General features: G+C 37.2%; 2 protein-coding genes, 1 non-coding gene and 1 pseudogene across 5 annotated transcripts; 3 read left to right on the top strand and 1 right to left on the bottom strand.

Annotated features, from left to right (window-relative positions):
- The first annotated feature begins 12,458 nt into the window (after positions 1-12,458).
- On the top strand, positions 12,459-65,722 carry LOC122495092. The gene is made up of 3 exons (XM_043600800.1): positions 12,459-13,016; positions 47,962-48,058; positions 60,818-65,722. The coding sequence occupies exons 1-3, from the start codon at positions 12,525-12,527 to the stop codon at positions 61,198-61,200; spliced, it is 972 nt and encodes a 323-aa protein (XP_043456735.1). The 5' UTR covers positions 12,459-12,524; the 3' UTR covers positions 61,201-65,722.
- LOC122495094 lies at positions 56,718-58,157 on the top strand (annotated as a pseudogene).
- Positions 65,723-69,309: 3,587 nt separating the features above from the next.
- Positions 69,310-103,047, top strand: LOC122495093 (UPF0547 protein C16orf87). 3 transcript variants are annotated; one of them, XM_043600801.1, is made up of 4 exons: positions 69,310-69,415; positions 77,944-78,040; positions 94,921-95,103; positions 102,017-103,047. In XM_043600801.1, exons 1-4 carry the CDS (start codon positions 69,350-69,352, stop codon positions 102,133-102,135), a joined length of 465 nt encoding a protein of 154 aa, XP_043456736.1. In that variant the 5' UTR covers positions 69,310-69,349; the 3' UTR covers positions 102,136-103,047. The 3 variants fall into 3 exon arrangements, with proteins under 3 accessions (XP_043456736.1, XP_043456737.1, XP_043456738.1); XM_043600802.1 differs by having other exon boundaries at positions 100,730-103,047; XM_043600803.1 differs by lacking the exon at positions 94,921-95,103.
- A 16,562-nt stretch (positions 103,048-119,609) lies between these two features.
- LOC122495351 lies at positions 119,610-119,757 on the bottom strand. Its single transcript, XR_006300417.1, has one exon. It is a non-coding gene; the product is annotated as a small nucleolar RNA SNORA57 (small nucleolar RNA).
- Positions 119,758-131,356: the final 11,599 nt, after the last annotated feature.

Below are 131,356 nucleotides of genomic sequence, written 5' to 3'. Positions count from 1 at the left end.
TTGTCAAATTGGTTTCCATACAACACCCAGTGCTCATCCCAAAAGATGCCCTCCTCAATACCCACCACCCACCCTCCCCTACCTCCCACCCCCATCAACCCTCAGTTTGTTCTCAATTTTTAAGAGTCTCTTATGCTTTGGCTCTCTCCCACTCTAACCTCTTTTTTTTTTTTTCCTTCCCCTCTCCCATGGGTTTCTGTTAAGTTTCTCAGGATCCACATTAAGAGTGAAAACATATAGTATCTGTGTTTCTCTGTATGGCTTATTTCACTTAGCATCGCACTCTCCAGTTCCATCCACGTTGCTACAAAGGGCCATATTTCGTTCTTTCTCATTGCCATGTAGTACTCCATTGTGTATATAAACCACAATTTCTTTATCCATTCATCAGTTGATGGACATTTAGACTCTTTCCATAATCTGGCTATTGTTGAGAGTGCTGCTATAAACATTGGGGTACAAGTGCCCCTATGCATCAGTACTCCTGTATCCCTTGGGTAAATTCCTAGCAGTGCTATTGCTGGGTCATAGGGTAGGTCTATTTTTAATTTTTTTGAGGAACCTCCACACTGTTTTCCAGAGGGGCTGCACCAGTTTGCATTCCTACCAACAGTGCAAGAGGGTTCCGTTTCTCCACATCCTCTCCAGCATCTATAGTCTCCTGATTTGTTCATTTTGGCGACTCTGACTGGCGTGAGGTGATATCTGAGTGTGGTTTTGATTTGTATTTCCCTGCTGAGGAGCGACGTTGAGCATCTTTTCATGTGCCTATTGGCCATCCGGATGTCTTCTTTAGAGAAGTGTCTATTCATGTTTTCTGCCAATTTCTTCACTGGATTATTTGTTTTTTGGGTGTGGAGTTTGGTGAGCTCTTTATAGATTTTGGATACTAGCCCTTTGTCCGATATGTCATTTGCAAATATCTTTTCCCATTCCATTGGTTGCCTTTTAGTTTTGTTGGTTGTTTCCTTTGCTGTGCAGAAGCGTTTTATCTTCATAAGGTCCCAGTAATTCATTTTTGCTTTTAATTCCCTTGCCTTTGGGGATGTGTCGAGTAAGAGTTTGCTACGGCTGAGGTCAGAGAGGTCTTTTCCTGCTTTCTCCTCTAGGGTTTTGATGGTTTCCAGTCTCACATTCAGGTCCTTTATCCATTTTGAGTTTATTTTTGTGAATGGTGTGAGAAAGTGGTCTAGTTTCAACCTTCTGCATGTTGCTGTCCAGTTCTCCCAGCACCATTTGTTAAAGAGACTGTCTTTTTTCCATTGGATGTTCTTTCCTGCTTTGTCAAAGATGAGTTGGCCATACGTTTGTGGGTCTAGTTCTGGGGTTTCTATTCTATTCCATTGGTCTGTGTGTCTGTTTTTGTGCCAACACCATGCTGTCTTGATGATGACAGCTTTGTAGTAGAGGCTAAAGTCTGGGATTGTGATGCCTCCTGCTTTGGTCTTCTTCTTCAAAATTCCTTTGGCTCTTCGGGGCCTTTTGTGGTTCCATATGAATTTTAGGATTGCTTGTTCTAGTTTCGAGAAGAATGCTGGTGCAATTTTGATTGGGATTGCATTGAATGTGTAGATAGCTTTGGGTAGTATTGACATTTTGACAATATTTATTCTTCCAACCCATGAGCACGGAATGTTTTTCCATTTCTTTATATCTTCTTCAATTTCCTTCATAAGCTTTCTATAGTTTTCAGCATACAGATCTTTTACATCTTTGGTTAGATTTATTCCTAGGTATTTTATGCTTCTTGGTGCAATTGTGAATGGCATCAGTTTCTTTATTTGTCTTTCTGTTGCTTCATTATTACTGTACAAGAATGCAACTGATTTCTGTACATTGATATTGTATCCTGCAACTTTGCTGAATTCATGTATCAGTTCTAGCAGACTTTTGGTGGAGTCTATCGGGTTTTCCATGTATAATATCATGTCATCTGCAAAAAGCGAAAACTTAACTTCATCTTTGCCAATTTTGATGCCTTTGATTTCCTTCTGTTGTCTGATTGCTGATGCTAGAACTTTCAACGCTGTGTTAAACAACAGCAGTGAGAGTGGGCATCCCTGTCGTGTTCCTGATCTCAGGGAAAAAGCTCTCAGTTTTTCCCCATTGAGGATGATGTTAGCTGTGGGCTTTTCATAAATGGCTTTTATGATGTTTAAGTATGTTCCTTCTATCCCAACTTTCTCAAGGGTTTTTATTAAGAAAGGGATTTTGTCAAAGGCCTTTTCTGCATCGATTGACAGGATCATATGGTTCTAATCTTTTCTTTTATTAGTGTGATGTATCACGTTGATTGATTTGCAAATGTTGAACCAGCCCTGCATCCCAGGAATGAATCCCACTTGATCATGGTGAATAATTCTTTTTATATGCTGTTGAATTCGATTTGCTAGTATCTTATTGAGAATTTTTGCATCCATATTCATCAGGGATATTGGCCTGTAGTTCTCTTTTTTTACTGGGTCTCTGTCTGGTTTATGAATCAAAGTAATACTGGCTTCATAGAATGAGTCTGGAAGTTTTCCTTCCCTTTCTATTTCTTGGAATAGCTTGAGAAGGATAGGTATTATCTCTGCTTTAAACGTCTGGTAGAACCCCCCTGGGAAGCCATCTGGTCCTGGACTCTTATTTGTTGGGAGATTTTTGATAACCGATTCAATTTCTTCGCTGGTTATGGGTCTGTTCAAGCTTTCTATTTCCTCCTGATTGAGTTTTGGAAGAGTGTGGGTGTTTAGGAATTTGTCCATTTCTTCCAGGTTGTCCAATTTGTTGGCATATAATTTTTCATAGTATTCCCTGATAATTGTTTGTATCTCTGAGGGATTGGTTGTAATAATTCCATTTTCATTTATGATTTTATCTATTTGGGTCATCTCCCTTTTCTTTTTGAGAAGCCTGGCTAGAGGTTTGTCAATTTTGTTTATTTTTTCAAAAAACCAACTCTTGGTTTCGTTGATCTGCTCTACAGTTTTTTTAGATTCTATATTGTTTATTTCTGCTCTGATCTTTATTTTTTTCTCTTCTGCTGGGTTGAGGCTGCCTTTGCTGTTCTGCTTCTATTTCCTTTAGGTGTGCTGTTAGATTTTGTATTTGGGATTTTTCTTGTTTCTTGAGATAGGCCTGGATTGCAATGTATTTTCCTCTCAGGACTGCCTTCACTGCGCCCCAAAGCGTTTGGATTGTTGTATTTTCATTTTCGTTTGTTTCCATATATTTTTAAATTTCTTCTCTAATTGCCTGGTTCACCCATTTGTTCTTTAGTAGGGTATTCTTTAACCTCCATGCTTTTGGAGGTTTTCCAGACTTTTTCCTGTGGTTGATTTCAAGCTTCATAGCATTGTGGTCTGAAAGTAAGCATGGTATAATTTCAATTCTTGTAAACTTATGAAGGGCTGTTTTGTGACCCAGTATATGATCTATCTTGGAGAATGTTCCATGTGCACTCGAGAAGAAAGTATATTCTGTTGCTTTGGGATGCAGAGTTCTAAATATATCTGTCAAGTCCATCTGATCCAATGTCTCATTCAGGGCCCTTGTTTCTTTATTGACCGTGTGTCTATATGATCTATCCATTTCTGTAAGTGGAGTGTTAAAGTCCCCTGCAATAACCACATTCTTATCAGTAAGGTTGCTTATGTTTGTTAGTAATGGTTTTATATATTTGGGGGCTCCCATATTCGGCGCATAGACATTTATAATTGTTACCTCTTCCTGATGGATAGACCCTGTAATTATTATATAATGCTCTTCTTCCTCCCTTGTTACAGCTTTTAATTTAAAGTCTAGTTTGTCTGATATAAGTATGGCTACTCCAGCTTTCTTTTGGCTTCCAGTGGCATGATAAATAGTTCTCCATCCCCTCACTCTCAATCTGAAGGTGTCCTCAGATCTAAAATGAGTCTCTTGTAGACAGCAAATAGATGGGTCTTGTTTTTTTATCCATTCTGATACCCTATGTCGTTTGGTTGGCACATTTAACCCATTTACATTCAGTGTTATTATAGAAAGATATGGGTTTAGAGTCATTGTGATGTCTGTATGTTTTATGCTTGTAGCAATGTCTCTGGTACTTTGTCTCACAGGGTCCCCCTTAGGATCTCTTGTAGGGCTGGTTTAGTGGTGACAAATTCCTTCAGTTTTTGTTTGTTTGGGAAGACCTTTATCTCTCCTTCTATTCTAAATGACAGACTTGCTGGATAAAGGATTCTTGGCTGCATATTTTTTCTGTTCAATACATTGAAGATCTCCTGCCAATCCTTTCTGGCCTGCCAAGTTTCAAAAGAGAGATCAGTCACGAGTCTTATCGGTCTCCCTTTATATGTGAGGGCACATTTACCCCTTACTGCTTTCAGAATTTTCTCTTTATCCTTGTATTTTGCCAGTTTCACTATGATATGTGGTGTAGAAGATCGATTCAAGTTGCGTCTGAAGGGAGTTCTCTGTGCCTCTTGGATTTCATTGCCTTTTTCCTTCCCCAGTTCAGGGAAGTTCTCAGCTATTATTTCTTCAAGTACACCTTCAGCACCTTTCCCTCTCTCTTCCTCCTCTGGGATACCAATTATGCATATATTATTTCTTTTTAGTGTATCACTTAGTTCTCTAATTTTCCCCTCATACTCCTGGATTTTTTTATCTCTCTTTTTCTCAGCTTCCTCTTTTTCCGTAACTTTATCTTCTAGTTCACCTATTCTCTCCTCTGCCTCTTCAATCTGAGCCGTCATCGTTTCCATTTTGTTTTGCATTTCATTTAAAGCGTTTTTCAGCTCCTCCTGACTGTTCCTTAGTCCCTTGATCTCTGTAGCAAGAGATTCTCTGCTGTCCTCTATACTGTTTTCAAGCCCAGCGATTAATTTTATGACTATTATTCTAAATTCACTTTCTGTTATATTATTTAAATCCTTTTTGATCAGTTCATTGGCTGTTGTTATTTCCTGGAGATTCTTCTGAGGGGAATTCTTCCGTTTGGTCATTTTGGATAGTCCCTAGAGTGCTGTGGGACTGCGGGGCACTTCCCCTGTGCTGTCTTTTTTTTTTTTTTTTTTTTTACAAGAAACTCTATTTATTTATTTATTTGTTTATTTATTTATTTATTTATTTATTTATTTATTTATATTTTTTACCTTTTTTTTTACACTTATTTATTTATTTTTATTTATTTATTTATTTATTTATTTATTTATTTATTTATTTCTGAAATTTATTGACAAATTGGTTTCCATACAACACCCAGTGCTCATCCCAAAAGGTGCCCTCCTCAGTACCCATCACCCACCCTCTCCTCCCTCCCACCCCCCATCAACCCTCAGTTTGTTCTCAGTTTTTAACAGTCTCTTGTGCTTTGGCTCTCTCCCATTCTAACCTCTTTTTTTTTTTTTTTTCCTTCCCCTCCCCCATGGGTTCCTGTTAAGTTTCTCAGGATCCACATAAGAGTGAAACCATATGGTATCTGTCTTTCTCTGTATGGCTTATTTCACTTAGCATCACACTCTCCAGTTCCATCCACGTTGCTACAAAGGCCATATTTCATTTTTTCTCATTGCCACGTAATATTCCATTGTGTATATAAACCACAATTTCTTTATCCATTCATCAGTTGATGGACATTTAGGCTCTTTCCATAATTTGGCTATTGTTGAGAGTGCTGCTATGAACATTGGGGTACAAGTGGCCCTATGCATCAGTGCTTCTGTATCCCTTGGATAAATTCCTAGCAGTGCTATTGCTGGGTCATAGGGTAGGTCTATTTTTAATTTTCTGAGGAACCTCCACACTGCTTTCCAGAGCGGCTGCACCAATTTGCATTCCCACCAACAGTGCAAGAGGGTTCCCGTTTCTCCACATCCTCTCCAGCATCTATAGTCTCCTGATTTGTTCATTTTGGCCACTCTGACTGGCGTGAGGTGATACCTGAGTGTGGTTTTGATTTGTATTTCCCTGATAAGGAGCGACGCTGAACATCTTTTCATGTGCCTGTTGGCCATCCGGATGTCTTCTTTAGAGAAGTATCTATTCATGTTTTCTGCCCATTTCTTCACTGGGTTATTTGTTTTTCGGGTGTGGAGTTTGGTGAGCTCTTTCCCTGTGCTGTCTTGAATAACTTGCATTGGTGGGCGGGGCTGCAGTCAGACCTGATGTCTGCCCCCAGCCAACCACTGGGGTCACAGTCAGACTGGTGTGTGCCTTCTCTTCCCCTCTCCTAGGGGCGGGATTCACTGTGGGGTGGTGTGGCCCCTCTGGGCTACTTGCACACTGCCAGCCTTGTGGTGCTGGGGATCTGGCGTATTAGCTGGGGTGGGTAGGCAAGGTGCACGGGGGCAGGAGGGGCAGGCTTAGCTTGCTTCTCCTTAGGTGATCCACCTCAGGAGGGGCCTCTCGTCTGCGCTTGGCTCCAGAGACTCCATTCTGCTAGTCTTCTGGTGGTTTTCTGGGTTAGTTAGGCAGGTGTAGGTGGAATCTAATTGATCAGCAGGATGCGCGGTGAGCCCAGTGTCCTCCTAAGCCGCCATCTTCCAACTTTTTCCTGTTGACTATAATTATCAACACTGTATTTATTGTATATTTGAAAGTTCCCAAGAAAGTAGATTTTAAAAGTTCTCATCACAAGAAAAAATTGTAAACATGTGGGGTAATAGATATTAAACTTACTGTGATAATTATTTTGCAATGTATACATATATCAAATCACTATGTTGTATACCTTAAACTTATATGACGTTACATGTCAATTACATTTCGATAAAACTAGAAAAAATCTACCAAAATATTCCTCTCCACCCTCCCCCTAGTAGCTACCATTTTGCCTTCTGTATTTTTGAATTTGAGTAATCTAGGTATCTTATATAAATGGAGTTGTTACACAGTATTTGTGCTTTTGTGTTTGGCTTACTTTTTTAGTTTATTTATTTATTTTAAGAGAGAAAGAGAGAAAGAGAGACAGAGAGAGAGAGAGAGAGAGAGAGAGAGAGAGAATCAGTGGGGGAGGGGCAGAGAATCAAAGCAGGCTTTGTGCTGACAGCAGTGAGCCTGATATGGGGCTCGAACTCACAAACTGTGACATCATGACCTGAGCCAAAGTCAGATGCTTAACCGACTGAGCCACCCAGGTGCTCCTGTGTCTGGTTTATTTAAGCATGATCTTTTATTTATTCAGGATCTATCCATGCTATAGCACATATCAAAATGTCGTTCCGTTTTATGACTGAAGAAATATTCTATTGTATGTATATACCACATTTTCTTTGTCCATTCTTTCATTGAATGCACATTTGGATTATTTCCACCTTTTGGTTATTGTGATGAATGGTGCTATGAAAATTAGTATAAAAATATGTTTGAGTCCGTTCTTCAAATTCTTTTGTGTATATACCTAAATATGAAATTGCTGCATCAAATGGTAATGCTATGTTGAAGTTTTTAAGGGAAGCTCAATACTGTTTTCCATGGCAGCTGCACCATTTTATGTTCCCAGCAGCAATGCATAAGGGTTCCAATTTCTCCCATTCACACCAGCACTTGCTGTTTTTTGTTGAGTGTTTTTATCATGAAAAGGTGTTGATTTTGTTAACATGCTTTTTCTGCCTCAAATTGTCATGTGTTTTTCTCCTCCTTCTTTCTATTAATCTGGTACATTCCAATTTTCCAGATTTATTGAGATAGAATTGACAATTAAAATTGTATATGTATACCATGTATAATGTGGTGATTTGATATATGTATACTTTGTGAAATGATTACCACAATCAGAGTAATTAAAATATCCATCATATTACATAGTTTATGTTACCTTTTGTTTTAGAAGAGAGAATGCTTACAAACTACTCTCTTAGCAGCGCCTGGGTGGCTCAGTTGGTTAAGCTTCTGACTCATGATTTTGGGTCAGGTCATCATCTTTCCATCTGAGATTGAATCCCATGTCAGGCTCCATGCTGACTGTGTGGCTGTGGAGCTCTCTCACATGCACTCTCTCTCTCTCTGTCTCTCTCTCTCTAAAAAAAAAAAAAAAAAAAAAAAGATTTACTCTGTTAGGGATGTGCCCGACTAGCTCAGTTGGTAGAGCATGTGACTCTTGATCTTGGGGTTGTGGGTATGAGCCCTCATGTTGGGTATGAAGATTGCTTAACAATAAAAATCTCAAAAAAAAAGAAAGAAAAAATCTTGTTTAAAAAAATTTACTCTCTTAGCAAGTTTCAAGCACACAATACAGTATTATTAACTATAGTCATCATGATTCATGATGTATGTGCATTAGATCCATAAAACTTATCTTACAACTGAAAGCTTGTACATTTTGACGAGCATCTTTCCACTTTCCCTATTCCCCAGATCCTGCCATTCTACTATCTGTTTCTGTGATTTAGAACTTTTTATGTTTTTTGTTTGTTTGTTTTTGTTTTAGATTCCACATGTTTAGAGATCATATGGTATTTGTATTTTCCTGTTTGGCTTATTCCACTGAGCATTGTATCTTCGAGGTTCATACATATAGTTGCAAATAGCAGGATTTCCTTTTTTCTTATGGTTGAATAACATTCACGTGAGGCTTACATAAAGCATCTTATAGTTATTACAGTGTATTCTAAGGTGATAACAACTTAACTCTGATTGCATACAAAAACTACCCTTTCACTCCATTTTGCCTCTGATGTTACAGTGTCCGTCTTTTTTTTTTTTTTTTTTTGAGAGTTCATGGGAGGGGCAGAAAGAGAGGAACAGAGAGAGAGAGAGAGAGAGAGAGAGAGAGAGAGAGAGATTGAATCCCAAGCAGGCTCTGCACTGTAAGTGCAGAGCCCAACATGGGGCCCAAACCCATGAACTGCATGACCTGAGCCAAAAGCAAGAGTCAGACGCCTGGGGGACTGAGTCACCCAGGAACTCCACAATATCTGTTTTTTTATATTGTGTATCTATCAATAAACTATTGTAGCAATAGTTATTTAATGCTTTGTCCTTTAATCTTTGCATTAGAGTTAAGTGATTTATACAACACCACACTATAGTGTGAGAGTACTTACTATATTCTTACCTTTACCAGTATGTTTTATTCTTTCATATGTTTTCATGTTAATAGCATCCTTTCATTTCAGATTAAGGAATTCTTTCAGCATTTGCTATGGCAGGTCTAGTGATGATTAACTCCCTCAGACTTTGTCAGGGAAAATCTTTATCTCTCCTTCACTTCTGAATGACAGCTTTGCCAGGTAATGTATTCTTGGTTGGCAGTTTTTTTTTCCTCTCAGCATTTTGATTTTTCATCTCACTCTATCCTGTGCTATGGTGTTTGTGTTGAGGATGACACTGATAGCCTTATGGAGTTTACCTTGTATGTGGGATTTTTTTTTTTTTGCTTTTAATATTTCCTCTTTGTTTTGAGACTGTTTTATTATAATGTATTTTAGAAGATATCTTTGGGTTGAATATATTTGGGGACCTATGAACTTCATGAATTTGGATGCGCATCTCTTTCCAGAAATGGGAAGTTCTCAGGCATTCTTTCTTTTTTTAAAAAACATTTTTTAAAATGTTTATTTTTGAAACAGAGATACAGCATGTAAGAGTAGGGGGGAGCAGAGAAAGAGGGGGGCAGAGGATCCAAAGCGGGCTCTGCACTGACAGCAGTGTGGGCCTTGAACTCCCGAACCTTGAGATCATGACCTGAGCTTAAGTCAGATGCCTAATCAACTAAGCCACCCAGGTGCCCTCTCTAGCATTATTTCTTTAAATAAGCTTTCTGTCCCTTTCTCCCTCTCTTTTCCTGCTAGTACTCCTAAAATACAGAAATTGTTTCAATTGATGCAATTTCATAATCCATGTAGTAGTCTTTCTTCAGTCTTTTTCATTCTTTTTGTTGTTGGTGATCTCCTCTAAATAAATAATTTCATGTGATTTGTCTTCGAGTTGAGATTCTTTCCCTTTATCAAGACAGTTGGTGTTCTCTACTGCAATTTTCATTTCATTTGGTGCGGTCTTCAGGTCCAGAATTTCTGTTTAGTTCTGTTTTGTGATTTCTATCTCTCTGTTAAACTTCTTATTTTGTTCATGTGTTGTTTTCCTGATTTTATTGAATTGTTTTTCTTTGTTTCTTTGTAGGCTACTGAGCTTCCTTAAAGCAACTATTTTGAATTTTTTATCATTCAAATCATAGATTTCCATTTCTTTTGGGGTTGGTTAGTAAAAAATCAATTTGTTCCTTTGCTGGTTTCATTTTCCCTTGATTTTTCATGTTCCTTCAAGTGTTGGATTACTGCCTTTGCATTTGAAGTAGTAACTTCTTCCAGTCTTTATTGTCTGTCTTGAAAGAGAAATAATTTCTGTCAGCCTGTTTAGGGATTCTCAGATTTTCTCAGACCATTCCTTGCAGAGTTGGACCAATTTTCTGTGCGTGTTCATAAGCTCTCTACCAATCTTGCACTTGCCATTCGCAGGGGCACACGTGGGGAACTGGCCACAAGATATGTGTGCGGGGGATTATGTGGGTGAGGCATAGAGAGCATTAGGGATGCCTGTGGGCCATTTGGGGGAGTCTGCAGGCAAGATCCCTCTAGTGATTTGTGGTGGCCCTTGTAATGAAGTCCACAAAGCAGTTAGTATGTTCTATGTCTCTTAGAGCGGTGCACTCTAAGTCCTGCCTGCTCTGCTCCCAGCCTCTCCTCACCTTCAGTTGTGCAGCTTACCTCAGTATTCCAGATGGGGTGAGAAAGAGATGGGCATCTTTGGCCGTGTTGCCCACACTGGGGAATCTGGGTACTCACTCACATGCTCTCACTTTCTGCTATGGAAGAAATTGCAGGCCAAGGGGTTCTTCTTAGTACTGAGCTGTGCTATCTTGGGGTATGGGGACACAGATAAAGTAAACCTATTTCTCTTACTTTCTTCAATGGATCCAATCTTTGTTTTTGTTTTTTTTCTCCCAGGATGTGCTAGAACTTCTCCACTGGACTCCTGGACTCCCATAAAGGGGAAGTATCACAAAGGATACTCTCATTTGCTGGCGTTGTCAAAATCAGGGTTCTTTGAGGGGAAGACGTTAGAAAACTATCACTCCTGTGGTTTATTACATTAAATGGTTTTTGTACGTAGAACCATCCAGGCACTCTGGGAATTAATCTCACTTGGTCATGACATAACTCTTTTTTGTTTTTTGAAACATGTTATCATATTAGAAAAGGGTTTTGTTTTGTTTTGTTTTTTTATCTATAAATCTTTTAACATGTGCTGAGTTTAGTTTGCTAGTATTTTGTGGACAAGATTTGGATCTTAATATTTTAATGGAAGGAAAGAATGCAACCTAAGGCAGTTAGGATGGAAAAACAAAAATTTAAGTTAGAAAGTTGGGGGAACAGAGATTTTACATATTATTTTTATATATTAAAAACATCAATAAAAGAAACAATGAATTTGACATTGCACACCTATGAAAATTGTAATTAAATATTTTACAAATATGATAGAACAGTTTCAACCATACTTTCCTTCAAAAGAAGATTGCCAGATAGGAAAATCATGGATCTGGAATCCATTTCTTTTTATGGAAAGATATTTAAAATTTTAATTACAATATGGGATAAACTGTTGGAACTGGCCACTTAAGAGGACTGAATATGAATTTTGAAAAAAAAAACATCATCAGTTAATTTTAGATAAAGGGTAAGAATGAACCACGAATTTACTGAAGTTGCTTTAAAATCAGTTCTTCCATTCCCATTAACATACCATCATGAGACAGTTTTCCTACCATGAGAAATTAGAAATAGTTTAGATATAAAATTTCCTCTGCCTTTATCAATCCAATCTACTTTAGATAAATTACCACACAAGAAAAAATATATGTCACATTGAAAGCTTTAAGTATTGGTACACAATGGATTCATTCATTCAGAGTATGCTTACAGGCATTTATAAAGAGAAGAGAAACTTCACTCACACCTTTGCTTTAGTTAAAACTGTAGAACAAAAACAGTGTAATAGCCATTTACTATAATAAATGCTGATTGGCAAATTTTCTCAAAGCAAAGTGTACAGTTTTTAAAATTATTTTCTGTTTGTCCTGATTGTTTGCTGAAATGTAATTTTGTCTGTTGAATTTCACATTTAAAAAATGAATTCGTATTTTGTATAATTTTTTCCATTTCAGTTTACGTGTAATTTATTATCTTAATTTAGTTAAGTATCAGTGATTGACGGATTAAGAAAGAAAAAACGGGTTCTTCATCTTGGACTAAGTAGCACTGGTGTAAATACCTAAAGTGTGCTCCTAGACAGCATACTGCATTTTACTCAAATTCGCCTGATAGTGGGCCTTAGGCAATTATTTATTAAATAAATGAATGAATTTTCAATCTTGAACGCTAGGTCCACACTGTTAATCAGATGTCTATTACAGTCTCTCAATGATTACAGTTGCTGACATTTTTGAAGTTATTAAATGCCTTCACATATGCTAGGCGCTTTTCCTTCCACCACTTTCACGCTCGTTCTCCTTTCTCCCCGGGGAGAGGGCGTGCCCAGCACCACGACCCGCCTTATCTATGCATTCGTTGGTGGATCCCGAGGCCTGTTACTGCCGAGTCCCGCCCAAACCACGCCCCCACTCATTCCGCAGGACCAGGAGAAGTCGTGGTCATTGTGGTGCTGGACCTTCGAGACCGTCTCCTCTCGTAAGAATCGGGACGCGCTCGAAGGCCGGCGCTGTGAGGGTGGGAGTGCATTCCGCGGTCCCGCGCGGCGCGAGAGGCCCGCGACCGCTGCTGGCGCACGCCGCGCCCCGCTGCCCCGGCACGCGGCCTCCGCGCGAGTTCGCGCACGCACACGCGCGCGCACCTGCCCAAGCCTCGGCCTGGGCGGCGGGGACCCGCCTGGCGGAGGCTGGGCCGCTGACGTACGAGGGGAGGAGCCCGAGCTGTGGCGCTGTTGTCGCTGCTGTCGCCGCCACTGCCGCCGCCCCCGAGAGGAGCATGTCTGCAACTCGAGCCAAGAAAGTGAAGATGGCCACCAAATCGTGCCCCGGGTGCGACCAACAGGTGGGCGCTGAGGGCCGGCCGGGCGGGTGCGCGGGCGGGCGGCCTTTGCTGGCGACCGTTGGCTGTGGAGAGGCCGCCTCGCCGGGTCCGGGAGGCCGAGCGGGCGGGCCGGCCCTTGGGCTCGGGGGCTACAGTGGGAGCCCGGAACGGGCCGGGCTGAGCCGAGGGGGTGCCAGGGAGGCGCTCAGGCTCGCAGTCCGGCTGGCGACAGCCGGGCGACTGTGTGCGCGGGAGAGAGGCGTGGGTTTCTCTAGAGCCGACGAGGCGCCCTGTCCGGACCCTCCCGGAGTCGCCTGGCCGGCTCCGGGTGACAGAGGCGGGAACGCGGGGACAGCGGCCCAAGTGGACGAGCACGGCCCTTTCAGTCCCCTTCTGCCCCGACGAGAATGCCCGATGTGCCCGGCTCCAGGCTCCTGGGTTCTGGCTCCGAAAGCCGCTCCTGCCACGCAGAGTTGCTTTGTTCCTGTCAGATGTATATGGTGACAAAAAGAGCCGCAGCCATAATGACATTTTCCGTTTAGATTTCAGTAATTTGGTGATCTTAATGTTCTTCTTAATACTTTTCATAACCCAAATAATCATTTGTTAATTTGTTTTAAATTTTTAATAGAACACCATTAACTACCAAGTTATGTTAAAGCCCTGTTTCTTAAAATAGTATGTGTCTAAATTTTTTAAAAATGAATTTGCCATTCTTACCTGTATGTGGTTTCTTGAATTTTTAATACCTGCTTTATAAACCAAGTTCACAAGGTCATGCAATGGCTTTATGACCACCAGTGCTCTAGTGCAGGTAGCCACTCAGGCTTATCCCAGGCCCCTGGGCCCAGATATAAAAACTCCGTGTAATCAGAATAGCATCAGAATTGTGGTCAGTGAGGATCCTCATAGCATACTAAGGACTATCTCTGCCTTTCCATACAGCTCAGATATGGAAGCAAACAAACAAACAAAAACAAAAAAAACACAACCCCCCCCCAAACCCTTCTAGTGGTTGCAAGACTTACCATGGCTTAGAAATTTCATGTTTCTTAGCCCATGAGTAAGAACTTTGCTTCCAAGATTTTGCAGGGAATGGTGTGATTATATTGTACTTAGGGAGGCCTAAAACTGTAGCTTCTCATCAGGTACCTTCCAGTCCAGATGCCTTATTAAGGGGCCATTTTTACCATAGCAATATTGCCTAATGACACTACTTGATTAGGCTGACAGGATCAAGAGTGCTAGACTTACCCCCAAATTTTTTTTTCCCCCCTCAGGAAGGACTTCTGTGAGCACTTTACTAACATGTCATAATCCTATGAAGTTTTTTTTTCTCTTGTTCTATAAAATTTGGCTATTCTTAACTAGAAAAAGTAGAAATTCATTTAAAACTGCAATTAAAACTATTGGTAAGACATCTTTTATGCCAAAATGAAGTGTCTATCTTTTCAAAATAGTTACCTCTCTTTTTACCTCCCTCTATTGCCTCCCTTGGCAATAGAAATTTACCGCCTCCTCTAAAAATTTCTCTCAGCAGTTTGTTGTAGTTTTCATTGTACAGGTTTTGCACATATTTTGTGAATTTATCCTCATGAATTCAACTTTTTGGGTGCTATTTTGAGTGGAATTGTTTGAAAATTTTTGTTTTATGTTTATTATTCACATATAGAAATACAATTGATTTTTTTCATTGTGGTAAAAAAGATTAAATTCACCCTTTAAACCATGTTAAAGGGTCTACTTTAGTAGTATTAATATATTTACAGTGTTGTGCAATCATCACCATTATCTAATTCCAGAACATTTTTATCACTCTGAAGTGAGACCTTGTTTCCATTAAGCAGTCACTCCCTATTCCACCCTGCTTCCAGCCCCTAGCAACCACTAATTTGCTCTCTGTATCTATGGATTTGCTTCTTCTTGATATTTCTTATATAGATGAAATTGTATAATATATGCCCTTTGATATCTGATTCCGTTAATTAGGCATTTAGTTTGTCTGTATTCTAGCATATGTCTGTACTTCGTTTCTTTTTATGGCCAAATAATATTCCATTGTATGGATATATCACATATTGTTATTTATTATTGATGGGCATTTCACTTGTTTCTACCTTATAGCTATTGTGAATAGGCTTCTGTGAACATTCACATACAAGTTTTTGTTTTAATATCTGTTTTTATTTCTTTTATTATATTCACAGGAGTGAAATTGCATGGTTATGTGGTGATTCTGTGTTTAACTTATTTAACTGCTTACCTGTTTTCCATAGCCATTGCTCTATTTTACATTCCTACTAACACTGTACATGGGTTCTAATTTTTCCACACCCTCAGCAACAGTGGTATTTTTGTTTTTAAAAAATTATTACAAAGAATGACACTGTATAATTTTAAAGGGAACAATTCAACAAGAAAACACAACAGTTGTAAATTTTTATACACCCAACATAGAAACACTCAAATACTTAAAAGCAGTTAATAACAAACATAAAAGAACTAATTGATAGTAATACACTAATAGTAAGGGACTTCAGTCCCCACTTACATCAGTGGATAGATCATCCAAACAGAAAATCAGAAGGAAACAGTGGCTTTGAATGACACATTGGACCAGATGGATTTAACATTCAGAACATTCCATCCTACAACAACAGGACACATATTCTTTTCTTTCTCTCTTTCTTTCTTTCTTTCTTTCTTTCTTTCTTTCTTTCTTTCAAATTTTTAATGTTTGTTTATTTTTGAGAGACAGAGTGCAAAAGGGGGAGGGGCAGAGAGAGACACAGAATCTGAAGCAGGCTCCAGGTTCCAAGCTGTCAACACAGAGCCTGATGTGGGGCTCAAACTCATGAACTGTGAGATCATGACCTGAGCTAAAGTCAGATGCTTGCCCAACTGAGCCAGGTGCCCTGGATACATGTTCTTTTAAAGTGCACGTGGAATATTCTTCAGAACAGAACACCTATTAGGCCAAAAAACTGATCTCAAATTCAAAAATATCACATGTATCTATCTATCTTTCTTTCTTTCTTTCTTTCTTTCTTTCTTTCTTTCTTTCTTTCTTTCTTTCACTTAATTTATTTGGAGAGAGAGCACAAGTGAGAGAGGGAGGGAGAGGCAGAGAGAGGGAGAGAGAAAGAATTCCAAGCAGGCTGTGTTGACACAGTGCAGAGCCCAGCATGGGGTTCAAACCCATAAACTGTGAGCTCGTGACCTGAGCCAAAATCAAGAGTTGGTTGCTTAACTCAGCCACCCAAGGGCCCCACTATGCACCTTTTCTGACCACAACACTGTACAACTAGAAGTCATTCACAAGAAAAAAACCTGGAAAGAACACAAATTCATGGAGGTTAAATAACGTGCTACTAAACAATGAATGGGTCAAATGAGGAATCAAAGAGGAAATTAAAAAATATACGGAGACACTTGAACATGAGAACACGATGGTCCAAAATCTTTAGGATGCAGCAAAAGCTTTTCTGAGAGGGCAGTTTGTAGCAATACAGGCCTGTCTCAAAAAGCGAGAAAAAACTCAACCTAACCTTACATCTAAAGAAGGAGTTAGAAATAGAAGAACAAACAAAACCCAAAACCAGTAGAAGGAAATAGTAAAGAGTAGAGCAGAAAAAAAGAAAATAGAGCCAAATAAAAACCAGTAGAACATCATTAAACCAGTATCTTTGAAAACATCAACAAAATTGATAAACTTTTTTCTTTTTTTTCGGGAAAAAAAGAGGACTTAAATAAACAAGATCAGAAATAAAAGAGAGAAATAACACCACAGAAATACAAAGGATTATAAGAGAACATTATGAAAAATTATATGCCAACAAATTAAACAATCTAGAAGAAATGGATAAACTCCTAGAAACATAAACTGCCAAAAATAGAAATGGGAAGAAATAGAAAATTTGAACAGACCCGCAACCAGCAAAGAAATGGAATCGGTAATCAAAAGTCTCCCAACAAACAAAGTCCAGGACCAGATAGCTTCCCAGGGGAATTTCTACCAAACATTTAAAGAATAGTTAATACCTATTCTCAAACTGTTGTAAAAAATAGAGGAGGAAGGAAACCTTCCATATTGAGTCTATGAGGCCACCGTTACCCCAACACCAAAACCAGACAAAGATGCTACAGAAAAAGAGAAGTATAGGTCAGTATCTCAACAAAATAGTAGTGAACCGAATCCATCAATACATTAAAGAAATCATTCACCATAATCAAGTGGGATTTATTCCTAGGATGCAGGTGTGGTTCAATCAATGTATAAGTCAATCAATGTGATATATCACATCCATAAGAGAAAGGATAAAAACCATATGGTTATTCTAATAGATGCAGAAAAAGCATTCAACAAAGTACAACATGCATTCATGATAGAAAGCCTCCACAAAGTAGGTCTAGAAGGAACATACCTCAACATATAAAGGCCATATATGAAAACCCCACGGCCAACATCATATTCAGTGGGGGAAAACTGAAAGCTTTTCCCCTAAGGTCAGGAGCAAGACAGGAATGTCCACTCTCCCCACTTGTATTCAACATAGTTCTGGAAAAGATACCCAAATTGATAAGAGAAAAGTAAAACTTTTCCTATTTGTAGTTGACATGATACTATGTATAGAAAATGCTAAAGACTCTACCAAAAAAACTGCTAGAATACAAAATCAATATACGCTACAAATGAAGCATTCCTATATGCTACAAATGAAGCAACGTACAGTGAAATTAAGAAAACAGTCCTGAGTGTTGAGTCTGATAAGTTCTTTATAGATTTTGGATACTAACCCTTTATTCATTATGTCATTTGTAAATATCTTCTCCCATTCTGTCGGTTGCCTTTTAGTTTTGTTGATTGTTTCCTTTGCTGTGCAGAAGCTTTTTTATCTCAATGAGGTCCCAAGGTTCATTTTTGCTTTTATTGTCCTTGCCTTCGTAGATGTGTCGAGTAAGAAGTTGCTGTGGCTGAGGTCAAAGAGGTTGTTGCTTGTTTTCTCCTCTAGGTTTTTAATGGTTTGCTGTCTTACATTTAGGTCTTTCATCCATTTTGAGTTTACTTTTATGTATGGTGTAAGAAAGTGGTCCAGTTCTCCCAGCACCATTTGCTAAAGAGATTGTCTTTTTTTCCATTGGATACTTTTTCCTGCTTTGTCAAAGATTAGCTGGCCACACATTTTGGGGGTCCATTTCTGGGTTCTCCATTCTATTCCATTGGTCTATGTGTCTGTTTTTGTGCCAATAATTACAGCTTTGTAGTAGAGGCTAAAGTCTGGGATTGTGATGCCTCCAGCTTTGGTTTTCTTTTTCAACATTACTTTGGCTATTTGGGGTCTTTTGTGGTTCCATATAAATTGTAGGGCTGTTTGTTCTAGCTTTGAGAAGAATGTCGGTGCAATTTTGATTGGGATTGCATTGAATGTGTAGATTGCTTTGGGAAGTATTGACATTTTAATAATATTTGTTCTTCCAATCCATGAGCATGAAATGTTTTTCCGTTTCTTTGTGTCTTCTTCAATTTCTTTGATAAGTTTTCTATATAGTTTCAGCATACAGATCTTTTACCTCTTTAGTTAGGTTTATTCCTAGGTATTTTATGGTTTTTGGTACAGTTGTAAATGGGATTGGTTTCTTGATTTCCCTTTCTGTTGCTTCTTTATTGGTGTATAGAAATGGAACCGATTTCTGTACATTGATTTTGTATCCTGTGACTTTGATGAATTCATGTATCAGTTCTAGCAGCTTTTTGGTGAAGTCTTTCAGGTTTTGTAGAGTATCATGTCTTCTGCAAAAATTGAAAGTTTGACTTCTTTGCCAATTTGGATGCCTTTTATTTCATTTTGTTGTCTGATTACTGAGGCTAGTACTTCCAATACTGTGTTAAACAACAGTGGTAAGAGTGGACATCCCTGTCGTGTTCCTGATCTCAGGGGGAAAGTTCTCAGTTTTTCTCCATTGAGGATATTAGCTGTGGGCTTTTCATATATGGCTTTTATGATGTTAAGGTATGTTCCTTCTATCTCAACTTTCTTGAGGGTTTTTAAGAAAGTATGCTGTATTTTGTCAAATGGTTTTTCTGCGTCTATTGACAGGATCATATCGTTCTTACCCTTCTATTAATGTGGGGTATCACATTGATTGATTTATGAATATTGAACCAGCCCTGCAGCCCAGGAATAAATCCCACTTGATCATGGTGAATAATTCTTTTAAAATACTGTTGAATTCGATTTGCTAGTATCTTGTTGAGAATTTTTGCTTTATGTTCATCATGGATATTGGCCTCTAATTCTCATTTTTAGTGGGGTCTCAGTCTGGTTTGGGAATCAAGGTAATGCTGACTTCATAGGATGAGTCCGGAAGCTGTCCTTCCATTTCTATTTTTTGGAACAGCTTGAGAAGGATAGGTATTAACTCTGCTTTAAATGTCTGGTAGAATTGCTCCGGGAAGCCATCTGGCCCAGGACTGTTATATGTTGGGAGATTTTTGATAACCAATTCCATTTCTTCACTGGTTATGGGTCTGTTCTAATTTTCTGTTTCTTCCTGTTTCAGTTTTGGTAGTGTGTGGGTATTTAGGAATTTTTCCATTTCTTCCCGGTTGTCCAGTTTGTTGGCATATAATTTTTCATAGTAGTCTCTAAGAATTGTTTGTATTTCTGTGGTGTTGGTTGTGATCTCTCCTCTTTCATTCGTGATTTTATCTATTTGGGTTCTCTTTTCTTTTTGAGAAGTCTGGCTGGGGGGTTATCAATTTTGTTTATTCTTTCTAAAAACCAGCTTTTAGATTCATTGATCTGTTCTATTGTGGTTTTTTTATTTGTATTTATTTCTGCTCTAATCTTTATTATTTCTCTTCTGCTGCTGGCTTTGGGGTTTCTTTGCTGTTCTGCTGCTTTTTCCTTTAGGTGTGCAGTTAGGTTTCCTATTTGGGATTTTTCTTGTTTCTTGAGATAGGCCTGGATTGGAATGTATTTTCCCCTTAGGACTGCCTTTGCTGCATCCCAGACGGTTTGGACTGTCGTGTTTTGATTTTAATTTGCTTCCATATATTTTTAAATTTCTTCTTTAATTGACAGGTTGACTTACTCATTCTTCAGTAGAATGTTCTTTAACCCCCATGCATTTGGAGGCTTTCCAAATATTTTCTTGTGGTTGATTTCAAGTTTCATAGTATTGTGATCTGGAAATATACATGGTATGATCTCAATTCTTTTGTATTTATTGAGGGCTGTTTTGTGACAGTATGTGATCTATATTGGAGAATGTTCCATGTGCACTCAAGAAGAACGTGTATTCTCCTGCTTTTGGATGAAAAGTTCTAAATATCTGTCAAGTCTATCTGGTCTGGTGTATCATTCAAGTCCATTGTTTATTGATTTTCTGCCTAGATGATCTGTCCATTGCTATAAGTGAAGTATTAAAGTCCTCTGCAATTACCATATTTTTACCAATAAGATTGTTTGTGATTAATTGAGTCACATATTTGGGTGCTTAAAAGTTGGGGTCATAAACATTTATATTTGTTAGCTCTTCTTGATGGCTAGACCCTGTAATTACGATATAATGTCCTTCTTCATCTCTTGTTACAGCCTTTAGTTAAAATCTAGTTTGTCTAATATAGGTATGGCTACTCCAGCTTTGTTTTAACTCCCTGTAGCATGATAGATGGTTCTCCATCCTCTCACTTTCAATCTGAAGGTGTTCTCTGGTCTAAAATGAGTCTCTTGTATGGGGGCCTGGGTGGCTCAGTTGGCTAAGCATCCGACTCTTGGTTTCGTCTCAGGTCATGATCTCATGGTTTTGTGGGTTCTAGCTCCATGTCTGGCTCCTCCTCGCTGACAGTGCAGAGCCTTCTTGGGATTCTTTGTCTCCTCTCTCTGCCCTTTCCCCCACTCACAATGTTTCTGTCCTTCTCAAAATAAATAAACTTAAAAAAATTTTTTTTGATGAGTCTCTTGTAGACAGCATACAGATAGATCTTGCTTTTTATCCATTCTGATACTCTGTGTCTTCTGTTTGGGGCATTTAGTCCATTTACATTCAGAGCTATTATTGAAAGATATGGATTTAGTGTCTGTAGGTTTCATGCTTGTGGTGATGTCTCTGGTCCTTTGTAGTGTTTGCAGCATTCCACTCACAGAGTCCCCCTTAGGATCTCTTGCAGGGATGGGTTAGTGGTCATGAACTCCATCAGTTTTTGTTTGTCTGGGAAAGCCTTTTTCTCTCCTTCAATTCTGAATGACAGTTTTGCTGGATGAAGGATTCCTGGCTGCATATTCTTCCTATTCAGCACATTGAATATTTCCTGCCACTCCCTTCTGGCCTGCCAAGTTTCAGTGGATAGGTCTGCTACTACCCTTATGTGTCAACCCTTGTAGGTTAAGGCCTGTTTGTCCATAGCTGCTTTCAGAATTTTCTCTTTATCTTTGTATTTTACCTGTTTCACTATGATATGCCATGGAGAAGACCTATTCTTATTAAATTTGAAGGAAGTTCTCTCTGCCTCCTGGATTTGGATGTCTGCCTTCTTCCCCAGATTAGTGAAGTTCTCTGCTATAAATTGTTCATGTAAACCTTCTGCCTGTCTCTCTTTTCTTCTGGAACTCCTATAATATTTGATATTACTACGTTTCATTGAATCACTTAGTTTTCTTATTCTTCCCTCATGGTCTAGTATTTTCTTATCTCTCTCTTTCTCAGCTTCATCATTTTCCATAATTTTATCTTGTTTCACTTATTCTCCCCTCTGCTTCCTCCATCCTTGATGTCACTGCATCTAGTTCATTTTGTACGTCATTTGCAGCATTTCTTTTTTTTTTTTTTAATTTTTTTTAACGTTTTATTTTTGAGACAGAGAGAGACAGAGCATGAACGGGGGAGGGGCAGAGAGAGAGGGAGACATAGAATCGGAAGCAGGCTCCAGGCTCTGAGCCATCAGCCCAGAGCCCGACACGGGGCTCGAACTCACGGACCGCAAGATCGTGACCTGAGCCGAAGTCGGACGTTTAACCGACTGAGCCACCCAGGCGCCCCATTTGCAGCATTTTTTTTTTTTTGAATTTTAATTTATTTTATTTATTTTTTTTTTTCTGAAATTTATTGACAAATTGGTTTCCATACAACACCCAGTGCTCATCCCAAAAGGTGCCCTCCTCAATACCCATCACCCACCCTCTCCTCCCTCCCACCTCCCATCAACCCTCAGTTTGTTCTCAGTTTTTAACAGTCTCTTATGCTTTGGCTCTCTCCCATTCTAACCTCTTTTTTTTTTTTTTCCTTCCCCTCCCCCATGGGTTCCTGTTAAGTTTCTCAGGATCCACATAAGAGTGAAACCATATGGTATCTGTCTTTCTCTGTATGGCTTATTTCACTTAGCATCACACTCTCCAGTTCCATCCACATTGCTACAAAAGGCCATATTTCATTTTTTCTCATTGCCACGTAATATTCCATTGTGTATATAAACCACAATTTCTTTATCCATTCATCAGCTGATGGACATTTAGGCTCTTTCCATAATTTGGCTATTGTTGAGAGTGCTGCTATGAACATTGGGTTACAAGTGGCCCTATGCATCAGTGCTCCTGTATCCCTTGGATAAATTCCTAGCAGTGCTATTGCTGGGTCATAGGGTAGGTCTATTTTTAATTTTCTGAGGAACCTCCACACTGCTTTCCAGAGCGGCTGCACCAATTTGCATTCCCACCAACAGTGCAAGAGGGTTCCCGTTTCTCCACATCCTCTCCAGCATCTATAGTCTCCTGATTTGTTCATTTTGGCCACTCTGACTGGCGTGAGGTGATACCTGAGTGTGGTTTTGATTTGTATTTCCCTGATAAGGAGCGACGCTGAACATCTTGTCATGTGCCTGTTGGCCATCCGGATGTCTTCTTTAGAGAAGTGTCTATTCATGTTTTCTGCCCATTTCTTCACTGGGTTATTTGTTTTTCGGGTGTGGAGTTTGGTGAGCTCTTTATAGATTTTGGATACTAGCCCTTTGTCCGATATGTCATTTGCGAATATCTTTTCCCATTCCGTTGGTTGCCTTTTAGTTTTGTTGGTTGTTTCCTTTGCTGTGCAGAAGCTTTTTATCTTCATAAGGTCCCAGTAATTCACTTTTGCAGCATTTCTTAATTCGTCATGACTATTTCTTATCCTTGATCTCTGCAGCAGTAGATTCTCTGCTGTCTTCTATGCTTTTTTCAATCCCAGCTATTAATTTTATGACTATTATTCTAAATTCTTGGTCAGATATATTGTTTATATTTGTTTTGAGCAATTCTGTTGCAAGGGAAATAAAAGTAAAAATGAACTTTTGGGACCTAATCAAGATAAAAAGCTCCTGCACTGCAAAGGAAACAACAAAACTAAAAGGCAGCCGACAGAATGGGAGAAGATATTTACAAATGACATAATGAATAAAGGGTTAGTATCCAAAATCTATTAAGAACTTACCAAACTCAACAGCTGAAAAACAATTCAGTGAAGAAATGGGCAGAAGACAGGAACAGACACTTTTCCAAAGAAGACATCCAGATAGCCAACAGACACATGAAGCGATGCTCAACATCACTCATCATCAGGGAAATACAGATCAAAGCCACACGGAGATACCACCTCATACCAGTCAGAGTGGCTAAAATTAACAACTCAGGAAACAACATGTTGGCAAGGTTGTGGAGAATCGGGAACCCTCCTGCACTGTTGGTGGGAATGCAAACTGGTGCAGCTGCTCTAGAAAACAGTGTGAAGGTTCCTCAAATAATTAAAAGTAGAACTATCCTATGACTCAGCAATAGCACTGCTAGGAATTTATCCAAAGGATACAGGAATGCTGATTCATAGGGGCACTTGTACACCAATGTTTATAAATTGCTTTCAACAATAGCCAAATCATGGGAAGAGCCCAAATGTCCATCAACACATGAATGGATAAAGAAGATGTGGTTTATATATACAATGGAATTCTTCTTGGCAATGAGAAAGAATGAAATCCTTCCATTTGCAACAATGTGGATAGAACTGGAGGGTATTATGCTAAGTGAAATAAGTCAGTTACAGAAAGACATATACTATATATTTTCACTCATGTGGAACTTGAGAAGCTTAACAAGACCATGGGGGAAGGGGAAAAAATAGTTTCAAACAGAGGGAGGCAAACCATAATAGACTCTGAAATACAGAGAAGAAACTGAGGGTTGATGGGAGGGTGGGAGAGAGGGGAAAAGGGGGGGTGGGCATTGAGGAGGGCACGTTTTGGGATGAGCCCTGGGTATTGTATGTAAGCAATGAATCATAGAAATCTACCCCTGAAACCAAAAGCACACTCTACACAGTATGTTAGCTAACTTGACAATAAAGTATTTAAGAAAATTATACTTCAGTAACAAATGTTTGAAATCAGAAGTGGTTATTTTTTTTCCAAGATGCATTACTACTAAAGCAATGCGCGTTTTCATCCTGTGTGAAACAGCTGGACCATTATGAGATCACATTAGCACTAATTGATATTTTTTATGCAGTTTTTGCTAACCCAGCTTCATTGGACTCAAAAGGAGTTTTGAAATCCATAATAAAGGCTGTTTTGTAATCTTATCATGATTCTCTTGAATCAGGTTACTGCTGATTTCTCTGTAACAATATTTTCTTGAAACTCTCAGTAAAGTCAATATTAAGTTTTTTAAAAATAGTCCTGGAACAATAGTATTTTATGTTTTATTTGCTATAATATTATCATGTTTATGTTAATATGTATATATATATATATATGATATATATCATACTGTTAATAATTTCTTCTGAGGAGCTTCAATTTTTTATAATGTCTGTATTTGAGTCTATTATAATAATCTCATGTGTTTCAAAAAAATAAACAGTCCCATTTACAATGGCCCAAGACAACAAAATACCTAGAATAAATTTAAGGAGGTAAAAGACCTGTACTCTGAGAACTGTAAAATAATTTATGAAAGAAATTGTAGATGACACAAATAAATGGAAAGATATTCCATGCTCATGAACTGGAGGAACCAATATTATAAAAATGTTTACCCAACCCAAAACAATCTACAGATTTAATGCAATCCCTATCAAAATACCACCATCATTCCCTATCAGAATACCAACAGCATTTTTCACAGAACTAGAACAAATAATCCTAAAATTTGTATGGAACCACAAAAGACCCCAATAGCCAAAGCAATCTTGAAGAAGAATGAAACTGGAGGTTTCACAATACCAGATTTCAAGATATACTACAAAGAATAGAGAGCCCAGAAACAAAGCCACAAATATATGATCAATTAATGTTTGATGAAGGAGGCAAGAATGTACAATGGGAGAGACCATCTTTTCAGCATATGGTGTTGGGAAGACTGGACCACTCTCTTATGCCATAAACAGAAATAAACTAATAACGGATTAAAGATATAAATGTGGTTCCTGAAACCATAAAAACCCTAGAAGGGAGTACAGGCAGTAATGTCTCTAACATTGATCATAGCAACATTTTTCTAGATATGTCTCCTGAGTCAAGGGAAACAAAAGCAAAAATAAACTATTGGGACTACATTAAAATAAAAAACTTCTGTACAGTAAAGGAAACAGTCAGCAAAACTACAAGACAACTTACTGAATGGCAGAAGATATTTGCAAATGATATATCTGATATAGGGTTAGTATGCAAAATATATAAAGAACTGATACAACTCAACACCCAAAAAACAAATAATCCAATTAAAAAGTGGGCAGAAGACATTAACAGACATTTCCCCAAAGAGGAAACCCAGATGGCCATCATACGCATAAAAAGATACTCAGCGTCTCTTATCATCAGAGAAAGGCAAATCAAAACTACAGTGAGATATCACCTCACACCTGTCAGAATGGCTAAAATAAAAAAACTTAAGAAACAAGTGTTGGTGAGGATATGGAGAAAAAGGAACCCTCTTGCAAAGTTGGTTGGAGTGCAAATTGGTGCAGCCACTGTGGAAAACAACATGGAGGTTCCTCACAAAGTTAAAAATAGAACTACTTTAGGATCTACCAATTGCACTACCAGATATTTACTCAAAGAATATGAAAACACTAATTAGAAAAATTATATACACCTCTATATTTATTATATTTACAATAGCCAAGATCTGGAAGCAGCTCAAGTGCTTATCAGCAGATGAATAAAGAAGTGATGTATACACGTACATACATACATACACACACACACACACAGAATATTATTCAGTCATAAAAAAGAATGAAATCTAGCTGTTTGCAACAACATGGAGCTAGAGAGTATAATGCTAAATGAAATAAGTCAGAGTAAGACAAATATTGTATGATTTCATTCATGTGGGATTTAAGAAACAACAAAGAAAAGAGAAAAAAAACAGACTCTTCAACTATAAAGAACAAAGTGATGGTTGCCAGAGGGGAGGTAGTTGAGGAGATGGGTGAAATAGGTGAAGGGGATTAAGGGTACACTTGTGGTGGACACTGAGTAATGTATAGGAATGTTGAATCACTGTATTATACATTTGGAACTAGTATAACACTGTAAAAAGTAAAAATAAAAATTATAGTCATCCTAGTGTGTGTGAAATAGGATATCATTTTGGCTTTGATTTGCATTTTCATAACAAATAAGGACATTGAACATCTTTCCATGTGCTTGTTGGCCATTTATGTATCTTGTTAGAGAGACATCTATTCAAGTTTGTTGTCCATTTTTAAATTGGCTTGTTAATTGGGTTTTTCTTTTTGTTGTTGTAAGAGTGTTTGTATATTCTGGATATAGATGCTTTTCAGATAGATGATTTACAAATATTTGCAAAAACTATGGGTTGTCTTTTACTTTCTTATAGTGTCCTTTGATGCACAAACATTTTGTATTTTGATGAATGCCTATTTTTTCTTTTGTTGCTTCTGCTTTTGGTGTCATAACGAAGAAACCATCACCAAACCCAGGGTCATGAAGATTTACTTCTTTTATCGTCTGAGGGGTTTATTATTTTAGTTATGTTTACTTCCAATATTCATATTGAATTAATTTTTGTATGTAGTATGAGGTAAGGGTTTAGCTTCATTCTTTTGTTTGCGGATATCCAACTGTTCAAACTCCCATTTGTTGAAGACTATTTTTTCCTCATTGAATGGCCTTGACACTGTCGTCGAAAATCAAGCTACCATAGACATATGGGTTTATTTCTGGATTGTCACTTCTGTTCTGTTAATCTATATGTCTGTTCTTGTTCTTATGCCAGTACTACAGTGTGTGTCTGTCTGTGTGTGTGTAATTGATTCACAGGATTTTTGAAAAGACTTTTAAATTGAGGTATAATTGACAAATAACATGATACTAGTTTTAGGTGTATGTATCAAATCACATAATTATTTGATATTTGTACATATTGCAAAAATACCACCACTGTGGTTTTAGGTTCATAGCAAAATTGAGAGGAAGGTACAGGAATTTCCCATATGCCTTCTGCCCCCACATATGCATAGCCTCTCCATTGTCAACATCTCCCATCAGAGTGGTAGATTTGTTACAACTGATAAACTTCTGTTATCATACCATTATCACCCAAAGTTTGTAGTTTACATTATGGCTTACTTTTTGGTGTTGGACATTCTTTGGGTTTGGACAAATGTATAATGACATTATCCACCATTACAGTATCTTATGGGATGTTTTTACTGCCTTTTGCTTCATGTATTCTTTCCTCCATCCCTGAATCCCTGTCAACCACTGATCTTTTTACTGTCTCTGTAGTTTTGCCTTTTTCAGAATGTCATATAGTTGGACTCATACGGTGTATAGCCTTTTTCAGATTGGTTTCTTTTACTTAATAATATGCACTGAAGGTTTCTGCATGTCTTTTCATGGGTTGATACCTCATTTCTTTTAAGTGCAGAGTAATACTCCATTATCTGAAAGTACCACAGTTTAACCATTCACTTAGTGAGGGACATTTTGGTTGCTTGCAAGTTTTGGCAATTATGAATAATTAAGCTGCTGTAAATGTGTGCAGGTTTTGTGTGCATATAAGTTTTTAATTCTTTGAGTTAAATACCAAGAAATATGATTGCTGGATAGTATGGTAAGAGTATGTTTAGTTTTGTAAGAAACTGCCAAACTGTCTTCCATAGGGGCTGTAGCATTTTTCGTTCCCACTAGCAATGAATGAAAATTCCTATTGCTCTACATTCTTGTTAGCATTTGATGTCCAGAGTTTAGGTTGCTTTAGTTAGCATTTCCCTGATAACATAAGATGTGGAGCATCTTTTCATATGCTTATATGCCATCTGTATATGCTTTAGTCAGGTGTCTTTTAAGGTCTTTGGCCCATTTTTAAAATCAGCCTGGTCCCCCCCCCCCCACCATTGCTGAGTTTTAAGAATTGTATGTATACTTTAAGTAGCACTCCTTTATGAGATATGTGTCTTGCAAATATTTTCTCCCAGTCTGTGACTGGTCTTTTTATTTGCTTGACAGTGTCTTTTGCAGAGCAGAAAAATTTAATTTTAATGATGTCTAGCTTATCAGTTCTTTCATGATTGTGCCTTTGGTGTCTTATCTAATGTTTATTTTGAGAGAGAGAGAGAGAGAGAGGAGGGGGGAGGGAGAGAGGGAGAGAGAGGGTGAGCACAAGGGCATGAGTGGGGAAGGGGCAGAGAAAGAGGAAGAGAGAATCCCAAGCAGGCTTCATGTTGACTGTGCGAGGCTTGATCTGAAGAACTGTGAGATCATGACCTGAGCCAAAATCAAGACTTGGATGCCCAAACAACTGAGCCACCCAGGTGCCCTTCGTGTCATATCTAAAAAGTCATCACCAGTGGAAGTCATCTAGATTGTCTCATATGTTATCTTTTAGGAGTTTTATAGTTTTGTGTTTTACATTTAGGTCTGTGATCCATTTTGAGTTAATTTTTTATTTTGTGAAGAATGTAAAGTCTGTGTTTAGATTTTTAGGTTTGTTGTTTTTGTTTGTTTGTTTTGCTCTGGATGTCTAGTTCTGGCACCATTTGTTGAAAAGGTTATCTTTGCTCCATTGTATTGCTTTTGCTTTCTTTTTGGTCAAGGATCACTTGACTAATTTATGTGTCTATTTTTGAGCTCTCTATTCTGTTTCATTGATTTATTTGTCTGTTCTTTCACCAATACTACACTGTTGTAATTACTGTATCTTTATAGTCAGTCTTGAAGTTGGGTAGTGTCAGTCCTTGTTCTTAACATTGTGTTGGTTATTCTGGGTCTTTTGCCTCTATATCAAGTTTAGAATCAGTTTATCAATATTCACAAAATAACTTGCTGGGAATTTGATTGGGATTGTATTGAATCTTTAGGGAAAAAATGGTATCTTGACACATTGAGTTTTCTTATCCATGAAAATGGAATATCCAGGGGCGCCTGGGTGGCGCAGTCGGTTAAGCGTCTGACTTCAGCCAGGTCACGATCTCGCGGTCTGTGAGTTCGAGCCCCGCGTCGGGCTCTGGGCTGATGGCTCGGAGCCTGGAGCCTGTTTCCGATTCTGTGTCTCCCTCTCTCTCTGCCCCTCCCCCGTTCATGTTCTGCCTCTCTCTCTGTCCCAAAAATGAATAAACTTTGAAAAAAAAAAAATTAAAAAAAAAAAAAGAAAATGGAATATCCATATATTTAGTTCTTTGATTTTTTTTTTATTAGAGTTTTGTAGTTTTCCTCATAGTTTCTTCATATGGACTTTGTACATACATACTTTGTAGTATGAATACTTTGTAGTATGTAGACTGAAGTCTTTCATTTTTTTGGCATGCTAATGTAAAGGTATTATGTTTTTAATATTAAATTCCAGTTCATTATTGGTATGTGGAAAAGTGATGGACTTTTTAATATTATCCTTGTATGCTATAACCTTGTAATAGTAGCTTATTTCACTGAAGAGATTTGTGGTCAGTTCTTTTGTATTTCTACGTAGACATGTCATTTGAAAACAGAGTTTTATTTTTATTTTTTCCTTCTGAATCAGTATACCTTTTATTTTCTTGTCTTATTGCATTACTAGGACTTCCAATTTGATGTTGAAAAGGAGTGGTGAGACGGGACCTTCTTGCCTTGTTCCTGACCTTATTGGGAGAGCTTCTAGTTACCTGTAGTATTTTTTGTTTGTTTTTTGTTTGTTTGGTAGATAGTGTTTATTAAGTGGAGGATTCCCTTGTATTCCTAGCTTATGGAAAGTTTTTATCATGAATGGGAGTTGGGTTTGCTCAGTTGCTTTTTCTTTATCTACTGATATGATCATGTGATTTTTCTTTAGGTTGTTGATGTGGTAAATTACATTAGTTAATTCTTAAGTGTTGAACTAGCTTTGTATACCTCAGATAAATCCCACTTGGTTGTGGTATATAGTTTTTTTTTTAATACATTGTTGGATTTGATTTGTTAATACTTTGTTGAGAATTTTTACATCTGTGTTCATGAGATATATTGGTTTGTAGTTTTCTTGTCCATAGTTTTCAGTCTTCGTCTGGTTTTGATATTAGAGTGATGCTGGCCTCATAGAATGACTTAGGATGTAATTTCTCTGCTTCTATCTTCTGAAAGAGATTACAGAGAATTAGTATAATTTCTTTCTTAAATGTTTGGTAGAATTTACCAGTGAACCTCTTTGTGCTTGGTGCTGTTTTTGAAAGTTATTATTTATTGATTCAGTTTTTTTTTTAGTAGGTATAGGCCTGTTCAGATTGTCTGTTTTTTTGTGTGTGAGTTTTGACAGATTGTGTCTTTCAAGGAGTTTCATTTCCTTGAAATTGCCATTTCACCTAGGTTATCAAATTTGTGGGCGTAGAGCTATACATAGGTATTCCTTTATTATCCTTGTAACATCCATGGTAATGTCCATCCATAGTGATGTTCCCTCTTTCATTTCTGACTTTAGTCATTTGTGTCCTCCCTTTTTCTTAGTTAGCCTGGTTACAGACTTAATGTCTTTTTCAAAGAACCAGCTCTGGTTTTATTGATATTTTCTGTTGGTTTCCTGTTTCAGTTTCACTGATTCCTGCTCTGATGTTTGTCTTTTTTTGCTTGCTTAACTTTTTCTTTTTTTACTATTTTCCTCTGGAGAAGCTTATTGATTTCAGATGTCTTTTCTAATATATGCATTCAATGCTGTAAGTTTCCCTGTAAGCACTGATTTTGCTGCATCACACAAATTTTGATGTTTTTATTTTCATTTAGTTCAAAATATTTAAAATTTCTCTTGAGATTTCTTTTTTGACCTATATGTTATTTCAAATTGTGTGGTTTAATCCCCATGTATTTTGTGATTTTCTAGTTACCATTCCGTTATTGATTTCTAATCTAATTCCATTGTAGTCTGACAGACATTGTATGCTTTCTATTCACTTAAACTTGTTAAAGTGTGTTTTAGGGCCTAGAATATGATATATCTTGGTGATTGTTCTATGTGAACCTTGGAAGAAAAGTATTCTTCTGTTGTTGTATGAAGTAATGTACAGCTGTTATGGTCTGAATGTTTGTGTTGTCCTGAATTCATATGTTGAAATCCTAACCTCCAAAGGTGATGAAATCTTCATACCAATACCCTGATACCCAAAGGTATTAGTAGGTGGGGCCTCTGGGAGATGAGTAGGTTGTGAGAGTGGAACCCTCATGAATGGAATTCATATTCTCATAAAGGAGATCCCATAGAACTCCCCATACCTTCTGCTATATGAAGACATACTGAGGAGTCTGCTATGAGCTAGGGAGTGGGTTCTCATAAAAATGTGACCATGCTGTTATCTTGATCTTAGACTTCCTAGCCTCCAGGCATGTGAGGAATACATTTCTGTCATTTTTAAGGTACCCAGTGTGTGATATTTTGTTATAGCAGCTCAAGTGGACTAAGACAGATGTCCATTATATCCAGTTGATTGAAGGCATTATTGAGTCAACTGTGTGTCCTTCCTAATTTTCTGCCTGTGGGAGGGCAAAAAATCCCACTTTTGTTGGAGGGTAGTGAAATCTTCAACTGTAATAATGGATTTGTCAGTTTTTGCCTATGTAGATTGATGCTCTGTTGTTAGGCACATAACACATTATGGATTGTTACGTCTTGTTGGAAAGTTTACTTCTTTATCATTATGTAATGCTCTTCTTTATCCCTGATAACTTTACTTGCTCTGAAGTCTACTCTATCTGAAATTAATATAGCTACTCCTGCTTTTCTTTTGTTAGTGTGATTAATTTTTCTCTATCCATTTACTTGTAAATCTATGTATTTTTATGTTTAGAAGGGGTTTCTTGTAGACAGTGTATTTTGGTATTTTGGTTTGTCTACTTGGTAGACAGTGGGTTTTGGTTTTTGATCCACTTCAGTTTGTCTGTTAATTGGTAGATTGAGACCATTGATGTTCAAAGTGATTATTGTTAGAGTTTGGTTAATATATACATTATTTGTTATTGTTTTCTGCTTTTATTGCTTTTATTCTTTGTTTCTATTTTTGCCTTATACTTTTTGTGTGTGTGGTTTTTATTGAACATTATATAAAATCTCATTTCTCTCTTTAAGCATATCACTTACGCTTTTTGATTGGTTGCCTCATAGTTTGAAATCAGCATTTACAACTAATCCAAGTCCACTTTCAAATAATACTCTGCTGTTTCATGAGTAGTGTGATTGCCTTATCATAACAAAATAACAGTGATTCTTCTAACCTTTGTATTATTGCTATCTATGGTTCATGAGTATATATGTATATATTTATACATATGTATCATCATATGTGTTTATGTCTACATATACATATAATCATACCCACACATATATATACAGAATAAATATAAGCATATGCAATTGTATATATTGTTATAATTGTTATTCTGAAGAGACTGTTAGATTAGGAAATATAAATTTCATACTTATATTTATAGTTCTATGATGTATACTTCTATGCATCTCAGTTATACCTCTATGATGCTCTTGTTTTCTTTATATATAGTACATCCAAGTTTCTGATCCTATTATTTTCCTTTTCTCTAAAGAACTTCATTTAACATTTCATGCAGGACAGGTCTACTGGCAACAAATTGCCTTAAGTTTTGTTTGCCTGTGGAAAGTATTTCTCCTTCACTTTTGAAGGATAAAATCCTTAGTTTGAAGGCATATTTCTATTTGAATGTATTATACTTAAGAACATTTAGAACCATTATTTATAGGAATGCTACAAACAAGAAAGAGCTATAAAATTTCAGTTTCTTTATAACATTCTCCATGGAGGACTGTATTTCAGAGACATCTGAATCAGTCTTGAGAGGTGATAGTTAGTTCAGTTGCAAAAATGTCACAATAGACATTTTCATTAAGTAATGGAAATCAAGCTATTAATTGAATGTGAATTTGTGTCTCATTTAACTAGAATAGTCTTTGCTAGTTCTGAATGTGGGCATATATGATATTCTTGGTAATCTATTTTAAGTAAATGAATTAATATCTTTGAACTTGTAAAATAAGGACTTGGGGGTGGCGCCTGGGTGGCTCAGTTGGTTAAGCATCTGACTCTTTGTTTCAGCTCAGGTCATGATTTCCCAGTTTGTGAGTTCAAGCCCTGTGTTGGGCTCTGTGCTGTTAGTGCGAAGCCTGCTCAGGATTCTCTCTCTCCCTCTTTCTCTGGCCCTCCTCTTGCTCATGCTCTCTCTCTCAAAATAAATAAATGAACTTTAAAAGTGAAAAAAAAAAGGACTTGGATATATCAAGAGTACAGTTGTATCTTATAAATCAGTTACTAAAGTTCTTTCTCTTTAATAGAAGCTGGAGATCTGCTTTCTCAGTATTTTTGCTGAAGAGAAAGATCTCTACCAGAATTTGTTAGGTTAGTTTTTTTTTCTTTTTTTACTTATACACTTTATTTTTGTAATTTATTTTTTATGAAGTTTTTATTTTAATTCCAGTATAGTTAGCATATACATATATTAGTTTCAGGTGTATAATATAGTGACTCGATAATTCTATACATAGTGCTCATCACAATAAGTGTACTCTTTAGTATCCATCACCTATTTCACCCATCCCCTCACTCACCTCCTCCTTGGCAACCATCAGTTTGTTCTCTATAGTTAAGAGTCTGTTTCTTGGTTTTCTCTCTCTCTTTCTTTTTTTCCTTTGTTTTGTTTCTTAAATTCCACACGAGTGAAATTATATGGTACTTGTCTTTCTCTGACTGCTCATTTCGCTTAGCATTTTATACTCTCTAGTTCTGTCCACATCATTGCAAATGCCAAAATTTCTTTCTTTTTTATGGCAGAAAAATATTCTGTAACACACACACACACAATACTCCAGTACTTGATCCGTTTATCAGTTGATGGACACTGGGACTGTCTCCATACTTTGGCTATTGTAGATAATGCTGCTATAAACAGTGGGATGCATGTATCCCTTTGAGTAAATATTTTTGTATTGTTTGGTTAAATACCTAGCAGTGCAATTACTGGATTGTAGGGAAGTTCTATTTTTAACTTTTTGAGGAACCTCCATACTGTTTTCCAGAGTTGACTGTACTAATTTCCATTCCCACCAACAGTGCAAGAAGATTCCCCTTTCTCCACATTCTCACCAACACCTGTTGTTTCTTGTGTTGTTGATTTTAGCCATTCTGACAGGTTGTGAAGTGGTATTTCATTGCAGCTTTGATCTGTATTTCCTTGATGTTGAGCATCTTTTCAGATGTGTCTGTTGGCCATCTGTATGTCTTTGGAAAAATGTGTATTCATGTCGTCTGCCCATTTTTAATTGGATTTTTCATTTTTGGAGTGTTGAATTTTATGAGTTCTTTATATATTTTGGGTATATATTTTGGATATGTATATTATGAAAAGTTATATGACAACAAATTGGATAACCTAGAAGAAATGGATAAATTTCTAAAAAACACAATTTCCCAAAATGGAATCAGGAAGAAATAGAAAATTTGAATAGACTTGTTACCAGTAATGAAATAGAATTAGTAATCAAAAAACTCCCAAGAAACATAAGTCCAAGACCTTCTTCACCTTGACAGGTGAATTCTACCAAGCATTTAAAGAAGAGTTAATACCTATTATTCTCAAACTATTCCAAAATATAGAAGAGAAAGGAAAACTCCCAAATTCATTCTGTGGTTCCTGATACAAAAATCTGACAAAGATACTACAAGAAAAGAGAACTACAGGTTGGTATCTCTGATGAACAGATATAAACGTCCTCAACAAAATATTAGTGAATCTAATCCAACAATACATTAAAGAAATCATTCACCATGATCAAGTAGGATTTATTCCTGGGATGCAAGGGTGGTTCAATATTTGTAAGTCAATCAGTGTGATACATTACATCCATAAGAGACAGGATAAAAACCAAGTAATTATTTCAATAGATGCAGAAAAAGCATTTGACAAAGTACAACATCCATTCATGATAAAAACCTACAAAGTAGGTCTAGAGGAAACATACTTCAACATAACAAAAGCCTTATATGAAAAACCCTCAGTGAACGTCATACTCAATGGGGAAAAACTGAGAACTTTTCCCTTAAGGTCAGGAGCAAGACAAGAATGTCCACTTTCGCCACTTTTATATGAGAAAGTACTGGAAGATCTAGCTACAGCAATTAGACGGCTTAATTAATTTTAAATAATTTAATTGGACAAAATGTATATGTTCTAGTGTATGAGACATCTTGAAAATACATGAGTATAAAGCACTACTAGTAAGATTTATTCAAGAAAAACAGGATAGACCTTTTTAAAAAATGTTTATTTATTTTTGAGAGAGAGTGTGCAAGCATGAGCAGGGGAGGGATAGAGAGAGAGACAGAACTTGAAGCAGACTCTGCGCTGTTAGCGCAAAACCCAGTGTGGGGCTCGAACCTATGAATCGTGAAATCATGACCTGAGCTGAAGTCCTGCCCTCAACTGACTGAGCCACCCAGGTGCCTCGAGAATGGACATTTTTACATATTGAATTATAGTTTTCTGAATGTACTTCTTTTTAAAAAAATTTTTTTAATGTTTATTTTTGAGAGAGAGACAGAATGTGAGCAGAAGAGGGGTAGAGAGAGAGGGAGACACAGAATCCGAAGCAGGCTCCAGACTCTGAGCTGTCAGCACAGAGCCCGATGCAGGGCTCCAACTCATGAGCGGTGAGATAGTGACCTGAGCCAGAGTCAGCTACTTAACCGACTGAGCCACCCAGGCTCCCCTGATTGTATTTATTCTTGTTTGTACTGTTTTGTTGAAAATCTTTTCTGGTTTTTGGTGAATAATTCTCGATTAAAGGATTGTCATTAGTGAAACTATTTGGGAGCAATATTTTTTTTTCTTTTCAAATTTTTATTTAAATTCTAGTTGGTTAACATATAGTGCAATATTGGTTTCAGGAGTAGAATTCAGTGATTCATCACTTACATTCAACACCGAGTGCTCATCATGTGAGCAATATCTTTAAAAGTTGTTTTTCAAAAGAAAAAGTTTGGGGCGCCTGGGTGGTGCAGTTGGTTAAGCGTCCAACTTCAGCCAGGTCACGATCTCGCGGTCTGTGAGTTCGAGCCCCGCGTCGGGCTCTGGGCTGATGGCTCAGAGCCTGGAGCCTGTTTCCGATTCTGTGTCTCCCTCTCTCTCTGCCCCTCCCCTGTTCATGCTCTGTCTCTCTCTGTCCCAAAAATAAATAAACGTTGAAAAAAAAAATTTAAAAAAAAAAAAAAAGAAAAAGTTATAGAGAGGGAGGGAGGAAAACCATAAGAGACTCTTAAATACAGAGAACAAACTGAGGGTTGATGGGGGGTGGAGGAGAGGGGAAAATGGGTGATGGGCATTGAGGAGGGCACTTGTTGGGATGAGCACTGGGTGTTGTATGGAAGCCAATTTGACAAATTATATTTAATAAATAATAAAAAATAAAAGTTGTTCTTTTTTGCAGGGGTTTAAATATTGAAATATGAAATGTTTGAATAAAACCACAGTGGATTGTATCAAATTGATATCCTGTTTGTGATATCAATATATGTATATATTATATATATATGATATCAACATATAATATCTATATATGCATATGTACGTATACATATTTACACATGTATATTATGTATACATATACATAATAGTTTTGCAAAGTGTTACTATTGGAGGAAACTAGGCAAGTGGATAAGGGTTTCTTGATAGTATTTCTTGTAATTGCATCTGATCTTACAATTTCCTTAAATAAAAAGTAAACAAAAAAGCAAAAAAGCCAAAAAATGATATGATGAAAGACTTCTATTTTTTTGCCAAGGTGGAGTAACAGAGACCAGATTTTTTCTCCTAACTGTAACATCCATAAAAAACAGATGAAACGTTTGAAATAATGGATTTCAGGACATTGGACATCAGGTAATGAAGGATAGTGACTCACACAATTGAGAAACAAATTAGATGAGCCATGTAATTGCCCTGACTTACTGCCCTAAGAGAATTTCTGGCTGTGGCACAGGGAAAAATACTTCAGGAGTAGCACCACAGACTCAGTTGAGGAGACAGCCAAAAGTCTAGAGAGACCTAAGAAACAAAAGGTTGAAACATGTCCACAGTTTAACCCAATTAGAAGTTCAAAATTTGCTATTAGATTTTGTGCAATGAAAAGATGAAAGGGCTGATTTCTTTGTGTGTCTGTACAGCATAGGTTCTGGGTTAACTTTAACATCTGCTGAAGGGTATGAGTGGTAAACCTTTTTAGCATAAGTTGATACTGGGGCTCAAATTACAGTTATACCTGGGATCCTACTAAATTTAAACAAAGTATCCCTATAGTTTTAAAGGAGTTACAAAATATAGAGAATAAATAGTTATGTCTCATCTTAACTGTCAAAACTATTGCTGCCTAAATTCCCTATAGTCATAATGTATATTGCCATAAAATATCTCAGAGTGGGCACGGATGCTCAGACCCATCAAGTAATACATTAAAATTAGTCTGTTGGAGTGTCTGGGTGGCTCAGTCAGTTAAGCGTCCAACTTTGGCTCAGGTCATGATCTTGCAGTTTGTGAGTTCGAGCACTGCGTTGGGGTCTCTGCTGTCAGCACAGAGCCCTCTCTCTCTCTCTGCCTCTCACCTGCTCATACTTGCTCTCTCTCAAAAATAAATAAACATTCAAAAATTATAAAATTAGTCTGTGGCACTTTTAATTAGCTTTACCAAGTGGGGCTCTGTGACCCCCATTAAAATAGTTAATATTGGCCCAATATAAATTAAAACAGGGACTTGACGGATTGAAGGTACACAAGACTTGTTTAAAGAACAGTGTTTATCTTCACTGCTTCTCTACCTCATTGCCCAATTTTACCTGATTTTTAATTTTGTGGATTACCACAACCTTAATTTTGTGGCTCTACCCATTAAGGCCTCTATGATCAATATTATTGAAATTACTGACTACATCCAATCAATGTCTCATAAGTATTTTGCTAACCTGTTCTGGTCAGTGCCTATTTCAAGAATCTCTCAACCATAGTTTGCCTTCACCTTCAAATAAACATAATATACCTTTACCTAGCTTCCTATGGATATGTCAACAACCTTGCCATTGCACACAGTCTTTACAGGCAAGATGTTAAAGCACCACATTTCTCCAGAAGCACAGGTATGACATCCCAGTGATGATATCCTCCTCCAAGGAGATTGATTTGACACACTTATTCAGGACATACAGCTACTTACAAAGGATTCCAGAGAAAGGGCATGGGCCATTACCCTACACATAATAGAAGTCTTTGTTATCTTGGTTAAATACCTGAAAAATTATTTGGTTTGCTGAGAACAGCTCTATTGCTGATACTATCAAGGAATAACTATTGACGCTCTCAGCAATATTCAAACAAGCATAATATCTTTGGGGCTCTTTTGGATTCTGAAGCCAATGTATTCCTCATTTACAAATTATTCTTAAGCCCATTGTGTTACTTATAGATACCTTGAATGGAGACTCTACAACAAAGTGTTTTAGAATTTGTGGAAATTGCAATGTAACAGACACTCCCATAGTGCCCCAAAGACCTCTTTACTGTAGAAGTGTTAGCAGCCTCCTCCTATGTCTCCTGGAATCTCTAGACCGTCCATTATGGCCATAAGTTGTCTGTAAGCTTCTGATGCAAGAAACTGCCCTTCTTGGCCCCATGGTATACACCATTAGCAGTAATTGTTGGCTACATACTAATTTTCCTGGAAAATAGAGGCTCTGAGCCTATTACCCTCTTTTCTCAGCTGCCCACTATGCCTTAGGTCATGGAGGTAGCAACCTGTAAGCTCAATATAGCCTCAAAGTCTCCTTGTGAAGACCAAAATAGAACCACCATATAGCCAACCTGAGCCCCCTGGCATATTCCACCTGTAGGACGGTTGGTCTCCCTTTTTTTCAGTCTTTTGTCAGATGCCACAGTGCTGGAGGGCATCACCCCTTTACTGGACCCCTTAGATACTTAAGGAACTCCTTGTGATCAACTGAGTGTGCAGCAAAGGGAGTTTGTACAGTTTTCTATGACATCACAGTTGTTGGAGCCCATGGGAAAGCTGCTGCTGTCCATTTCTTAAGTGGGATGTTGCTGATCAAACACAGGACTTGGGGCACCTTGGTGGCTCAGATGATTATGCATCTGACTCTTGGTTTCCACTCAGGTTATGATCTCAGTTCGTGGGTTTGAGCCCCATGTCAGGCTTCACAGCTGACAGCTCAGAGCCTGCTTGGGATTCTCTCTCTCTCCCTCTCTCTCTGCCCCTCCCTTGCTCACGCTATCTCTGTCTCTCTCAAAGTAAATAAATAAACTTAAAAAAAAAATTAAGGGGCACCTGGGTGGCTCAGTTGGTTAAGCGCTGACTTCGGCTCCGGTCATGATCTCACTGTTTGTGAGTTCGAGCCCCATGTCAGGCTCTGTGCTGACAGCTCAGAGCCTGGAGCCTGTTTCAGATTCTGTGTCTCCCTTTCTCTCTGCCCCTCTCCCACTCATGCTCTGTCTCTCTTTCTCAAAAATAAATAAACATTAAAAATTAATAAAAAAATTAAAAAGACAGGACTCAAGGGTCAGCACAAGTGGCCAAATTTCAGGCAATTATCTTAGCACTAGATGCTCTGTCCAGCAGTCAACTCTATATTTTTATTGCCAATGGTCTGGTTGTCTGGTCTTGCCAATGGCAGCAACAACTCCTTACCCAAGGTTGGCCCTTTGGGGTAAAGAATTTCGGGAATTTCTTACCTCACAGACACCCAAAATATAAATCAAACATTTCTCTGCACATACTAAAGCCACAGTACAAGGCCTCACTAAGGCATTCCTTATCCCAGTTGTAGTTCTAGACATTATTGGTAGTGACCAAGGCACTCTTTTTACTTCTCAAAATACACAATGCATTCAGCAAAATCCTCACCTCCTTTACTGGTCTCAGGCTATACAAGAGACCTTACATATTGCCGTAATGGTTTGCTTAAACAAGTTCATGTTCAATTAAGTAAAACAGCTGATTTCAACCATCAGGTAAACGTCAGGAGTAAATTTTAATAAAATGCCTGACTCCCATTTTTTGATCAAGTTTGATTGCAGATGGCTTTGAAACCCCAACATTTCTTTCTCCTGCTGGCCACATTTTGGCAAGTTGATAAGAAAGCCTGGATACTCCCTCCTTTCATGCCAACAGAGCGTTCAAACCATGTCAACCACAGCTGCTCTCCTGTAGGAGAGCAATCCTTCCCCCTAACTGCGGTAAAAATGGAACTAACCTCCCTTCCTCACTTCTCAAGTCTTTTGGGCCTGCTTGGGATCTTTCCCTGTTCTCCCCCAAGCCCTCATTACCAAAGCCTTTTCATACCCTCCTGGTACATGGGTAGCATCATCAGTGCCAACATCTGAACCAAATTTTGGATATGAGATCCATGTGCCTCTGCAGGGTGACCACAGTAGTAGAAAAAGGATTTTTTTTTCCAACAGGTGATGGTAGAATAATTAGATATGCACATGTAAAAAATCCCCCCCCAAAACAAACTTTTTCCCAATTGTTTTTATTGTGGTAAGATATATGATGTAAAATTTATCATCTTAACTATCTTTAAGTGTACAGTTCAGTGGTATTAAGTTCATTCATATTATTGTGCACCAATCACCACTGTCCATCTCCAGAATAGTTTTCATCTTGAAAGCTGAAACTCTATACCCATTAAACAATAACTTCCATTGGCCCCTCCACCCAGCCCCTGGCAACTACCCATCTATTTTCTTTTAAAAAATTTTTTTAAAATATTTATTTTTGAGAGAGAGACAGAGACAGAGACAGAGACAGAGACAGAGTGTGAGCAGGGGAGGGGCAGAGAGAGAGGGAGACCTGGAACCCGAAGCAGCTCCAGCCTCTGAGCTGTCAGCACAGAGCCCGACGTGGAGCTCGAACTCACAGACTGAGATTATGACCTGAGCCAAAGTTGGATGCTTAACTGACCGAGCCATCCAGGTGCCCCTACCCATCTATTTTGTCTCTATTAATTTAACTGCTATAGGTCCCTCCTGTAAATGGAGTCATACTGTGTGTATCTTGTGTAAATGGCTTATTTCACTTAAATGTCCCTAATGGTTCATGTTACAGCAAGTTTTGGAAAAGTTTGAGAAGGACTGGTGTTAGTTCTTCTTTAAATGTTTGGTAGAATTTGCCAGGAAGCCATCAGGTCCAGGACACTTCTTTGTTTAGAGATTTTTGATTACTGATTCAGTTTCCTTACTAGTAGGTCTGTTAAATATTCCATTTTTTCATGATTTAGTCTTGCTAGGTTTTGTGTTTCTAGGAATTAGTCTATTTCATCTATGTTATCCAGTTCATTAGCATACTGTTCATAGTACTGTCTTATAATTCTTTTTATTTCTATAGAATCAGTAGTAACCGCGCCCCCCCCCCCACCCCCCGCCACTTTTGTTTCTGATTTAGTATAAGCATGCTTTGGAGATATTACGGGTTCAGTTCCCAGACCACTGCAATAAAGTGAATGTTGCAATAAAGCAAGCCAGATGAATTTTTAGGTTTCCCAAGGCATATAAAAGTTATGTTTATATTATACTGTAGTCTATTAAGTGTGCAGTAGCATTTGTCTAACAATACAATGTATATACCTTAATTAAAAAATACTTCATTTAGGGCACCTGGGTGGCTCAGTTGGTTGAGCATCTGAGTCTTGATTTTGGCTCAAGTCATGATCCCAGGGTCATGGGATTAAGCCCTGCATGTCGGGTTCTGCTCAGAGCATGGAGCCTGCTTAAAATTCTCTCTTCTTCTGCCCTTCTCCCTTACTGGCACACTCTCTCTCTTTAATAAAAAGAAGTACTTCATTGCTCAAAAATGCTAACTGTCATCTGAGCTTTCAGTGAGTTGTGATCTTTTTGCTGGTGGAAGGTTTTGCCTTGATGTTGATAGCTGTTGATTAATCAGGGTAGTGATTGCTGGAGGTTCAGGTAACTGTGGCAGTTTCTTAAAATAAGACAACAATGAAGTTCTTCCTTTCACAGTTTCTCTGTAGCATGCAATGCTGTGAATAGCATTTACCCATAGTAAAACTTCTTTCAAAATTGGAGTCAGTCCTTTTTTTAATTAATTAGTTTATTTTGAGAGAGGGAGCAAGCAGGGGAGGGGCAGAGAAAGAGGGAGAGAGAATCCCAGGAAGTTTCCATGCTGCCAGAGTGGAGCCCGGCGTGGGGCTCAACCTCACGAACCGTGAGATTATGACCTGAGCTGAAACCAAGAGTTGCACACTTAACCAACTGAGCCACCCAGATGTCCCTAGTGTCCAAACTGTTAGCACAGAGCCTGACACTAACAGTGAGATTATGACCTGAACCAAAGTCGGATGCTTACCGAGCTGCCCAGACACTCCTGAATCATGAATGTTCTTGATAGCATCCAGAATGGTGAATTTTTTCCATAAGGTTTTCAATTCATTTTTCCTAGATCCATCAGGGGAATCACTATCTATGGGAGCTAGAGCCTTACAAAATGTATTTCTTGAATAAGAAGACTTGAAAGTCAAAATAGCTCCTTGATCCATGGGCTGCAGCATGTATGTTGTGTTAGCAGGCATGAAAACATTAGTGTCACTGTACATCTCCATCAGAGCTCTCGGATGATCAGGTGCATTGTCAATGAACAGTGATATTTTGAATGGAATCTTTTCTGGGCAGTAGATCTTAACAGTGGGCTTAAACTATTCAGTAAACCATGTGGTAAACAGGTGTGCTCTCTAGGCTTGGTTTTTCCATTTATAGAGCATAGGCAGATTTAGTGTAATTCTTAAGGGCCCTAGGATCTTTGAAATGGTAAATGAGCATTGTCTTCAACTTACAGTCACTAGATGCATTAGCCTACAAGGAACCCAGCCTGTCTTTTGAGGCTATGAAAGTCCTAGATGGCATCTTGTTCCAATATAAGGCTGTTTCATCTACACTGAAAATCTGTTATTTAGTGTAGCCACCTTCATTAATTATCTTAGCTAGATCTTCCAGATAACCAACCCACTGCTGCTTCTCCATCAGCACTTGCTGCTTCACTTTGTACTGTTATGTTATGGACCTGGCTTCTTTCCTTAAACCTCATGAACCAATCTCTACTAGCTTCAGACTTCTGCAACTTCCTTTCCTCTCTCAGCATTCATAGAATTGAAGAAAGTTAGGGCCTTGCTCTGAATTAGCCTTTGGCTTAAGGGAATGTTGTGGTTGGTTTGATCTTCTATCCACACCACTAAAACTTTCTGCATATGAGCTATAGGGCTGTTTCACTTTCTTATCATTCATGTGTTCACTGGAGTAGTACCATTTCCCTCAAGAATTTTTTTAAATGAATTTTTAATTTGGCTGTTTGGTGCAAGAGGCCTAGCTTTTGGCTTGTGTTGGCTTTTGACATGCCTTTCTCACTAAGCTTAATCATTTCTAGCTTTGGATTTAAAGTGAGATATGTGACTTTTCCTTTGACTTGAATACTTAAAGGCCGTTATAGGGTTATTAACTGACCTGATTTCAATATTGTTGTGTCTTAGGGTATAGGGAGGCCTGAGGAGAGGGAGATAGAAGGGAGAATGGCTATTTGGTGGAACATTCAGAACACACACATTTATCAATTAAATTTGCTGTCTAACATGGGTGTGGTTTCAGGGCATCCCAGAACAATTCAAATAGTAACATCAAAGATCACTGATCTCAGATTGCCATAACAAAGATAATAATGAAAAAGTTTGAAATATTTCAAGAATTACCACAATGTGACAAAGATACAAAGTGAGCCAATGCTATTGGAAAATGGTGCTGGTAGACTTGCAGGGTTGCCATAAACCTTCAATATGTAAAAAAGAGTATCTGTGAAGTACAGTAAAACAAAGTGTAATAAAATGAGGTATGTCTGTAATTAAGTCTTCTCTTTTTTGTCTCTAGTGAAAGGCTTATCAATTTTGTTCATCTTTTCAAAGAAACCAACTTTTGTTTCATTGATTTTCTTTATTGTTTCTCTATTCTCTATTTTATTTATTTCTAATCTATATTATATCCTCTTTTATGCTGGCTTTGGGTTTTGTTTGCTCTTTTCTTTCTAGTTCTTTAAGTGGTAAAGTTAGGTTGTTGATTTGAGATCTTCTTTCTTAACATAACAGCTATAACTACAGCTATAACTTTCCTCCTTAGCATTGCCTTGACTGTGTCCCGTGAGTTTTGGTAGGTTGTATTTTTGTTTTCATTCATCTCTGTGTTTTCTCATTTTCCTTATCATTTCTTTTTTTTTTTAATTTTTTTTTTAAATTTTTTTCAACGTTTATTTATTTTTGGGACAGAGAGAGACAGAGCATGAACGGGCGAGGGGCAGAGAGAGAGAGAGACACAGAATCGGAAACAGGCTCCAGGCTCCGGGCCATCAGCCCAGAGCCCGATGCGGGCTCGAACTCACGGACCGCGAGATCGTGACCTGGCTGAAGCCAGACGCTTAACCGACTGCGCCACCCAGGCGCCCCATCATTTCTTTTTTTATCCATTGATTATTTCAGAATATGTTGTTTAATTTCCACAAGTTTATGAATTTGCTAGTGTCCCTTTCTGTCGTTGATTTCTAACTTCATCCTGTTGTGGTTGAATAGTATGTCTTAAAAAATGAACTTTAATTCTTACCTTGTGCCATATACAAATAATATTTCAAGATGGATTGTAGACCTACGTGAAAAATTTTAAACTATTGAACTTCTAGAAAATACTATAAAAACTGTGAGCTTAAGTTAGGCAATTGTTTGTTAATTACAACACCAAAAGCATGACCCATAAAAGAAAAAAAGATAAACTGGGCTTAATCAAAATTAAAACTTTAGTTCTTTGAAAATCTCTGTTCAGAGAAAGGAGACACAAACAGATAAAAACCTTTGCAAAGCATGTATGTAATAGAAGACTTATATCCAGAATATGTAAAGGTTTCTCAAAGGTTAATATTAAGAAACAAACAACCCAATTAAAAAATAGGCAAAAATTTGAATAGAAACTTCACCAGAGTAGATGTATAGTAGATAGCAAGTAAGCTCATGGAGAAATGCTCAATAGCATTAGGGATATGCATATTATCACAAGGAAACCCTACTGGAATGACTAAAGTTAAAAACACTGAGCATACCAACTATTGATGAGGAGGAACTAGACCTCTTATACACTGCTGTTGGGAATGTAAAATGGTCCAACCACTTTGGGAAATAGTTTGGTAGTTTTCTTAAAAAGTTAAATCTACCTTATGATCCAGCCATTCCACTTTTAGCTATTTATTCAAGAGAAAAAAATGTGTATGTATATACAAAGACTTTGCGTGAAAGTTCATAGCAGCTTTATTTGTAATAACTAAAAAACTGAAAACAGTCAAAACGTACATCAGCAAGGTAGGTAGATAAACTGTGGTATGTCTTTATGGAATAATATTCAGCAATAAAAGCTATGAACTTGTTACATGCAACAGCATGGAAAAATCTGAAAATAATTATGCTGAGTGAAAGAAGCTAAACAAAAAAAGCATGTACTTATGATTCCATTTATATAAGACTCTAGAAAATTCAAATTGATCTGTAGTGGCAGAATGGTGATCAGTAGTTGCTTGGGAATATTGAAGGTGCTAAGGAGAGGCAGGAGGGTAGATTACAAAGGCACATGAAACTTGGGGATGATGGATATATTCACTGTCTTGATTGTGATGATGGTTTCATGGGCATATATAATTGTTAAAACTTGTCTAATTGTGCATTTAAAATATGTATAGTTTATTGCATGTTTCTTATAACTTAATAAAGCTGTTAAATGACATAATCATTTTTTCACTTAGAAATATGTGGGGGTGCCTGGGTGGCTCAGTCAGTTGAGCACCCGACTTTGGCTCAGGTCATGATCTGGTGGTCCTTGAGTTCAAGGTCTACTTTGGGCTTTGTGCTGACAGCTCAGAGTCTGGAAACTGCGTCGGATCCTGTGTGTGTCTCTCTCTCTGCACCTACCCTGTTTGTGTTGTCTCTCTCTCTCTCAAAAATAAACATTAAAAAAATTAAAGAAAAAAACCATTCTCTCTTCCTCTTCCCCTCACCCCCTCGTGTGTGCCTGCCAGCTCTCTCTCTCTAAAAATTTAAATAAATAGGGGTGCCTGGGTGGCTCAGTTGGCTGAGCGTCCAACTTCGGCTCAGGTCATGGTCTCACAGTTTGTGAGTTCAAGCCCCACGTCGGGCTCTGTGCTAACAAACAGCTCAGAGCCTGGGGCCTGCTTCGGATTCTGTGTGTCCATCTCCCCCTCCCCTGCTCATGCTCTGTCTCTTAAAAATAAATAAATGTTAAAAATAATTTTTAAAACATTAAATAAAGATATGTAAAGATCATGACTTACTTCTGGTAGTAAAGACTTCAGAAAAGAAAACAGAAAACCTGCAGGGCTTATGAGATTTGTTCAAGGTTTTTCCTCAACCAGAAACTAGGAGAACCTATGTTTGGCATCTTTTTTGTAGTCTTCCACCTTCTTTCCCTTAAACTGGCTATTGTAAATGATCCTTTTCCAGTAATTGGTACTGGCCCTCTTCCTCTCTCATGTTCAAACTCTTGAAGGCAGATTTTTTTTTTTTAGTATTTTCTAGAAGTTTCATTTTGAAATATTATTTTTATATGGCATAAGGTAAGAATCAAAGTTCATTTTTTAAAGACATATCATTCAGAGTATTTTTCCACAACAGGGTGAAGTTAGAAATCAACAACAGAAAGAAAAACTAGCAAACTCATAAATTTATAGAAATTAAACAACATACCCTGAAATAACCAATGGACCAAAAAATAAAAGACAAAAAAATTTTTTTTTGAGAGAGATAGAGAGAGAGTACAAGCAGGGGTGGGGTAGAGAGAGAGAGGGGGGGAGAGAGAAATCCCAAGCAGGCTCTCTGCTGTCAGTCCAGAGCCCAATGCTGGGCTTGAACTAACGAACTGTAAGATCATGACCTGAGCTGAAACCAACACTGAGCCACCCAGGTGCCCCTCTTTCCTCCCTTTAAAATGTCTGTGTTTTTTTTGAAATACATTCCCCTGTATGAAATACATACAGGCCAACAGCCTCTCATCCTGGGATTAATGTAATAGTTTCCTAACCAGTTGTTTTCTTCTAATCTAATCCATGTTGTAAATATTCTGAGACATTTTAGGAAATAGTTTTATTTTATTTTTTTTCTTTACATTCTTCCTGTGGCCACTCATATTAGTGTTATTAAACATTCACCATATGCATGGAACTGTAAAGGACTAGGAGAATGGGATGGGTATGATTTCCTATCTTGAGTAATTTTTATGAGGAGGTGGAGTTTAAATAAAAATGAGATTTCTACCTTTGAGTAATTTATTGTTTAGTTAAAGAGACCACATAAACACTTGATAAGTAAAATAGTAATATATTTTTTTCCTTTTTTTTCCCCCTTCCAGGTTCCTGTTGCATGTAAATCTTGTCCCTGTGGTTATATATTTATTAATAGGAAACTTCTAAAAGTAAAACACTCAGAGAAATCATCACCTTTTACAGGTAATTGAGAGAGTTTACCACCTTTCTGTCTTTTGTGGTTTCTTTTATATAAAGTTAAAATTAATTTTTGTGAGTTATTATTATTATTTTTTTTGCTGGTGAAGTTATAATACTAAAATCTGTTGAAGTACATTTTGGTTTTTATTAGATACAGCAAGTTGTTTACATTGGTTTGTTCAACCAATTTAAATGTTAACTCCTTTACTGATAAATTTTGTAACAAATTTTAATGAGAAATTTTAATTAGAAAATATTAACTGAAAGAAAGGAAACCTTGATTTTAGTATTAGAATTTCTTAGTACCAGTTATTTTTTTCAGTTCACGGATTTAGACTAGCTAAAGAGCTGCTGACTTCAATTTTATTTGAGTTTGTAACTTTCTCTTTAAAGTTAGAAATCTGGATTTATGCCATAAGTGTAGTGAGAGATAGGTTTTTGTTACTCTAATTTTTTGCTATGATAAAATCACATTTGTAATAATAGTCAACCCAAAATGGCAATACATTTATTATCAACAATTATTGAGTGCCTAACGTATGCCAGGTACTATATATTTTGGGCACACAGTAAGAAATCTACTACCAAGACAGGTTCAGTGTTGTCATAATGGTTGAAGGTATATGTAGAGGTATATACATATGGGATATATGGGGAAAATATCAGTAATAAGTGCTGAGTAAGAAATTAAAATAGGGTACTGTCCTAGAGGTTAACTGGAAGGCTGCTTTTGATTAAATGTTCCAGGGAATGCATCTCTGAGGAGGAGATGTTTTATAAGGTCTGAATAGATGAAGGAAAACCAGGGAAAGCAAATTCTAGACAGAGGGAAAACAAAGGCAGGATTTATCCCAGGAATGCAGGATTGGTTCAATATGAGGGAACCTATTAGTGTTATATACCATGTTATTAACTGTAAAGAAAAAATAATACAGTTATCTCAGTAGATACTAAGAAAACCTTTGGCAAAAATAAGTACCCATTCATGATAGAGACACTCAAGAAAATAGGAATTGAAGACTACTTAAAAAAATTTTTTTTAATGTTTATTTATTTTTGAGAGGAGAGAGTGACAGAGCATGAGTGGGGGAGGGGCAGAGAGAGACAGGGACACAGAATCTGAAGCAGGCTCCAGGCTCTGAGCTGTCAGTACAGAGCCTGATGAGGGGCTTGAACCCATGAACTGCAAGATCATACCCTGAGCTGAAGTCAGATGTTTAACCAACTAAGCCACCTAGGCGCCCCTTGAATACTACTTTTTTAACTTGATGAAGTATACATCTTAGCATTAAAACTATATCTTATTTAAAAAGGGGAAACACTACAGGCATCTCCATTAATGTCAAGAACAAGCATCCACACTATCTTCACTACTGTTCAGCATTTTGTTAGAGGTAAATTAGCCAAGGGAATTAAATTAAGAGAAATCAGTAAGAGGCATAAAAGCGGGTAAAGAACAAGTAGAACAATATCTCTTTGCAGATCATAGTATAGCTGTACTCCAGAGAATCAATAATAAACTAACTCCTACAATAAAAGAATTCAGTGAAGGATCAGGATTTAAAATTAACATATAAAATTCAACTTTCATATATACAGATAGCTTAAACTGAACATAATGTTAGAGGAAAGCCCATTTACAATAGCAACATGGAGGATTAAATGTTTAGGAATAAATTTAATAAGAAAGGTATAAAATCTATACAAGGAAAATTGAAAACACTCCTAAAAGACACTAAAGCAGATTTAAACAAATGGTAAAATGTCCTTTGTTGTTGAATAGGATGATTCAACATCATAAAAATGTTAATCCTCCCTGGTTAATTTATAAAATCAGTGCAGTGTTAATAAAAATCCTATTAAGTTGTTTTATGGAGTCAGACAAGCTGATTTTAAGGTTCATATGGAAAAACAAACATGCAAAAATAGCCAATTGACTATTGGCTTTTGTCATGATGACTATTGGTCATCAATTGACTTTTAGTAAAGGTCCTAAAGAAATTAAATGGGAAATAATAGTCTTTTCAATAAATAGTATTGGAATACCATGCTGAGTACGCAAAAGAATGAAGTTGGGGACCTGTTTTATGCCATACATAAAAATTAATTCAGAATAGATCATAAACCTAAATATAAGAGCTAATGAAACTAAAAGCATAGCAGTACATCTCAGTGACTTTGGGTTAGGCAGTGTTTTCTTAAACATGACACCCAGAGCTCAAATGACATACATACATACATACATACATACATACATAAATAGGATGATATCAAAATTCAAAACTTTTTTTTGCTGCAGATGATATCAAGAAAGTAGAAAGGCAACTCACAGGATGGAAAAAACTATTTGCAAATCACATATCTTATAAGGTACTTATATCTTGAATGTATAAAGAATTCTTATTCCTCAATAATAAAAAGAAATAATCCAATTTAAAAAATGGACAAAAGATTTGAATAGAATTGGTCCAAAGGAGATATACAAATGACCAGCAACTATACCAAAATATTTTTGTTAGTCATTAGAGAAATGCAAATCAAAATCATGAGATATAACTTGACACCACTAAGATGCAATAATAAAGACAGAAAATAACAAGTATTGGTGAGGAAGTGGAAAAGTTGAAACACTCATACATTGCTATTAGAAATGTAAAATGGTGCAGTCACTTTGAAAACAATCTGTCAGTTCCTCAAATGGTTAAATACACAATTATAATATGATCCAGCAATTCCATTCTTAGGTATAAACCCAAGAGACTGAAAACAGAAGTGGACACAAAACCTTTGTGAATGTTGTTAGCAGCATTATTCACAATAGCTAAAAAGTAGAAACAGTCCTGATGTCCATCAACTGATAATCAACAAATGTGATATATCCATATAATAGAGTATTATTTGACATAAAAAGAAAGGAAGTATTGATATATGCTACAACATGAATGATTTGAAAATGTGCTATGTGAGAGAAGTCAGTTACAAAAGATCACATAGTTTATGATTCCAATTATAAGAAATGTTCACATAGGCAGACATATAAACAGACTAATATTAACAGATATATAAATAGAATAATGGTTTAGGGCTGGGAAAGGGTTAGAGGGAGAATGGAGAACAGTTGTTAATTAGTACAGAGCTTCTTTTGGAAGAGGAAAAGTGTCCTAAAATTGGATTCAAAACCCTGTGAGTGTACCAGAAATCACCAAATTGTACATTTTAAATAGGAAAATTGTATGGGATGTGAATTATATCTCAATAAAACTGATTTTAGAAATAGCCAGGAAAACACTTTTTTTTTTTAGATTTTTAAAATATAAATTATCGTCAAATTGGCTTCCATACAACACCCCGTGCTCATCCCAACAAGTGCCCTCCTCAATACCCATCACCCACTTTCCCCTCTCCCTCACCCCCCATCAACCCTCAGTTTGTTCTCTGTATTTAAGAGTGTCTTATGGTTTTTCTCCCTCCCTCTGTTTGTAACTACCCCCCTTCCCCCATGGTCTTCTGTTAAGTTTCTCAAGATCCACGTATGAGTGAAAACATATGGTATCTGTCTTTCTCTGACAGACTTATTTCACATAGCATAATACCCACCAGTGTTCCATCCATGTTGCTGCAAATGGCAGGATTTCATTCTTTCTCATTGCCAAGTAGTAGTCCATTGTATTTATAAACCACATCTTCATCCATTCATCAGTTGATGGACATTTAGACTCTTTCCATAATTTAGCTATTGTTGAAAGCGCTGCCATAAACATTGGGGTATGTGTGCCCCTATGCATCAGCACTCCTGTATCCCTTGGGTAAATTCCTAGCAGTGCTATTGCTGGGTCATAGGATAATTGTATCTTTAATTTTTTGAGGAACTTCCACACTGTTTTCCAGAGTGGCTGCACCAGTTTACATTCCCACCAATAGTGCCAGAGGGTTCCTGTTTCTCCACATCCACACCAGCATCTATAGTCTCCTTATTTGTTCATTTTAGCCATTCTGACCGGTGTGAGGTGGTATCTCAATGTGGCTTTGATTTGTATTTCCCTGATGATGAGTGGCGTGGAGCATTGTTTCATGTGTCTGTTGCCCATCTGGATGTTTTCTTTGGAAAAGTGTCTATTTATGTCTTCTGCCCCTTTCTTCACTGGATTATTTGTTTTTTGGGTGTGGAGTTTGGTGAGTTCTTTATAGATTTTGAATTCTAGCACTTTATCCAATATGCCATTTACAAATATCTTTTCTCATTCTGTTGGTTGCCTTTTAGTTTTGTTGATTGTTTCCTTTGCAGTGCAGAAACTTTTTATCTTGATGAGGTCCCAATAGTTCATTTTTGCTTTTAATTCCCTTGCCTTTGGAGATGTGTTGAGTAAGAAATTGCTGTGGCTGAGGTCAAAGGTTGTTGCCTGCTTTCTCTTCTAGGGTTTTGATGGTTTCCTGTGTTACATTCAGTTTCTTCATCCATTTTGAGTTTATTTTTGTGTATCGTGTTAAGAAAGTAGTCTAGTTTCATTCTTTGGCATGTTGCTCTCCAGTTCTCCCAGCACCATTTGTTGAAGAGACAGTCTTTTTTTTCCACTGGATACTCTTTCCTGCTTTGTCAAAGATTAGTTGGCCATACATTTGTGGGTCCAGTTCCGGGTTCTCTATTCTATTGGTCTGTGTGTCTGTTTTTGTGCCAATAGTATACTGTCTGGATGATTGATTATAGCTTTGTAGTAGAGGCTAAAGTCTGGGATTGTGATGCCTCCTGCTTTGGTTTTCTTCTTCAATATTACTTTTAGCCAGGAAAACACTTAAAAAGAGAAACTTTAAAAAAAAAAACTATAAGGGTTGAATAGCCTTATTAATTAAAACATTGTAGCATTGGCAGGGACAAATAGACCAGTGGAAAAGAATAAAAAGTGCAGAATTAGACCCAAATTCATATGGAAAGTTAGTATATGAGAAAGGTAGTATTTCAAATTACTAGGGTAAAGATGGACCTTTTCTTCTTCTCATTTTTATTGTGGTAAAATACATACAATATTTATCATTTTAACCATTTAAGTGTACAGTTAAGTGGAATTAAAAACATTCACAATTCTGTGTAGTCATCATTGCTATTTATACTTAAAACTTTTTTATCATCCCCAACATAAACCCTGTACCCATTAAATAATCTCCTCCTCCCCACTCCACCACCACACCTCCCCCAAATCCCTGGCAGTCTCTCCTTTGTGTCTCTGTAAATGTGCTTTTTCCAGGTATCTCATATATAAGTGGAATCATATAATATTTGTCCTTCTGTGTTTGGCTTATTTTACTAAGCATAATGTTTTCAAGGCCTGTCTATGTTGTAGCATATATGAAAATTTCATTACTTTTTATGGCTGAATAATTACCATTTTATGTACATACTACATTTTTTAATCCATTCATCTGATAGACAGTAGGGTTGTTGTAATGAACATTGGTGTACAGATATGTGTTCGAATCCCTAATTTCAGTTCTTTTGGATATATACCTAGGAGTGGAATTGCTGGGTCATATAGTAGTTTTGTGTTTAACCTTTTGAGGAAATGTAAAACTCTTTTCCACAGTGGTTGCACTATTTTACATTCCCACAAGCAATGCATGAGGGTTCCAATTTTTCTATATTCGTACCAGCATTTGTCATTTTCCAATTTTTTTTAAAATAATCATCCTAGTAGGTGTGAACTGTTATCTTACTGGGTTTTGCTATGCATTTCCCTAAACACTAGCAATGTTAAGCATCTTTTCTGGTTCTTATTGGCCATTTGTATATCTTCTTTGGAGAAATGTCTATTCAACTCCTTTACCCATTTTTAATTAGGTTGTTTTGGTTGTTTGTTAAGTTATAGAAACTCTTTATATATTTTCAGTATTAATCCCTTGTCAGAAGTATGATTTGCAAGTATTTTTTTCCATTCTGCAGGTTGTCTTTTCATTTTTTTAAGTGTCCTTTGATGCACAAAATTCTTAATTTTAATGAGATCCAACTTACCTAATTTTTTAATTTTTATTGTTAATTGTGGTAACATACAAAAAATATAAAATTTACCATCCTATTTTTAAGTATATAGTTCAGTAGTATTAAGTACTTTCACTTCTTTTACTGTTGATCTCCAGAACTTTTTCATCTTCTAAAACTGAAACTCTATAGCCTTAAACAACAACTCCCATTCTTCCCTCGCCCCTGTCCCCACTAACCTCTATTCTACCTTCCATCTCTAAGAATATGACTATTCTACGTATGCCATTTAAGTAGAATCACACAATTTTTGTCTTTTTGTGACTGGTTTATTTCACTTAGCATCATGTGTTCATGGTTCATCTGTGTTGTAGGATGTATCAGAATCTCCTTTCTCTTTTCTGTTGTTTGGGGCGGGGGGGGGGGAGGAGCAGAGGGAGAGAGAGAATCTTAAGCAGGCTCCACACTCAGCATGGATCCTGACATGGGGCTCGATCCCACGACCCTAGGATCATGACCTGAGCCAAAGTCAAGAGTCAGACGCTCAACCTACTGAGTCATCCAGGCACCCCAGAACTTCCTTTCTTTTTAAGGCTGAATAATATTCCATTGTATGCAATTACCACATTTTCTTTATCCATTTATTGGTTGATAGACACTTGGGTTGTTTCCACCTTTTGGCCATTGTGAATAATGATGCTGTGATTGTGGGTATATAAATACCTCTTTGAGACTCTGTATTCAGTTCTTTTGGATATATTCCCAGAAATGGAATTATTGGATCATATGGTAATTCTGTTCTTAATTTTTTGAGAAACCAACATGAATGTTTTCCATAGAGACTTGTACCATTTTTTGTTCCCACCAGCTGTGCCCAAGTGTTCCAGTTTCTCTGTATCTTTGCTAACACTTGTTATTTTCTCTTCTGTCCTTTTGGGTGTGAGTTGATACCTCATTGTGGTTTTGATTTGCATTTCCCTAATGATTAATGATGTTGGCCATCTTTTCAAATCCTTGTTGGCCTTGTATATATTTTTGTTTGAGAAACATTTATTCTAGTGCTCTTTGCTCATTTTAAAATCAGGCTATTTGTGGGGCACCTCGATGGCTCAGTTGGTTAAGCATCTGACTTTGGCTCAGGTCACGGTCTTGTGGTTCGTGGGTTTGAATCCCGTGTTGAATCAGCTGTGCTGATGGCTCAGAGCCTGGAGCCTGCTTCAGATTCTGTGTCTCCCTCTCTTTGCTCCTCCTCCCCTGCTTGTGCTCTGACTCTCTCTGTGTCTCAAAAAAATAAACATTAAAAACAATTTTTTTTTAATCAGGCTATTTGTACTTTGTTCTTGAGTTGTAGGAGTTCTTTATATATTCTGGATATTTACCCCTTGTCAGATTCATGATTTGCAAATATTCTATTCTGTGGGTTGCCTTTTCACTGTTAACTGTGTCTTTTGCCCAGAAGTTTTAAATTTTGATGCAGTCCAGTTTACCTGTTTTTACTTTTGTTGTCATATCCATTAAACTGTTGTCAAATCCAGTGCCATGAAGATTTTCCTCAATGTTCTCTTAAAGACTTTTGTAATTTTAGTTTTTACATTTAGGTCTTTGATCCATTTTTGAATTAATTTTTGTATAAGGTCTGGGTTAGGGTCCAACTTCATTCTTTTGCATGTGGATATACAGTTTTCCCAGTACTATTTGTTGAAAAACCATCCTTTCCCACTAAATGGTCTTGACACCCTTGTCGAAAATCAGTTGACCATATGTGTGAGGGTTTCTTTCTAGTCCATTGTTCTTTATGTTTGTTCTTATGCCCATATTGTTTTAATTATTGTGGCTTTGTAGTTAGTTTCAAAGTTGGGAAGTGTGGGTTCTCCAACTTTATTCCTTTACAAGATTATTTTGGTTATTCAGGGCCCCTTGTGATTCTATATAAAAATAAGGATCTGCTTTTCCATTTCTGCCAAAAAGGCTGTTGGACTTTTGATGGGGATTATAGTGAATTTGTAGATTGCTTGGGTAATACTGACATCTTAATGATGTTAAGTCTTCCTATCTATGAGTATGATTGTCTTTTCATTTATTTAGATCTTGCTTGATTTCTTTCAGCAGTGTGTTCAGCATAAAATCTTAAGTCCTTGGTTAGATTCATTCCTAAGTATTTTATTAGAATTGCTTTTTTAGTTTTCTCTTGAAGTTATTCATCCCTGGTGTATAAAAACAGAGTTGATTTTTATTCTTGTATCTGACAACTTTGCTGAAGTTTGGAAAGTTTTTGGAAGCTTTTTTTGGAAATGATCTACTTTTTTTCATGGAACAATGAATGATCCACTTTTAGCATTTCCCAAATGGCTACCCAGTTGTCCCTGCACTATTATTAAAAGAGCCATTATTATCTACCATTAACATAAGTTAATTCCTCTATAGTTGGTATGTAGGCTTGCTAACTGTGACTTAAAATCCAGAAGCATTAAAAGAAAAGGTTGATAAATTTCACTGTTAAATTCTTGCATAACAAAAAAAAAAAAATCCCGTAAATAAAAGTTTTTCAAAGAGAAACTGGGGGAAAATATTCATAATATATACCCATAAAAAGGACAATACTTTTTATATTTAAATAGCTTTTAAAGTTTGAGGGACAAAAGCTTTTCAGGTTGCAGTGCCAGGCAGTGAGGAGCTCTTGCCCCACTGGTAGCTATGTAGTCCAAGGGCCCTCTACAGTCCATGCAGGTCCTTGGACACAGGAAGGTGGCCAGTGCACATCCTGGTACATTGCAAACAGGGCAATGGCCTTATCCAGGTGAATGGACAGTCCCTGGAGATGATCCATCAGTGCACACTACAGTACAAGCTACTTGAACCTGTTGTGCTTCTGGGCAAGGAATGATTTCCTGGGGTGGATGTCTGAGTCTGCATGAACAGTGGTAGTTACGTGGTCCAGGTTTGCACAGTTCACCAGTACCAGCTCCAAAGCCCTGGTGTACTTATTACTAGAAATATGTAGATGAGGCTTCCAAGAAGGAGCTCACAGACATCCCTATCCAGTATGACTGCACCCTGCTGGTGGTAGTGGATCCCCATCGCGGCAAATCCAAAAAGTTTGGAGGCTCTGGTACCCATACTTCCTACCAGAAATCCTATTGATAAGCCCATTGTGAAGATCAGAGTTCACCTTGGTAATAAACAGTGGTTGTGAGATTTAAGGTTTTGAAATAAAACAAAAAATTTGAGTTTGGGACAGAGTTCCAAAAACCGGTTGTAAAAATGTGAATCAGACATGAAGAGACAACTCAAAAAAGTAAGACATAGTAATGGCCTAAAGTATATGAAAAAAGTTCAAATTCACTCATAATTAGAGAAATGCAAATTAAAATAATACCTATCAATGACAAAAATTTTAAAATATGACCATATACTTCGTTGGTGAAACTGTGAAGATATGGATACTCCTATACATTGCTGTTGAGAATGTGAATTGTTACAATCCTTTGGAAGGGAAATTTGGTAATACCTAAAAATATGTATTTGTTAATTTTTTGACCATTTCTGGGATTTTACCATGAAGATACACCTCCAACAATATAAAAATGCATACATACAAGATATTCACTGCATCAAAGTAGTGTAATGTAATTGCAAAATGTTGGAAACAGTCTAAATGCCCATACATAGCAAAGTGATTAAACTATGGTATGTCCATGCAGTGGAATAATGGAGCTGTAAAAAAAGAATGAGAATGATCTATATCAATTGATACGGAGTGTTGCCAGGATAATATGCTGTTAAGTGACAAAAGCAAAGTGCAGGAGTATCCATAGTATACTATTCTTTTGTGTAAGAAAGAAGGAGATAATAAGACAGTACATACACATCTGCTCATTTGTATAGAATCCGTACTGGGAGGATAAACTGAAACTAAAGTGATTGGTAACCTATAGGGGGTAGGTGGGAAAGGGGTGCAAAAAAGTGGGGTGATGGGAACTAGGTATCAGGAATGAGGAAGGAGTGACATTAAAGGGGATGGAGGAAGAAAAGAGCTTTATTCCAAGTTTTTTTCGAAAATAACATCTTCACTGGATACTGTAATGTTAAAAAGAACTGCACATTAATGCTGTAATCTAGTCAGTAAATGTATTTCTCACAGGGGCATAGATCAGCAATTCTGAAACTGCCTTATGTGTGTACTCAAACTGAACAAATAGGTAAATGTTTTAAATAACAAGAACTGATAAATAAAGAAAAGAGAAGGCTAAAATAAACTCTGTTGGTTTGGGTTTGGTTTGGTATCTGAGATATCAATATATGTGTGGGTTGTTATGCATGTTTCCTACCAATGTCCACTGAGAGTGACCAAAAGGTATGACACCCCAATAGTAATGAATAAACCTAGGATCCAGTTTTTTATTTCTAAGTAAATATTTTATTTCCTCAAATAAAAGGAACCAGGGCTCCTTGGAGAAGTTGTTGATTCTAGGACTGAGAGAAAATACTAAAGGTGCCTGGGACACCTTGATGTGTGCCAGGTAATAACAAAATGCTTTTAAAAAGGCAGGGGGATATTGTTGAAAAAACATGGGAGTCAACCGGAAAGACTAATGGCCGAAGCTGGAGCAATTTGAGCAAAAGAAATAATGAAATCACTGGATTATAATTCATAGAGTAATGTAAATATCCATGAGTCCATACTGATACAGATTTAAAAAATGGGGAAAATGAACAATTCTCGCTTATAGTAAAATTCCAATTAAAACTGTGGAAAGATGTAAGATATGAGGAAAATAGAAAAGAAATATTAGCTAAACACAGTAATAATTATTGTAGACAAGATCCACCAATTGATTGTAAAATTAGTGAGTGAAAATTTGAGAAGTAAAATTCATATAGATTCAAAGAATGTCCCCCAAAGTATATCTTCATTAATCACAAAGGGAAAGATAGTAAATTTATCAGAATGAAACCTGCTAAAATTTATCTTAATAAATCGCTTAATAAATGATCAAGGTGAACATCACAATAATAAAACATATTGATATCATGAAACCATGATATGATGCACTGGGAAGGATTCATCATTTCTGTGTACTCTTGCCAAAATGTATAACCTTAGTCCAGTCATCAGCCAAACCCAAATGAGATATATTTGACAGAGTAAACCAATCAGTAGTCTTTAAGAGTCATGATCATGAAAAATAAGGGAAGACTGTAGCATTGTCAGAGATTGGAAGAAACAAGATATGACAACTAAATATAATGTGGGAGGTTTTTCTTTCACAATGGCCTGTTCTTGCTGAATGAAATCTATTTCTTTGTTTTCTCTTTGAACTTTAAAGGCATGTTTCAAAATGTCATATTCTAACATCTTAAAATGTCTGTTTTAGATTGTTCCATTATTTGTATATAGTTCTGAGATGAAGAGTATGAATTCTATTCATGTGTCCCTTCCCCACTGTGCTCTTTTAATGTTTCCCACTTTTTTGCATTTGGGAAATTCTCTATTGCTTTTGGATTTAGCTCTGTATTAAAACAAGTTTTGTTTTTTGGTTATATCTCAAATAGTATGTCTGAAGTGGGATGTTATGCTTCTTGCATTTATTAAATCTACTATATTGATGGAAAACCTTTCTCCCCTATTCCTGTTCCATTTATGAACAATAGGGTAATTGCTTTCAGTGTATTAGGGACTAAAATACAGTTACCCACTTTCCTAATATTTATCATATAGTTAAATATATGGGGTGCTTTTTTGTTTTTTGGTAACTATTTTATGGTTGAGGTCAGAATTTTTTTCTGCTTTTTTAATAGATTATTGACTTATTTGAAATAGTTTAGAACTTAAGTGAGGGTAGAAAGGAATAGAAACCTTTTCCCTTTCCACTTTGCCATCTTGGAAGTATAGGGGAGGAAAAAGGCAGAAAAGTTAGTGTTGGAGGAATATGTACTTACAAAGGGCTGGAATTAAAGCTGCTGAAAAGGAAAACTTCCCCCTTCTTACCGCAAGATATTCCCAGATTTGAATTCTGCTGAACCTCTCTCTCTCTCTCTCTCTCTAACCCTTTGGTAGGTTTAGGTCACATGTATGTTATGGTTATAGTTTTAAAAAGTACACTGGGCAGTGGACCCTAGTGCCATTTAAATACATGACTGCCAGGGGGAAATGTGAACTTAGGCAAACAGTTCTTTCATATACCTAAAATACTATTTATATTCATTTACGCCAAAATTAAGTATGAAGCCAAAGAAAGTGAAGCAGAGAGGCGAAAGAAGAAAAATTCCGTAGTAAATAAGGATTTAGAATGTGTAAAGAATGTGTGAAGTAGCATTCAGATCATGTGAAACAGGGAAGAGGAACACCTAAAAATACTTCTGTCAGAAAACATAAGAAACAGGTATTTATCAGCCCATTATGGGAGATTTTTTTTCTAAGCATTAAACTTATCTGAAATCTTAATTTGATAGTAGAGAAAAAATTGTGTGGCATTGAGTTCCTAGATTTAAAAGCACAACTTCTATTTTAGTTCAAAATCATTTCTTTTATGGTAATGCGTATAAAATTACTGGAAATTTTATTCCTACTGTAAAGTCATCTGCCTGATATAAACTGATGGCAGCAGAACACAGTGATAAAAAACGTGTGTTCTCCAGATGAAATTTCTGATATTTGACTAGTTGAAACTTGGCCATGATTGGTAAAGTTGATATCAGGTCTGTTTTCAGGTGTGTTGTTTAGTATTCGTAATGATATTATGGTCTTCAGTTTTCTTTGATGGCTGAGTTTTTATTGTTTATTTCTTCCACAGAAGTGGACTGTACCATATCTTTGAAAGATTTGCGAATACTGTTTTTATATGAATTTAAACTAGGACATAGTGCAGCCACAGCAAGTAGAAACATCAATTCTGTCTTTGGAGAAGGCTCTGTTAGTGAAAGGACTATCCGGTGGTGGTTTGAAAAATTTCGTTCTGGGGATCTGAGTCTGAAAAATGAGCCTCGAGGGAGACCCAAATCTGTTTTAAATGAAGATCAATTGAGAGCCATGGTGGAAGCTAACCCCAAAATGGCAATTCGAGGCCTTGCAGCAGACTTAGGAGTTTCTGCTACAACAATTTCTCGACATCTGGCTGCAATAGGAAAGGTGAAAAAGTTGGACAAATGGGTAGGTACCACACCAACTGATGGATGATCATATATGGAGATGATTAGAGATGTGCTCATACCTTAGGATTTGAAAGAGCAGAGACCTATTCTGGAGAGGATCATAAGCTTTGACAAAAAATGAAAGTGGTCTGGACAATGGTTGGATGTTGATGAAGTTCCCAAACGTGTTAAAACTATCGCTGCAACCAAAATGAAGGTTCTAGTAATGATGGTGGTCTGCAAAGAGAGTATTTATTACTTTTAGCCCAGGCAAAACTAACAGTAGCATCTTATTGTCAAGAAGTTGAAATTATGTATAAAAATGGATTTAAAAGCACTCTGCATTGGTCAACAGACATGGACCTATACTTTTCCATGACAACATTTGACCACTGAAATTGCGGACCACCATAGGGAATAACTGAATTGGGCCAAGAACTTTTGTCATATCCATCACACTCACCTGACCTTTTTTCAACAGATTACCACCTTTTTCATCATTTGGAAGTCTAAGAAACAGAACATTCTCCAAAAGAGAACAGTAATTGAAGGATTTGAATAAATGTTAACAATGCTGAATTTTATTAATATGTAATTTAGTATTTGGAAAAATTTATCATTTTGGGAAAGCAGTTATTGCTAGCAGCACATATTTTGGTTGAATGAAACTTTTCTTTTTCTGAAAAATATAACATTTTCATTTTTATATAAAGGCAGTTTCATATGGTTCAACCTAATATCTTCCCAGACCCTGGCAGAACATGAAGACTGAAAGGTACCTAATGTACTGGAAAACTACAAGCTACCCCTGAGTTTTGGGCTTCTTCATTGGAGGAATGTAGAACAACCCAGAGTGTATATATGTTTGAAAGATGCTTAGGAGTCAGCCATGCAAATATCTGGGTATAAAGAAGGTTTTAGAGAGATGAGCAGCCTCAACAGAAGCTTTCAGGCTCTGAGAAAATATTTTTTGAATAAAGAAATGAAAGCATGTTTCTAACACCGAAAGCCATGCACACAATAGACATGGCACAGTGGTGCTTTTGAGTGGTAGTACTTACTGTCACACAGAGCCAATCCCTTTCATATGTTTTCCATTCTTACTCTTTATTTTTAAAAAAGTGTAAGTGGCCTGTCAGAGACCATAATTAATGGGCTCTTTATGATTTTATAGCTAGATTGCAGTTACTCCTTGTGGCTTCCAAGGATTAAGTTGGCATAAAGATAACTGACGGTCCTCTTCCTGCCTTTCTCCCTCCTGACAACTTGCTGTGTCTATCCTATGAAGGAGAGTTAGGGAATCCTAAAAGCTAAGAGGTGAGAGAAGGACATCCTGGAATGGATCTTACTTGAAGAGACAGAAAGAGGGAAGAAGGGAGACAATTGGAGGGAAAGATGGAATGGAAATTACCTAAAGTAGAATTGACTGTGAGCTAAAAGATTAAAGACCATGGGATGCATTACTATAAATTAAAAATAAAGATGTCCCTTTCTTTGGGTAACAGTCCTGCGCTATGACAGAGGCTTTGTGAGCAGAGTGCCTTTCAGTTCTAATTTACTCCCCTGGCTGGATGCCCTGGTCTGGAGTCACCTGCTTATTTTACTGCCCCATTCTTGGATTGTCAAGGAATCTATTTAGTGTTTTTGTGGACTCTTGCTTACTCTCAAGAGAGAATGAAGCCTGAGATTTAGCTCAGACTGATAAGGTAACCAGGCTAAAACCAGAAGTATGGGAAGGACTTTATATGAAAGGCAGCAAGTACAAGGGTGAGGTCAAATGGTCACAGAGGGTTGCCCAATGTGAAGGAAAGTGGTGTTGTATAGTTACTTAGTCTGAGCAGTAGTTGCTTTATGGCCATTCATCCTTTCCTCAATTCTCAGACCCCTTGTCAGACTTCAGAGTTGGATCCTAGACTTTTGTCTAAAACAGTTGGTGGATATCCTTGTTCAGCCCAAATGAGTGGTTTGGGGATGGGTAGGCAACCCAAAAAGAAGCAGTGAAATATGATGACACATGGAAAGGAGCAGTTATAGAATGTTCAGTTATCCTAGCAATCGTCCTTACCACCTCCAAGAAGGGGTGTAGACTTGAGAGGCAGAAATGGGTCCTGGATTGAGTTGTGCCTTTACTACTATTAATATATTTTGGTTATGTGAGATGGCAAGTACCCTTTTTGCTTAAACCGTTTTGGAGAGCTGGGCTATTTTGGCAGAAGAAAGATTCCTGACTGATACTCTCCCCTGAGCCTTACTAAATTGTAAAATGAAGTTCATGATACCACCTTGCAGGGATTGGGGATCAAGAGGGACAATGTAAAGCACAGGCATGGAGTAGATGCCCAATAAGTAGTATTTAATACTATGAAAAGTAAAAGCAGAAGAAACAAAGTAAGGTGTGTGGGATACCTCTGGAGGCCCCTCTGTGTCCACAGTAGCCAGTTGGGGTGAGTTCAGTGCTCACTGAGGCCGGTGCCTGGCTTGGACTGTCCAGAGGTACCCAGCTGTAGAAGAGGGATGACTTCTTCAGTCACTTTGAGCCTGTGGCTTTTCTGTAGTAAGTAGCAACTAGAACTTTTTTTTTTAAGATTATTTTGAGAGAGATGTGTGAGATCACAAGTGGGGGAAAGGCAGAGAGAGAGGGAGAGAGAGAATCCCAAGCAGCTAACAGTGCAGAATCCAACACAAGGCTCCATCTCACAAACTGTACGATCATGACCTGAGCCAAAATCAAGAGTTGAACACTCAACTGACTGAGCCACCTAGGTGCCCTGGAACTACAGCTTTAAATTTATAACTGGAAGCTATATTAGATTTTCAAGAAAAATGAGAAATTTTATACACATAAAGTCCTGCCAAGCATCCCATCTTATTCTCCTTTCCTAGGGGGAAAAAAAAAAGCTTTAAGAGGTTCCTTGGTAGAAACTTTGGTTTGAGTGTCAAAGGAGTGAGATGGAAGCTGCTACATCTCACCTCCCTGCCATTCCCTGGCTTGGGTCCTTATTACAAAAGGGAATATGAAGTGGCTTTGAGTCACTTACGTGACTCTTGATCTTGGGGTCGTGAGTTAGAGCCCTGTGTTGGGGGTAGAGTTTACTTAAAACAAAAAAACAAAGTGGCTCTGAATAGCCATTTTGGTTTATTGAGTACATAGTAACCGTTATTAAAGAAGCTCCTGCCTGGTCTGATTGCTTATTGTGAGACTAGAGCACCTACAGTTACTTTAATAGCATGCATAAAAGGTCTTGGGTAAAGTTAGAGATAGGATCAAAAGCCAGTGGAAAGTAGACTCTTCCAGGACCTGCCAGTAGGTTGGACTCTCTCTTCTTTCTGTTGGTGCTTTGGCCACAGAACCTCCTTTCACTTCCTTTTATCTCAGCTAATTTGTCCGTGCTGCTACTGTTCTTCACCTTATTAACTCTACCTGTCATGCACATTTCTCCCAGGATGTCTTACCTGTTTACCCCACCCCACTACAGGTCAGGTCCCCTTGTCAATGGACTTAGAGCCCCAGTATGGTTCCTTCGTAACTGCTGTGATCACAGTAGTTACATGTTTATTGGTGTGATAGTATATGTTTGTCATCTTCTCTGTTGGATTATAAGATTCACCACAGCAGGGACTTTTTTCCTCACAAGATTATACCTCCATCAAGAGCACAAGGTCCAGCACATGGTAGGTACCTAGTAAATGTTTATTAAATGAATAAGTATTAGGGCCAGTGTCATTCATTCACGTTATGGAAAATCCTTGTTTTGGTATCAGTGTAAGGAAGGAATATGTGGATAAGACATAATTGAAAACCTAATGAACAGTGGCTTAAATACGTAGGTTTTGTTTCCTGTAACTTATGAACATTTTCAAACATAAAAACAAAATACCTGAATTATACAGTGAACACCTGTATGCCAGCCACCTAAATTGACATTACTTTACTTTATGATTATACTTTATCACTTTACCTACCCACGTAGCTATCCTTTTTTTTTTATGCCTTTCAATGTAAAGTTGCAGGCATTAGCACATTTCACCCTTAATACTTTAGCATACATATCATTACCTAGAATTCAATATTTGTTTAAAGTTCTTGTTCTCATAAATTTAAATTTGATAAAATGCCCAAATCTTAATTGTACTATTCAGTATGTTTTGACAAATGCAAACACTTGTGTAATACAAATCCCTGTCGAAGATACAAGCTATTACTATCAGCCCAGAAAGTTCTCTCATACCCCTTTTCATTTTATCCCCACTCTTACAAGACCCCAAGAGGCAAAACAACTGCTCTGATTTTTTTCTACCATGGAATAGTTTTTCCTGTTCTAGAATTACACATAAATAGAATTGTACAGGATGTGCTCTTTTGTGTAAGGCTTCGTTTACTAAGCATAATGTTTTTGAAATTAACCCATTTTGTGTGTATCAATGTTTCATTCCTTTGAAAAGCTGATTAGTATTCCATGAAACAAATATAACAATTTGTCTATTTACCTGTTTGATGAACATTTGTGGGGTTTTTTTCACAGTTTGAGCCTATTTTGAATAAAGCTGTTATGAATATTCTTGCACAAGTCTTTTTGTGGACGTATCTTTTGTATCTTTTGGATAAATATCTAAGATTGGAAATACTGGGTCATAGGCGTATGTATATATCTAGATTTCCTAGACCTTTTCCCAAAGTGATTACACTATTTCATACCCCCCATTCTCACTAACATTTGATGTCACTCTTTTTATCTATTCTGGTGGCTGTGGAGCTGTATCTTATTTTGAGCTACTTTCCCCCTTTCACATTATAAGGAAAATAGGGAGGCAGGCTATGACTGGAGTAGGCACTTAACAGTGCTATTGGGGACCCACGCACTTTGTTCATCCTTAGTGGACTTTGATTATAGTTCTATGCATGGCTTCTGAGGTAGTCAGCCCATTGAGTGTGGGCTGGGTTTTGTGACTAGCTTAGTGACTAATACAGCAGAAGCTGTAGAATACAGCAGAAGCAGAATACAGCAGAAGCAATGAGATGCCATTTCTGAGATTAAGTTATAAAAAGAGTGTGGCTTCTGTCATGAGCATTCTCTCATACTTTTTGGGATTACTCATTCTAGGGAAAGCCAAATTGCTATATTGTGAGGCAGCTCACAATTGCCATGTTGTGAAGAGATGATGTGATAGGGGACAGTCTGCCAACAATCAAAAGAGTGAGCGTAGAAATAGATCTCCTTTTGGTTGAGCATTCAGATGGGATTGCAGAACCACACCTGGATTCCTAACCCAGAGAAACCGAGGTAATGTTTGTTGTTCTGAGCCACCAAGTTTTGGGGTACTTTGTTATGTAACAATAGGTAACTAATATGACACCTCATTGTCTCATCCTAAGATGGCTTTTTGTACCTTCAGGGTCTCTTGTTCATGCCCCAGACAGTAAGAAAAAGTATGAAGGGCAAAGGACAAAGAGTTTTTTTTAACATGAATCTGTTCATTTAAAAAAAAATTTTAACCTTTATTTATTTTTGCAAGAAAAAGACAGAGCAGAAGCAGGAGAGGGGCAGAGAGAGGGAGACAGAATCAGAAGCAGGCTCCAAGCTCTGAGCCGTCAGCACAGAGCCTGACGCGGGGCTGGAACCCACAAGTGGTGAGATCATGACCTGAGCCAAAGTTGGACGCTCAGCCGACCGAGCCACCCAGGCGCCCCGAATCTGTTCATTTTTATCAGGAACTCAGAACCTTTCCAGCAAATCCCACTCAGAAGACTTTGGTTTATATCTTTTTGGCCAGATAACGCCACTCAGCAGACTGGTTTATATCTTATTGACCAGATAACTCCACATGACCACTTTAGCTAGAAGGCATCTAGAGAGAAGCAGGGACCTAGATGGAGTTTGTGTCAGCCAACTGTCAGTGTCTGCCACATTAACCATTTTGGAAACCCCATAGAGTTAAAGACATTAAAAGACCTCTTCATTAACACCTACCCCAGCCAAGTGAGCTTTTGAGGAAATTTCCAGAAAAAGGAAATGAAACTTTCAAAAAACTCCTCAGGGCTTGGATTGCAGGGCCTAGGTTTCTGATTTGTGTCCCACCCCATTCTTTGAAAACTGCAGCACTATCTTCCATGGCTCCTTCTAGTCCTCCAGTCCTTTGCAATAGATACTTCAGAGCTATCCTGGAAATACCCCTGATAACTCTCTGCCACAGCAAAATGGCTTCTCAAGTTTTGCTAACATTATGGCCTTCATATTTTTTAGTCCCTCTCCTCTCCTTTAGTGACCTTTCTTTTCTCCTGTCTCAGTTCTGATAACTTAAATTTTGCTGGACCAATCATTCTCAAATTCGAATCGAATCGTGTTACTCCAACTTAAGACCCTTATTGCCCCATTGTCCTCAGGATGAATCCTGAACTTCTTCCCATGGTAGCGAAGACCCTGCATAACTGGATATAGCACACCTCCCCAGCACTTTGCCCTGCACTTGGTGTTCCCACACCAAATTGCTTACTTTCTCTGCCCCATCTGCCTGAGACCTCCACTTGACATCCTTAGGGATTCAGCTGTGGAGATGACTTTTCTAGAAAGCTTTCTAGGACTTCTAACTCCCTCAACAGTGGGGCAGGTGACCTCTTAAGTAGCTCTTAAGTAGTTGTTATAAATTCTTTTCCCTTTATGGGGGAAAAGGCCATACTAGGTTGATCTAGTAGAAAATTCAAATAATATGAATTGAATGGATATATGAATGATAGGGAATGAAAAATAAGTCTTCCTATTCCTGCTGTCCATTTCCTTTTCTCCAGTTTCTCAATACATATTCAAGTATAAATACATTTTCATATTATTTTTATAAGGTGTTCTGTACCTTGTTTTTCCAATTAACACTTGTTTTAAAATTTTTTCTTAATATTTATTTTTGAGAAAGCATGAGCAGGAGAGGGGCAGAGAGATGGAGACAAAGAATTCGAAGCAGACTTCAGGCCCTGAGCTGTCAGCACAGAGCCCTACGCAGGGCTTGAACTCATGAACCTTGAGATCACGACCTAAGCCGAAGTTGGATGCTTAAGGTGCTCCAACACTGTATTTTGGAGACCATTATATCACTTCATACCGATCTATCTCATTCTTTAAAGAACTGCAGCGATATTCTGTTGTGTGCATGCCTTAATTTGCCCAAGCAATTTGTTGTCGTACACCGGGACTGTTTCTGATTTTGCTCTGACAAGCAGAGACGCAAAGTGCAATATCTTTGCACAAATGGATTTGAGTACAGGTGGAAAATATCTTTTCCACTATTAGGGATGAATTGCTAGATTATGAGGCTAGGCCAATGGCTATGTGGCTTTAAAATTTTGGTATGAAGTTCTAAATAGTCAACCGATTTACTCTTCCTATCAACCGCCCAGTTCTGCTGTATTCTAATATTAGGCCATGTACCACAGTAGTCTGCATATTTTTTGAGGGCAGGAACTTCCTAGTATTCACATTTGTCTGGCTGGCAGAATTAGCTTTCCATATTTGAGTTAACGTTGAATTTTATATCTCTTAGCGCCGATTCTAGGCTTGACAAACAGCAGACTCAGCAGGTGTCTATTACAATTCCTCAATAATTAGAGAAGCTAACATTCACTGAAGTGTATTAAATGCCGCGATTTGTGCTAAGCGCGCTTTCTCTTCCACCACTTTCACTCACGATCTCCTTCCTCCTGGGGGAGGGGGTGTCCAGCACCACGACCCGCCTTATCTGTGCATTCGTTGGCCGATCCCGACGCCCGTTACTGCTGAGCCACGCCCAAGCCACGCCCCCACGCATTCCGCAGGAGAAGGCGTGGTCATTGTGGCGCTGGACCTTCGAGACCGTCTCCTCTCGTGAGAATCTGGACACACTCGAAGACCGGTGCCGTGAGTGTGGGAGCGCGTCTCGCGGGCCCGCGGAGTCGACGCGAGAGGCCTGCGGCCGCTGCTGGTGCACGCCGCCGCCCCCCCTCCCCCGGCACGCAGGCTCCGTGCGAATTCGCGCACGCGCGCGCGCACCCGCCCAACCCTTGGTCTGGCCAGCAGGGACCCGCCTGGCGGAGGCAGGGCCGATGAGATACTAGGGGAGGAGCCCGAGCTGCTGCCGCTGCTGCCGCCGCCGCCGCCGCCGCCGCTGTCGCCGCCCCGCCGCCGCCGTCGCCGCCGCTGCTGCCACTGCCTCCGCACCCGGAGAGGAGCATGTCTGCAACTCGAGCCAAGAAAGTGAAGATGGCCACCAAATCGTGCCCCGAGTGCGACCAACAGGTGGGCGCAGAGGACCGGGCGAGTGCGCGGGCGGGCGGCCGTTGGCTGTGGAGAGGCCGCCTCGCCGGGTTCGGGAGGCCGAGTGGACGGGCCGGCCCTTGGGCTCGGGGGCTACAGTGGAACCCCGGAACGGGCCGGGCTGAGCCGAGGGGGTGCCAGGGAGGCGCTCAGGGTCGCAGTCCGGCCGGTGCCCACCTGGCAGCGTCAGCCAGGCGACTGTGTGCGCGGGAGGGAGGCGTGGGTTTGTCTGGAGCCTGTCCGGACCCTTCCCGAGTCGCCTGGCCGGGTCCGGTTGACAGCGGCGGGAGTGTGGGGGCAGCGGCCCAAGTGGACGAGCACGGCCCCTTCAGCTCCCTTTCTGCCCGACGAGAATGCCCGTTGTGCCCAGCTCCAGGCTCCTGGGTTCTGGCTCCGAAAGCGGCTCCTGCCACGCAGGGTTGCTTTGTTCACATAAGATGTATACAGTGAACCCCCAAAACTGTTCTGCCGCGAGCTAGGCGGAGGCTTAATGTGACAAAAGGGGCCGCAATGCAATGGTTTCAAGTTTAGGCGAATTTGGGCAATTTTTTTCTTCTAAATATGTATTCCTTATAGTTTTGAGGGAAATAAAAGTGAATCTTTACATTGTTTTTTGTGGAACATTATTGAATAACGCCCCCATTGAAGCCCTTGGCTTCTGGGCGCTCCTCACTTCCCCCACCCGCCCTCGTATCCGCTGTTAAAAATTTGGCGTTTCTGCTTCCAGATCTTTTAAAAAATTTGTATGTAGTTTTAAGAATTTTAAATGACTTCTTTCTGCACAGAATTAATAGTGACAGCTGTAATTTTTAAAATCGCATTTTACTGTTTGTTAGTTTTATGCATGCCTCATTGTTTACTAGAATAATGGACGTTCCTCTAAGTCTTACAATCTATTGAGTTAAAACTCTAAATAAAACCATCTGAAGGCCCTTATTACATGCCAATGTGCAGATCTGGGTGTGATTTTTTTCTTTTCTACTGAGGCAGTTTTTTCAAAATGACTACCTTTCTCCCCCCCTTTTCTTTAAAAAAAAATTTTTTTTTTTCTTTAAAACAGGAGTAATATGGCTCCAGTAAATAGCTGGAGAGCTTTTTAAAAAAATAACATGCTGATGTTAGTGCATTCTTTAAGAGCAATCTCGTATGTTGATCTAATCTAGTAAAAGAAAAGATTACATGTTTCAGTATATTTTATGAGCAGTGATAGAAATTCAAGGAAGGAAGATTGTGTAAGGAGAATTAGTTTATTGATCTTTTGAGTTTATTGGGTATGCAGTATAAAAACAATTTAGCCATGTTTTTTGAAGTAAATTTAAACTTCTATACTTACCATTAAAATTTGTTAAATCTGATAAAATTGGATTTTGTGATTTAAGTCTCTTTGCTAAATAATATCAGTATTTAAATCATTTCCATTTGTTCTAATGAACTGCAGTATAAGGTTTACATGGTATGCTTTATGCATTCCAGTTTTTGTAGGGCACAAGTTATTGCAAGTCTTGACCTTGTTTTACTTGGCATAATGGAATCTTTTGGGAAAAATAACCTGTTTTTAATATCCTGGTTAAAGAAAAAGAAAAGGATAATAAACTTGTTAGGAGTCCCCTTAATTGTTCAGCAAAATGTGATGAGCATTTTATTTGTAAACATACATTAATTTTGTTACACACACACAAAACTCCCCCCACCCCCAAGCTGCCATTACAAAATACCATAGATAAGGTGGCTCAAACAGTAGTAATTTATTTTTTCACAGTTCTAGAGTTTGGGAGTCCCAGATCCTCGAAGAGAGTGAGTTTTCTGGTTCTGTTCTTTTTTCATAAGGGCACTAATGCCATCAGGACTTTAAACCTGATTATCTAATCTCCAAATACCTTCAGATTAGGGGTTAGCGTTTCAATTTACGAATTTTGGGAGGGACACGATTCAGTCCACGGCAAGCTACTATATAATTTAAAATGTTGGTTTTGTTTTTTATTCTAAATATTTAAGAGAATATAATATACATGAGGACTAATTAAAATTTTTGGTGATTCTTGGGGCTCCTGGATGGCTCAGTCAGTTAAGGGTGCCACTCTTGATTTTGGCTCAGGTCATGATTTCATGGTTTGTGAGTTCCATTCGAGCCTTGGGCTCTGCACTGACAGTGAGGCACCTGCTTGGGATTCTTTCTCTGCCCTTCCCTTGCACCTGTGCTCTCTCAAAAATAAATAAACATTAAAAAAAACCTTTTGGTGATTCTTAAAAATGATTTATCTTTTACTAAAAGCAACTGGATTGAAGGAAATAAAATTCATTTTAAATTTCTAATTTTTGGAGAATACAATCTTCCAATAGTTACAAATGAGAAAAAAATTATAATCTAGAAAGCCATTTTTTAAAAAAGTATTTATTTTGAGAGAGAGTTCATGTATGCGCGTGTGGGAGGGGCAGAGAGCGAGAAGGAGAGAGAAAATCCCAAGCAGGCTCTGTGCTGTCAGCGCAGAGCCCGTATGTTCTGTTTCCGTGTGTGTAAAAGTTTAAAAACAGGTACAGAGATCAAGCAAGAAAGACATAGATTTTCAGTTGCTTTGTAACATCCCCTTTATATCCTGTATTGAAAATACAGTTCTGAAACATCTAAACCACAGTACTTTTCATTTTTCGAGAGGTTTCACATCAAGTAGCTCAAATTATTGAACCATCTTGTATATAGGAATATTCAAGATTCTTACTAGTTGTCTGGTATCTTTTGTATATGTGTCTGTTTTTGCCTTAAAATTTTTTAATAAAGCAGGTTTTTTTCCATTTATAGGAAATTTTATGTGTTATGTTGCAAACGTGTCCACTGTAGGTCACTTTGGTTCTGTTAGCAAGGAAATGTAAATGAGTTCTCTGTAGTGTGGTTATTTTGAACTTTTGAAAATCAATGAAACAATATAGAACCAGGGTCTTGTTTTTGCCCTTGTTTTTTTACCCAATGCGGGGCTTGAACTTGTTAACTGCGAGATCATGACCTGAGCCAAAGTCAGACACTTAACTGACTGAGCCACCCAGGGCCCCTATTTTTACCTTTTTTACTTGTAAACAATCTGAATGCACTTTACAAGGGATAAATTAATACACAGTAAGTCATCAGTAAACAAACTTTAGGTTTTTTATTATTTTTTTTATTTTAAAATCCTGAGAGTATAGCATTAGAACTTTTGTTAGTATCATCTTTGTCATTACAACTGAAATTTGAAGGAAATTTAGGATTTTTTTGTTTAAAATCCAAATTGTACTATAAAAGAGCAATATTACTGAAGTCCACCCTATTTAATATTCTTTTTCTAGGATCTGGGTTTTGGTGGTGGTTGGTTGTGTTTTTATCAGAGTTGGGATTAGGGGAAGGACAACTTTCCATTTAAAAGAGACTTTAGGGTAACTTAGCTCAGGCGCATGAATGTTTCTAGTCATAAAACATTTACTAAGGGATGAAAATCCACCGATAGATTGGTATTTGTACATTCTTTATCCCAAAGGCAAATGTACATGTCTCACTTAAGTGCAGCCCTCTGTTAATTCTGGATATGGGTTGATATATTATTCTTGTGTATAAGACAGAGACCTAAATTTATATTTGTTCGGTTTTAGTGACTGGAAGAATATGCTTGCTGAGTAGCAAAAGACCTTTTGAACAAGAACATCATGTTTCTGTGTTTTTTGGATAGCACTAATTTAAAATAGTTTACAGTACAGTGAATTACCTTAATAGTGTAAGTGTAAAGGAAATGAGTCAGTACCTTTGAGTTTGATTTCTGTGAAGATGTGAAATTTTAAAATGACAGACATCTATTTTGAGTACATTTTACAGTAGTAGAAAATGTAACATTACATTTTCTGTCCTGGTTTGAAAGAATCTCATCATATTCTTGATAAAGCATGCTGTTTGAGCTATCTGGAGTTCGATTATTTTTATAGGATTCATTGTGATTTTTCTGAAATTGCAAACTAGAGATCCTTTGTTTAGTATTTTCATGTAAAAAAATTCTATCAAAATATTAATTTAGTTTAATCAGATCAAGTATTTATATTTTAGACCATGAAGCATTTTTTTATATATGTGGATAAAAAGCTTTATAATTGTAGCTAAGCTTTCACACAGGCAAAACAATGGGCAAATGCAATTTATCTTGAAAAGTAAATTACAATTTTCTGACCATAATTATTCTGAGTACTTTTTATTGAGATTACTTTCTGGTTTTTGGTGAACATGTCTTGATTTCAAGGATCATTAAGGCTAGTATTAGTGAAATGACTATGCAAAATCAAACTTTTAAAAATGATTTTTAATAATATTTGGCTTTTGAAAAATCATTATAGACTTGACATGGAGAAAGCCGCTTGTAAGTAATTTACACATTTGGAAACATAAGGTTGGGGGCGCCTGGATGGCTCAGTCGGTAAAGCATTTGACTTTGGCTCAGGTCATGATCTCAGGGCTCATGGGTTCAGGCCCCGTGTTGGGCTCTGTGCTGACAGAGCAGAGCCTGGAGTCTGCTTCGGATTCTGTGTCTCCCTCTCTCTCTGCCCCTCCCGCTCGGGCTTGAGCGTGCTCTCTCTCTCTCTCTCTCTCTCTCTCTCAAATAAATAAAAATATTAAAAGAAAAAAGATCCTAGATCTTGACTCCTACATTCTCTTTTGTGCTATACTTTTGCCCTTCAAAGTGATTGTTGTGAACTACTCTTTTGTCAGTGGCAATTGGCATCTTACCCTCTCATTTTAGAACCCGAGTCATTTTCAGTACTTTCCCTTTAAAAAAATGGTTTTAACAGAAGTATATTTGGCAGTGTTACATTAGTTTCAGGTGTACATTATAATATTTTGATAGTATAGGTTAAGATGTGTTCACCATAAATGTAGCTACCGTCTGTCACCCTAGGAGTCTATTCCAGTACCATTGACTGTATTCCTTGTGCTGTGCCTTTCAACCCAGTGACTTTACTTTGTTCTATAATTGGAAGCCTAAACATCCCATTCTCCTTTGCCCATTTTGCCCATACCCCTACCTATGCCCCACCCCAAAGGGGCCATCAATTTGTTCTCTGTATTTATGCGTCTGTTTCTGCTTTTGTTTGTTTGTTGATTTGTTTTTTGGATTCCACATATAAGTGAAATCATATGATATTTGTATTTCTCTGACTTATTTCACTTAGCATAATATTTTTTTTTAATGTTTGTTTATTTTTGAGAGAGAGAGAGAGAGAGAGAGGAACAGAGAGAGAAGAGAGAAAGAATCCCAACCAGGCTCTGTGCTGTCAGTGCAGAGCCCGACATGGGGCTCAAACCCATGAACTGTGAGATCATGACCTGAGCCAAAATCAAGAGTTGGACACTTTCTCGACTGAGCCACGCAAGCGCCCCAGCATAATATTTTCAAGGTCCATCTATGTTGTCGCAACTGGCAAAATCTCATTCTTTTTATGTCTGAGTAATACTCCTGTGTGTATCACATCTTCTTCATCCATTTATCTGTGGATGGACACTTGGGTTGGATATCTTGGCTATTGTAAATAATGCTGTAATAAACATGCCTATGTAATAAAGATGCCTATGTCTTAATCAAATTAGCGTATTCCAGTCGGGCCCTCATTCTTATGCTGGGATTTCTTTAATTACTTTCTAACCATGTTCTCTTTTCTAACTGGTTCTAATAAACTGCTTTCAAACATGTATTTTATTTTATTATTTATTTTTTATTTTTTATTTTTTTTTCAATATATGAAGTTTATTGTCAAATTGGTTTCCATACAACACTCAGTGCTCATCTCAAAAGGTGCCCTCCTCAATACCCATCACCCACCCTCCCCTCCCTCCCACCCCCCATCAACCCTCAGTTCTCACTTTTTAAGAGTCTCTTATGCTTTGGCTCTCTTCCACTCTAACCTCTTTTTTTTTTCCTTCCCCTCCCCCATGGGTTTCTGTTAAGTTTCTCAGGATCCACATAAGAGTGAAACCATATGGTATCTGTTTTTCTCTGTATGGCTTATTTCACTTAGCATCACACTCTGCAGTTCCATCCATGTTGCTACAAAGGGCCATATTTCATTCTTTCCCATTGCCACGTAGTACTCCATTGTGTATATAAACCACAATTTCTTTATTCATTCATCAGTTGATGGACATTTAGGCTCTTTCCATAATTTGGCTATTGTTGATTGTGCTGCTCTAAACATTGGGGTACAAGTGCCCCTATGCATCAGTGCTCCTGTATCCCTTGGGTAAATTCCTAGCAGTGCTATTGCTGGGTCATAGGGTAGGTCTATTTTTAATTTTCTGAGGAACCTCCACAGTGTTTTCCAGAGTGGCTGCACCAGTTTGCATTCCCACCAACAGTGAAAGAGGGTTCCCGTTTCTCCACATCCTCTCCAGCATCTATAGTCTCCTGATTTGTTCGTTTTGGCCACTCTGACTGGCGTGAGGTGATATCTGAGTGTGGTTTTGATTTGTATTTCCCTGCTGAGGAGCGACGTTGAGCATCTTTTCATGTGCCTGTTGGCCATCCGGATGTCTTCTTTAGAGAAGTGTCTATTCATGTTTTTTCTGCCCATTTCTTCACTGGGTTATTTGTTTTTCGGGTGTGGAGTTTGGTGAGCTCTTTATAGATTTTGGATACTAGCCCTTTGTCCGATATGTCATTTGCAAATATCTTTTCCCATTCCATTGGTTGCCTTTTAGTTTTGTTGGTGGTTTCCTTTGCTGTGCAGAAGTTTTTTATCTTCATAAGGTCCCGGTAATTCATTTTTGCTTTTAATTCCCTTGTCTTTGGGGATGTGTCAAGTAAGAGATTGCTACGGCTGAGGTCAGAGAGGTCTTTTCCTGCTTTCTCCTCTAGGGTTTTGATGGTTTCCAGTCTCACATTCAGGTCCTTTATCCATTTTGAGTTTATTTTTGTGAATGGTGTGAGAAAGTTGTCTAGTTTCAATCTTCTGCATGTTGCTGTCCAGTTCTCCCAGCACCATTTGTTAAAGAGACTGTCTTTTTTCCATTGGATGTTCTTTCCTGCTTTGTCAAAGATGAGTTGGCCATACGTTTGTGGGTCTAGTTCTGGGGTTTCTATTCTATTCCATTGGTCTATGTGTCTGTTCTTGTGCCAATACCACGCTGTCTTGATGATGGCAGCTTTGTAGTAGAGGCTAAAGTCTGGGATTGTGATGCCTCCTGCTTTGGTCTTCTTCAAAATTCCTTTGGCTATTCGGGGCCTTTTGTGGTTCCATATGAATTTTAGGATTGCTTGTTCTAGTTTCGAGAAGAATGCTGGTGCAATTTTGATTGGGATTGCATTGAATGTGTAGATGGCTTTGGGTAGTATTGACATTTTGACAATATTTATTCTTCCAATCCATGAGCACAGAATGTTTTTCCATTTCTTTATATCTTCTTCAATTTCCTTCATAAGCTTTCTATAGTTTTCAGCATACAGATCTTTTACATCTTTGGTTAGATTTATTCCTAGGTATTTTATGCTTCTTGGTGCAATTGTGAATGGGATCAGTTTCTTTATTTGTCTTTCTGTTGCTTCATTATTAGTGTATAAGAATGCAACTGATTTCTGTACATTGATTTTGTATCCTGCAACTTTGCTGAATTCATGTATCAGTTCTTGCAGACTTCTGGTGGAGTCTGTTGGATTTTCCATGTATTATGTCATCTGCAAAAAGCGAAAACTTAACTTCATCTTTGCCAATTTTGATGCCTTTGATTTCCTTTTGTTGTCTGATTGCTGATGCTAGAACTTTCAACGCTGTGTTAAACAACAGCGGTGAGAGTGGGCATCCCTGTCGTGTTCCTGATCTCAGGGAAAAAGCTCTCAGTTTTTCCCCATTGAGGATGATGTTAGCTGTGGGCTTTTCATAAATGGCTTTTATGATCTTTAAGTATGTTCCTTCTATCCCTACTTTCTCGAGGGTTTTTATTAAGAAAGGTTGCTGAATTTTGTCAAATGGCTTTTCTGCATCGATTGACAGGATCATATGGTTCTTATATTTTCTTTTATCAATGTGATGTATCACGTTGATTGATTTGCGAATGTTGAATCAGCCCTGCATCCCAGGAATGAATCCCACTTGATCATGGTGAATAATTCTTTTTATATGCTGTTGAATTCGATTTGCTAGTACCTTATTGAGAATTTTTGCATCCATATTCTTCAGGGATATTGGCTCAAACATATATTTTAGAAAATACTACCTCTTATCCCACATTTTTTTCCCTTGCTCTGATTCTGTTATGGTGTTCTATGGGTCACTCTCATCAGCACATGTTTATCATGCATTTTCTATATTCATGGTATTGTAAAGCATTAGGAGAATGTAACGATGTATAGGACATAATACTAGTGTCAATTTGTTGTAAGGGGGTGGGGTTTAAATAAATCTATGATCCCTACTTCAATAATTTATCATTCAGTTCAGGAGACTACATAAACACTGAGAAGTTCAATAGAAGAATAGTAATAATACACTTTTTTTTAATTTTTGTACAGGTTCCTGTTGCATGTAAATCGTGTCCCTGTGGTTACATATTTATTAGCAGAAAACTTTTAAATGCAAAACACCCAGAAAAATCACCACCTTCTACAGGTAATTATGAAAGTTTACCACATATTTAGCTTTTTGATGTAGAAATGTAAAACTAATTTTTGTGAATTTAGTATTTACATCTCTGTTGAAGTTAAAAATTAAAACCTATTAAAGTATGCCTTTGGTTCTTATTAGCTGTTGGAAATCAGTTTATGACATTAGTTTGCCCTTCATTCCATTTAAATGTTAACTCCCTTATAATGCTGATGAATCTGTTTATTATTGGAGGATGTGTCTCGACATAGAAGAGTTTTAAACAAGGGAGTGATCTGATCTGATTTTTACAAATTAAATAGTTTAATTAAGGTATCATTGATACTCAGTAAATAGCACATATTTAAAGTGTGCAGTCTGATAGGTTGTATCATGATTACACCTGTCATCAAAATCAAGGTAATGAACAATGTCCATCTTTCCAAAAGTTTTCTAGTTCCCCTTTGTTACTCTTTTCTTGCTACCTTCACCCCCACAAAACCACTGATGTGTTTTCTGTCAGTATTCTTAGAACTTTATATAAATAGAATCATACAGTATGTACTCTTTTTTGGCCTGGCTTTCACTGAACATAATTTAAGATTCAGCCATATTGTTGTGTTTATCAATAAGAATCAATTGCTTTTTACTGCTCACTAGTAATTTTTGTATGGCTATGTGACAATATGTTGTTTATTCACTGGTTGATGGACATTTGGTTTTACCCCCTCAGTGCTGGTAAAATTTCTAACAACTTTCAAGTTTTTTTTTTTTTTTTAACTAGTAGCTGGAAAAATATAACTTGATTTTGATGTGAATATAAGTTTTAGACATATTGGTTATTTTTTATAATCCTCTGATTTAGAATATCTAAAAAATAATTTTGTTGGAGTTTTACTTTCCCATTAATGTAGACAAATTGGATTTATTCAGTGAGTATATTTCTTAAAAGATGAAATTTTGTTATTTATCCTTGTGTGATATTAGAAGAGTGATGATCTCCAAATAAAAGTAAATTGATTACAAATAAATTTTGAGTGACTGCTGTATGCTAGGCATTGTTCTAAAGTAAAGTAAAGGGCGTAAAGTAATGAATGAAATCTGTCAAGGGAGGTTCACTGCTGTCATGGAGCTTACATTCTTGTGGGCATGAGATAGACAATGAACAAATAAAAAGGACAGTTACTGGCTTGTGATAAATGCCTTGTAGGAAATTAAAATAGATTGCTGTCCTAGTATGTTACTAGAAGGCTACTTTTGATTGAGTGACTGGAGAAGGCCTCTCTGAGAAGGGACATTTAAACTGAGGCTGAATTGGAACAAGGGGCTAGCCCTGATAAGATCAAGAAGAACATTCATGACAGATGAAATAGCAAATGCAAAAATTTTAGGGCTGAAAAAATTTTGGTGTATTTTAGGAACGAAAAGGCCAATGTGGTTGCAGTGTAGACAGTAAGAGCAGGGGAATGTGGGAGATGAGGCCAGAGGGATAGGCAGGGGCCAGATTGCATACAGTTTTGTAAACCAGAGTAAGAAGTTTTGGATTTTGTTCTTAAAATGTGAGGAGAAACTATTCCTCGGATGTGGGATGGAGTGAGGTAAAGGTAGCATGATCTGATTTGCCTTTTAGAAATACCATTTTGGCTGTTGTCTAGAGAAAGGTATACAAGACAGAAGTGGGCTATTGCAGTATGTTAATAGTGAGAATACTAAGAGAGTGGTTAGATTATAGTAGCAGATGATTCAAGAATTATTTACATTTATGTCTGTTAGAGGTCTGTTTATTCTAGGAGTCAAGAAAATTATTTAATTCCATTTCTGCCTCTGTTTAAGTTTGTTCCCATTCATTATGAGAATAAAGGCTTTGCTGGATTAGTTATATAAGAGTCATCCAGAGAGCTTGTTAAAAATGGGTTCTCCTGGGTCATATTCTCTGAAGAGTTTGGTTCAGGTATGGAAATCCTGGAATGATTCATTCAGTAGATTTCTGGGTGGTGTGTCAACTCAGTTCTGGGTCTCCAAAATGAGTAAGACATAGTTTCTGCCCCTTAGGACAAATGTGTTAATTTTTTTTATTCAACAAATATTTTTGAGCTCCTTCTGTATACCAATGGCTCAGGTGAGAAATGAGATAAAGAAGAAACCCAGCAAGGATAGAGAGAAGGGACAGATGCTGCAATTAAGGAATTGGAATCACTTGAACCAGAAGGAAGACTTTTACAGTGACTCCCAATGACTTGAATTACTGGTTAGAAAAGGAATATAAAAAGGAAGACAAGTTTTGAGGGAAAGATGAAGAATTTAGTTTTGGATGTGGTTGTGAAATATCCTTGTGGGTTATTTTTTTCCCAGTTGGACATAGAGTTTGAAGCTTAGGGAATAGCCTCAACTGGAGATAAATCTCTTTTTTTATGCTTATTTACTAATTTTGAGAGAGAGTGCACGCATGAGTGCATGTGCACTCCTGAGCAGGGGAGGGGTAGAGGGAGAGAGCGGGAATCCCAAGCAGGCTCCAAGCCCATCCTGAGCCCTATAAAGGGCTCCATCTCACAATGTGAGATCCTAACCTGAGCTGAAATCAAGAGTTGGATGCTTAATGGACTGAGCTACTCAGGTGCCCCTGGAGATAAATCTTGTTTGTTTGTTTTTTTAATGTTTGTTTATTTTTGACAGACAGAGGCAGAGCATGAGCACGGGAGGGGCAGAGAGAGTGGAAGACAGAGAATCTGAAGCAGGCTCCAGGCCTGCTGACAGCATAGCTCCCAACTTGGGGCTGGAACTCACCCGCTGTGAGATCAAGACCTGAGGGGAAGTCGTTGGACTGAGCCATCCTGGCGACCCTGGAGATAAATCTTTTGAGCCATTAATGAATTGTAGTTGTCATCATGGAAATGGAGGAGATTGTGCCATAGGGTCTATAGGGTAGGAAAAGGAAGGAGCTCAGAGACTGAACTCTGGCAAACTCCAGTCATAAATGGTGGAGGTTGTTAGGGAGTTCAGGTAAACTGAGAAGATGCGCATGTACATGTCAGCTGTAGGGGAACAAACAAGAGAGAGTGGTGGTACTTAAGTCATGGTGATAAATAAGAGGCAGTTCATTATTATTTTACATTTGGAATTTCCTGAGGTTCTGTTGTTTAATAAAAGTGGCCTTGTGACCTTGAAGTAAAGATGAGACAATAAAGCCTAGAAATTCCCTGGAGGAGGAAGAGGTACCAGCAAAAGAAACAAAAAATAGTTTAAAAAAATGGAGGAACATCAGAAGTAGACTGTGCCGTAGAAACCAAAGGAGGAAAAGGTTTTAAGGAGAAAGGTTAAGAATATTCAAAGCCTAGAAAACCGTTGGTATAGTACAAACATGGGTGTTGGAAACCTTGGCTTCAGATTCAGATTCCAATTTTGTCACTCTCTAACAAGTTAATTAACCTCTGAGTGGCTGCTACTTACTTGCATGTAAGGTAGATTTATAGTATCAACCGTAGACGGTTGAAGTGCAGATGAAGTGCATATAAAAATGGCTAATGTAAACAAAGTTTAGTATGTTATAGGTACTCAGTAAATGTTCATTTTTACAATTAAATTTCTTAAAAGTAAGATTTACCTTGGTTAGTTTGTAGTATGTGGGAGATTGAGAAGAGTATAATTTTTAAAATGTCTACAGTTACCAAGTACTTGATGAACACTGGTCAATGGGATCCAAAACATTTCAGTTTTAATAAGAATTTATAAAAGAAAAAATGAAAATGGACAACATAATATATATCTGGAAGGATAATGAATTTCACTAATAATTAGGGTAATGCAGTTGAAATAAAATACCATTCTTTTTACCCATATTCTGACAAAAATGTAAAGGATTTCCAAGTACTTTTATGAATATGGTGGAATGAGTACTTTCATACTAGTGGTGAGGTTATAAAACAGCACAGCCTTTTTGCAGAACAGTCTGACAGTAGTTGTTAAAAGTTTTAAATGCACATAACCTAGAATCTAGACTTCTTTATCAACAGGTATGTAACCTGGAGATAGTTGTTTATAATACACAATGAAATACTTACTAGGATTTTCAGGCAACAGTGTTTATAATAGGAAAAGTGAAGCCAGATATTATCAGTGGGGAGTGATTAAGGAGGGTACGTCTTCTAGGGAACAATAGTATATGCTAATTAGAGAGAATGGTACAAATTGTTATGTATTGACATGGAAAAATCTCTAAAAGTTAATTTAAGAAAAAAAGTACAGGGCGTGCCTGAGTGGCTCCGTAAGTTAAACATCCAGCTCACGACTTTGGCTCAGGTCATCATCTCACGGTTGGTGGGTTTGAGCCCTGTGTCAGGCACTGCTTGGGATTTCCTCTCTCTCTCCCTTTCACTCTCCCTCCCTTTCTCCCTCCCTTTCTGCCCCTCCCCCACTTGTGCTGTGTCTCTCTCAAAATAAATACATTTTAATACTTAAAAAAAAAAAGTACAAAACAATACTTGCATGAACTTTTCTTTTACAGAAGTTTTTTTTCTTGTAATGAGAACTTTAAATATTTACTCTTAGTAACTTTCAAATATGCAATAGAGTATTATTAACTATAGTCACCATGTTGTATGTTACTTGTCATGACTTATTTATATTGTTGTTAGAAACTTGTACTTTGTATATTGTATAGTGTAACTGGAAGCTTGTAGGACCCTCTTCAACCCAGATCACCCCCCACCCCACCCCATCCCCGCAAACCTGCCAAGTCTCACCTCTGGCAACCACCAATCTGTTCTCTGTTATTTATGAGTTTAGGTTTGATTTTTAAGATTTCACATATAAGTGGGATTATATGGTATTTATCTTCCTTTGTCTAACATATCACTTAGCATATTGCCATCCATGTTGCCAAAAATGGCAAGATTTTATTCTGTCAATTCTGTTTTATGACCGAATAATACTCCACATTATCTTTATCCATTCATCCATCAGTGGACACTTTAGATTGTTTCCAAATCTTGGCTATTGTAAATAATGCTGCAATGAACATGGGGTACATGTATCTTTTCAAGTTAGTATTTTCTTTGGATAAATACCCAGAAGTAGAATTGCTGTATCATGTGGTAGTTCTATTTTCCATTTGTTTTTAATTTTAAGACCCCACAAAATGATTTCTACATGGGTAGATCACTAAATAAGAAGGGAGGAATCAAGGAAGACTTTTACTTACACAAACATTTAAAACAAGGAAGAGAGCCATCTGTAAAGTTCAGATTGCAGTTATTTTAAAAATGAAATCAAAGCTGTAGAAGATAATCTTAAATTTCAGTGGGTTGAATTTTTTTTTTTAAATTTTTAAATGTTTATTTTGAGAGAGAGAGAGAGACAAAGCATGAGCAGGGGAGGGGAGAGGTAGAGGGAGAGACAGAATCTGAAGCAGGCTCCAGGCTCTGAGCTGTCAGCACAGAGCCTGATGTGGGGCTCGAACTCACAGACCGTGAGATCATGACCTGAGCCGAAGTCGGATGTTTAACCAAGCTACTCAGGTGTCCCGAAATTTCTGTTGTAAGTTTGTGACATGTAGGAGGAAAATTAGCTGCTAAGTCAAATAGATTTATCTAAGCTTGAATTGCTTAAAACTCACATTTTTTCAAATATACTAATTATCTGTGTATCTTCATAGCACAGTAGAAATAGGGAGGTAGAACACTACCTACATAGAACTTCGTCTAGCTGAAAATACATTTAAATAAAATTTATTATGGAAATTAAAGGATTTTTACAAGTTTTTTAATTTTGATAAGGGGAAAAGATGAGTGTTATAAATAAATCTGTATTAAGTTGGAGTGCCTGGGTAGGTCAGTTGGTTAAGCTTCTGACTTCAGCTCAGGTCATAATCTCATAGTTTTGTGAGTTAAAGCCCTGTCTTGGCTGTGTGATGACAGCTCAGAGCCTGGAGCCTGTTTCAGATTCTGTGTCTCCTCCTCTCCCTGCCCCTCCCCTGCTCACACTGTCTCTCTCTCTCTCTCTCTCTCAAGAATAAATAAACATTAAAAAAATTAAAAAAAAAATGCTCAGTGTTTTGTATGAGTGCATAGAACCAAAAGACAATTAATTATTCTTTGATAACTTTCCAAATGAGTTAGGTCTGTGTTATTCTTTGTATTCTTTTTAGGGGGGCAGTAGTAAATGGAGATAGGTTTTTAAAAATTAACTGTCTTGGGACGCCTGGGTGGCACAGTCGGTTAAGCGTCTGACTTCGGCTCAGGTCATGATCTCACGGTCTGTGAGTTTGAGCCCCACGTCTGGCTCTGTGCTGACAGCTCAGAGCCTGGAGCCTGCTTCAGATTCTGTGTCTCCCTCTTTCTCTGCCCCTCCCCTGCTCATGTCCTGTCTCTCTCTGTCTCAAAAATAAATAAAAACATTAAAAAAATTAAAAAAAAAATTAACTGTCTTGTTAATGTAGGATTTCATTTCTAAATTGAACGGTTGCCTAAGAGTTTAAAAAATAGATATTGGAGGGGCGCCTGGGTGGCGCAGTCGGTTAAGCGTCCGACTTCAGCCAGGTCACGATCTCACTGTCCGCGAGTTCGAGCCCCGCGTCGGGCTCTGGGCTGATGGCTCAGAGCCTGGAGCCTGTTTCCGATTCTGTGTCTCCCTCTCTCTCTGCGCCTCCCCTGTTCATGCTCTGTCTCTCTCTGTCCCAAAAATAAATAAACGTTGAAAAAAAATTTTTTTTAAATAAAAAAAATAGATATTGGAGAGGATGCATAGAAGGAGGATCTCTTTTGCACTGCTGGTGGGAATACGAACTGGTATAGCCACTTTGGAAAACAGTATGGAGGTTCCTCAAAAAATTAAAAATAGAGATACCCTATGACCCAGCAATTGCACTACTAGGTATTTGTCCAGAGGATACAGGTGTGCTGTTTTGAAGGAGCACATGCACCCCAATGTTTATAGCTATTGACAATAGCCAGTTTGGAAAGAGCCCAAATGTCCATTGACAGATGAATGGATAAAGAAGATGTGGTATATATATACAATGGAGTATTACTTAGCAATCAAAAACGGTGAAATCTTGCCATTTGCAGCTACGTGGATGGAACTAGAGGGTATTATGCTAAGCAAAAGTAGTCAGAAAAAGATAAATGTCATATGACTTCACCCATATAAGGAATTTAAGATACAAAACAGATGAACATAAGGGAAGGGAAGCAAAAATAATATAAAAACAGGGAGGGGAGCAAAACATAAGTGACTCTTAGAGAACAAACAGAGGGTTGCTGGAGGGGTTGTGGGAGGGAGAATGGGCTGAATGGGTAAGGGGCATTAAGGAAGACACTTGTTGGGATGAGCACTGGGTGGGGTTGAATCACTGGAATCTACTCCTGAAATCATTGTTGCATTATATGCTAACTAACTTGGATGTAAATTTAAAAATAAATGAATTAAAAGAGAAAAAAATAGTTTCATGATTAAGTCTTAAACTATCGATTTGAAGCAATTTCTTTAAAAAAAAGTTTAAAGAAGGGGTCTCTGTCTGGCTCAGTCGGTGGAGCATTAGGACTCTTGTTTGGGGGACTGTAAATTTGAGCCCCACATTGGGTGTAGAGATTACCTAAAAAAAAATCTTAAAAAAATAAAAAGAGATTAAATGAGAAATACTATATATCCTAAAATTGAGAGTATCTGTACTATAGACCAAACCTTGAGCACCAAATATTGTTCAAATATTTGATCAGTCACCAAAAATTTTGATAGAAACAATTTTTGGCGAGAGCAAACTCTGCTTTATCCAGATGTTTAAATTTGTTTTTTCTGATGGTTATTCTGGGTGTTTTGTCATATCAGGGGTGCCATTTTGCATTTAATAATTATGGATGTGCCTTTTTCCTTGTAAAATTTTAATTATAAAAACTATAAAGATAGGAGTCTGGGTGGCTCAGTTGGTCAAGCGGCAGACTGTTGACTGTGCTGACAGCTCAGAGGCTGGAGCCTGCTTCAGATTCTGTATCTCCCCCTCTCTCTCTTCCCCTCCCCCACTTACTCTCTTTCTTTCTCCTTCAAAAATAAACATTAATAAATAAACTGTATATTTCTTCAGGTTAAGCTTAGGCAGATAAATAACAACCTCCTCAGTTTTAATTGAGAAGGAAAAAATGGATTAAAAAAATTAAACTTTTCAAATTATTCTCTAGGATAAGTTAATAGAGGCTGATAAATAAGCCAAGAAGTCTATAAATAACATTCACTTTTAGTTAAGAAAAAAAGTGAAATGATTATTGCCAACTGATTGCCAGTACCTTTTATAAACCCAGTGATTGAATATTAATTCAGTAGTAAGTGATCCTCAACTCTGAATTACTTGACAATGAAGGTTTGGTTTTGTTATTTCAGAAAACATTGTTTCTTATATGCTAATCACTTAAAATTGCTATACGTTCATATATGAGGCATGGCTTTAAGTTTTTGTTTTGCCTTTTGATGGAAGAATGCATAGCTTTATATCTGTACCTATACATTTAGGTTCTTAATCATATAGTTTGTATAATGATGTCAGTATTTATTTTTAGGGCTCTTATAGAATCTTCTGACTTTGTCTAATTAAGACTGGCTGATTTTAGGTCTGCTGCATAGCTGTCATACTGAGATTTCTTTCCTTTGTACTCTTAGGATAATTCCACTTTTTCTTATGTACCATTTTTTTTTTTTAACTCATGTGCTTTTATTTCTGAAGTAAGTTTTCCAGAAAATTGTTTTAGGCCTGGAAAAAAATTTTTTTATAAAAGATATGTGGTGGTACATTTCCTGTTTTCCATTGTGTGGAAGGCCTTTCCTTTGTACTCACATTTAAATGTCATCTTCATTCTTCCTCAGTCCTTTCCATATGAGGGCTCAAATCTTCAGTTTAGGGCAGTTTTTACCCAGTATTTCTTTTTCTCCATTCGTTTTTCTCTTCCTCTTGGCATACTTACTGCATACTTATTGTATGATACATCAGGATTACCATCCCCAGAGACTAACACTGGACTGGACAAATAGGGTTTTTTTCCACTATGTAGTAAAGAAAGGTGAAGTTGGCACTATGGGACTAATGATTCAATGATATCATCAAGGACGTGGGCTCTTCTCTTTCTTCTGTCCTGACATGGCTTTCATCTTCATTGTTAACAAGATAGCTATCGTACCTCCACGCATCCCATAAGCATTCCAAGTAGGAAGAAAAGGGAAGGGCAGAGGGACAAAGGGACATGCCAGCTATGCTTACCCCCTTAAAAAAAAAAAAATCTTTTGGCAACCTCACCCAATTCCACATGCTTGTTAATGGCCAGAACAAAATTTTATGTCTACTTCATCTGCAGGAGAGTCTTAGAATGTGTATATTTTAGCTGGGCCCATTGCTGTCTTGAACAGAATATTCTGTTCTTAATGAAGAGGGGGAGAATGAATATTGGGTAGATAATTAATAATTATGTCATGGGTGAATATTAGATTTCTTGGATCTTCATTTCTCTTCACTTACTTTTCACCTATTCTCTTTTTTGTTTTTTGGTGTTCCAGGAAATTTCATGGATTTCCGTTTCTAGATCTATAATTTTGTCTTCAGATATGTCCATTATTTAGCTTCTCTTTTGCATTTTAATTTTGAATAGTTCATCTTGTTTTCTGATTTCTTTTTCATTGAATCTTATTTTTTTCATATTATTCATTGTGGTGAATTACACATAACATAAAATTAGTATTTTAATCATTTTAAGCATTAAGTGCATTCATATTGTGTACCTAACCATCACCACTATTAATCTCCAGGACTCTTTTCTTTTTTTTTTTTAAATTTTTTTTTTTTTCAACGTTTATTTATTTTTGGGACAGAGAGAGACAGAGCATGAACGGGGGAGGGGCAGAGAGAGAGGGAGACACAGAATCGGAAACAGGCTCCAGGCTCTGAGCCATCAGCCCAGAGCCTGATGCGGGGCTCGAACTTTTTTTTTTTTTTTTTTTTTAATTTTTTTTTTCAACGTTTATTTATTTTTGGGACAGAGAGAGATAGAGCATGAACGGGGGAGGGGCAGAGAGAGAGGGAGACACAGAATCGGAAACAGGCTTCCAGGACTCTTTTCATCTTCCCAAACTGAAAGGCCATATCCATTAAACAGTAACTCTCTGTTCCCCTTCCCCACTGCCTCAGGCAATATATATATAATGTGTATATATATATAATATATAATATATATATATATATATTTTTTTTGTACTTGTGAATTTGACTAGTGTAGTTATTTCCTATTTGGAATCACACAGTATTTGCCTTTTTGTGTCTGGCTTTTTCTCTTAGCATTAATGTCTTTAAAGATCATCCATGTTGTAGCATGTGTCAGAATTTCCTTTTTAAATAATTCTTCATTGTGTGTATGTACTACATTTTGTTTATTCATGCCTTGATGGACACTTGAGTTGCTTCCACCTCTTGGCTATTGTCAATAATGCTGCTGTGAACATGGTTGTTCAAATATCTGTTTGATTCCCTGTTTTCTTTTGTATATATGCCCAGAAGTGGAATTGCTGGGTCATAGAGTATTTTTGTGTATATGGTAATGCCATATCATTTTCCACTGCAGCTGCACTATTTTATGTTACCAGCAGCAGCGCCCAAAGTTTCCAATTCCTCCACATCCTCACCAATGCGTTTTTTTTTTTAATTTTTTTTTTTAACGTTTATTTATTTTTGAGACAGAGACAGAGCATGAACAGGGGAGGATCAGAGAGAGAGAGAGGGAGACACAGAATCTGAAACAGGCTCCAGGTTCTGAGCTGTCAGCACAGAGCCCGACACAGGGCTTGAACTCATGACCTGAGCCAAAGTCGGACGCTTAACTGACTGAGCCACCCAGGCACCCCACCAATGCATATTTTATATGCTTTTGATAATAGCCATTGTAATCAGTATGAAGTGATAACTTGTGGTTTTGATTTGCGTTTCTCTAATGATTAGTGATGTTGAACATCTTTTCATTTGCCTGTCATCTTTGGAGAAATGTCTATTCAAGTTCTTTGCTCATTTTTGAATTGGATTGTTATTGAGTTGTGTAAGTTCTTTTTATTCTGGATATTAATCCTTCATCTGATACACATTTACAAATATTTCCTCCCATTCCATAAGTTGCCTTTTTACTCTGTTGATAGTGTCCTTTGATGTACAAAAGTTTTAAATTTTAATGAAATCCAAGTTGTCTGTTTTTTCTTTGTTACCTATACTTTTGGGGTCATATCCAAAAAATCATTGCCAAGTCCAGTGTTAAGAAGCTTTTCCCTTTTTGTTCTAAGCATTTTATAGTTTTAGCTGTTATATTTAGGTCTTCAATCCATTTTGAGTTAATTTTTGTATATGGTATAAAATAAGGGTCCAATTACATTTATTTGCATGTGGATATCCAGTTGTCCCAGTATGACTTGAAAATATTATCTTTTTCTCCTTGAATCGTCTTGGCACTGTTATTGAAAATCCTTTGACCATATATTCAAGGATTTATTTCTGGGCTCTCTATTTTATTCTGTTGGTCTGTATATCTGTCATACTGCAGTACCACACTTTTTTGATTACTGTAGTTTATTAGTGAGTTTTGAAATCAGGAAATATGAGACCTCTGACATTGTTTTTCAAGATTCTTTTAGCTATTTTGGATCGCTTGAGAGTCCATATGAATTTTAGGATTGAGCTTTCTATTTCTGTAAAAGAATCTTATTCTTAATGATATAAAGTCCAATCAGGTCTCTCTAAAGGTATGCATTAGAATGTTTTAAAGATGGTTTTGTCTTGTTTTTTGTGTTTTTTTTTTTAATGTTTATTTATTTTTGAAGGAGAGAGAGCGTGAGCGTGGGAGGGGCCGAGAAAGAGGGAGACACAGAATCTGAAACAGGCTCAAGGCTCTGAGCTGTCAGCACAGAGCCCGACGCGGGGCTCGAACTCACGGACTGTGAGATCACGACCTGAGCCGAAGTCTGACACTTAACCGACTGAGCCACCCAGACACCCCTTGTCTTGTTTTTTGAACTACGTTTCTTCCTCCTATTTTATTTTGTTCTTCCTCTATTACTTTTCATTTTCCTTAAATTGCTGGTAATCCTTAATTGCCTGTTGATATTTATAAATGAAGGATTTGATTTATCAGTGTAGATAATTAGCATGACTATCGTACACACTGTTTTAAAGGTCTGTTTTGACCACAGATCTCTTTAGTGTACCGTTGGGAGGAGCTTATTGGCAGGCTTTTGGATGTAAATTATACGAGCTGAGTGATCCTGTTGAATTCCATGATTGCCAAAATAAGGAAAGCTTCATTCTGGGAGAGAATGCAAAATCCCTTATAGTACTTCATTTTTTAAATTTTTATTTATTTTGAGAGAGAAATAGAGAGCAAGTGGGGGAGGGGCAGAGAGAGAGGGGGACACAATACTAAGTAGGTCCCAAGCTATTAGCGCAAAACCCAATTCAGGGCTTTAATTTACAACTATGAGATCGTGTCCTGAGCTGAATCAAGTCTGTTGCTTAACCAACTGAGTCGCCCAGGCGCCCCAGTATTTCATTTCTATGAGGAATTGCCATTTGTTTCTTTCTTCTATGTTTTGGAGGTTCCTTATGTCAGTTCTTAGGCCCAACTGTTCTGCAATAGTCCTGTAGGTATTCTAATGATTACTCATGGCTTGCTCTCCCTTACTGTACTTTTTGATCTGTCCTGGGAGTATTTTGGGGAAGAACAGCTCTCCCTTCTACAGGAGCCATCTTTTGTTTCTAGTTGAGATTATAGTTTCTTCTATTCTGGTTTCTTAATCAGAATCTGTGAGCTCGCCAATTGGCTGAAACTCTGTAATTTCAGGTGATTGATAGCATCCTTTCCTTGTTTCCAGCACTACAGATTTATTTTCCTTTTTCCCTTTACCTTTTACCCATGTTTATTCTCATTTCAGTGGGATTTTCCACAAAGGGGGGGGGGGGTAGATGCTTGTGCTCAGTCTGATTTTATTTATTCAGCACTACTTAATCTGTGTAAGTAATGTTCTCGATCTGTGAATGAGACAAAGGCCTCCCAGCTTTCATAGAGTTTATATTCTAATGGGGGACTGAGCATATAAATAAATAACAGATTATAGTAGTAGTGGATTATAAAAAGTAATATGGACTGTGAGACACAGAGTCTTATTTATAAATTGACAATTTGAAGTAAATAAGTGGCTTCATTAAAAGTTTTGGGAAGAGCTTTAGGCAGAAGGATTAGCAAATGCAGAGACTTAAGGGGAGGAAGGAACTTGTTTTAATTAAAGGGAGGCATGTCTGGAGTGTAGTGAACAAAGTGTCTAGCACTATGAGAAGATTGGAGAGAGGCAAATGTCAGGTCTTATAGGCACTTGTAGTCTCTCATAAGGAAATTTAACTTTATTTTTTAATACAATGAAAAGCTAATGAAAGATTTTAGAAGGGCAGCTATATGGTTTGACTATTTTAAAGATAATTTTGGCAGCTACAAAATATATTAGGTTTGGATGTTGACCATAGAGGCAAAGAGATAAAGTAATTGTAGATATATTTTGCAAAGAATACCTGTGGACTTTTGTGATGATAGGAAACAAGATGAGTCACAGATAACTACAAATTATTTGGCTTTTGCACCTGGGTAGTACTATCTATTAATATAAGGAAGCTTTGGAGGAGGGAAAATCAAGTTATTTTTTTGATACATTTGAAATGCTTGTAAGATATTAGAGTGAAGCTGTCAGGTAGGCAGTTGGAGCTTTGGAAAGATATCAGTTGAAAGTATAAATTTTGGAACTGTTTGGGTCTATGGATTATCTAGAGTGTAAGTAAGAGAAGAGAGCTCAGGTCAGAGTCTCGGGGCTTTAATATTAAAGGTGAGAACCTGGTGGTGGAAAAGACAGAAGCCTGAAAATCAAGTGAAGAATAATTTAAGGAAAAGTATAGTCATCTTTGTTGAATTTTCTTTCTTTTTTTTTTTTTTAAGTTTATTTTGAGAGAGCGGGAGAGGGGCAGAGAAAGAGAGGGAGACAGAATCTCAAGCAGGCCCTGTGCTATCAGTGCAGAGCCTGATGTGGGGCTCAAACTCATGAGCCAAAGTTGGGTGCTTAACTGACTAAGCCACCCAGGTGCCTCTTCTTCTTCTTTCTTCTTTTTTCTTTCTTCTCCTCCCTCCTCCTCCTCTTTAATGTTTATTTATTTTGGGGAGAGAGAGTGTGTTACTTCTCCTCCTTTTTAATGTTTGTTTATTTTGGGGAGAGAGAGTATGTGTGTGTGCATGAAGGAACTGCATGGAGAGGGGGACAGAGGATCTGAAGTGGGCTCTATGCTGACAGCAGACCCGCCCCATATGGGTCTCGAACTCACAAACCAAGATCATGACCTGAGCTGAAGTCAGATGCGTAACCGACTGAGCCACCCAGGCACCCCTATCTTTGTTGAATTTTTGAGGGATGGTATTAAGATGATTAAAGAAAGATGCTGTTAGATTTGATAACGAATGGTATTAAGATGATTAAAGAGAAACTGTTAGATTTGTTAACAGATGTTTGTCCTTCTAGATGATCAGTTTAATTGATTGGGGAACTATATTGGAATGGATTGATGAGGGAATGGGAGGTTGAGAAACTGAAGACAGAAAGTACAGATATCTCTTTTTTTGAGAAGTTTGGCTAATAATTTAAAAGTTAGCAGGGATGAGTGGGTAGGTGGAAGAACAAACCTAAATTCATTGTTGAACTTCAAAAGGCATACCATAAGCTTTACCTATCACTATTTCCTTAATTTTTTTTAGAAGTTTTCTAAGCACACACAGAGGAGAAAATGGCCAACCTGTCCCCATTAACACCCACATTTACTCCTTCCCTTGCATATTATTTTTAAGCAAATCTCATGTAATTTCAATTATAAATATTTCATTATATGTTTCTAAAAGACAGACCTTTAAAAACATAAGCACAATTAAAATTAACAATTCCTTAATATTAAATACGTAACTGGTGTTGAAATTTTCAGGTGTCTCATAAATGGTCTTAAAAACTTAAAAAAAAAAGTTTTAAAAACCAAATTCCATGTTACATATGGACAATATCTTTTTTAGCTCTTTTTTATCCGTTGTTTTCTTTTTTTTTGTTTTTCCTGGCAAATTATATGTTAAAGATACTGTCACTTTTACATTTGGGTGTGCTGTTTGGGTCTTTATGGTGTAGGAATATAGGATCACACATTCCTCCAGTGACTTGTTTTTCCTGTAAATTGTAATTTAGATTCAAAGGCTTGATTTTCTTGACAAGATTACTTAATAGGTAGATATTCTGTCAGGAGGTTCATTAAGGCCTGCTTGTCTCTGTTTTTCTGATGTTAGCAGCTATTTATGTTTAGTACTTACATCCTTTAGTTCATTTCTGGTTGAAAACAGTATACTTTGATTTTATTATTCTTTCTTCATTTTTTATCCACAATAATCCTTAAATGAGAAACTTCTCTTTATCTGTTGTTTTGTTATCCAGTAAATGGTACAGTTTGAATTCTGTCTCTTTAAGTTTTCAAAATACTCAGTTGGTTCATTAGCGTCTTCCTATCATGGTCAAGTAGTTTTTGCTTTTGTTTTTGTATTTAATGTCATGTGCTTGTAGTTTTCAGTATATTTGATGTTTCAACTTTACAGTTACTATTTTTATTGATGCTCAAGTTGTCCTGCAGTGGTCAGGCCTTTTCAAGTTGCCCTTGAATCCTTTAACAAGCCTGGTTGTCTTTGATAACTTGAAGTCTGGAATAATTAAATGTTCTTGCATCATCTGATATCTGTCTGAGATTAGAAGTAATTAATTTTCTAAAGATATGGCATTTAGAAATAATCATTACTATTTTTTTTAATTTTACACTAGCCTATTGAGCATAATTATATTACAGTCTTTTAAATTATTCCCTTTACTTCTTGGGATATGAATTTTATTTATTTTGGCCTTTCACCATTGTGGTTTAGCCATTTGGGGAATTCTCTTTGTTGCTTTTTTTTTTTTTTTTTTTTAATGTTTATTTTTGAGAGAGACAGAGCACGAGTTGGGAGGGGCAGAGAGACAGAGACAGACACCGGGCTGCAATTCACAAGCCATGAGATCATGACCTGAGCTGAAGTCAGATGTTTAATCGACTGAGCCACCCAGGTGCCCCTTCTCTTTGTTGCTTTTGAGTTCAGATGTATTAAAGCACATTTTTGTTTTTTAAAATTTGTCTTCTCCAACATTTTGAATTGTTTGGAGTGAGAAGGATCGCTTCTTGCATTATTTAAATCATCATATTGAGTAAAGTTCCCCTATTGCTATTCCATTTAGGGATCCACATGCTCTGAGAATGTCAGAAATGACCTCATCTGTGGCTAAAATGAAAACTACTTATTCCCTAGTGTTTTTATATTTTTCTGTGGATGCCTTCTGTTTGCTTTTTGTTGGTAACCTTAATTAACATATTATGGTTAAGGTCAGTTTGGCTTCTGTGTATTTGACATATTTCGATCTATAATTTGAGTAGGGGGCAAAACGAAATGTTTTGTTTTGTTTTTCCTTTTGTAATACTTGACCATTTTTAGCTTGGAAGCAGAGAGAAGGAATAAGGCAGAAAGATCTTTGTGGAACTGTGTGAATATGTAGGGACTGAAATTAACCGTGCCAAATAAAGAAACTGGTCTTCTATTAAAATTCCTCCTACCTCATGAGTTAATGTGGATCTCAATTTAAATTTCTTTTTTCCTATGTGGGTGTCAGGAGCATAGATGTAACAGTTGTAGTTTTATAAAGTATGCCAGACAGCAAACTTTAGTGCTATTTAGAAAGAAAAAGAAGACAATGAGAACTTGGGCAAACAGTTCTTGCTAAGCCCTAAAATATATCACTTTTATTCATCCATACAGAAAACAAGCATGAGGCCAAGAGGAGGCGAACAGAGAGAGTTAGGCGAGAGAAGATAAATTCTACAGTAAATAAGGATTTAGAAAACAGAAAGAGGTCTCGAAGTAACAGCCATTCAGATCATATCAGACGAGGAAGAGGAAGACCTAAAACTGCATCTGCCAAAAAACATGAGGAAGAAAGAGGTATGAATAAATCCAAGCAGTTTTTTTTTCAAGTATTAAAATTTTTCTAGATCCTTAATTAGATAGTAGTAAAGAAAGTGTTTGGTAGGCATTGAGCTCCTAGACTTAAAATCACAACTCATATTTTATTTTTAAAATTTTTAGAAGTTTATTTATTTTGAGAAAGAGAGAGCCTGAGCGGGAAGGGGCAGAGAGAGAGGGGGAGCAAGAATCCCAAGCAGCCCATGTACTGACAGCACAGAGCCCGATGCAGGGCTTGATCTCATGAACTATGAGATCATGACCTGAACCCAAATCAAGGGTAGGATATTTAACCAACTGAGCCATCCAGGTGCCCCACAACTCATATTTTAGTTTGAAAATATTTCCTCCAGGATAGATGCTTGTTTAAAAAAAAAAATCAGAGTTTAATTTTTAAAATCTAAAGGCTTAAATTAGGTAAAATTCACCTTGCTATAAACTGATGATAGCAGAGGGGCACCTGGGTGGCTTAGTCAGTTAAAGGTCCAACTTTGGCTCAGGTCATGATCTAACAGTTGGTGAGTTCGAGCCCCGTGTCAGGGTCTGTACTGACAGAGCCTGGAGCCTGCTTCAAATTCTGTGTCTCTCTCTCTCTGCCCCTCCCTTGCTCACGCTCTCTTTCTCTCTCTTTGAAAAATAAATAAACATTAAAAAAATTTTAAAAAACTGATGATAGTAAGAGTTCAGAGATAATTTTCATATGACAACCCAGAGAAGCCTATTAAAATGGGTGTTTTTTGTTTATTTGTTTTTAAAGATAAATCTGAGTTCCATTAGACTTCAAACTGTTATACTACAAGTTTTAAAATTTTTCTATTGAAAGTATTCTTTAGTATGAATTTTTAAATTGTTCATTGTGTCCTCCCTGCTTTGAGGCAGCTTTGGATAGTTAGGTAAATTCTTCTTGGTCCAAAATGTATTTATATTTCTCCTTACATGTTTTCTTCTTCTGATAAGTAGTATGTCTACCAGTAACTTGTTTTTATGATTAACTAAAACTTCATCTTCTCTTTTTATACATCTTCTAAAAAACTTTTTACCATGGAAATTTCAAAGATGACACAAGAGTAGAGAGACTAGACTAGATGATGAACCCCCATGTGGCCATGAATATCTTTTGAAATTGAGACTGTCAAACCTGTAATTAATGGAAAAAGGGATAGTTGCTCTTTTTAATTACTTAAAAAACCTGTATCAAAATAATTTCATATTCAGTGAAATGCATTAATAATTTCTTGCTGGTGAGTTATACTTTGCTTTTTCAGGCATTCGTTTTTAGGTATTCAAGCATAAGCACAAATTTGTTTTATTTTAGACATCTGAGCTTTTTTTTTTTTTTTTACCTGTTTACCATTTCTCCCTGCTTTGTATGCTTTTTTTTTTTTTAAGTTTATTTTGAGAGACAGCGTGTGGGCATGTGCTCCTTTGCATGAGTGGGGGAGGGCAGAGAGAGGAAGAGACAGAATCCCAAGCAGGCCCTGCACTGCCCAACCATGAAATCATGACCTGAGCTGAGATCAGACACTTAACCGACTGAGCCACCCAAGTGGCCCTCTGTATGCTTTTATTTGAATAAAGTTACTACTGTTAGGGAAAATAAATTTACTGTAAAAATAAATTATATATGGTTTCTTAGCACTGTATAGCTAAAAGGATAAGGTTTATATCATATTTGTATTCTTTGAAGTATACTTAAATACTCCTTAATTCTGTGGGTAATTTTACTCCCATTTTCTCTTTCCTTCTCTTATGCTGCTCTTCCGGAGAGTTTGAGTTATTTTCTAAACATGAATGTGTTTTTTGGGGGTTTTTGTGGTTTTTTTTTTTTTTAATTTTTTTTTTTAACATTTATTTATTTTTGAGACGGAGAGAGACAGAGCATGAACGGGGGAGGGGCCGAGAGAGAGGGAGACACAGAATCGGAAGCAGGCTCCAGTCTCTGAGCCATCAGCCCAGAGCCTGACACGGGGCTCGAACTCACGGACTGCGAGATCATGAGCTGAGCCGAAGTCGGACGCTCAACCGACTGAGCCACCCAGACGCCCCGGGGTTTTTGTGTTTTAAAAAAAAATCTTTTTTTAACGTTTATTTATTATTGAGAGACAGAGAGAGAGACAGAGCATGAGCAGGGGAGGGGCAGAGAGAGGAGGAGACACAGAATCCAAAGCAAGCTCCAGGCTCCAAGCTGTCAGCACAGAACCTGACACAGTGTTCAAACTCACAAACTGCGAGATCATGACCTGAGCTGAAGTTGGACGCTTAACTGACTGAGCCACCCAGGTGCCCCTGAATGTATTTTTTAATGGGGTGATCAGAAAATCTGTGCTAAAACCTGTTTCAGAAGGGAAACTAGGTAAAGAAAAGGCAACAGGAGGGAAAAAAAAAGAGGTAAATACTGCTTGACCCAGAAAACAGAACATTCTTTTCAGTTGAAGTAAAGGGAATATAACCCAAAGAATGGAAAAGGAATGCTTCTGGTGGTGAGAGGAGATGAGAAAACAGATAATGATGGTCTTTTAGTTGGAGAAATGAAGTCTATTGATAGTTGTGCTAGGACTCTGTATGTACAGGTCTGAATTTTTATTTCATGTTAACTTGAGAAAGGAATTTACTTAGCTATAAATTCTTTTTTCAGGTATTTTCAGCTTATGGTAGAAAAATCTTGAGCTATTTCTAGAGTAAGATATGCTTTTGATTTATTTTTAATACAAACAGGAAGATGCTCAAAGCAGTTTTTGTAGAATAAACTGGAATCTTAATGTAGGCCAGGAGGGCGAGGGGGGAGGAGTAGAATCTTTTAATGTAGTCCAGGGGTCTGAGGGGGGAGGAGGTCAGCAAACTTTTTCTGTAAAGAGCCAGATAATAAATATTTTAGACTTTGTGGGCCATACAGTCTTCTGTTGCAGCTACTCTGCCCTGTCATTGTAGCTGGAAAGCAGCCATAGACAATATGTAAATGAACGGGCATGGCTCTGTACCACTAAGACTTTATAAAAACAGGTGGCAGGCCAGATTTGACCTTGGACTGTATTTTACCAACCCTTGAGGCAGACCATGTTCCCTAAATATAATAGGGATAAGAAATATGAACTTTTGAAATATCTGTGTATTTTAAAATAGACTTCTGTCATATGCTTCTTAGTATTAAGTAGCTATTTAATTCCATTTTTATTGATTCCTTGCTCATTGGGTGCTTAAAAAGAAGCAAGCTTTACCTTTAATAAGGAAAACCTGACAGTATGTCTAAAAACACATTTTTAATTGACTGTGTTTTCTGTATTTCGAAAAAGAATAGGAAGAAGAGTGTGGGAAAGGGAAGCTTGTTAGACATCTAGATAACAACCTATTTTTATACAATCATAAAAACAAACCATTAAAATTTTTTGGTTGGTTTAAGATAAGTTTTTATTTTGTATGAGGGGAGTAGGATTATTTTGAATATTAGTCATGTTGAGTGACATTTTTATTAAAATATAACGGGCAATTCTGAATATCTTATTAATGAACATAAGAGATTAATGTAGAGTTCAAGTTAAAGTTGGTAGATTGAATAACCACACCTTGCTCTCCACCATCTTCAACTCCTAGTAATATTATAGTAAAGGGACTTTTTTTTTGTTTAAAGGACCAAATACCACAAGGACAAGGAATGGGAAAAGCAGTAGAATTCTGGAAAGTGATCACTGCTCTAGTAGACCCATGAAACCTAAATTGTAAGCTCCTTTGGGGAAAACTAAGAAAGAAACTGATTTTTATTACACAACTGCCTTAAGGTCAGGAATTTGTACATCAGTTAGGTCTGGAAGTGTAGAGGTGAAGTTGAGGTTAAAAACGAGATTGCTTGGAAGTCTGTTTTTTAATGGCCTGGTAGGGCTGTTTACATCATTTTCCCCTCCTTCCAAATTTATCCTTTGAAAAAGGTCAGACAAAACAGAGTCTCTGATTTAGGGAACACCAGGTGTCATTGAGGGCAGGGGTACTGTATTAAGATCAGGAAGACTATGTGAGAATTGGAGATGGTAAATACTGAGTTCTATACTCAGGCTTTTATCTCCCAGGTAAGAAAGAGATTAGTAGTATCTTCTCTAGGAAATGTGAAAAACCCAAGAGAAAAAGCCTAAAATAAAGATAGTTTCATTAGGGATTTCACAAAGAAATGGCCTATTCAGATCATCCTAAATTAGTGATCAGAGTCAGGCTCCACAATGTATATGAGCTAATCAGCTTTTTAGATCCCACTCATAAATATGAGCAAATTATCAAGAATTACCCAGGTTGGGGCACCTGGATAGCTCAGTTGGTTAAACGTCTGACTCTTGATTTTGGCTCAGGTCATGATTTCATGGTTTGTGAGATTGAGTCCTGCGATGGGTTCTGTGCTGACCACAGGGAGCCTGCTTGGGATTCTTTCTCTCCCCCTCTCTCTGCTTCTCCCCAGCTTGTGTGCACACGTGTTCTCTGAAAGCATCTATATGGAAGGCTAAGACCACATCAACAGGAAAAAACAATAGCTTGGATAAAACAAGTTTTTGCATGAAAGAGAAAAAATTAAAACTATCATTAATGTTCGTGGCAAGAGGAGATATTGTAGTCATGAAACAAGAACAAGGTGATATTTAAATAGAAAAGCACGTGTCAAAAAGTACCTAGAAAATGAACTTTAAATCTAAAACAATATGCATATAAAGATTTGCAGATGAAAAACTTTAACAGGTTTATTGGCAGAATTAAAGAATTGTACTAGAACCTAGAGCAGTAGAAAAAGAGATGAAAAAATAGAATGAGAATGATAAATTTAGAGGACCAGTTTGAGGTCAGCATCAATAAATAACTGATGTTCCAAAAAAGAACATAGAAGATGGGGGAGAAGGAAGTCATCGATGAAATAATTCAAGAAATTTTTCCACCTGAAGGACATTGAGTTTCCACATTGAAATGGCCCACCAAATTCCCAGACCAGTGGATGGTTAAAAGTAGAGATCATGCTGAAACGTACTATCATAAATCCTATCTCTTTTGTTAAAGGAAAACCCCTTCAAGTGCTCAAGGGAAAAAGAGGAAATCAAGATAGCATTTGGAATTAATATAATGCAATACTACCCAGCAAGGAACAAACTACTTACATATGAACAGCATCAGTGAATTTTAAAAATGTGTTGAATGAGAGAAGCTAGACACAAAACAGTTCATGCTGTATAATGCCATATATAAGTTCAAGAACAGGCAAATGAATCTCTGACGATGGAACAGCAGTTGCTGATGAGGTGGGGGAAGCAGTGACTGGAAAGGAACATGAGGAATTTCCTGTTTATTAATGATTGAGGGTGTGGGTTATGTAGGTGTATATTTTGTTAGAACTCATCCAATTGTACACTTAAGATCTGTGTATTTCATTGTATGCATATTTAGCAATAATTTTTTAAATAACTGTACAAAAAGGTACTGGCTTTTTAAAAAAAAATAGTGACACCATTAGAAGACATACTAAGAGGGAATCTATGACTTTTTAGTTGCCCACACTATGGATTAGCATGAAGGTAGTCTAAAGCCAATTTCTAACATTCAGAGTCTCAAAATTTTTGCTACCTGTACTCCCCTTTCTCAGGAAGCTACTGCAAGATACATGGCATCAAAAGGAAGAAGTAAACCAAGAAAATGTCCTGGCATCCAGGACACAGAGTCCAACTCGAGAGAAAGATGGTTATATCCAGCATGATGTTGAAGAGAGAGCTCAATGATAATTAATTGTGTAGCAGGTCCAGAAAGCAACCATTTCAGATTGGAGCAGAAGACTTGGAGAGACTTCTTCAAGAAGATAAAATTGATATAATGCCTAACATGTGTAAACATCCTGAAAGATCTATACAACTTGGAGAGAGTTTGGGTTCAATTAGTAATGAAAATTAACCAGATGGAAAAAGAGAATCTCTTCAGGGAAAAAAAAACAATGTGCAGTAAAAGTGAAATCATTTACATAGTTAGAATAATATAAACATTGAATATTGGTCTCATCAAAATTGTGATATAACTGAATTCTAACTTTCTCTGGTGGAAGGTCAATTAATAATGCCTAAAACCACGAAGTAGCATCATATAAAAATGTTGCTTAGAGAGGCAAAAACAAAAAGAAACAACTGAGAAAAAAAATAGTTGCATTTGGAGAGTGAAAAATGTACATGTGGGGAGGAGGACTTCTGTTTTTTGTGATAAGTTTTATAAAAGTGATTTGAGTCTAAACTTATGTATGTGTTTAACTTTGCTTAAAAAAGCCACAATAAAACAAGTAAACAAAAAAAAAAAAAACCAGACAAAAATAGAATCTTAGAAGACCCCAAAAAAAGAATTTGGCAGAATGTGCACAAAGATATTTATTGTGATTTTAGCTGGCTCAGGAGATAATATATAGGTTGTTTTTATTTCAACTTTCTACCATGAACTTGGGTTACATTTGTAATCAGGAGGGTGAAATTAGAATTAAATGTAGGTTATTCTTATTTCTTGAAGAAGTTAATATATTCATGAAGGTACTGTTGGTGTTCAGAAGGGAACATCTTTAGGATGAGGAAATTTATTTTGATTGGGACAGTGAGCACTCATCCTAGTGAAGAGAAAGAAATACTTGAGATTTTTACAGAAATGATGTAGATACATGAACAGTGTATATAGAAATATATACAGTTTCCATTTAGTTCATGGCATTTCAGTAACTCCTTTGTGTAATTTCTAAAAATTTTCAGTTTAGTAGCATGATACTATATAACATTTAATATACAGTGTTAGTATTATATATAATGTTTATTATCATCTAAAGAAATACTTAAAAGCTTTAAGTATTTTTTTAATTACTGAATTTACTGCCTTTATATTAAGCTTTCTCTTTTTCTTTTAACAGAGAAACAGGAAAAGGAAATTGACATCTATGCTAACCTCTCTGATGAAAAGGCTTTCGTGTTTTCAGTCGCCTTGGCAGAAATAAATAGAAAAATTATCAATCAAAGACTTATTCTCTGATATTTGTCTGCACAATGTGTTGAAACTTTCTTCAGGATTACATCAGCAAATTCTCAAACAGTTGTGGACTCTCAGGAGCATTCTGACTGCATCAATAAGGGCCATTGATTGTTTTTTTTTCCCTTGTCATTTAGCCTGTGCCACACTTTGGGAGCAAAGCTGTAGGCTTGGACTGTTCTGGGATTTCCTTGTTTACCGAGGAGTATTGTCAGTGTTTTGTGTTTGGGATATAAGTAAGTATATTTACCAAAAACAAAAACAAACAAAAACAAAAACAATGGATGGCTGTTAAAGGGTAAAGGGGTAGGGGGTGGGAGTGGAAGAATGAAAACTAGGGAAATAAAACGCTTGTTAGTTTTCAGGTTTGCCACCAGAGATGCAATATTTTAAGTACTTGGAAAAAGAGTGACTTTTAAAAATATATATTTCAGATTTTCAGCACTAACAGATTGCATATATACAGTTCATTTACTTTTAATAAATTGGCAATTGATATTTTATTGAATGGGGAATTAAGAATATAAACTGTAAATTTTGTCTTGATTTTTTTCTTGGCCTTTATTTTTATGACTTAAGGTATGAGTTATATTTTGGGAGATACTTTCTAGACATTTGGGAAGTTTGGGTGCTATATGAAGAAAAACATTTAAGGATATATCATACTTCAGATATAAACATCTTGTTTTCTTGAATGTAATTTATTTATTGGTTTAAAAAAAACCTTTTCTGCTCTCAAGATGGTGCCTGTTAACCTAAACATAAGATATATTTATTACATACAAAATATTTCTTAGCCACTTTTAAGCAGTAATGTTTTATCTGAATGGATGTTCATTTATACATCCTGATAATTATTTAAATTGTTACTTAACCTCACTCTGGAAAAAAAATAAACCTTAATATTGAAACTAATAGATTAATAGTGTGGTATAAGTTTGTGCTCTATGAAGTTGTGAACTATATTTAAATTCTTAGTTTTTCTAGTCATAAATGATAACTGTTTATAGCTGATTTATTTTATACTAGATGCTTTTGCATTTTTGCATATCAATTTAACATTCAAATTTGACCATAACTTCCCTTATTTCAGGTACCTCCCTCTCCCACCCCAGTGGCCAAATCTGTTTGGAAGTCCAGAAGCCCTATTAGTGAAGGTAGTCATCAGCCAGATTTAACTTTAAGAGAATTTCCCTTTCAGTTTCAATAGTAGCATTGGCAGCTTCATCCTGCATCTCCCATCACCTCCCAAAAGAAAAAAAGATTCACATTTTTTCCTATTTCATTTAAATGGTAGCCAGCAGAGGGAGCTTAAGAGGTACTCTAGGTAGGATGCAGAATTATTCTAAGAATTTTCTAAGAATTCCTTTACCCCCAATCCCCCTATTTACCTGCAGGTACTACTACAATTATCTTGTATGCATTTTAAAGCTCTAGTAATAAAGTTTATTCCCAAGCATGCTAATGTGATTTTATCTTTGAAATATAAGAAAACTATTTTTAATTTGACAAAAAAAATAATATCTAAAATGCTTGTGAGTATATATATGTCCTCAGAAAAAGGGAGAAAAGCTTATGGAGTAGGCATCTCTTTAAAGAATTATTGATGTCAGAATCTATCCATTTAAAGCTGGAGACCTTAGAGGAAAGTCATGTTAAAATAGTCATGTATACAATAAGGGTGGAGACTGGTGACTAGGCTGGAACTTGCCATGTGAAGAGATAATTTATTTCAGATGCTCATAAGGTTAAATCATTGTCTTATTTAAAAAGTTCTTTGGCAGAGGGACAAATTAAGCTTCTCCTATTTGTGATGTAACCTATTTAAAAAATTTCTCTAAAAATTGTATTCTCTGATATGTTTATAATCTATCTCACTATAAAGCTGAATTTGTCTAAAAATGTTGTAATGGCCTCAGAATATATTACTTGTTATTGGTGTTTAAGAAGCCTTTATTATCAGCAGATATCCTAAGAACATAATTGTAGTAATTTAATTATATAATCCAAAATTTATTCTGCTCTAATATCTGTAAGTGATATGATTATTCAGAATGCCCTAAAATGATTCCATAATTAGATTAGGTCCATTGAAGATATGTTCATTCTTAAATGTGAACAAAATTAAATACAAGGTATTTGGGAGTTGTTAGGTTAAACTATACAAATTTGTATGTTTACCTCCTCCACCCAATCCCATTGTATTCCAGAGTGTTTTCATTGGGGGGTGGGGGGGAAGGACACTTAAATTTTTGAGATTTAATTTTTTTTTTAAACAACACTTCTTACATTTTTATGGGCAGAGAAGCCTTCGGTTGTACTTAATGTAAGTTATTTAAGGAAATCCTGCAAATTATTTCTTCTGTAGCAATCAATGGAAATGATCAAACAGCTTGAGACAGTTTAGATCATGATGACATAAAATATAAAATTATAAATGACTTAAAAGTTTAGCCAGAATAAATGCATACTTTTTGAAACTTCAAAAGTACTTTAAAAAATAATGCTCAATATGTCGTGACATTTGTGGTGTTTGCTAAAAGTAATATGTACGTGTTTTTTCTGAGATAAGAATTCAATTGAAAAGTGTTTGACTTTCTAAACTATGGTAATTGCATTTGATTCTCTAATTCTAACTGCAAAACTTTTTACCTTTTTTTGATAATTTTTACATTCAACATGCATATGTTTATCCTTTAAATTTGGAGAAATTAAGCTCTCATGTACTTCATATGAAAATATTAATCAAATTTGTTTGATTCTGCATACAAAAATAAGCTGTGGATAGAATTTTTAAATTTTTTGTGCAAATGTAGTTGGGTTTCCTTTTTTTCATCTTTGATTCCTGTTTTTCTAAGCCTTGTTTTTATATTTGGGTATATGTATCTATATATGCATGTACACATATATATTTATTTTACTTTTTCTAGTCGTTCTTATGTGCTGGGTTTTTTAAATGCTTTATTTATTTATTTTGAGAGAGAGGAGCACAAGCAGGGGAGGGGTAGAGAGAGGGAGAGTGAATTCCAAGCAGACTCCACGCTGTCAGTGTAGATCACAACCTGAACTGAAATCAAGAGTCAGACAGTTAACGTACTGCGCCACCCAGGCGCCCCTCTTTTGTGCTGTTTTAATCCACTTAGTTTATTAGTGTTCATTGCTCAAGGATTACAACTATAATAATAATGAGTATCATAACCTACAAAGCAAACTCTCTGGAACGAAAAGTATGAGGTACATAATAGACTCTATGCTAGACTGGAATAATTCTTTTTATCACAAACATTTTCCTTTGTATTATTAAGGAATCTTTTATCCTCTTACCATTAAGAGTGTCATTCCCCTCCCCCTTAATGTTTTTTCAGTGTGCTTTTTATTTCTTTGCCTTATTACACTGGCAAGGACCTCAGTACAATATTGAAAAAGAATGGTGAGAGAGGAAGATACTTGCCTTGATTCTAGTCCTGGGGAAAACATACTCAGTCTTATACCATTAAGTATGGTGTTTGCCATAGGTTTTGTGCTGTAGAATGCCCCTTATTAAATTGAGGAAATTCCCTTCTTATTGGCTGAGAGTTCTTATTTTGAACATTTGTTGAATTTTGTCAGATGGTTTTTTCCATGTAAACTGATGATTTTTCCTTTAGAAAACTTATTTTTCCCTTCAGAATGTTAATATAGTGGGTCACATTGATTTTGATTATTTTTTTATTATCACTCCTTTTTTCTTAGCTTACTTTTATTTTTGTTTTATTTTTATTTTTATTTTTTAATGTTTATTTATTTTAGAGAGAGAGACAAAATGCAAGTGGCTTGGGGCAGAGAAAGAGAGGGAGGCACAGAATCTGAAGCAGGCTCCACGCTCTGAGCTGTCAGCACGGAGCCTGACACGGGGCTCGAACTCACCAGCTGTGAGATCATGACCTGAGCCGAAGTCGGACGCTCAACCGACTGAGCCACCCAGGCGCCCCATTAAGTTTATTTTTATTTTTGAGAGAGAGAGGGAGAGAGGGCATGAGTGCAGGAGGAGCAGAGAGAGAGGGAGACACAGAATCCAAAGCAGGCTCCAGGCTCTGAGCTGTCAACACAGAGCCCAACACGGGGCTTAAACTCATGAACCGTGAGATCATGACCTGAATCAAAGTTGGACACTTAACCAACTGAGCCACCCAGGTGCCCTAGGCTGACAGTTCTTAGAGCACGTTAAAAACTCCCTCACTTCCTTCTGGCCTCCATGGCTTACAAGAAATATGCAGCCATTCAAATAATTTTTCATCCTTTTAAAGCATTATTATTTTTTGGCTGCTTTCAGCACTTTTTGTCCTTTTTATCAGTTTGATTATGATATGTCTGGGTATGGCTTTTTCTGGTTTTTTATTTTCTGTGTGAGGTTTCGTGAGCTTCTTGAATGTGTAAGTACATATCTTTCATCAAATACATAAAATTCTTAGCTATTCAGATATTTTTGCTGTTCTACCTCCTTTCTCAAACTCTGACTGAGACTCCAAAGATTTTAGACTTTTTGGTATTGTCTCACAGATCCCAAGGGCTCCCTTCATTTATTTTTTTCATTTTTTACTGCTCTGTTTGGATTGGATAGTTTCCAATTGGATAGTTTTGGATAGTCAAGTTTACTGACTCCCCTTTTATCTCCAGTCTGCTTAGTTCATCCAGTGAATTTATTTTTATTTTTGTAATTTTTTATTTCTATAATTGCCATTTGGCTTTTCTTTAGATTTTATATTCCCTTTCTGAAACTTTCTATCTTTTCATTTGTTTCAAAAATGTTCACTTTGGGGCGCCTGGGTGGCTCAGTCAGTTGAGTGACTGACTCTTGATTTTGGCTCAGTTTGTGATTTCTGGGTAATGAGATTGAGCCCCGCGTTGTGGAGCCTGCTTAGGATTCCCTCTACGCACTGGTGCGTGCACTCTCTTCCCAAAAGAAAAAAAAATGATCGCCTTTAGCGTATGATTATAATAGCTGCCTTAACATCTTTTCTCCGGTTATTCTAAAATTTGTGTCCTGTCATAATTGGTTTCTGTTGATTTTTGAGTTGAAGTTTTCTTAGTTCTTTGTGTTGTAAGTAATATTGGACTTTATCTTTGATATTTCAAATATTGTATATGAATCTCTGGGTAACAAAGAACAGTAGTCAGCCAAGTGGTTCAGGCTGCACATTTTGATGGAACCTCTGGTTCCAGTATCTGTTCAGTTTCTAAGTGATTGCAGTACTATTTAGATCAGTTCTGCATGTGTACTACTCTGGCAAGTCAGACCTAGTTCTACTGTGTAACTCCCTTCTCGAAACTTGTGCTGTGTTATTTAGGGTCAGATCCATTGCATACACAGCTCAGAGGTAAGCCCAATAAATCACAACTCTGGGATCACACTCTTCATTTTCCTATTTTTTACAGTCTTGACACTTTCTGGCTCATTAGAACCTCCCTTCTCAGTCTTTCATCTAAAAAGCTGAGGCTTTAGTTTCTTCCTTCTGCTGTACACTTCCGGGGACTGCATCTGTGGTGAAAAGGTAACAAGGCAGGGAAGAAAAGCAATGGGGATTTACCCACACTTGGGATCATAACTCATGGTGCAAGAGAAGGGATCCATTTACTCTGAATGCTCTGAGATTTAAGTGCCTTACCAGGTGTGGTTGCTGTGGTATATCATCTGGGACCTGGAGTGATGAAAAAGGGAGAAAACAAGGGGGAGAAAAAAAAAGACATGACCCACCCTCTGACCTTTAGGGAGTTTCCCACTCTTGAGATCAGAAGGGGAGGGCTTCTTTTGGCTTCTTTTGTGTGCATTTGGTGCATACTTCCATGGAAGTTCACATTCAGACTGCCTTTGGCTCCAAGCTAGGCAGTAACTAGAGGATTATAAAGTCTTTGCCATTTCTGTGGAATTTAGAATTTGGGTCTGCTTTCCTAATTTGTCTGCTACTAGCATTTATATTTCAGAGTCTTCAGGATATGCTCCATGCATTCTTTCCAGGATTTAAAGTTATATTCAGTGGGAGAGGCAGGTGTATCCTTACTCTTATTTGCCTTAGAATTGGAGCCTCACAGTTGTTTTTTGTTTTGTTTTGTTTTGTTTTGTTTTGTTTCAGTTCAAATAAGATCAGGTGCACCTGGGTGGCTCAGTCGATTAAGTGTTTTTGACTCTTGGTTTTAGCTCAGGTTATGATCTTAGTCATGAGATCAAGTCCCATGTCAGGCTCCACGCCCAGCGTGGGATTTTCTCTCTCCTCCCCTGCTTGTGTACATGCTGTCTTTCTTAACAACAACAAACAAGATCATATGTCACTATCTACAATATGTCTTAGAGTTCTTCCTATGTCTCATAGAGTTCTTTACTTTGGAACTTTATGAAGATAATGTTGAGTTAACTGGACTCCCTCCATAAATAAGAAATACTACATATGTGTGGATAAATGTAGCTAAAGTATAATAGATTCAGGAACCACTTTCCAATTTTTCTTTAAGAAAATAGTAATTTTTGACTGTGGTAAAAAGACTTATTCTGGTCCAGTCTACAGTCTCTATTATATAACAACTCATGATTCACATTCTAGAGTGTTATTTTGTATGTTAGCATACTCATAAGTTGTAATCTTTGAGTAATGGCCAGAATTGTTGCCCTCCAATATGCTTTGCAAAATAGTAGCTATATGATGCTGCATCTCTAATCCGAGTGTTCTCTTTGGTGACAGTATGTGCTATGGCAGTGGTCTTCAAGCTGGGAAATAAAAACACTTTCCACAGGGATGCAAAGGTCCTGATAATTTTAAAATATATTTTGAGATAAAATTCGCATACCATACAATTCACCCAAAGTACGTATATTATAATAAGAAATTGTGGTAAAACAGGCATAACAAAATTTCCATTTTAACTACTTTTTTAAGTTTATTTTTGAGAGAGAGTGAGAGCAGGGGAGGGGCAGAGAGGGAGAGAGAGAAAGAGAATATCAAGCAGGTTCTGCATGTTAACTGCAGAGCCCAACATGGAGCTCAATCTCACAACCGTGAGATCATGACACGAACTGAAGTCACGAGTCAGATGCTTAACCAACTGAGCCACACAGGCACCCCTATTTTAACCATTTTTAAGTGTACAATTTAGGGGCACTACATTCACAGTGGCAATCATTGTAAAACTTTTGTCACCCCAAATAAAAGCTCTGTAACTATTAGGCAATAGCTTACCATTCCCCCTTTCCCTAGCCCATGGTAAGCTTTAATCTACTTTCTCCAAATTTGCTTATTCTAGATATTTCATATGAGTGGAATCATATAATATTTGTCCTTCTTTTCTCCAGCTTATTTCACTTGGCACGATTTTTTCAAGACATCCATGTTGTATCCTATATCAAAACTTCATTACTTTTTATGGATGAATAATACTCCATTTTATGTGTATACTACATTTTCATTTATCCATTCATTTGTTGATAGATCCTTTGGTTCCATTGACATACAAGTTTATGTTGGAGTCCCTCTTTCAGTTCCTTTGGTTATAAACCTAGGGGTGGAATTGTTGGATCATATGGTAATTTTATATTTAGCTTTTTGAGGAACTATTTTCCATAGTGGTAAACTATTTTCCAGTTTACATTCTCACCAGCAATGTACATAATTCAGCAATTTCTCTACATCCTTGCCAACACTTATTTTTTTGTTTTTTTTATTATTATTATAGCTATCCTAGTAGTGGTATCTCATTGTAGTTTTTATTTGCATCTGCCTAACCACTGATGATGCTGAAGATCTTCATGTGCATGTTAACCATTTTCATATCTTTGGAAAAATGTCCATTCAACTCCTTTGCACATTTCAAACTGGGTTGTCTTTTTGTTGTAGGAGTTCTTTATATCTTCTGGATATTAAACCTGTATCAGATAGGTGATCGGCAAATATTTCCTCTCATCGTATAGGTTATCTTTTTACTTTTTTTTGTCTTTTTACTTTCTTGATAGTGTCCTTGATGGACATGTTTTAATTTTTTTTCATGAAATGTCTGTTTAATTTTTATTGAAATATAATTAAGATACAATGTCATGTTTCAGATATACAACATTGATTTGACAGTTCTATACATTACTCAGTGCTCACCACAGTAAGTGTAGTCACCATCTCTTACCATAATGTTATAACGGTATTATTTATTAACTAAATTCCCTATGCTGTGCTTTTTATCTCCATGACTAATTTATTTTATAACTGTGGGTTTTTACCTCTTAATCTCTCCCCTTTATCTGTTCTGCCCTTCCATTCACTCACCTCTCCTCTGGCAACAACAGTTCTCTGTATTAAAGAGTGTTTTATTTGTTCATTTGTTTGGTTTTAGAGTCCACCGGTAAGTGTAATCGTGTGGTCTTTTTCCAAAAGTTTTTAATTTTGATGCTTAGGTTATCTGCTTTTTGTTGTTGCTTGTGCTATAATGTTTTATTTATAAATCCATTGCCAAATCCAAGGTCATAAAGATTTACCCCTATGTTTTCTTCCAGGTGCTTTTTGGTTTTAGCTCTTCTATTTAGTTTGTTGATCCATTTTCAGTTAATGTTTTTTAATATTTATTTATTTTTTCTTTAAAAAAAATTTTTTTTTAACGTTTATTTACTTTTGAGACAGAGAGAGAGAGAGCATGAACAGGGGAGGGTCAGAGAAAGAGGGAGACACAGAATCCAAAACAGGCTCCAGTCCCTGAGCTGTCAGCCCAGAGCCCGACGCGGGGCTCGAACCCACGGACCGCGAGATCACGACCTGAGCCAAAGTCAGACGTCTACCCGATGGAGCCACCCAGGCACCCCAATATTTATTTATTTTGAGAGAGAGTGCAAGTGGGGGAGGGGCAGAGAGAAAGGGAGAGAAAGAATCCCAAGCAGGCTCCATGCTTAATGCGGACCCCAATGTAGAGCTTGATCTCATGGCCACGAGATTGGCCTATAATTTTCTTGTAGTGTTCTATGGTTTTGGTAATGCTGGCCTTGTAAAATGACTTTGGAAATGTTCCCTCTTCATCTTTTTGGAAGAGTTTGGGAAGGGTTGGTATTCTTTAGATGTTTGGTAGAATTCAGCAGTAAAGCCATATGGTTCTGGAATTTTCTTTGGAGTTTTTTACTGACTCAGTAATCTTTCTAGTAACTGGACTGCTCAGATTTTCTATTTCTTCATATTTAGCCTTGGTAAATTGAATGTTTCTAGAAATTAATCCATTTCTTCCAGGTTGCCCAATTTGTAAGTGTGTAATTGTTCATTGTAGTCTATTCTGGTCTTTTGTACTTCTGTGAAATCAATTGTAATGTCTCTTTAATTTCTAATTTTATTTGAGTCCTTTCTCTCTCTTTGTAAGTCTAGCTAAAGGTTTCTGTATTTTGTTTGTTTTCAAAAAGCAGCTTAGTTTCGTTTGATCTTTTGATTTCTCCTTTGACTCATTTGGTTGTTCAGGAGCATGGTTTAATCTCTACATATTTGTGAATTTCCAGCTTTCTTCTGTTAACTAATTTCTACTTTTATACTGTTGTGGTTGGAAAAGATACTTGGACTGATTTTAATCTTCTTAAATTTGATAAGACCTATTTGTGCCTATTATGTGATCTATCTTAGAGAGTGTTCAGTGTGATTTTGAGAATAATGTGTATTCTGCTGTTGGATGTTCTGCATCTGTTTGTTAGGTCCCTTTGGTCTATAGGATGGTTCAAGTTAATGTTTCCTTGTTGGTTTTCTGTCTGGATGATCTATCCATTGTTGAAAGTGAGGTATGGAAGTCCCCTACTATTATTGTATTTTTTGTCTGTTGCTCCTTCAGATCTGATAGTGTTTGCTTAATATATTTAGGTTCTTTGATGTTTGGTGCGTATATATTTATGGATGTTATGTCTTCTTGATGAATTTACTCCCTTATTATATAATGACTATCTTTGTCTCTTGTTACTGTTTTTGGCTTAAAGTTTATTTTGTCTGAGGGAGGGAGCCAAGATGGTGGAACAGCATGGAAGTTCTTTGTGTGTCTCGTGTCCATGAAATACCGCCAGACCAACACTAAACCATCCTGCACACCTAGAAAACTGATCTGAGGATTAACACAACAATCTGCATAACCTGAACCACAGAATTCAGCAGGTATGCGATGTGGAGAGGTGAACTTGGGGAGAGAGAAGCTACAGAGGGCAGGGAGGTGCTTTTGTGTGTGGAGAGAGGATGGAAACGGAAAAGCACCCCTCCCCAAAAACAGCTGGAGAGAAAGTGGAAAATTGGAAACAGTCGCAGGGACTGAACTAAAAAGGGAGAAGGGAGAAAGGAGAAAGGAGAAGGTTTAAAATGCATCAAGACTGTAAACAGGGAGCACAGTCTGCAACTCTGAAGCTTGATACCTGGTGGTGCTCTGGTGGGAAGGGCGAATCCCCAGGAGCAGAGTGCAGTCCGGGAGGTTCTTGGGCCACACAGGGTGAAGTGGTTCCACTGTTGGAAGGACATTTGGTACAGGCTGTGAGGCACCCTAGGCCCAGCAGACCTGAGAAGGGCCACATTCACTGGTGCTGGAACAAGGTCATTATGGGTGAAGCCTGGTGTCAGATATGTGTTGTGATTTTCCATAATCCCCGAAATGCTGCTGCTGCACTATCTTGCGAGCTTTTTCTGCGTGGGGTGGGACCCAGCTGCAGTCTCTGGGCATTGGCAGCAGCATGGTACTGCGAACTTTCCTGGGTGCAACCAGCATTCGTCCATTGCTCAGTGAGACCCTCCACAGAGGGGCAGAACGGGTCAAAGCTGCAGTCCCTCAGAAGTAAGGGGCTGGGGAAAATAGCCGCATCTGAGACAAAACGCAGGAAAGAGGTACTACTTGGGGCTTGGTCATGGACAGTGTAAAATCGGGGACTGGACGAAAGTTGAAGACAAAGGACAGGTGTGCAGTTGCTGATCAGGGAGAACAGAGTTCAATACTAGAGACTGGGTAGCTGGGTGACACCATTTTCACTGCTTTTATGCATGCACATATGTGCCTACAAGCACCACAACAATCCATCCCAGTAGGCTAGCAGCGCCATCTAGTAGAGAAGGGAGCTGCTACACTAAGCCCTGCCCAACTAGGCCAACCTCGATCTTCAGGAACACAAGTCTCTCCGCCTGCTTAGTTTATGGACTATAAAGCGCTTCATAGTCTGACTTCTAGGGGAAAATGAAGTAATTTCAGTTGTACTTCAGTCTGTTAGGAGGTCCATCTATTCAATTTTCTTTCCTCTTTTTACTTTTTACTTTTTAAATCTCTTTTTCATTTCTTTTCTTTTTCATGAATACAGAAAGAGAAAAAATTCTTTTCATTTTCAATTTTTATTACACATATTTTTCTTTAATTTTTTTACGATACTTTCTACTTTTGTGTAAATTTTTTCAAATTCTATTTTAATTCCATTGTTTTATTTCACTCTACTTCAGTGTATTTATTTTTTCAAATTTTCAAACGATTTCCTTTTTTGTCTTTTTTCTTTTTCATTTCTTTTTCTTGAATACAGAAAGAGAAAAAAATAATTTTAAATTTTATTAAAAATATTTTTATTTAATTTTTTTTCTAATATATTTTTTACTTCTGTGTAAAATTTTTTCAATTCTAGTTTGATTCCATCATTTCATTTTAGTCTACTTCAAGTGTATTCGTTTTTTCAAAATTTCAAATGATTTCCTTTTTTTTTTCTTCATTCCCCTTTTTTTCTCTAATCTATCAAGCCACTTTCAACACACAGACCAAAACACACCTAGGATCAATCATCATTTATTCGATTTTTTGTGTGTCTGTTTAATTTTTTAATTTTAATATTTTTTTAATTTTAATTTTAAAAATTTATTCTACCTCATTTTCTCCCTTAAGAATGATGAAAGGAAGGAATTCACCCCCCCAAAAAAAGCAGGAAGAAACGACAGCCAGGGACTTAACCAACACAGATACAAGCAAGATGTCTGAACCAGAATTTAGAATCACAATAATAAGAATACTAGCTGGAGACGAAAATAGATTAGAATCCCTGTCTACAGAGATAAAAGAAGTAAAAACTAATCAGAATGATATTTAAAAATGCTATAACTGAGCTGCAATCATGAATGGATGCTGTGGCGGCAAGGACGGATGAGGCAGAACAGAGAATCAGTGATATAGAGGACAAACTTATAGAGAATAACAAAGCAGAAAAAAAGAGCGAGATTAAGGCAAAAGAGAACGATTTAAGAATCAGAAAAATCAGTGAGTCATTAAAAAGGAACATCAGAATCACAGGGGTCCCAGAGGAGGAAGAGAGAGAAATAGGGGTAGAAGGGTTATGTGAGCATATCCATAGCAGAATACATTCCTAACCTGGGGAAAGAGACATCAAAATCCAGGAAGCACAGAGGACCCCCATTAGATTCAACAAAAACCGACCATCAACAAGGCTTATCATAGTCAAATTCACAAAATACTCAGGCAAGGAGAGAATCATGAAAGCAGCAAGGGAAAACACGTCCCTAATCTACAAGGGAAGACAGATCAGGTTTGCAGCAGACCTATCCACAGAAACCTGGCAGGCCAGAAAGGAATGGCAGGATGTATCCAGTGTGCTGAATCAGAAAAATGTGCAGCCAAGAATTCTTTATCCAGTAAGGCTGTCATTCAAAATAGAAGGAGAGATAAAAAGTTTCCCAGACAAACAAAAATTAAAGGAGTTTGTGACCACTAAACCTGCCCCGCAAGAAATTTTAAGGGGGACTCTCTGACTGAAGAAAAGATGAAAAAAAAAAAAAGACCAAAAGCAACAAAGACTAGAAAAGACCAGAGAACACCACCAGAAACTCCAACTATACAAACATCATAGTGACAATAAATTCATACCTTTCAGTATTCACTCTAAACGTCAATGGACTGAATGCTCCAATAAAAAGACATAGGGTAACAGAATGGGTAAGAAAACAAGATACATCTCTATGCTATCTACAGGAGACCCCCTTTAGACCTAAAGACACCTTCAGTTTGAAAATAAGGGCATGGAGAACCATCTATCATGCCAATGGTCAATAAAAGAAAGCCAGAGTAGCCATACTTAAATCAGACAATCTAAACTTCAAAAGAAAGACTGTGTCAAGAGATGCAGAAGGGCATTATATCATAATCAAGGGGTCTATCAACCAAGAAGACCTAACAATTGTAAACATTTATGCAATAAATGTGGAAGCACCAAATATATAAATCACAAACATAAAGATTCTCATCAATAGTAATACCATAATAGTAGGAGACTTCAACACCCCACTCACAGCAATGGACAGATCATCTAAACAGAAAATCAACAAGGGAACAATGGCTTTTGATGACACAGTGGACCAGATGAACTTACCAGATATATTCAGAACATTTCATCCTAAAGCAGCAGAATATACATTCTTCTCGAGTGCACATGGAACGTTCTCCAGGATAGACCATATACTGGGACACAAATCAGCCCTAAGTAAGTACAAAGAGATCGAGATCATACTGTGCATATTTTCAGACCACAATGCTATGAAACTTGAAATCAACCACAAGAAAAAATTTGGAAAGGTAACAAATACTTGGAGACTGAAGAACATCCTACTAAAGAATGAATGGGCTAACCAAGAAGTTGAAGAGGAAATTAAAAATTATATGGAAGCCAATGAAAATGATAACACCACAAGCCAAAACCTCTGGGATGCAGCAAAGGTGGTCATAAGAGGAAAGTATATAGCAATCCAGGCCTTCCTAAAGAAGAAAGAAAAATCTCAGACACACAACTTAACCTTACGCCTTAAGGAGTTGGAAAAACAACAGCAAATAAAACCAAAAACCAGCAGAAGACAGGAAATAATAAAGATTAGAGCAGAAATTGATGCTATTGAAACAAACAAACAAACAAAAAACCAGTAGAACAGATCAATGAAACCAGAAGCTGGTTCTTTGAAAGAATTAACAAAATTGATAAACCTCTCGCCAGTTTGATCAAAAAGAGAAAGGAAAGGGCCCAAATAAATAAAATCAAGAATGAAAGAGGAGAGATCACAACCAACACTGCAGAAATAAAAACAATAATACGAGAATATTATGAGTAATTATATGCCAATAAAATGGGCAATCTGGAAGAATTGGACAAATTCCTAGAAACATATACATACCAAAACTGAAACAGGAAGAAATAGAAAATTTGAACAGACCCATTACTTGTTAAGAAAGAGAATTAGTAATCAAAAGTCTCCCCAAAAAAACAAGAGTCCAGGACCAGATGACTTTCCAGGGGAATTCTACCAAACATTTAAAGAAGAGTTAACACCTATTCTATTGAAGCTGGTCCAAAAAGTAGAAATGGAAGGAAAACTTCCAAACTCTTTCTATGAAGCCAGCATTACCTTGATCCCAAAGCCAGAAAGAGACCCCACTAAAAAGGAGAACTATAGATCAATCTCCCTGATGAACATGGATGCAAAAATCCTCAACAAGATATTAGCCAACTGGATCCAACAATACATTAAAAAAATTATTCACCACGACCAAGTGGGATTTATACCTGGGACACAGGGCTGGTTCAATATCCGCAAAACAATTAATGTGATTCATCACATCAATAAAAGAAAGGACAAGAACCATATGATCCTCTCAATAGATACAGAGAAAGCATTTGACAAAATACAGCATCCTTTCTTGATAAAAACCCTCAGAAACGTAGGGATAGAAGGAACATACCTCAAGATCATAAAAGCCATATACGAAAGACCCAATGCTAATATCATCCTCAATGGGGAAAAACCGAGAGCTTTCCCCGTAAGGTCAGGAACAAGACAGGGATGTCCACTCTCACCACTGTTATTCAACATAGTATTGGAAGTCTTAGCCTCTGCAATGAGACAACACAAAGAAATAAAAGGCATCCACATTGGCCAGAAGGAGGTCAAACTTTCACTCTTGGCAGATGACATGATACTCTATATGGAAAACCAAAGATTCCACCAGAAAACTGCAAGAATTGATTCATGAATTCAGCAAAGTTGCAGGATATAAAATCAATGCACAGAAATTGGTTTCATTCCTATACACCAACAATGAAGCGACAGAAAGAGAAATCAAGGAATTGAAGTCATTTACAGTTGCACCAAAACCCATAAAATACCTAGGAATAAATCTAACCAAAGAGGTGAAAAATATATACACTGAAAACTATAGGAAGCTTATGAAAGCAATTGAAGAAGACACACACACACAAAAAAAAATGGAAAAAGATTCCATGCTCCTGCATAGGAAGAACAAATATTGTTAAAATGTCAATACTACCCAAAGCAATCTACATATTCAATGCAATCCCTAACAAAATAACACCAGCATTCTTCACAGAGCTAGAACAAATCATCCTAAAATTTGTATGGAACCAGAAAAGACCCCAAATAGCCAAAGTGATCTTGAAAATGAAAACCAAAGCAGGAGGCATCACGATCCCAGACTTCAAGCTATACTACAAAGCTGTAATCATCAAGACAGTATGGTACTGGCACAAGAACAGACTCTCAGATCAGTGGAACAGAATAGAGAACCCACAAATGGACCCACAAATATATGGCCAATTAATCATCTTTGACAAAGCAGGAAAGAATATCCAATGGAATAAAGACAGTCTCTTCAGCAAATGGTGCTGGGAAAACTGGACAGCGACATGCAGAAGAATGAACCTGGACCACTTTCTTACACCATACACAAAAATAAACTCAAAATGCATGAAAGACCTAAATGGAAGACAGGAAGCCATCATAATCCTTGAGGAGAAAGCAGGCAGAAACCTCTTTGATCTTGGCCACAGCAACGTCTTACTCAACACGTCTCCGGAGGCAAGGGAAACAAAGGCAAAAATGAACTACTGGGACCTCATCAAAATAAAAAGCTTCTGCACAGCGAAGGAAACAATCAGCAAAACTAAAAGGCAACCGATGGAATAGGAGAAGATATTTGCAAGCGACATATCAGTGAAAGCCAAAATCTATAAAGAACTTATCAAACTCAACACCCCAAATACAAATAATCCAGTGAAGAAATGGGCCAAAGACATGAATAGACACTTCTCCAAAGAAGACATCCAGATGGCCAACCGACACATGAAAAAATGCTCCACATCACTTATCAGGGAAATCCAAACCAACACCACAATGAGATACCACCTCACACCTGTCAGAATGGCTAACATGAACAACTCAGGCAACAACAGATGTTGGTGAGGATGTGGAGAAAGAGGATCTCTTTTGCATTGTTGGTGGGAATGCAAGCTGGTGCAGCCACTCTGGGTAACAGTATGGAGTTTCCTCAAAAAACTAAAAATAGAACTACCCTACGACCCAGCAATTGCACTACTAGGTATTTATCCAAGGGACACAAGTGTGCTGTTTTGAAGGGACACATGCACCCCAATGTTTGTAGTAGCACTACCAACAATAGCCAAAGTATGGAAAGAGCCCAAATATCCATTGATGGATGAACAGATAAAGAAGATGGTACATATATATATATACACACACACACACACACACACACACACACACACACACACAATGGAATATTACTCGGCAGTCAAAAAGAATGAAATCTTGCCATTTGCAACTATGTGGATGAAACTGGAGGGTATTATGCTAAGTGAAATTAGTCAGAGAAAGCCAAATATCATATGAATTCACTCATATGAGGACTTTAAGAGACAAAACAGATGAACATAAGGGAACGGAAACAAAACGAATATAAAATCAGGGAGGGAGACAAAACATAAGAAACTCATAAATATGGAGAACAACCAGAGGGTTACTGGAGGGGGTGTGGGAAGGGATGGGCTAAATGGGTAAGGGGCATTAAGGGATCTACTCTGAAATCATTTTTGCACTATATGTAATTTGGATGTAAAATTAAAAAAATAAAATTAAGAAATGTCAAAACAAAAGTTTATTTTATCTGATATTAGTATAGATCTCCTTGCTCTCCTTTGGTTTTCACTTGCATGGACTATCTTTTGCCATCTTTTCACTTTGAATCTATGTATGTCCTTAGAGTTGAGGTGAGTCTTTTTAAGTAGCATATTGTTGGGTCTTGTTTCTTTTTAATTCATTTAGCCATTCCATGGCTTTTGATTGTAGAAATCAATCCATCAACCTTTATTTATTTATTTTCAATCTATCAACATTTAGAGTATTTATTGATAGCTAAGGACTTGCTATTCCATCTTCTTATTTTCTGTTTTGTGGTTCCATTTTCTTCTTCATTGGTGACTTCCTTTGTAAGTTGATGTTTTTCATAGTATGTTTTGATTTCCTTTCCTTTATCGTTTGTGTATCTCTTATAGATTTTTGTTTTGTGGTTACCATGAAGTTTATATAACACATCTTAGAGATCTAATAGTCTATTTTCTGTGAATATTTGGTTATATACAAATAGTCTATCCTTTTGCACCCCCCCCTTTTTTTTTTCTATTGCAGTGCTCCTGCACTTGAAGATATAACCCTTAGGCTGGAAGCCCCAGGCAACAAAGACACGACAGCGAGGAGGCTAGAGGCTTTTCCCTCTGACTCTGTACATTAGGGAGACTGGGACTACATACCAAACCCCAAATAGAAAAGGAGGGTGCACAGGCCCTGCCCAGGACCCCTGCAAGGTCATGTAGCTCCACAACCTAAATATGCACCTACTCTGCCTCTGTCCCTCAAAAGCTCCCCTTTTACATTTCTGATGTCACTATTTACATTTTGCTTATTGTGTATTCATTAAATTATTTAAGCTATAACTATTTTTAATACCTTTGTTTTTAAATCTTTATTCTAGAGTTAATTAGCACATATTACAGTATTAAAGCATTTTGAATCTGTCTTTATGTTTACTTTTACCCCAGTGTATTGTATATTTTCGTATGTTTTCATGTTAATAATTAGTGTCCTTTTGTTTCAGCTTGAAAAACTTTTCTCAACATTGCTGGCAAGGCAGGTTTAGTAGTGATCAATTCTCTCTGATTTTATTAGGGAAAGTCTTTTTGCCTTCAACTCTGAAGGACAACTTTGCTGGGTAAAGAATTCTTGACTGGCGGTTACTTTCTTTCAGCAGTATGAATATATCATTCTATTTCCCCTGTCTGTAAGGTCTCTGCTAAGACATCCACTTTACAGGGACAATTATTTTTTTCTCCTGCTGCTGTAAAAATTCTCTGGTGATGGTGGTGGTGGTGGTTTGTTTGTTTGTTTGTTTGTTTGTTTCTTTGTTTTTAGACAGTTTTATTACTCTGTGTCTTGGAGAAGAACATTTTGGATTGACATTTTGAGGTGACCTATTTGCTTCATGAACTTGGATGACCAAATCTTTCCCTGTTTTGGGGATGTTCTCAGCCATTATTTCTTGAAATAAGTTTTCTACTCCTTTCACCTTCTCTTCTGGGACTCCAATAATGCACACAGTATTTATTTTGATGGTGTGTCGTAACTTCCAAGGCTTTCTTCATTCTTATTCATTAGTTTTTCTTCTTCTGTTTGTATAATTTCAATTGATCTGTCTTCTACATCACTGATTCTCTCTTCTGCTTTTTCAGGTATGCTCTTGAAACTCTTCAATTTTTCATTCCAGTCATTGTATTCTTCAGCCACAAAATTCCTATTTGGTTCTGTTTTTATATTTTTATCTATTGAATTTGTATTTTGTTCTTGTTTTTCTGCATTTTTTTACATCTGCATTTTCTTGTAGCTCTCTGAGCATCTGTAGAACAATTATTATGCATCCTTTATTGAATCTGTTAGATCTTATCAATAATTTCAGTAAAATTCAGGATATAAAATTAATAGACCAAAATCATTAGCATTTCAATACACTAACAAAACTTTTTTTAAGTTTTTACTTAAATTCCAGTTAGTTAACATACAGTGTAATATTAGTTTCAAGTGTATAATATAGTAATTCAACACTTCCATACAACACCTGGTGCTCATCACAGCAAGTGCACTCCTTAATCCCTATCCCCTATTTCCCCTGACCCCCAACCCACCTCCCCTCTGATGACCATCAGTTTGTTCTCTATAGTTGAGTCTGTTTCTTGCTTTGCCTCCCTATCTCTTTTTTCCCCCTTTGTTCATTTGTTTCTTAAATTACACATATGAGTGAAATCCCATGGTTTTGCCTTTCTCTGACTTATTTTACTTGGCATAATACTCTCTAGCTCCATCCATGTCATTGCAAATGCCAAGATTTTATTCTTTTTTATAGCTGAGTAATATTCCTGTGTGTGTGTGACACACACATGTCTTCTCTATCCATTCATTAGTTGATGGACACTTAGGCTCTTTCCATAATTTGGCTATTGTAAATAATGCTGCTATAAACCTTGGGTACACGTATCCCTTTAAATTAGTATTTTTGTATTCTTCGGGTAAATACATAGTAGTGCAATTGCTGGATCATAGGGTATTTCTATTGTTAACTTTTTGAGAAACCTCCATACTGTTTTCCACAGTGGCTGCACCAGTTTGCATTCCCACCAATGGTGCAAGAGGGTTCCTCTCTCTCCACATCCTTGCCAGCACCTGTTGTTTCTTGTATTGTTACTTTTAGCCATTCTGACAGGTGTGAGATGTTATCTCATTGTAGTTTTGATTTCTGTTTCCCTGATGATGAGTGATGTTAAGCATCTTTTCATGTGTCTGTTGGTTGCCTGTATGTCTTTGGAAAAATGTATATTCATGTCTCCTGCCCATTTTTTAATTGGATTATTCGTTTTGGGGGTGTTGAGTTGTATAAGTTCTTTATATATTTTGGATACTAACATTTTATCCGGTATATTATTTGCAAATATCTTTTCCCATTCAGTAGGTTGCCTTTTCATTTTGGTGATTGTTTACTTCGTTATGCAGAAGATTATTATTTTGATGTAGTCCCAATAGTTTATTTTTGCTTTTGTTTCTCTTGCCTCAAGAGACATATCTAGAAAGAAGTTGCTATGGCTGATGTCAAAGCATCCTGTGTTCTCCTCTGTAATTTTTATGGTTTCACGTCTCACATTTAGAGCTTTAATTCATTTTGAATTTACTTTTGTGTATGATGTAAGAAAGCGGTTCAGTTTCATTCTTTTGCATGATGCTGTCCAGTTTTCCCAACACCATTGGTTGAAGAGACTGTCTTTTCCCATTGTATACTCTTTTCTGCTTTGTTGAAGATTAATTGACCATACAGTTGTGGGTAATGAATTTTCTGAAAAAGAAATAAGTAAAACAATCCCATTTACAATAGCATAAGCCCTAAGGACATGGAGATCCTTTTGGCTATTTGGTGTCTTTTGATTGGAGAATTTAATCTATTTACATTTAAAGTGATTATTGATTGATATCGGCTCCCGGCTGGCTTAGTTGGAAAAGCATGTGACTCTTCATCTCAGGGTCTTGAGTTTGAGCCTGATGCTGGGTGTAGAAATTTCTTTAAAAAAAAAAAAAACTTTAATTAGTGAAGGTAAGGACTCACCATTGCCATTTTGTTAATTGTTTTCTGGTTGTTTTGTGAGTTCATTGTTACTTTTTCTTATCCTGCTCTCTTCTGTGTTTGATGTCTTTGTATCAGTATGTTTTGACTTCTTTGTTATGTTCTTTTGTGTAATTGCTGCAGGTTTTTCCCTTGAGGTTACCATGAGGCTTACAGAAAGCAACTTAAAATTATAACACCTATTTTAAGCTGATAACAACTTCAATCGAATTTCTAAACTTAACACTTTTACTTTTCTCTCTTTCTCAGTTATTGCTGTTACAATTTACATATTTTTATATTATGTAACTAGTAACAGATTATTATACAGTTATTTTTACTATATTCATTTTTTCAAACTTTTAAACTAGAATTATAAGTGAACTATACACCACCATCACCAAATTTCAGAATTGAACTTTGACTATATATTTACCATCACCAATTAGTTTTATACTAATTTTTAATGTTTTTATGATGTTAATTAGCATCCATTTATTTCCACTGAAAGAACTGTCTTTACTGTTTCTTGTAAGGCAGATCTATTGGTAATGAACTCCCTCAGCTTTTGTTAGTTCATGGAAGTTTTTATCCCTCTTTTCTTTTTGAAGGACAGTTTTGCTGGGTATTGTATTCTTGATTGATCATTATTTTCTTTTATTTTGAATATGTCATCCCATTCTCTCCTGGTCTGTTCATCAGGGAAATTGGTCTATAGTTCTCCTTTTTAGTGGGGTCTCTGGTTTTGGAATCAAGGTAATGCTGGCTTCATAGAAAGAGTTTGAACATTTTCCTTCTATTTCTATTTTTTGGAACAGCTTCAAGAGAATAGGTGTTAACTCTTCCTTAAATGTTTGGTAGAATTCCCCTGGAAAGCCATCTGGCCCTGGACTCTTGTTTTTTGGGAGATTTTTGATTACTAATTCGATTTCCTTACTGGTTATGGGTCTGTTCAAATTTTCTATTTCCTCCTATTTCAGTTTTGGTACTTTATATGTGTCTAGGAATTTGTCCATTTCTTCCAGATTGCCCAATTTCTTGGCATATAATTGCTCATAATATTCTCTTACTGTTTGTATTTCTGTGGTGTTGGTTGTGATCTCTCCTCTTTCATTCTTGATTTTATTTATTTGGGTCCTTTCCTTTTTCTTTTTGATTGATCTGGGTAGGGGGTTATCAATTTTGTTTTCTTCTTTTTAATATTTTTTAATGTTTGTTTATTTTTGAGAGACAGAGACAGGGCATGAGTGGGGGAGGAGCAGAGAGAGAGGGAAACACAGAATCTGAAGCAGTCTCCAGACTCTGAGCTGTAAGTGCAGAGCCCAATGCAGGGCCTGAACTCACTGACTGTAAGATCATGACCTGAGCTGAAGTTGGATGCTTAACCAACTGAGCCACCCAGGTGCCCCAATTTTGCTAAGTCTTTTAAAGAACCAGCTGCTGGGTTAATTGGTCAGTTATGTTTGATTTCAATATCATTGATTTCTGCTCTAACCTTTATTATTTCCCTTCTTCTGCTGGGTTTGGGCTTTACTTGCTGTTCTTTTTCCAGCTCTTTTAGGTGTAAGGTTATATTGTGTATCTGAGACCTCTCTTCCTTCTTTAGGAAGGACTGGGTTGCTATATATTTCCCTCTTATGCCACTTTTGCTGCATCCCAGAGGTTTTGGCTTTAAGAGAAAATATCTTGGCTGAGGCAAGTGTTTGTTATTGATTCTCATTTCAGACAATAGCAGAGGCCCTTTGAGTTGCTGGGTGTACATATTAATAATTTGGTCTTTTTCTTTTTATCAGATGGAAAAGAAGACTGAAAATTTATATCCCTCCTGGTGAGATGAATGCTGTGTTTTTTTTTTTTTTTAAGATTTAAAATTTTTTTTTCAACGTTTATTTATTTTTGGGACAGAGAGAGACAGAGCATGAACGGGGAAGGGGCAGAGAGAGAGGGAGACACAGAATCGGAAACAGGCTCCAGGCTCTGAGCCATCAGCCCAGAGCCCGATGCGGGGCTCGAACTCACGGACCGCGAGATCGTGACCTGGCTGAAGTCGGACGCTTAACCGACTGCGCCACCCAGGCGCCCCATGAATGCTGTTTTAATACTTAGCTGCAATTTCACAACAGCTTCAATTTTATCTTAGTGTGATATGAAAAACACCTGGAGTCAAACAGACTTGAGTTTATATTCTGGTTCTGCTACTGACTAGCCATGTCACTGGGTACGTTACTTCATCTTCATAGGCCTCAGTTTCCTCATCTGTAACCTCATTATAGATTAAATGGATAATGTTTATAGTGTTTTCCAGTAGTAGTTGTTTAGTAAACTGCTGTCATGATGGATTGATGCTCTACTGTATAACTGAGAATATACTCTCTGGGAAGCTGCATGTCAAGCCTGGAAGTAGTGTTGCCAGAGGCTTACCTGAAGTCAGTCTGGACTGGCACAATTATTTTCTTATAGGTAATTCCTCAAGAAATAGTGAGGTGACTTAACTATTAGACAAAAAAAATTAGCACAAATAATTGCTGTATTATTTGCTAATTAGTACCAATATAATGCCATATTATATTAGTCTGGGAGCAAAAGAAAATGTTGGGAATACAAAAAGACCGGTTTTGATCATTTGAGAAGGATTTTGATGTAGGAATTTATTCCTGAAAGTTAGGAATGAATGAAGTCATTAATTTATTCATGAAATATGTATTGAGCATCTTCTAAGTGCTAGGGACTCTGATAGGCTCTGGAAATACAGTGGTTCTGTATGAAGACAAGGGTCCTATCTTTGTAGAGCTTACATTGGGGTGGAAGTAAGGATATGTAATGAAAAGTAGACAATTTTAAAAATAAGATAATCGCATAATGAATACTTAAGGTTTGTTGGTAAGAGAAGGCTTCTCAGGGATGGTGACATTTCAGCTGAGTGCTGAATGACAAGGAGTGATGCTGCTTATGCTTGGGGTTCATTGACCTTGTGTCAGTGGATTTATGATTTTCATCAAATTTGGAAATTTGGGGCCATTGTTTTTTTCTCTTCCTGTAGAGACTCTTATTATACATATGTTAGGCCACTTGAAGTCCCATGGCTCATTATTGCTCTGTTCTTTCCCTTTCTCTCCTCATCCTTCTTCTTTTTAGTTGTTTTTCTCTTTTTCTTTTTGGATAGTTTCTATTGCTATGTCTTCAAGTTCACTAGTCTTTTCTTCTGCAGTACTTAACCTGCCCTTAATCCCATCCAGTGTATTTTTCATCTCAGATGTTGTAGTTTTCCTCTCTACAGTTTCATTTTGAGGCTTTTAAAATATTTCCTGTCTCTATTTAATATATTTTACTTTTTCTCTAGCTCTCTAAAAACTGGAGCGATTGTAGGGTTCACCTATTTCTTCCCCATCTCTTATGCATCACTGTCCTATGTTGCTTGATGTCCAATGTCTTGAGAACTATTATTTCTTTTTCGTTGTTGTTATTTCATATATTTTGTCCATATTTCTAGTTGTTTCAGATAAGAGGGTAAATCTAGTTCTTTTAAAAATTTTTGTTTTCAAAGTTTATTCATGGTGTGTGTGTGTGTGTGTGTGTGTGTGTGTGTGTGTGTGTGTTTGAGAGAGAAAGAGAGAGAGAGAGAGATGAGCAGAGAGAGAATCCTAAGCAGGCTCCATGCTGTCAGATAGAGCTCGACTTGGGGCTCAATCTCATGACCTGAGCTGAAATTAAGAGTCAGACACTCAACCGACTGAGCCCCCCAGGTGCCCCAATCCAGTCCTTATTTTATCCTAAAAGTAGAAGTTCTCTGCCTCCATTATTTAGCTCATATTTATTCTCAGGTTTTAAAGTATGCAAAAAGGCTCATATTGGTTTTAACCAGTTGCTGTCAATAGAAAACACTTTAGATTCTAATTGTACATGCTTTCCTGTTGTGTGATAAAGCACATGCCCTCTCTTTGGTTTTGAAACTAATCCTCATTCAGAGTCTAATTATTAACAACATAACTATCAAAAACTTCTGATATTTTTGTCTTTTTTTTTTTTTTAATTAGAATCACTTCTTACCAGTAAAGAAGTCTGCTTCAGAGTCATTTTGTTTTTTATGATGCAATTGTGCTGTCACATTCCTGGGCTAAGCTGATTGTTAGATGCAGTTATCAAACATTTTTATGGCATTATACGTGGCCCAAGAAGTTTAGAAATTTTATTTTAGTTTTGTGTAGGTTGAGGTGGATTTATTTATTTTTATTCTGGTTAAAATCTACAAAACAAAAGTTACCATTTTAACTATTTTTCTTAAGTTTATTTATTTATTTTTAGGAGACAGAGACAGTGTGAGCAGGGGAGAGACAGAGAGAGAGGGAGAGTGAGAATCCCAAGCAGGCTCTGCATGGTCAGTGCAGAGCCCAATGTGGGGCTTGAACTCAGGAAACCAAGAGATCATGCCCTGAGCCAGAACCAAGAGTTGGACACTTAACCAACTGAGCCACCTAGGTCCCCCATTTTAATTATTTTTAAGTGTACAAGGCAGTGACATAAGTTACATTCACAGTATTGTGTGGTAATTTTTTGAAAATGTTTATCTTTGAGAGAGAGAGAGAGAGCAAGTGGGGGAGGGGCAGAGAGGGGAGAGGGGGGAGAGAGAGAGAGAGAGAGAGAGAGAGAGAGAGAGAGAGAGAGAGAATCTGAAGCAGACTTCAGGCTCTGAGCTGTCAACACAGAGCCCTACATGGGGCTTGAACTCATGAACCATGAGATTATGACCTGAGCTAAAGTTGGATGCTTAACCGACTGAGCCACCCAGACATCCCCACTGTGTAGTAATCACCACTATTTCCAGAATTTTTTTTATCATCCCAAATAGACTGTCCATTAAATAATAATTTCCCATGCCGTCCTCCCCCCAGCTCCTAGTTCCTAGTAACCTCTATTCTACTTTGTGTCTACATGAATTTGCATAGTTTGAGTATATCATATAAGTGAACTCATATAATGTTTGTCCTTTATTATCTGGCTTATTTCACTTAGCATAACGCTTTCAAATTTCATCCACATTGTAGCATGTATCAGAATTTCATTGCTTCTTAAGGTTGAGTAATATGCCATTGTATGTATATAATGCATTTTGTTTATTCATTCATCTGTTGATGGACACTTGGGTTGTTTCCACCTTTTGGCTATTATGAATATACTGCTATGAACATGGGTGTATGTATCTGTCTGAGTCCCTGCTTTCAATTCTTTTGCATACATACCTAGGAGTGGAATAGCTCGATCATATGGTAAGTTTATGTTTAACTTTTTGAGAAGTCACCAAACTATTTTACATGGTGGCTGCACCATTTTATATTCCCACCAGCAATGCACAAAAGTTTCAGTTTCTCCACAGTCTCACCAATATTTGTTATTTTCTGGTGTGTGTGTGTGTGTGTGTGTGTGTGTGTGTGTGCTTTACTCTCTTTTTTTTTTCTTTTTTAATACCCATCCTAATGAGTATGAAATGGTATCCTATAGTTTTGATTTACATTTCCCTAATGACTAGTGTGATTTTGAGCATTTTTTCGTGTGCTCACTGGCTGTTTATGTATCTTCTTTGAAGAAATGTCTATTCAAACCCTTTGCCCATTTTTGAATTGGGTTGTTTGTTTTGGGGTCGAGTTATGTTTTAATGCCCAAATCTATCTGCTCTCCAAAAGATCTCTTGGATTTTTTTTTCCCTTCTAAATATCTGTGTCTTTGTAGTGAAGTTCTTTTTTTTTTCTATTTTATTTTTTATTTTTAAAAATTTACATCCAAATTAGTTAGCATATAGTGCAACAATGATTTCAGGAGTAGATTCCTTAATGCCCCTTACCCATTTAGCCCATCCCCCCTCCCACAACCCCTTCTCCTGGATTTTTAATATTTCTTTTGATATTTTACATCTGGCATTTCTAGGAAATATTCCACAGGAAAATGTTTTGTGTTTCTATGATAAATGTGTGACATAGGTGAAAGATGTTTCTTTGTAATAGATGAAACAGATAGTGATTCCAAGTTGCTTCCCATGTATGTGGGCTATTTTCAGAGAGTGCTCCTGCTATTTCTACATGGCAAACTTCCAGAAAAGGATAGTTGAATGGACTAATGGACATCATTTGGGGGTGAGTCTCTTCAACAGTGATAGACTTTAACTTTCACTTTTCTTTGGTTTGGAAAATTTTCTCTCTCAATGAAATATAAAACATAAAACAAACAAAAACACCTTCACTCTCTGGTATATGGTTTCTAATTAGACCTGCAAATGAAAATTTCATTTTGTAAATTTCACATGTCATCATTAAGTGAATCTGCTTTAGCTCCACTGGCAGCAGCTTGGACCCAATTTTTTTCTGTGTGCCTCTTTTGGGTTGAGAGATACATATATTTGGTGCTAGAGATAAAATGGATAACTGTAACTTCAGCCCTTCATCAAGTTCAGAGTTAAAAGTTTAAAGTGTGATTTTGAAGTTATAAAAATATAAAACACATAAAAATGTCACTCATGTTTGTAACAAAAGAATCAGTGGAACACATCTGAGAACAATTATTTGTTTTTATGGTAATGCCAACATGTGAATGTGATTAAAAAGAACAATAGCAAAAACAACAGAAAAGAGCTACCATTTATGGAGTACTCACTATGTCCCAGGCACTATGGCACATACTTTTCCATGTATGCTTGTGTTTAATAATTATAAATCAGGAAAATGAAGCTCAAAGAGTTAGTTAAGAAAGTTGCTCAGGGTCATATACTTGGTAAATGGCAGAGTCTGAACACAAAGCTAGGCTAGTATGACCCCAGTCCCATAACAGAAGTACCACAGCTTGTAGGGTGGAGGACAAACAAGGAAATGCATTTCAAATAATATTATTGCAACTGGCCAGGAAAGTGACATGGACATCATCTGGAAAATAAGGGATTTAAGTAGATAGAAAGAACTTTTTTAAAAAACTGTTTTGGGAATATTACATAAAAGTGCAGAAAGCCAAGTGCTCATTTAACCTTCCTGACTGACACAGGTGTCCTCTCCAAGTGTGTTGCAGGGTTTCTTTTCAGATGCAAATTTTGGATGAAAATATTTTGTTCATATTTTGACTGGCTTTCATCTTGATTACTATGGTCTACTCATTGGCCTTACCATCTTTTCCTGAAAAAATGCCTCCTCAAATTCTCCTTCCCTAAGAGTTCTTACCATGCCCTCATCTCTCAATTCTATGCCTTGATTGTTTCCTAAAACCTGTCTTTAATAAATGCTGCTTGTTCAGTTGAGGTCTGAAAGTCTCCAGTGAATCTACCTTTGCCTACATCATAGTTCTTGGTTCTTGACAAATATACTTTTGTGCCTTTTGTCTTATACTTCATTTGTATCTTTTTCAATTTATAGGATTTTATGGCCCTTTTCTGCAGGTTGAAGCCTAAAGATTGTCTCTAGAATCCCTCTCTTACCGGACCAATTTTCAACTTTCTAGGATGGAAAATCCAGTTATTTTGAACTGATCAGAAATCTACTCTTGGATTAGTCAGTCATGACTAGTGGGTGGTCACCAGAAACACATGGTACAGACATGACTCCTGGGAGTCTACTAATGTAGACTGTGTTAGGGGCATTCCTGGAAGAGGCAGAATGTTTACTAACCAGGCACTCACCTGAATGAGTGTAGCGCCTGCTACACTCTGTAGACCAAGGCATTGGAGAAAATGATGACATCCTTGTAAACAAGATGGAGAAACATGAGCTGAATCTTGGGGAGTTGAGTGAAATTATAGGCAATTGAACAACCAGATCTAAAGAGGATGAAGTGGTATTTGCCTGGAGGAATGTCATTAATGATGATCTCAGGGCTCTGCTCAACCTGTCCTGATTTTAGCATTTCTCTCAATGAGTCAGATGAGCTATCCTTACAGTCCAAGTGCTTACATGAACAAAGGTCATGGTCCTGGCTTCCTTGGTGCTATTAGGCTGCATTAAGAAAGTTATAATCATATGTCATTTTTGGCCACACTCAACTCCTCTTCCTGAATATAGCATTCCCCAGTCTTGATGGGATGGCATTCCGGGGGGCCCCTGTCAGAGCTCCCTTGGAAACGAGTGATGCAAAGACGGGTAAATAGCTGGAGTTCAGTCAGCTTTTCTCCTCCCATCCTTTTCTCTCTTCCCTTCTGGGATTCCATTTGGTGAACATTGGACTTCTGGATTTTATCTGTTCTTTCACACTTTCTCTCTTTTTTATCTTATGCTCTGGAAGATCTCCTTTATTTTATCTTGTTTCTAATTTGGAACATTTTATTTTAGCTATTGTATTTTAAATCTCTAATCACTTTTCCGATTTTTTCCCCCCCAAATCAGCCTCTTCTGGCTCTATAAAATCTTTCTCAAATCTCTTTGAGTTGTTTTTTTCTATTCCCTGATTATGCTTCTTTCCACCAGAATTTGTTTTTCACATTTAAATATCTTGGTCTTTCACTCTCAAGCTGCTAGATCTGCTAATATCTCAGTGATCTTTGCATGTCTTGTCATATTTGAGAAAGAAGGTCCACACACCTGGGCTGCATCTTCCCAATGAGAAATCTGATTGGTTGCTCTGGGTGTGAGGTGGGGGAGGTGAGTGGGAACTCATTTTGAGACTGAAGGCACCCAACTGCCAGAATGAGGGCTTTAATGTTGAATGCTAAAAACCTTAGATTCTCTGATATGGATTGTTTAATTTCTTTTTTTTAATGTTTATTTAT

Source organism: Prionailurus bengalensis, chromosome E2 (assembly GCF_016509475.1).
Source record: "Prionailurus bengalensis isolate Pbe53 chromosome E2, Fcat_Pben_1.1_paternal_pri, whole genome shotgun sequence".
NCBI classification, from domain to species: Eukaryota; Metazoa; Chordata; class Mammalia; order Carnivora; family Felidae; genus Prionailurus; species Prionailurus bengalensis.
Note: the sequence above shows the minus strand (reverse complement) of the source record. Positions and strands in the feature narration are given on the sequence as shown.

Coding starts and splice junctions, on each gene's coding strand:
- LOC122495092 (XM_043600800.1), top strand. CDS start 12,525: ATGCATTCGTTGGTGGATCCCGAGGCCTGTTACTGCCGAGTCCCGCCC. Junction 13,017..47,961: donor GCCCCGGGTGCGACCAACAG/GTGGGCGCTGAG, acceptor TCCCCCTTCCAG/GTTCCTGTTGCATGTAAATC. Junction 48,059..60,817: donor GAAATCATCACCTTTTACAG/GTAATTGAGAGA, acceptor TTTCTTCCACAG/AAGTGGACTGTACCATATCT.
- LOC122495093 (XM_043600801.1), top strand. CDS start 69,350: ATGTCTGCAACTCGAGCCAAGAAAGTGAAGATGGCCACCAAATCGTGC. Junction 78,041..94,920: donor AAAATCACCACCTTCTACAG/GTAATTATGAAA, acceptor TCATCCATACAG/AAAACAAGCATGAGGCCAAG. Junction 95,104..102,016: donor AAAACATGAGGAAGAAAGAG/GTATGAATAAAT, acceptor TTCTTTTAACAG/AGAAACAGGAAAAGGAAATT.